Below are 144,179 nucleotides of genomic sequence, written 5' to 3' on the forward strand. Positions count from 1 at the left end.
CAAATTTTATTTACACCCCAAGTTTCTTTATACCCATCATGGCTGAGCAATATTTTGCGGTAGTTATTGAGATTTCTGCAGATTTATCTGCTAATAAGAACACATTTTCTTCTGTAGAACAGTTAAGAGCAATTTGTTAAATGTAGCTACTTCCATTTAAAATAATGTTGAATAAAGATGTATTTCTTTAATTTATGTCTCATTTCCATAAAAATAGTGTTCATAATGGCTAAAATTAAATACAGATAAAATCACTACTATAACTCCAAATCCACATTGACAATAAGTAAAAAAAAACCCACCGGTAAGTATGCTTTTGAGTTTCCATTAAATTTAAAACATCAAAGCCCATCAAATAAAAACACATAATTAGGAAATAAATAACTGCATGCACCAGAATAATACATGCTTCAGCAACAAGTCATTTTTAAAGTCAAAGGCCTGCCTGAGTAGAAATAATTTGCCTGCTAATGAAGGAACTAGAAAGATGGCAGGAAATCCCACAATCTCAGATCGGCCACTGAAAAGACTTGTTTTGTGTTTATGTCTCTCCCGAGGACCCAGAACCCAGGCAACCCCATAAGGCTTCAATAATGCCCTTTGTTGCCGTTTGCTATGGCTAACGGGAGCAGAATAAATAATGCAAAGTAGCACACAATTTAATTTATACATGCATAATGTATGCAGATTGTAGAGCCTGTGCAGAATTTGGATTACTACTGGTGCACAGGGTTTGATTATTTGATATTGCAGGATACAGAGTTTACATATTAAGAACTCCAGAAGGAATAAAAAGAAATGAAGGGTAAGGGAGACATTTGTCCCAAGAGTCAAAATTTTAAGTTGCTATTTTTAAAACCAGCCTTTTTTATTTGCACACCTTCTGAGCTGCACACAGCTTTCCCTGTGAGAAGTTGAGAGGCAGGGCCCCCAGCAATCTGCTGAATTGAAGAAGAGTAAGGAAAGAAGAATTTATTAAATGGTAGATGACAGGGCAGTTTCCCACATAAGAAAAAACGGCATGGCTTCTGCAATGAGAAGCCTGCAAAAGGCGGCCCTTGAAATGCTTAGCAGCAAAAACTAGGCTGATTTCTAGGCATCACAGCCAGACTGAGCCTTTTCTTGTCATTACAGGCTGCCTCTTTGGGGGGTGGGGGGAAAGATGTAGGATGGGAAACTTCCTGCCTCCATTGTTCTCAGAGCATTTTCTTTGCTTTAATTTCAGAGTCAGTGCTTCAACAACTTATCATGAAGAGAAGAGGGGGGAAAATGCTGAAGGGTATGGAGACAGATTGGTAGCAGTCTCTCAGACTCCAGCAATAAGGCAATTGTAATGACAATAAAGAAGCAGACACCAATGCTGGGTAAAATGGTCCTTTAACTTTCATTAAACACATAGGGTCAAAAGGAGTTTCTAAAACATGGGGTGGGGGTGGGGGAGAAGTTGAAGACAAGAAGGCCAATTCCTTGTTCTGTGCACTTGGAGCAGTGGCTTGGACATCCCCACCACCTGGATCCCTTGTGCATCATATACACTCTTGATATTTAAGGATTAAACAACATCTTCAAGAAATGCTGTCTTTGAGTAAGCTCCATAGATGTCCTGCCTTTCTCTTAACTGCTCTATTATCCTAGCTGAGCAGGATGGGATAATTCTAGATTCTAATCAGGACATTCTTGCCAAAGTGAGCCAGCAAACCACCTGTGTGCAAAAATCAGAAACAAGCCCAGGTATCCAACTCCATCTGTCTTGCATACTTGGCTGTGTTGGCCAGAAGAGAGAAAAGTGCTTAACACACAACCTTTCTGCCCAGAAAAGAATCCAGAGAATTAACAGCAGGAATTCTGAAATAGAAAAAGACTTCCAAGATGGTCACCAAGATGAAACCATTGGCAAGGCCACTTGGTGAATATTGTATTTCCTTGCCCTCCTCCTGGAGCCCTTGTCAATATCAATTCACCATCTCCTGAGCAGTAGAACTGGGGTCCCTAATATTCTAGCTGCAGCTAAAAGGGAGACTAAACAAATTCTGCCAGCAACTTCCTAAGGTGGCCACTGTCGCTGCCTTAAGATATCAGTCAGCTGGCAAGGGATTCATAAACGATTATAGATAAGCACTGCAACCAAAGCTGTAGAAATGAAACAAAGGGGCAATTAAAGGGAGGCTAAGTAAAGGACATATGGCAGCAAGATAGCTACAGCAGACTAGTTAGCTGTCATCAAAGACAGGCATATTTCAGCAATGTGGGGGATTGCAAGCTTGGGAAAGCCTCTACCTCTTTTCTTTCCTAGAACACATGGCTATAGAGAGCTGTTTATTCCTTGCCCCATGTTCAGTGCTGGCAATTGAGAAGGCAGTCACTCTCTCAGCTTTAGGAAGAAACCTTGCAGTTGCCAAGAAAATTACAGGGGCTCATTCAGGCCAGGAGTCAAGACTAACTCAAAGGGGGTGGGGGTGGGGGAGAAAGAGAAAAAGAGATTTTCATAATTTTATCATGTACACATGCTGAGATCCCAGAGCAACATGGGAACTGACCTTGGGAGAGTCAAAATCTTAGCAACACGTCCAGATGTCATTGCATTCCTTTCCAATGATTGTTCCTGGACTGTGCTCATAGAGAGATGGGGAAAAGAGATAATAAAATACCCGAGGAATCGAAATATAATGGGGCACAATTTCTGCAAAGATTGGAAGTCATAATAACTGGCCCAAGCCGGAATAATAAAAAGAAAGTAGCTCTTTTGTGAAATGTCAGTTCCAGTCATTCATCTTATCTGAGACTTTTGGAGTATTCTCAAGCAGAACAAAGAAGCGAACTGAAACTTTTTAGTTAGCAGATCCTCCCTTACTTATTAGCCCCTTTCAGAATGATGAACTTCTCACCCGGTAGATTGGTGTAAGGAGAGAAATGTTTATAGCGATGCAAACATGCATGAAAAGAAAAATACCCTAGAGATAAGCTTTCAATTAAAAACCAAGAAGTTAAAAATAGGGTCTGGCAAGGATTTTCTTGCCCTAGAAAATGAGGCCTTTTTCCCTCCCCCATTTTTACAACCCAGGTAATGAGATGGCAGAGCTTATTACTGTTTTTCCCCTCTCTCTGCCTGTTAAGGTTTGTAGTGCATTTGCAGATATTACAAAGAGCTTTAGGAGTGTATTTTAAAGTACCTGACACAAAAGTGTGCTGTATTTCACAAAAATGTCTCAGTGTTAAGAGAAATAAAATACTTCACTTCAATAAGAATGTCATTTAGGGAAGGGAGGGAACTTTGACAAGGAGGTGAGAAGTTGGAGAGGAAACAATCAAAATACGCAAGAAAATTAGACTTTAAGAGCCCAAAAAAAAAGGGGGGGGGTTTCCCAGGAAAGAATATTCTGCCTTTATTGCATTATAGTGTTTACTGAGATTTTAGTTTTCTACTCAAATACAAGGAGCTGAACTTACTCTCTCGTTGAATAAGGAAACAAATTAAAGGCAATAATTTATAAAGCCTGGTTCTCCTATTATTTTGCTGTAACAAAACAGGATAGAAGCTTGCAAAATTCTGCTGAATTTAAGCAGTGTTTGTTTAATTACTTTTGTCATTTGTTTTGTCTTAAGACAAACTGTCAAGTTAATTTAATTTTCTCTTCTTGCAAATTTCATACCAAATCTAGGGATATGAAATATCTGCATCTCCCAACCATCATTATGAAAACACATGCTGTTTTACCCCGAAGCTCTTTAGATATTCTGCCATATGGGTGGAAGCCCTGGCATTAAATGGTCACTCTGTTTGAACTTGAGCTTAGTATACGGCTTGGCTGTTCCAAAACTTCAAGAGAAGTTGTTTTTGAATATCCAAAGCCTCTGAAAATACACGGCCCCAGTCTGAGTTGCTTAAAGAGCTTTCATACACAATTTCAGCACTATATATTATTTTGATTTATAAAAATATCTAAATCATCCTTTGCCAACTTATCCCCTTTTAAATTGTCCAGTGTTAATGGAAATTGAAACCAACCCGTATGGAGAGACTTAGGTTGGCAAAGCTTCACAGAAGGATGTATTTCCTCCACTGCAGGTACTCCTTGACTTACAACAGTTCATTTAGTGACTGTTCAAAGTTACAGTGGGACTGAAAGACTTACGACCTTGTTCACACTTATGACCTTTGCAACAGTCGTAGATTTCACAATATTCTGAAAACTTTTTGGTTAAGTAGTTTTGCTTTCTCCTTGAATTATATTTACTTACTTACTTCATTACTATACTGTATTTTTGCTTTGTTAAATATTACTTCATCCAAAACATGTTTAACAAAAAGTGTGCAGCATTGGAGAATGTTTTCTGTTTGTCCCCTTTATTTAGGATTCAGAAACATATAGTTTACAGTGTATACAAGAGACAGCATATACAAAATACAGTAGCTAAAAAAAATATTCCAGTGGTTAAGATACAGGGCTGAGACTGAAATTCAGTGGGTAAGTGGCTTCCAAGTCTGGGAGTTGGGCAATTTATCAATTACTTCACTTCATCAGCAGGAACGCATTCTTAATCTTGGCAGTTCTTGGTAGTTATTGTTGCTAATACAGGCCCTAGCTGTAAGCAGTAATTAACAGCTTTTGGTACAACTCTGATCTGTCCTGGATAGAGGTCACCAGATCATGACGACCCATGGATTCATAATCAGACTGAACTACAGTAATGCATTGTATGGATGAGAAATCTTTCTCTGTGAGCTGCCACCAAGTATGGTAGGTATGTGCCATGGATACTCCTACTGCACATAACTCACATGCTCAAAGGGATATATTAGCTGCCCTCCCTTTTTGGGAGGTGGTGCCTTCAAGTGTCATGGCAACTACATGGTCAGTTCTCTGCACAGTATTTTCAAATGTGTTTTATCATTGGCTTCTTCCTAGAGCGGGGAGAATGTGAATGTAAGAATATGACTGTCTCAAAAGCCTCATCCTGTTGGCTTTTGTGCCTAAAGCGGGACTAAAATTCAGGTTTCCTGCTTGAGTCCAATGCCTTAAACACCAGACCAGACTGGTCCTCATTAGCTACCTATTAGCTATCAAATTACATTGTTTGTTTACAACACTAAAAAGGGATAGGCAATGTAAGGAACAGTTGCCTTAAGTAAACAGTTGTCTTTAGTAAAGACATTTAGTAAAGACTGCAACAATCCAAACTCAATTTACGGACTACAAATTAAAGAACCTTTTTCAAACAGTGACCACTGCATGATTGATTTTCGTCTCAATATACGTCCATACTTAAATCGTCACAACACCAGAACTCCCAACTACAACTTCAAGAAAGCCAATTACGACCTTATAAACAACGATCTTTCACTTCTGAACTGGCAAAATCTGTTTGCAACCTGCATAACCGCTGATGACCTCTATAGAATCTTCCTACTTGAAATCAATAGAGTCATTAAATTATATGTACCACGAATGACTACCATGTCCAAGAAAAACAAACTACCCATATCAATAAAAAAGCTTCAATCAAAAAAAATCCTCTGGAAAAGAAACAAAAAGGCTATGTTACAAACTTCAGAAACCGTTACAGAAACATATGCAACCAAATAAAACTGAATGCACAAATTACCACACCAAGCAAGAAGAAAACCTTCTACGCACAAATTCCAATCGTGCCTTTTATAATTTTGTCAACAGTAAACTTAAAGATTCAAGATCCATCCCACCACTAAAAGATTCTAACAACAAAGAATGCAATGACGAAACAGTCAAAGCAAACCTCTTCAACATTTTCTTTGGCTCAGTTTTTGTTAACTCCGATAACACATATCCAACATTCCACAAACGAACCAGCAATGACTATGATGATTTAACTCATATAGATTTCACAGAAGACAACGTTGGTAAAGCTCTTCACAACTTAAAACCATCGCTTTCTATTGGACCTGATGGTCTATGTGCATATTTCTTAAAAAAACTTTCCATTAATATAGCTGAACCCCTAAGTATTATCTTTGATAAAGCTTTCACTACCAGTTCTCTTCCCAAACTTTGGTCACTAGCCACAGTCATCCCCATCTTCAAAAAAGGAGACCCCAGCTTAGTCGAAAACTACAGACCGATCTCCCTTTGCTGCGTCACCTGCAAAGTCATGGAATCTATCATCAATCAATCCATTACCTCACACTTAGAAACTAACAACCTACTCTCCAACAAACAATTTGGTTTCAGGAAAAGTTATCATGTAACTTACAACTTCTCCACTGCAAAAACATATGGACTTCAAATCTAGATCAAGGCAAATCAATAGATGCAATCTACATAGACTTCTGCAAAGCTTTTGACTCAGTAGTACACGATAAACTTCTCCTTAAACTAACATCCTATGGCATCTCAGGACCCCTCCACAAATGGATATCTGCTTTTCTGTCTAACAGACAACAAGTGGTCAAAATTGGCAATGCTTTATCAAATCCTGTTCCTGTCAAGAGTGGCGTTCCTCAAGGCAGCGTCCTTGGACCAACACTCTTTATTCTATACATTAATGATCTTTGTGACCATATCTCAAGTAATTGTGTTCTCTTTGCTGACGATGTCAAACTATTTAACACCACAGACAACACTTCTATCATTCAAAACGACCTTGACCATCTAACCGCTTGGTCTAAAAATTGGCAGCTCCAAATTTCAACCAGCAACTGCTCAGTCTTACATATAGGAAAAAAGAACGCTAAAACTAAGTACATACTAGATGGACATTACCTTACAGACGACCCCATCCCGTTAAAGACCTTGGAGTTTTCATGTCAAATGATCTAAGTGCCAAAGCCCACTGCAACTACATAGCAAAAAAGCTCTAAGAGTTGTAAACCTAATTTTGTAGCTTCTTTTCCAAAACACCACACTACTAACCAGAGCATATAAAACATTTGCTAGACCAATTCTAGAATACAGCTCACCTGTTTGGAACCCTCACCACATCTCTGACATCAATACAATTGAACGTGTCCACAAATATTTTACAAGAAGAGTTCTCCATTCCTCTGAAAACAACAAAATACCTTATCCCACCAGACTTGAAATCCTAGGCTTAGAAAACTTGGAACTCCGTCGCCTTGACAAGACCTAAGTTTAACTCACAGAATCATCTATTGTAATGTCCTTCCTGTCAAAGACTACTTCAGCTTTAATTGCAATAATACAAGGGCAACCAATAGATTTAAACTTAATGTAAACCGCTTTAATCTAGATTGCAGAAAATATGACTTCTGCAACAGAATCATCAGTGCTTGGAATACTTTACCTGACTCTGTGGTCTCTTCCCATAATCCTAATAGCTTTAACCAAAAACTTTCTACTATTGACCTCGCCCCATTCCTAAGAGGACCATAAGGGGCGTGCATAAGCGCACAAACGTGCCTACCGTTCCTGTCCTATTGTTTTTCTTTTCTTCTTCCTATATATGTTTATATGTGTATATACTATATAATCTTTTTGTATGATGTTGTGACAAAAATAAATAAATAAAAAATAAATAAATAAAACATTTTCCATCTTTACATTCAGTGGAACGTATTTTGCTTATCACACCAGTTTGCTAACATTCACTTTGCAATAGTGGAAAGAAGGGCTTTCTTTGTAGTTGTATTCACTGTGTCCCTATTGAAAATAGACTCACAGTAGGGAGTTTTCTATGAACATATTGGTTGCCAGTATTGTTAGTTGCCCAGTGAAACTTACCAATATTTTATCATTCTGTTTTTTTAACTGTTTGCTTTTATTCTATTTTGTTATCTTATTGTAAACCATATTGATGCTTGCAGTTAAAAATTAAAAATGATACAGAAATATCAATACAAGTTTTGACAGGAGAGTAATTACTCCAGCTCCTTAACAGCACTAATGCCAGTAGGTACATCATAATTAAACAATTCTGGATGACAACCAAGATATATAAAAAACAGTAACTCTTTGCAAATAAAAATTTTCTGTTGGGCAAAATTATAAACTTGGAAAAGTTTTGGGGATGTACATCACACACCTTAACATATCTCACTCCCACACCAAAACCTTGCTTTACCTGGTTGATAAGTTACTTTCATGAATGAAAGCAAATATACAGGTCCCAGGATAATGTCGCAGAATCCAATCGGTCACTGGGATCACTGGTTTAGTCTTCTGAGCTTTTGGACTCATGCTGGACTCCATCCTCAGGGAACTTCTACCAGAATGTGTGCTTTGGACTATTCTAGGAATCATAATTTATATGGTGCCTGTTTGCATGTGGCTTATTGGTTTGCATGTGGCTTATTGGTTGCTTGGGTTGGCTGATTGGTTGGCTATTAAGTCATTGGCTCTTATTTCCTTGTGCTGCCAAATCCTTGGCTCCTAAGTACCTAACTACGCTGATGATCAATCAGCACTCCTGTTGACAGTCAAGGGGCATGTTTCCCAGGCTTCAATAATTTCCCTGGCTATCTTTGTACTTGCTCAGCCAATGACCTTAGTTACTTTATCTAGTGGGTGGTTACAATTGTTTCTGGAATCAGAGCCTCTTCACATAGTCACTTATGACTTAGTCATCTTTATTGGACTATTGCAATGTCCAGTGAAGTCTATTTGGCAAAAATATTTATTCCAGAATTCATTGGCTTGAGAACAGAGGTGGTATTCAGCAGGTTCTGACCAGTTCTGAAGAACCGGTAGTGGAAATTTTGAGTAGTTCAGAGAACCGTATTGTTGGGGGCAACAAGTTGACTTTGTATATAATATACAAATGGATGAAGACTATTGCTTAACATAGTGTAAGCTGCCCTGAGTCTTCGGAGAAGGGCGGGATATAAATGCAAATAAAACAAACAAACAAACAAACCAGTAAATACCACCTCTAACTGGCCCCATTTCCATCTATTCTCTGCCTCCAGAGTCCCAGCTGATCAGAAAGAAATAGGGATTTTGCAGCATCCTTCCCTTGGAGTGGGGAAGGAATGTAGATTTTTACAGTATCCTTCCCCTGCCATGCCCACCAAGCCATGCCACGCCACGCCCACAGAACCGGTAATAAAAATTTTTGAATCTCACCACTGCTTAAGTTATGGGTGCTTCTCAATTCATCTGGATACCACCACCATATTGAGAGCTGTGCTGGTTGTGAGTTGCCTGCATCTGACCCAGAGCAATTCAAGATGTAGGTGATACATTTTAAAGCCTCCCATGGTTCAGAACCACGATTATCTGCAAGACCACTTCTCTTGATATTATTTTCCAGTTCAATGACATCTGGTTAGGGTGGACTCATTGTATATCCTTTTGCTCAGGGTATCCCATCTTCAGAGATCCTGGAGGCAAGCCTCCTCAGTCATTCTCTCCCTGAATATCCATATTGACCCCTCCCTCCTGGTTTTTAGCATTGGCTATTTTATAAGGACTTTAGAACTGAAATGGTAGGAACTGTTTCCCTAGTAGTGGAAGTTTTCCTTTGCTTGGTGATGAATAATCCCTTGCACCGTATATTGGTATACATTGTTATTTATTTTACTTCCATGTGCATTATGTTTTTAGCTGCATTTGTTACGTTTCGAATGTATGTCAGTCCAGATCAGCTTCAACTGGAGTAGCATATAAATCCAGTGAAATACCTAACAACACATCTACATCAGCTTCTATTGTGTGATCTGCCAGCATCACCTCTATGCTGTAGCCAGGAGGAATGAATCCTTTGCTCCCCTCCAGTGGTTATTAGGTTGATCAGTTGATCACCGTTTTGACAAGTGTACCCCAAATTTTATGGAGAACTGCTTTTTGAAACAGACAGTGGCAGGAATACGATCTTTTTAAAGTGTGTTCACACCTCACTCTAACTTATGATTACTGAACCGTAGCTTACTGAATTAATCAAATTGCCTGAGTTTGCATAACACACTGAACCATAAACTAACCACACCAGCTGAGCTTGCACAATTCACTGAACCACAAAACTAGACAGCTTCTTTCAGTTGAATGTATGTATATAAACCCAGCCGCAGCATTACAAAGATAGTTGACCAGGCACTTGGGTTGGTAAGGAATACTTTTTAAGTAAAAGTTTTTACTGTTACGTTTTTACAATTTTACAATGGGAAACGAAATTTGTGTGCGCAAAACAGACAGTATTATAAAGTATGGAATGGAGAATTACATCTTACTTAAATCTCTCTGTATTTACTGGGCAAAAGCTCACTTCCCTCCCACCCCCTTCCAAAAGAAGTTTGGGAAAGTCAATGTCATTCAGGCTAACCATTTATGGAAAAACTGTTAAGATGTTTATGTAAAATGCAATACACAAAGAGGCCAGTAGTTTTTTTTTTTTTTAAATAATAGCAAATGGATTCAGGCGTTATATTGCAACATTTTCAAACACCTTAATTAGGATTTCATTTAGGTTCCCAAAATTTTGCTCTCCTTTTCGCTCCTCTCCCATCCATCGCTGGGTTGTCCAGTATTCCAAGCACAACATTCTTGCACCTAATTCTTACTTGAAATCTTCGCTACACTTTAGCATTTCCCGTTATTTTCTTTCTGGGAGCCAAGCTGGCTCTGCAACGGAACGGAGCGGAGTCTGCCTACGCTTCTTTGCTACAAGGAAGCGCGTCCGAACTCCGAGCTACTTGGCGCTACAAGGTCAACTACACAGCAGAGGGATGAGGCTCCATCCTGGGCAGACTTTACTTAGAAGGAAGTCCGGAGGAGTTCAGTGAATCTTAATCCCACGTAACGGGGACTATTGCGCACTTCGCGCTAAATTGCTAGTTTGTAGCCAGTAAGAACGCCAAGCCGCGGGGATGCTTAGCTTCTTTCACGGACTCGCTGGTGTTTCTCCCTCCCCACCCTCGCCCATCTCCCCCGATTGGTGCGTGGAGTTCCCGCTGCCTTTTCAGCTATACAGATCTACGGATTCAAAGGCGGACCTGCATTTGACAGTGAAATAACAGAGCCACGACCAACTAAGGAAGAAAGGCGCCCCAGTTGCTCATCATCATCCCTGTCCGTCCCTAAATCCGCAGCCCTCCTTGCGGGCCAGGTATCCTGGTTTATCCCCATTCTCCAGCTTGCGGCCGTTTATTCTCCTTGTCATTCAAAAGGCAGGCAGGCAGGCTGGCTGGCTGGCTGGCTGGCTGCACTGCAAAGACATCCCCTGGAAATTTGCATGTACCAGAGCTCGCCTACCACGCCATCTAGCCCTCTCCCAAGTCTCGGCGCCCAGCACCGAGCCCTGCCCGCTTATATAGTTCTCTAAAAATAGCTCCCCTTACACTGCCTTATAAGGCGGCAGTCGGATGAAACCCTCCTCCAATCCCTCCGGCTCTTCCGTGCTCTGGCCCCTCCCCTCTTCCTCCAGGAAGGCCGCGATTGGACCTCTGTGACTTCATGAGCGGCCCTTTCTTCCCGCCCCCTGTTTACCTTACATGGTCACGCGCTGCCTTAATGGACGGTTTCCTCTGAAGAGCCCACGACTGCGCGGAGAAGGGACGGGGAGGTGGGGGGAGACAGTGGGAGCGCGCCCGGGGAGCGCGCACAAGGGAGAAAATGCAACCCCCCCACAATAAAGAGCAAAGATTGCATTCAGCAGCGAGCAGCAATGCAGAAATAGATGGCAGTCTCGTGTCAGTGAGTTTGCATTCCCCCCCATCTCTGGTCCAAGCGCTGGAGTCAGCAACAGAGCCGTTGAAGGCAATTGCTTTTTACTACAAGTGGAGAAGTTCCCCCCTCTTGGTTGCCTGGCTGACGGCTCGCCTTGTACATGTTTGGGTGCATTTTTCCTTTCTTATTGGGTTGTTGATGGGGCTCTTTTCCTTTTTTTTTCTTCCTTCCTCCACTCTCGTTCCTGCCTTGATTTCCCCCCCCTATCTTTGAAAGTGTGACTACAAATATTCTCTGGTCTCTCTCTCTCTCAAACAAAAGCAAAACGAGAGAAAAAGGACATCTGGATTGATTACGCCTAAGACTCTTCCCCCCCCTCCTTTTTAATGAACAGAACTAAAACCCCGTCACGAAATTTCAAACACAAATCTAAAAGGAAAAGGTTGTGGTTTGTTTTTTTGCTCAGCAGCAACAGCAGCAGCAGCAGCAGCAGCAACAACAACATGGATGTGTTGGCTAGTTATAGTATATTCCAGGAACTGCAGCTTGTCCACGACACCGGGTACTTCTCAGCTTTGCCATCCTTGGAGGAGAACTGGCAGCAGGTGAACCATTTACCTTACTCCTGTAAATCTCTTAAATGCGGGCATTGATGAATCAAAGCCTCTCTTTTCTCTTTTATTTCTCATTTTCTCGCATCTTGGTTTCCCCCTTCTTTTAAAATCAGCTACACTGTTACAGTTTCATTAACAAAGCGATGTAATTGAAAGCTGCTTGCATTAAATCCGAGATCAAAAGAATAATAATAAATCAGGGAACATCCTGAGGTCTGGTGGAAGTTATTTGGAGGTCTTTTAGCATTATGTTTTGAGTTCATTTTAAAAAGGAATAAAGTATTTCCCTCCCCCTTTTTTCTTTGTGAATAAGGAGTGATCACTTTTAACTGGTGTTGACAACTGACAGAAATGGCATAATGTGTTTTCCCTTTTTTACAAAGTAATTGGTGCATAAGTATAAGCCACTTTTTACTGAAAGTAGTTTGTAGGAACATGCTGTATTAACAATAATCCGAGTTTCTACTTATTTTTATTTATTTATTTTTAAAACTTGTGTGAGTGATACTGGTTTAGAACAATGCAATCCAAGCTTATTTCTGCACATCCAACAGAGAGAACTTAGACACTAGAAGAGTTAAGAAATATTACCAAAAACGGAAATTGGGTAATGAGGTTAAAACTCTGCTGGTAGACAATACTGTCAGGAGAAATGGGAATCTAGAGAGAAATCAGAGACTTTTATCAAACCTTTGATTAGCTCAATTATTGAGATGGGGAAAGGGGATGCTTAGCGGTCTAACTATCAGCTGGCAAAATGAAATGTAGCTGGAGAGGACAGCCTTTCCAACAGACTTCTTGGTTAGGGGCAAGATGACACCTAAGGTAGTAGTGTGAGCTTTATGGCTGGGCTTGATTAGTGATTTCTTGGTATTCTGAAAACTCCTGTCTTCAGAGAGAGAGTGTGAGGGGGCAGATGAACTCTGGCCTGTGGAGTTAACAAGACAAGGGACATACACCATGTGGTAGTCGTGTAACTTCCATGCCCATGACTGATACAGCAAGTCATTATCTTGTTCACCCTATATTTTATTCTCTTGCGGTCCAAACATTATTAACTCAGTTCTGGAAGGGGGCAGTAGGGTGCCTTGGATCTTACTGGTCTGGAATGGCTAAACACTAAAATTTAATGTATAATATTTAGCCCCAGGTTTCTTTTTGAATGTATTTTTAAAAAGAAAAATACATTGTGGAAACACTTCAAGTCCTCTTGGTTGTGAAAGACAGAAGCCTGTGTTTGGCTTGCTTGTTACACACATTGGTTAAGGAGTCACATCTGGTTTTCTTTATGGTTCTCCTTTCGGCAGCTGATCCAGTTGGAGTGGCAAATAATTCTTGCCTTAACAATTCTTCCAGTTGCTTCCCAACAGTGGTCTTGCTGTTGCATCAGTTGCATATTAATAACAATCTAGTCCCTTCTAGGCAAGATAATCTGTTGGCACATCCAGCAAGCCTAACACTGATTTTGTCTGCTATATTTTGGCAGATTATTCTACTATAGAAAAAGGAAACTGCTTGTATTTTTTTTCAGTATAAAAGCATTCTGCCTGGAAATCAAAATGGGAAGGATTTTTCAAATGCCAATTTTAGCTTTGGGGGGGGGGCTTTTTTTGGGTTAGATCTTGGTTGCCATGTGAACAAGTCACATTCAAGAAATTTGACATTAATATAGTCAGTGTGTAGAGCACTCTGTTCACATGTCCCTATTTTTTTTAAAAAAAAAATAGTCCCTGTAAGATAACCAGTTTTATCTTCCTATTGTGTGTGTTGGGGGAGGAGCTGAATAGAAACATCGTGCCCTTAAAGCCTCCTGGTGAGGTGGCTGAAACTTAAATTGTTTTAATGGATATTTTTCTTGTATCTTTGTAGGCCAATTTTCTTAAGACTGCTGCTTTAAGGTGGCTTATAAATCTTAAAAGCAAATGAATAAAAATTATCCCCAATATACCGAATGTATACATGTCTCCTCAGAAGAAATTCCAATTGCATCCCATCCCATAGAGCCTTGTTCCAAGTATAAGGGTATAAACCTCAGTCAAACTCTGCTTAAATGGGGCAAGGAAGAGAGTGAATGGAAAGTATCTTGAAACAATGAGTATGAATTCACTTACATTAAAATAATTTTTCAGAGGATATATTTTGCTTTTTCACTCTACTTCAGACATTGTGATTTCTGGAAATACCCTTATGATTATAAAGACAATTAAGTTTCATATATTATAATTTTGTTGAAGAAGCACTATTGTACAGTCAATATTTGCTTCTAAAAATGGATTTGCTAGCTTTAGGTAGCAGCCCCAGGAATCTTAGACCTCATTCGTGTTTTTTAAAAAAAATATGTGTTCAGTTTTATTGAATTGCCATCTAGCAAAATATTAGCAAAACATCTGGGAGACATTGCAAATGAAAGAAGAGCAAGAAGGCTGACTTGCTTTCCCTTCCCCTTTGTCCGATCACAGCAACATTTGAGAAATCTGCTCCAGAGGCTGAGTAAGTAGCATTGGCAATGGATTCCAGATACATTTTGTTCAAAGCACAATTCTTTCCCATTTCCCCATCCCCCATTCTGTCTGCTTCTCCTCTGAATTCCTAAACAAGGTAAAGATACAGCTCTGTTGAACAGACCACTTACATTGATGACTTCAGCAACTTGGAACTTCTCGCTCAGATGAAATCCTTAAGATAGAATAGCATGATATTCTTTTATCACAAGAACGATCTACTAGGAAACCCAGATTTACACAGATGTTATACAAGAACTGATACTACTCATATGCCAAGATGCCTTGCGACTTCCAAGGAACATCATTATGAAAAAACTAATGGCATACTCTTCAACCCAGTTGGGCATTTTAGTTACGGGATACAGTTACTTAAACATCTCCCATTGAATTCAGTGGGATTTCATGGTCCTTCACTTCCATTGGTAATAGTATGTAGAAATAGGTATCATTGCTTTTAGTGGAAGACTTTTTGATGTCCCTGCATGTATTTTGGTGTGAATGACAGCTGTAGAAAACTAATATAGTAACATGATGTTGCTTTAGTAGCCTTCCTTCCTGCCTTTATCTTAGTCTATGGTTTTGTGACTGATGAATTCGGAACAGGAAAAGTTGCATGTAGTTGGCAAGTGTCAAAAACAGAAAACCTACTGTACTGATTACAGCAGTAACTTATGTCAGTTGCTAAATAAACACTTGCTGCCATTCATTCTCCTTGTTGTCCTCCTTCCCTGGTGCTATAGGAAGAGGAAGTTGTTAAGTCTTTCTGAGAATTAGCTGCATGGAAAGTTACAAGGAAGTTCCTACACTGCTCAGAGTTTTTTCTAAAAAAGACCATGTTGCTCTTAGGTCAAAGAAATATGGCAAGCACCATTGTAGCATGTCTGCATCCTTTGTTTTCAGTGCTAATAGGTATATGCTAGAAATACTTGATTAGAACTTTAGAGCCTCCTAGAAATGAAACTACATGGCTAGAAATCCTTTTGGAGTAAAGCGTTCTTAGCATTAAAGGGAGCAAGATAGCTCTCGATATATGTGCCATTTTAAGCTGCTTTGGTGATAGCCAAAGTGTCTGTTGTTCCCACCTTCCCATGCTTGAAAACCCATGTATGTGTACATCAATAAAATACAGGTAGTCCTTGCCTTGCAACCATCCATTTAGTGACTGTTTGAAATTACAGTGGCACTGAAAAAAGTGACTTAGGACATTTTTCATACTTATGACCATTGCTGCATCTCCATTCAGAAGACCGGCATGTATTTATGATGTTTGTAGAGTCCCCGGGTCATGTGATCACTTTTGTGACCCTCTCACAAGCTAAGTCAATGAGAAAGCCCGATTCAATTAACAACTGTGTTACTAACTTAACAACTGCAGTGATTCACTTAACAACTGTGGCAAGAAAGGTCATAAAATGGGGCAAAACTCAACAACTGTGTTGCTTAGCAATGGACATTTTGGAATCAATTGTTGTCGCACATTGAGGACTACCTGTACCATATAGGTAATCTTCCCATAGACATAAATTTGATAGCCAAAGGCAAACAATTCTGCCTCCACATATCACCTCTGGGTAGCTGGAAAAGAGCTCTTCATACAGATTTTCTCAGTGTTATGTTATAGTATTGTGCAGAATTTCAGTGTGGTTTTACAACAGGGCCATAAGTGAGGCAGGGAGGGGAGTTATCACTGGCTGGAATATTCAACCCAGATGTTATTTGGATGGAGAACTACTAGTATTTAAAATGAACCTGTATGGAAAAATATTTAATAGATTGGAGGGGCTTACTTTTTTTGGGGGGGGGCAACTGCTTGTTACATTACTTCAGGCTTACCACACAGCTTGGCTATGTCCTTCATGACTGGAAAAATCAAGATTCAGGCCTAGAATATGCCTAAGCAAGAGCTGGAAATGACTAGAAATGATGACTGGAATCTGAAGTTATTGCTCGCAATGGCTTAAGAGGTGGAAGAAATAATTTATATCTTGTCCATTTACATATCTTTACCATCTGGACTCAGGGCAGATCTTATGAACCCCATGAGGTAGTTTGGCTTACAATGCTATTTATTGAACCTATGTTATGTTTAGAGTTGAGCATACATAGTTATGCTGTCTGTCTGCTATCTCCATAATAAACAAGCATAGCTTTCTCATACATTTTCCAGTCAAAATGCTGTCCCTTTCTAATGGATACTGGGCATTGTTCAAACAGAAATTACTTTCTTTTGCACACATTGCTTACACACACTCTCTCTCTCTCTCTCTGTGGATCTTGGAGAGGCTCTTGGAGATGACTTGACTACCAATGGTGTGTTTTGGTAAAATTTGCTAAGGGCTGTTAGAAGAAAACTTTACAAGACATATAGGAAGGTAACTTGTTGAGAGGCAAACAATAATGCAGCAAGGATTCAGCCTAGTCATTCCAGATAGGGGCAGCTCCTTGTCACCTCTGATCTTCTTAAACTGGTGATCCCAAGCATTGGTTCTGACCTTCAGGCCTTTTGCTTGCAAAGCATGTGTTCTGGTAGCAAACAGCATCCATAGTTGACTTCTCCCTCTCACCTGGCTGTGGAAAAACAGAATAAATTAAATGAAACAAGACAATAGATTCAGATTTGTTGATATACACATTTGCTTACTGCAGACACTTCCTGAATTTAGCCCAGGGTTTAGGTAACCCTTAAAATATAATTTAGGGCTTTAACATTTTTGAATAAGTTGTCCTGGGTTAGTGAGTGAGGTAGATGCAGCTTTTCATGGTTTGAGATCTCATTGGGTATTACAGTTGCCTATAGTGTTTATGTAGCCGTCTAATTGTTTATATTGTATGTTTTATCTAGTTTGCCCTGCATGAATATAATAAAGAAGATGCAAAGCTAGTTATGTGTTTCTGTAATATGTACACATGGCTAAACCCAGAAAAATTGAATATACTTTCTACCTTATGGGGAGAAGCAGATAAAGCTAAAAATTCCTGTTGTATGTATAAAAAACCTGGTGGGTTTGGATCTGGCAAATCATCCAGCACTGATTTTTCTTTTTCTCTTCAGACTATGGAGACCATGTTGAAGTGAAGATTCTGGTTAGCATTGAAGTATGAGTTTAACAGGAGTTGCCTTTTTAAAAGAATCATGGGAGTTACATGTTTTTGTCATTTCTGGAAAGAAGAATGTGTTTTCTCTCATATTTAAATTCTTCCCTCCCCCCATTGGTAGACATTCTTAATGCTCCCATTTACTGAAACCATCTTGACAGCAATAATATGTAAATCATCCTTCTACTGTGATTCCCAAATAACTTTTATTTTTTTTACATTGTGTTTTTATTGTTTGTAAGCCACTTAGAGTTGCTGTGAGCGAGTAGGTGGCAAACAAACAAGCAAATAAATAAATGGGTGGGAAAACTCTTTTAGCCTGACCTGTATTTGTGAATGCAAGTTAAATCCAACAGCTTGGCTGTTGTGTTACCTTGAATTGGGGTTGGATTGACTATCAGTGGTGGTGGTGGTAATGAAAATAAGACCACATGGGTAGCCTGTATATAGAAAAAAGAAAAGAAAGATCTAACTGAAGAAAAGTTCTAGTGCACAAAGTGTTTCTCTTAGAATGATGTAGAGAAAAGAGGGATCTGCTGTATACTTCTGTTGCCAATCTTTTGTGATCATGTTCTTTGTGATAATTGCATGCATGGAATCCCCTTTGCTGGCTGGCCCTGGGAAAAGCAGTCCCTACTTTCAACCATGTTCCGCTCATTTTAGTGATACTACAGTTTGCTCATTTCATCACATATGTAAACTTAGTTTTCACAAAATTTTGTCTTGTTCTCACATGTAGCTCAGAGGAGAGAGGAAAATCTACCTAGAGCCTTGTTCAAGTTGGCTAAAAATCTATATTTAGTTAAGTGCTGTTGAGTTGGGCCCAATCCCAGCCTAAAAATGGATAAATATCTGCTATCTAGTGCTGCCAAACTGACTTTGGAGCAATTAGTAGTGAACATCGGGTCATCCAAGATACTATTTGGTCAGTTTCCTTTCCTGAAATATACTCCACTTACTTGCCTTCAAGAGGTTGGTAGAAAGAAAGTAGAAGCAAGTTTTTTTGTGGAGTCTCATGGAATTGCCCAGTAAGAACAAAGAATAAGATCCTGGTTAATTCTAGTTTACCTAGTCTGGCCTGTTTTCCTTAGTAAAGACCACGATATGTTTTATTGAAACCTGCAACTGACCCTTTCCTGTCTTCTCTCTACTGGGCTTTCAATATGCATTCTGATTAGATATTGAACTTAATTTAATTTTTTGCCAAGTATGTGCAATGATTCTCTTTCCTGAGGCAGATATCTGGCCCTGTGTATTTCTTCAGTAGACAAAATGAAAACTCTGGAAACAAAGGTCTGTCTTCTAGAAGAGCAACTCTTGAGCCTGGATTCTTTATTTAAGTTGGGCTTATAAATCTCATGTGTGGTGATAGTGTATCTAAAGTAGTCACATTTCCTTGAAGGGGAGTTCTACTGATGACTACTTGGACACACTTGGAATTCTCAATCTAGACTAAAGTCTTGAGATTCTGTAGAAATATCCTATCCAAATAATAGCCAAGTCCTCCCGTTTCCTTTTTCTTAAGATCGGCCCAAGTTACCTGCTATAACTTCTTCTGAAAAATATAGTACCGTAAAGGCTTTGCAGGGTTGGAGGTGTAGATGTCTGCTCAGATTATCACATTAGGATAAATTTATTCTGCCAGGCTTTCTGATATGGAGCGTTGACTTTGGAGGCATTCTTAATGCCTCAGAGATGTTACTAAAAGGATGATGGTGCCTCTGAAGTACTCTGAAATCTTGGTGCTGCAGAAGTATTACTGTGATACAACTAATCCAGCAGAACAGTGTTAACCTTTACCCAGACTTACTTTGGCAAATGGGGCTGTTTTGCTGGTCTGTCAGAAATGTTCTACTGCAACTGGAAAGGAATAAATCACACTGTAGGACATTGCTTTCTCTTTGCAATCTCCCATTGTTCTAGAATAATGGGATGCTTGGCTCCTCCATAAATGAAAACTCTGGAAACAAAGGTCTGTCTTCTAGAAGAGCAACTCTTGAGCCTGGATTCTTTATTTAAGTTGGGCTTATAAATCTCATGTGTGGTGATAGTGTATCTAAAGTAGTCACATTTCCTTGAAGGGGAGTTCTACTGATGACTACTTGGACACACTTGGAATTCTCAATCTAGACTAAAGTCTTGAGATTCTGTAGAAATATCCTATCCAAATAATAGCCAAGTCCTCCCGTTTCCTTTTTCTTAAGATCGGCCCAAGTTACCTGCTATAACTTCTTCTGAAAAATATAGTACCGTAAAGGCTTTGCAGGGTTGGAGGTGTAGATGTCTGCTCAGATTGTCACATTAGGATAAATTTATTCTGCCAGGCTTTCTGATATGGAGCGTTGACTTTGGAGGCATTCTTAATGCCTCAGAGATGTTACTAAAAGGATGATGGTGCCTCTGAAGTACTCTGAAATCTTGGTGCTGCAGAAGTATTACTGTGATACAACTAATCCAGCAGAACAGTGTTAACCTTTACCCAGACTTACTTTGGCAAATGGGGCTGTTTTGCTGGTCTGTCAGAAATGTTCTACTGCAACTGGAAAGGAATAAATCACACTGTAGGACATTGCTTTCTCTTTGCAATCTCCCATTGTTCTAGAATAATGGGATGCTTGGCTCCTCCATAAATGAAACTCATCTCTTAGAATGTTGCTATTTCATCTTAGTTCCAGTCACAGCATAACACATCTCTAAGTGCTCATTGTACATCATGCCTTGGTAGTAGATCGCTTCCAGGAAGAATCAACTTCCAGAAACTGCCATTTGTGTAATACAGTGAGAAAGAATGACTAAGGAAGTAAAAAAGCTTTCTTTCACAAATAGCACAAATTATACAAAGTAGAAGTAACCCACTAAATCTTTAAATTACAGATACTTTAATGCAGTATATTTTTCTGCACTGCAAACGTCTTTGTGATGTACACTACAAGTAGAATTGATTTGCTGACATTTTGGCTAGTGCTGGGAAATCCAAAGGGCTGGCTCTCCACGCGAGCTTCCTCAAAGTAAGAGGGAAGGAAGGATCGCTCTGTTTCTGGTCTTTCAGTTTTGTGTATGTTCAGCCAGAAATATCTTTCATATGACTTTTAAATGGGCATTTAAATGATTTATGCACACAAACTCTTTTTTTCTTTTCCCTGTACTATTTATATGCATTTTTGAGCCAGGGTCTGGAGACATTTGAAATTTATAGAAACTGCTTTAATGAGCAGAGTGAGGGTTTGGTGGATTCAGTTAATTTTTTTATCCTTGCCTTGAACCATGAACTTTCCCCAAAAGGCAGCTATTTTTTACTTAAAAAATGAAATCTGCTGATGCTCAGAGCAAACCTCATCAGAAGTGGACCTTCCGACCTTTCGCCGCGAGCTTAAGACCTATTTATTTACCCGTGTGGGACTGGCATAGAACTTTTTAGTTGTTTTTAGGGTTTTAAATTTTTAAATTAGGTTTTTGGATTTTAAAGGTATTTAAATTTGGGCTAAATTTAATAAGTTTTTAAATTGCTATTTTATTGTATGTATTTGACTGTTGTTTTATTCTGCCTGTTCACTGCCCTGAGTCCTTCGGGAGAAGGGCGGTATACAAATTAAAATATTATTATTATTATTATTATTATTATTATTATTATTATTATTATTATTATTATTATTATTATTATTATTATTATTATTATTATACCAGAATTGATTATCAGCAAAATATGTATTATTTTCTCAGATATGTATAGCTGAGAAATTAGTAAGTATATATTATTGCTATATTTCATTTTTAGCTTTGCTGATTAAAAAAATATTTTTATGTAGCCTATTAAATATAACAATATCCTACATGCATTGGTTTTTTTTAGAGCAATGTCTTTACAAAGCTGCATACGAACAAAGACAAGATATAAATATATAACAATCATATTGAGAAACCTTTTAAGAAATATATCAGTATGTTTCCATTTGCCTGGAAACATGTAAACCAGTTATCATTTTAGTTAGAAATGTTGGAAGTATTTGAAGTCAGGTGAATGCCTAAATAGAAGGAAGGCAAAGGGCAAGTTAAGAAGAAAGAAGATCCTCTATTTTGGGGCTGCTACCAATAAGGCTCTGCCTTTCGTTGGCTTTAATCTCAGTCTTAGCAGTATCTCAGTACAGGTAGTCCTCAACTTACAGTCATTCATTTATTGACCATTCAAACTTACAATGGCACTGGAAAAAATGACAACAGGTCTTTGGAGCATCCCCACCATCACATGATCGAAATTCAGGCACTTGGCAAAAGGCACGTATGCAACCGGCTGCAGCGTCCTGAGACCACGTGATCACAATTTGCAACCGGTGCAGCCTGCTTCCAATAAGTAAAGTCAATGGGGGAAGCTGGATTCATTTAATAACTGCATGATTCACTTAACAACTGCAGTGATTTGCTTAATAACCATGTCAAAAAAGATTTCAAAATTGAATGTGATTTACTCAACAACTGCCTCGCTTAACCACAGAAATTTTGGCCTCAGTTGTGGTTGTGACTCAAGGATTATCTGTATGTAGGCAAGTCTCATTGTATATTAAAAGAAATATTACTTAGGCCTGGAATCATACTGATAACCATGCAATGGTTGCATGTATGTTCAAAGCATTGTTAAGGAAAGCAGAAAAATAAAAGAAAATAGAAGAGTTTTTCAAACAGGATAAGGTAAAATTGATGTAACATCACATTAGTGGTAGAAAGTACCCAGTACTAATTTAAACGTTCAGAACATTATTAAAATCAAGCTGGTAGTCAATAATTAACAGCAATAGCAAATACAATGTAAATCATAAGTCAGAATGGTCTTAAAATGATCTAATTTAAGACATCTGATAAATCAAGCAAAAGCTTAGTTATGAAAGAAAAACCCAAGATTTGGATGTGGTACAAGAATGTATGCAGTGTTATAACCCATAAATAGTTTCCATGTTGAATTAAATTCTTTATCAAACTTGTTTTTCAAACATGAGGATATTTTTGAGACTGATGCATACTCCTAAAGCCTAATTTGCTATTCTTCCATAGAAGGAATGATACTTGATTTCCAGTTTTTTTAAAAAACAAACCCCGGTGGCTTTCCCCTAGCATTCAGTCCTCAGTTATTCTGACATTATGAAAATGTAATTCTTTACCTAAGGCTCCGAAAGGACTGTTGCGAATTTGACAAGTGTAAGGATTATGGCATAGTTGTAGCACCTTCACTTTTGCTCTCCAGATCATCACTTAAATATAGAACATCTCTTTGTTCCTATTGCTATAAAACAAGGTTATATTCCCTTCCAACCTTTCTCTACTTGCATTCCTGAAATTGAGGGACAGCTCCTGCCCAGCATTTGTAATCACTGCTAAAAGCTTTTACCTGAAACAGGAGGAAATTTCAGATGTAGATATGCCATCTTCTTGACTCACTCCCTTTGTGTCTCACCCTAATGATTGCATGGTTAATAACAACAACTTTCTTATGATTTAAGACAAAATAACAATGTAATTATATATTTCAACAACAAAAAACCCATTAACAAAAAAAAGTTGTTCATTAGGTAAAATGAAATAAAATAAAGACAAAACAAACAAAATGAAAAACTAGATAAAGTAGGAAAGTAGCTTCTGATTAATGTTATCCGTGGCATGGGGAAAATAAGCATTTCAGATGTTTGTTGTATAATCATTGAAAAATCTAAACTATTAGCCTCCTAACGGCAATTGTGCTTGGCTACCTTGGATAGTTGGATGTTTCAGAAAACCATCAGCCAGAACTGAACCAGCCAGAACAATTTGACACTGGGGGGCTATTAAGTCTTTGTGCCAAGCTGTATAAAAGAATGACAGTGCAATAAAATATGGGCAACAGACCTCATATTCCCTAGTTGGCAAGAACATAGTCAAACTTGGATTGAAGATTCTAGCTCCCTTCTGGTAGCACAAGAGTCAGGGAGTTAAATTTTGCTAAAGCTTTTTGGTGTGATACCCTCAGAACGTTTGTTAGGTAATTAGTTGGAATAAAAGGCTTCTATCCAGGCAGAGGGGGATAATAGTACCATGGTCACTATGAAGATGGATCAAAAGCAAGATGTTTCAATTCCTGATGGGCTCCCCCAGGCTCTAGTGAAATCAGATATTGAAGCGAGAGGCCATGTTGTCTTATGTTCAATGTCTTTTTTTCAAGCTGCATAAAAACCATTTGGGAGATTTACAATAGCCAAAGATTCCTCTGTGAAAATTAGTTTAGTATAGACTTTAGGATGATCAAACCTATAAAATCTCTATAGGAGCTAGGCCTGATTCCAGATGTAGCAAAGAGTTGAATACATTCTGGGGCGTAAAGAGACTTGTTATTATTTTTGATTAAACTGCTTCAGAGATCTTTATAGAGGTGAATCCAGGAGCCATATGGCAGAAGGCTAATGACTGCCCGAAAAATGCAGGAGTGCATTAACAGCCCTATGGTGCAGACTTTGTTCTCTCAAAACCATGGCGGATTGAAAGGATATTCATAGATACAAAACCTTGGTTTATTCAGTGCTGGTGTTTGTTTTCCAACCGTGAATCCAGCTGGCAAATCTTTTGCTGAAGACTGCTACTGCTTCGCTTGCTTTGTGTGAATGCAAGCGCATACAAAAATGAATCCAACTTTGAAGCCAAATGTAGCATAAAGGGAAGGCTATAAAGTTGTTAATGCCACTTGGCCAGAAATAAAATGTAAGATAAACTGTAATGCCATACACAGGCGGCTCCGATCAAAAAGCTGCTAGAGCAGATGATGTTGGACAGGAGCAGTTGTGCCACAGTGGAAAGCAGGACCTTGTGCCTAATCCCTTATCTTCGTCAGTGCTGATTGCAGTGCAGGTTGTTGTGAGGGGCCTGTGTCATAGTAACAGCTCCTTTCCTGAACCTGCTTCCTTTGTATTTATGCTACTGGAAATCATTGCGAGAGATAAAATTTTCTGCTTTCTTGTCTCCTTTTTCTCATCAAATAAAGGAAGTCCTGCAGCTGTGATTTCTTTTTTGTTTGTTTGTTTGTTTTTGAACTGCCTGTCAAATCCCAATAGAATATTCCTTGACTGTATGAGGCTTTGGTACTTATTATCTCACTGAGCATGGACATTAACTCTGTTGACAGAATACGGTAGACGCTATGGTCTTACACATGTGGGGGGGGGGTTCTAGGTTGGGGAGGGCTGATCTTGATCCATTGAGTAGCCCCATATTATTCAGTGAAGTTTTGTGTTAAAAATACGTTACTTCTAAAATGAGAAGAATGAGAGCTCAGATACTTTGCGTTCTCAGAAGTGTTTCCACTTTTCATTTCGGAACCATGGTGATGAAATAAGTTTTTATCAACAACTGGAGAAATGCAGTCTCATCCTAGGGCTGTTTATTTGCATTTAAAACTAGGTTCAAGGTTTAACCCTTGTTTGGATGAAATTCCATGAAAAAGAGTTCAGTTGACAAATCTTTTACTGAAGACCACTACATAAAATAGATAAAGCCTTAAGCTGAGACCATGCTGGAAATAGATAATGAAAGACTATCTCTTCAGATGCTAGAAAATGAGAACTCTGCATTCTGATATCTTCTCTTTCAGTGGTCAGGCGCATAAGCAGCCATTTTTTAATTGTTATTCTTAGGTTTATGAGAAGATGCTAGTGAGAATTGTTGAATTAGGTGTGATACAGAGAAAGTGGCATCACACCTCTTCTTCATAAGCTTGAAGAATCAGAGAAGGGCTGATTTAGCCTGGTCATTAACACAAATGAAATGTACCCCCTACCTCACCCCGACCCCCCACTGAGTGTCTTTTCTGTGGATACTCTTTAGGGAGCAAACCCTCCCCAGCACAGCACTGACCCAATTTGAGTAATTTTGTTTCCCCTCACCCAGAGATTGCATTACTTTCTGATGTTGCTATATTTCCATTGATATGTATTAAAGATGCAATACAATTTTTGGATTAAAATATCTTATTTAAACCCCCTTTATTTGGTTGGAACACATGAGATTCTCCAATTATCCTGAAAACATACTCGACTCAGATTCAGTCTTGCTTACAAAATAGGAATGGAAACAAAAGCTTTCCAAAGTAGGAATATATTTTAAAGCAATTAGGTATTGCCACCTTCTTGATGTATTTAGCTATTTTCTTTGTTTTATATAACACAGATTTTAAGTAGATTTAAAAACATACACACACACACACACACACCTAGAGAACAGTGTCCTACACATAGAACTATGTTCACCATGGTTTGTAGTCTTGATATATAAAGTAAAGATATGTTGAATATTAAATGCCTTTATATAAATATAAATAAAACTTTTATTTTCTATATATTTTTATATTTATTACAAAAAAAGACTGCAAGGCCTAAAAGATTGGATTTTAAGTATCAATCATTCACAGTTGACTAGTAGTTCTAATGCACGTACTTTATGAGTACAGTTTTGTTTATGATTCTAAATCTCACTCGTGTAATCGTCAAGAAAGATTTAATGTTCAGAATAGTGAATACAATGGTAAATATAGTTGTGTAGGGCCACTTTATTGTGAATTGTTGTCTCAGTGGGGTTTCCCTGGCTTTATAATCACAATAAAAGTATGATGCTTGCTATGCAGCAGCACAGCAGTTAGGGACAATTCTCTCTATATATATATGTGGTGCAATCCATAAGCTTTAGAATCAATGGCAAATTAGTCACCAATTTCAGTAATATGGAAATTGGACCCCTGGAACACCTGGCAGCCTTAACAACAAGGCCATTTCTCTTGCCTTGCCTTGGCTCTCTGATTGTATTTGAAATCTATTTTTCCATAGTTGGCTCAGCATTGTGCATGTTTCCCATGTGCACTTGTTCATCAAGAGTTCTTACGTCAACATTGTTTGTGCTTTAGCTATGATTGTATGGTGGGTATTCCTTTGTGGTATTCAAGCAGAGCCTATCTTGAAATATTTTAATCGAAGGATTACTTTGAAATAATTCTTTGAAATCTGTGTGTTTATTGTCATGCAATGTTATAATTACTCCAGAAAAGAAAAAGCTTCCAGGCTAAGGGAGAGAAGGGAAGAAAGAGAGCAAAGAAACATTGGATGCATTAAAAAGCATCTTCCAAATAATGCTTTATCTTTGACGTAGAAAAGTGGTGCTGTCTAATGGAAACCTGGAGGAGTGCCACCTAGGACAAATTTTGCACGTTACTGAGCAGATTGATCTGGTAGTGAACATCTGATGTAAATTCCTTTTGGAAAAAAAAGCTGCATTTAAAAATTAAATAACTGCAAACTCTGGTTTGCAGTTATTTGCTTCAAGACAATTAGCTTCAAGACAATTAGCAAATCTGGTCAGAACTATTCAAAGGAAATGCTTTTTTCAGGGCTGGGCAAAAGTGGCTGAAACTATTTGATAATCTTTCTAAAATGTACCAGTGACGGGTGCTGAAACATGAAAATGTGAATTTTCCTAAGATGGAGGTGCTATGAGACAGTGAAAGGAAAACTGTCTGAAATATGCAGGTAGTGAATACTTGTAAATGTAGTATGGTTGGATTGTTCACATAGCCACAGTTAATGGGCTAGGGCTTAATAGTTCAATCAGCTGTGCTGATACTCCAGGGCTGCTAGTTTCAAAACATTTTTGCTTGCTTTCAGATATAGTTAGTTATCATATGCTAAAAAGAAAGACAGAAACGTGAGACAGAAACAATGTACCTGAGTGAAATATTGCATGCCACCTGGCTGATGGCTTGCAATTTTCACCCCACATAGGTAGTTAGTGGCTATTTAAAGATCTATGGCTCTGTTTCAGATCCTGTTAACTCAAACCTAAGTCCACGTGACTAAAATGGGACTTGTAAAGATATTAGCTATTATCTGAAGCTTTTGTATCTTCAACTGGAAAAGGCTCTCAAAGAAAATCTATATAAAACCTGTGTTCTAATTTTAGAGTTTAAAAAGATGTCAGAAAAGCAGGAAAAAGGATTGGCATGGAAAAGGAAAAGAAGCAAATTTGGTCACCAATTCTTGAACTTCTAAAATATGTCTAGGATTAGGTTATTAGCCTCCAAGATGCCCTGGTAATAGTTTTAATCTGAGATCAAAATGGTTACTAATTCACAATAAGCATATATCTCTGAATATAGGGAGTACAAATGTCCTACTTACCAGAGGCAGCATTGTGACTTCTGAATTTCATTATCTGCAGTGCTGGTTGTTACATCTCAGAGTTCTCTGCCAAAGTTACAGACAATCTTGATATTGGGATGGGTGATGTTTTGTTTCGTTTTTTTTGTTTTGTGGCCATACTATACCAGGCAAAATTATTGTTCTCAAGCAAAATGTGAATTACTATAGGTAATTTGGGAGTGAAAGAAACATTGGAATTCCTAGTGACATAGTATAACTGGATTTCGGGTCAGTAGCCACAATTGAGAATGACATGTGTTCTGAAGGAAGCCTGGATTTACCGTATATACTCGAATATAAGCCGATCCGAGTATAAGCCGAGGTCCCCAATTTTACCCCAAAAACTGGGGTAAACTGGGACTCGAGTATAAGCCGAGGGTGGGAAATGAGGCACCTACCGGTTGGGGAAACCCTCCCTCCCTCAGCTGAGAAGGCTGGCGGCTCCCCCGCCCCGCCCTCTCACTGCACCGGCAGGGCTTCCCCGCGCCGTCCGGTAAAATGTGAAAAAAAGAAAAAAAAAACAACTCGAGTATAAGCCGTATATACTCGAGTATAAGCCGAGGGGCTTAAAAAAAAAAACAACTCGAGTATAAGCCGTATAGACCCGAGTATAAGCCGAGGGGACGTTTTTCAGCACAAAAAACGTGCTGAAAAACTCGGCTTATACTCGAGTATATACGGTATGTGTTCTTTGTCTTCAGCTCAGATCATACTTTAGCATGGTTGGGGCTCTGCATCTCAGGTGGTGACATGTAAGGGCAGGCACATAAGACTCAGACAGCACAGAGCAATTCATAATGGGACTTTGGGTCAGGTTGAGTGGAGTCCCCAATGGGTGAGTTTTCAGTTCTATTTCCCATTTTATTGCTTTGTATGCTTTAAGGCAGGGGTCTCCAACCTTGCCAATTTTAAGCCTGGCGGACTTCAACTCCCAGAATCCCCCAGCCAGCAAAGCTGGCTGAGGGATACTGGGAGTTGAAGTCCGCCAGGCTTAAAATTACCAAGGTTGGAGACCCCTGCTTTAAGGTGCTATGTTATTTTATACTAGTCATTTGGTTTGGTTTTATTTTTCTCATTTGTATGTTGCCCACATAGTTTGAATTAGATGGCTGTATAAATGTGTGCATGCAGGCATAAGTAGTACAAACTGGCATTTTGCGCACCTGTGAGCGGTGATTCTTTGGTTGCTGGTATGACATGTGGCTTTTTAATAGCTATAGTGCTGCTTAGATAAAGAGAAAATACTTTTGTGAGTCCTTTGCAATTGACGCAGTGAACCCTTCTTAAGAAGGTGCATTTACGGACATTTAGTCACATGTGCTTCAAAAGCCATCAGTAAATTATCTAGATTGATTCTGCCTTTAATACATTTGAGGATGCTCTTGATATTTACTTTCTTTGAATTAGGACATTCCTGTGAGAAAGCTGACAGCCCTAAAGATGTGTGTTTAAGGTGCCTTACTGTAAAAAGGTAAAAGTTCCCCTCGCACATACGTGCTAGTCGTTGCCGACTCTAGGGGGCTCATCTCCATTTCAAAGCCGAAGAGCCAGTGCTGTCTGAAGACGTCTCCGTGGTCATGTGGCCGGCATGACTCAACGCCAAAGGCGCACGGAACGCTGTTACCTTCCCACCAAAGGTGGTCTCTATTTTTTCTACTTGCATTTTTACGTGCTTTCGAAACTGCTAGGTTGGCATAAGCTGGGACAAGTAATGGGAGCTCACCCCGTTACACGGCAGCACTAGGGATTCGAACCGCTGAGCTGCCGACCTTTCGATCAACAAGGTCAACGTCCTAGCCCCTGAGCCACTTACTGTAGCTCTGTATTGACTGTATTGATAACTAAAAAATTGAAAATATAAGAATTTTTGGCTCCTAATTGCAAACTTTGTGAACAATGTAATCTTGGAAAGCTTTGAGCTATTTCAGATACAGAAATCATGTTTTAACCTTCAAAATGACATTGTAGAATTTTTTTTATCTCACCAACATCCTTGATCTACAAGATCATTTACTGAGAATGTTGTTGGTTGAACTGCATTATCTTTGAATGCATTTGGATTGTAAATCTGCCTGTAAAAACAAACTGACTATTCCAGAGGTTTTAAAGCATCATCATCTTCAGGTGATTGGAGTATCAGAGGCTAATATAATTACAAAACCATTATTTCCTATCCATTAGGTTTTTAGTCTTTCTAAATATTGGTGTTCTGCTTTTATGAAAGATATGCTGAATGACTCCCGTGCTACGTAGGTCGGTGTTTGCCCTGAAGAGCTTAATGAGGTGAGCTTTAGAGGGCTGATATAAGCACTTTTTATCGTGAAGCACAGTCAAGTTGAAAGCACTTCTGTCCCAGAAGCTAAATCATTTTGAATATGATTATTCACAACAGGATAGCACTAACGTTGGCATAACCTGCCATAATTGAATTTTGCTTTTGTAAAATGTGTAAATTGGGTCAGCTAATCAAAGATTAACTAATGTACAACTGATACATAACAACAATCTTCCTCTTACAAGGAAAGAACATCTGGCAAAAGTATTCTTATTAAAATAATATGTTTTGAAATTTCATGGTTATTACTGTACTATATTGCTATGTATTAAAGACTAGAATTTGTTACACTCCTGAATTGTTGTATTTCTGAATTGTGATTTTAAGAAGAATAGAAAAACGTTCTTAACTAAATACCACACATTAACCCTTTTTACTGATTTTTTCACTCTGTAGGTTTTCATCAAACATTATTTGGCATGAGATTTAAATAAATGTGGCTTCTTGATTTTAAGGAATTTTTTGTTTGTTTGTTTTACATTTATACCCCGCCCTTCTCCGAAGACTCAGGGCGGCTTACAATGTATAAGGCAATAGTCTCATTCTATTTGTATATTTTTTTTTACAAAGTCAACTTATTGCCCCCCCAACAATCTGGGTCCTCATTTTACCTACCTTATAAAGGATGGAAGGCTGAGTCAATCTTGGGCCTGGTGGGACTCGAGCCTGCAGTAATTGCAGGCTGCTGTGTTTTAATAACAGGCTTCTCTACTGCCTGAGCTATCCCGGAATGTTCTCCCCCCCTCTTGTGATGTGCATAACTCTTTAAATTATATGTTGCATTCTGAAGGTGAATGATGAGGAAGAAACTTAAGCTAATAAATCTGTATTGTCTGCATTAGCTAAGATTTGTAAAGCTGTTTGCTTAAAGTTAAGGATATGCAGTTTTCACACTTACTCTTCCTTTGTTGCTTCTTTGTTTACTTTCCTTTGCTCTGAATTTCACTGTATAGGGGTTTCTGCTAATGTTAACAAGCATGCATACTAATGATCAGATGTGCTATAATTAATAATATGATAGGAAATGATATTTGGGAAACAAATTGCTGTGACAAAAATCTGGGAGAACTCTTATAAACATTGGTTCATATCTTTCTTTCCTCTTTCCATATCTACTAAATTAAAAAAAAAGACAGCTAAATGTCTGTTTAATGTCAGCCAGATTCATTTCCAAAGTATTGCTATTTAATCTATAAAGAAACCAGGTTTCAAATAAATGGAAAAGACTGTGTAAGGTAGATTGCTACTATTACAAAAATAACAGGTTGTAGCATTTATACTCAAAAGACATATGGGAACAATGTCAAAGGTTTTGTTTATGTATGTATTCTATTCATGTTTATTCATCATGCAAAGTGTTCTTTACCTGTTTTAATAACAAAGCAAGGGAGTAAGTTGTAGTGAAAAACAGTGATAGGGTTAGAGTCCCCCTTTGAATTTCATGACTGGTATTTGAACAGAAGTCTTTCTGGTCTTCACACAGCAAGATGTAGCTCTTAAAGACTTTGCTTGATCTGATAATGATGGTCATGGAGCTAAGGAAAATAAATCTGAGGATGTGACCTAGACTGCAAAGTAGAAAAATATTCCAGAACAAGGCAGGGGCACTTCCAGATTTCTGTCGAGAAAACAACACAGTCATGCCTATGTGATCTCTAGAACTTAAGTTGGATTCTATGGGGATGTTTCTCTCTGGCTTTAATCCAGTAACCATTTTGAGACATAGACTCTTATTCACTTAGGTGGTCTTGGTTAAATTTATGGATTTCTGTTATAAAACCTAACCTGGGGAATATGACTTACATGAATATATGAGTTTTGTTGGGCTGTCAGAATTTGGACGAATATTTTAATGTGGCCAGGAAATGAACTGCAATGAGATCTCTAGGCATTGTCACAAGGTAACTATAAAATGCTTTACGATTTCTCTAGAAATAGCTGTTTTTCTAACCTCAGCAATTTCTATTGATCTCCCCTGGATGATTGCCAGCCTGTCAAGATCTTTACTCTGCAATGAAGTGCACAATTCTGATTATAGTATTGCAGGCAAGGACAAGTAAAAAGCATTTCACAGTGTTATTTTATGACTGTAACTAGATTATGTTAGCTAAGACTGTATAAAGTATATTATTGTACAGACTGGGCTTGCCAGCTAATAATAATAGAATTCATGCCTTTCTTTCTCTTTTGGAATATTTTTATTATATTTTCATTCATTCATAGAATTTTTTTATTATAATGGTAAAAATTAACACACTATAATAAAAATAAAGAAGAGATTCCCAACCTTCATCACAACTACTATAAACACATTTAGGAGATCTCCACCCCTATAAGGTTACAAACAAAAATCTCTTTGTCCCATATCCCTTCCCTTACCTATAGACAACTACATAAAGCACCAACCTTTCGGTCCAGACATCAGAAAAAAGTCCATAAAGATTTGTCAGATTTGTAACAACACAAGGTATCTTATTCTAACCTTGATCACATAAACCAACTTTATATTCCTTTCTTTTACTTCTAACAGTTTTAATCTTTCATTCATTCAAATATTGTGTATTTGATTTCTTTACAATTCTTGGTCTTTCATGAAGACCAAGGTCTATTGGTCTTCTATTGGTCTATCCAAGGTCTATTGGTCTATTGGTTTCTTTCCAATTCTTGGTCTATTCATGAAGAGCAGCAACTGAAACACTTGTGAGTGATCTTGTGCCCTGTCCTCACCTTATCCAGAGAGGTACTAAGGAACTAGTCTATTCACTGGTTCCTTGGTCTTTGCCATGGCTTTCCATTCTGCTTTCTCAGAGCTGCCTTTAATTCACCATACTTCCCATGGAAGTCCAGAATTCTGTATCTAAAGTTGTATATATAACTCAGAAGGATGGCTAGCTGAGTTTAGTGGGGTATGCTCCTAGATGAATAAATACAGGATTGTGCCTAAATCCTAGAGGAGGAGCAAACCCTACCCATTTTTGTTTACATTTTATTTATCTTTTTTTGTTTCCTTCCCTGAGGAGAGAGGAATAGAAAGTTGTTCCATTTCATAGAGTATGCGTAAGAAAGTAAAAGTTCAAGGATGAGCATGATAGATAGTCTAGAACTGTCTTATCTAATAGTTCAGTGAGTATTTAAATGGTGTAGTACAGCTCTCAAAAGTGCAGGGAGATAATTCTTGACATTGGCATTTATCCTAGATTTCCTTTGTTTTAATTATTAATTGGTTTTAGACATGGTGATCTCCAAATTTCTGTTTTGCATAATCAGTATTCACAAAGAGTGTATTCCACATTAAATGATATTCTCAATTTCTGTGTAAGCAGAGGAGGAATTGCATCAATGAGCCAAAAACAGAGACTTTGCTTGTTAGCTATTAAAGGCAATGAAAGAACATGGTGATCTTAGTTTTCCATGCTGGAGTGTAAAAGTAAGACCTATCAATGATCTGGCATTGTTTAGGCCAAGACATTATTGGGACCTGGTCTCCTTAAATATAGCTCATATAAATTATCTCTAGAAATAGCTGTTTTTCTAACCTCAGCAATTTCTATTGATCTCCCCTGGATGATTGCCAGCCTGTCAAGATCTTTACTCTGCAATGAAGTGCACAATTCTGATTATAGTATTGCAGGCAAGGACAAGTAAAAAGCATTTCACAGTGTTATTTTATGACTGTAACTAGATTATGTTAGCTAAGACTGTATAAAGTATATTATTGTACAGACTGGGCTTGCCAGCTAATAATAATAGAATTCATGCCTTTCTTTCTCTTTTGGAATATTTTTATTATATTTTCATTCATTCATAGAATTTTTTTATTATAATGGTAAAAATTAACACACTATAATAAAAATAAAGAAGAGATTCCCAACCTTCATCACAACTACTATAAACACATTTAGGAGATCTCCACCCCTATAAGGTTACAAACAAAAATCTCTTTGTCCCATATCCCTTCCCTTACCTATAGACAACTACATAAAGCACCAACCTTTCGGTCCAGACATCAGAAAAAAGTCCATAAAGATTTGTCAGATTTGTAACAACACAAGGTATCTTATTCTAACCTTGATCACATAAACCAACTTTATATTCCTTTCTTTTACTTCTAACAGTTTTAATCTTTCATTCATTCAAATATTGTCGCAGTATTTGATTTCTTTCCAATTCTTGGTCTTTCATGAAGACCAAGATCTATTGGTCTTCTATTGGTCTATCCAAGGTCTATTGGTCTATTGGTTTCTTTCCAATTCTTGGTCTATTCATGAAGAGCAGCAACTGAAACACTTGTGAGTGATCTTGTGCCCTGTCCTCACCTTATCCAGAGAGGTACTAAGGAACTAGTCTATTCACTGGTTCCTTGGTCTTTGCCATGGCTTTCCATTCTGCTTTCTCAGAGCTGCCTTTAATTCACCATACTTCCCATGGAAGTCCAGAATTCTGTATCTAAAGTTATATATATAACTCAGAAGGATGGCTAGCTGAGTTTAGTGGGGTATGCTCCTAGATGAATAAATACAGGATTGTGCCTAAATCCTAGAGGAGGAGCAAACCCTACCCATTTTTGTTTACATTTTATTTATCTTTTTTTGTCTCCTTCCCTGAGGAGAGAGGAATAGAAAGTTGTTCCATTTCATAGAGTATGCATAAAAAAGTAAAAGTTCAAGGATGAGCATGATAGATAGTCTAGAACTGTCTTATCTAATAGTTCAGTGAGTATTTAAATGGTGTAGTACAGCTCTCAAAAGTGCAGGGAGATAATTCTTGACATTGGCATTTATCCTAGATTTCCTTTGTTTTAATTATTAATTGGTTTTAGACATGGTGATCTCCAAATTTCTGTTTTGCATAATCAGTATTCACAAAGAGTGTATTCCACATTAAATGATATTCTCAATTTCTGTGTAAGCAGAGGAGGAATTGCATCAATGAGCCAAAAACAGAGACTTTGCTTGTTAGCTATTAAAGGCAATGAAAGAACATGGTGATCTTAGTTTTCCATGCTGGAGTGTAAAAGTAAGACCTATCAATGATCTGGCATTGTTTAGGCCAAGACATTATTGGGACCTGGTCTCCTTAAATATAGCTCATATAAATTATTTGTAGACATTGTTTGGTGTTTTAAATTGCCTAGCCATATGAACTACCAGTTAGTGATGAAGATGCTGTCAGTGTCTAGCCCACTCATGCAAATTTAACTGCCAGACAAACAGTACTCCAGAATAAATAAACTAAGCAAGTGCAGAATGTACAAGAACAGCATAGGACTCTGCTCATGATAATGATAATGATATCTCTGTTACACATTGATTCCCATTTAATATCTAGCTGGAGTAGTTGAGAGCCCAAAGGGATTGTAAATAACTGTAAAATTGGCTAGCGGTTAATGATCAGAAAAGGATATCCAAACATTGTGTGAAATACAATTGTGAATAATTATTTTTATAAGTTTAACTGCATCCTTTTCTGTTAAATTCCCAACTGCTGAGATGCCAAGCTTGCAAGATGAGGAAAGAGAGGTCTTCACCTTTAGCAGTTTTGAAATCTATTTTAAGTAGAGGAAGCTTTATGCTTCAAATTTGAAGGTTGAACTTTGAACTGGGTGGGATGGAGATTGTTTTATGACAAAATACTAATTAATATAGCAATATAATTAGTAGAATTAGCATAATGAACCCTGGAAAATAGTGGATGCTCAAAGACACACTTCATTTTAATTTGGAATCATACAGTTGTCAGCTTAAGATGGGCAATGTCACGCTCCAGAATATCTGGTGATATCAAAGTTTGTCCAAGGTATATCAGAAGAAATACCCAAATGGTCCTCTCTGTCATCATCATGAGGAAATGTATGATTGTTGTTGTTAGTTGCGAAGTCGTGTCCGACCCATCGCGACCCCATGGACAACATTCCTCCAGGCCTTCCTGTCCTTTACCATTCTCTGGAGTCCATTTAAACTCATGCCTACTGCTTCAGTGACTCCATCCAGCCACCTCGTTCTCTGTCGTCCCCTTCTTCTTTTGCCCTCAATCGTTCCCAGCATTAGGCTCTTCTCCAGTGAGTCCTTCCTTCTCATTAGGTGGCCAAAGTATTTCAGTTTCATCTTCAGGATCTGGCCTTCTAAAGAGAAGTCAGGGTTGATCTCCTCTAGAACTGACTTGTTTGTTCGCCTTGCAGTCCAAGGGACTCGCAGGAGTCTTCTCCAGCACCAGAGTTCAAAGGCCTTGATTCTTTGGCGCTCAGCCTTTCTTATGGTCCAACCTTCACAGCCATACATTGCAACTGGGAAAACCATAGCCTTGACTATACACGCTTTTGTTGGCAGGGTGATGTCTGTGCTTTTTAGTACGCTGTCTAGATTTGCCATAGTTTTCCTCCCCAGGAGCAAGCGTCTTTTAATTTCTTGGCTGCAGTCCCCATCTGCGGTGATCTTGGAGCCCAGGAAAATAAAAACTGTCACTACCTCCATTTCTTCCCCATCTATCTGCCAGGAATTGAGAGGGCCAGATGCCATGATTTTAGTTTTCTTAATGTTGAGTTTCAAGCCAACTTTTGCACTCTCCTCCTTCACCCGCATCAAGAGGCTCTTTAGTTCCTCTTCACTTTCTGCCATTAGAGTGGTATCATCTGCATATCTGAGGTTGCTGATATTTCTTCTGGCAATCTTAATTCCAATTTTTGATTCATCTAGCCCCGCCTTTCTCATGATATGCTCTGCATATAAGTTGAATAGACAGGGTGATAGTATACAGCCTTGCCGGACTCCTTTCCCAATTTTGAACCAATCAGTGGTTCCGTGTCTAGTTCTCACTGTTGCTTCTTGACCCACAACAGTGACAGGGTCAAGAAGCAACGGGTTTCTCAAGAGACAAATAAGATGGTCTGGTACTCCCATCTCTTTAAGAACTTGCCACAATTTGTTGTGAAACACACAATCAAAGGCTTTAGCATAGTCAATGAAGCAGAAGTAGATGTTTTTCTGGAACTCCCTAGCTTTCTCCATGATCCAGTGTATGTTGGCAATTTGATCTCTAGTTCCTCTGCCTCTACGAAATCCTGCCTGTACTTCTGGTAGTTCTCGATCCACATACTGCTGGAGCCTACCTTGTAGGATTTTAAGCATCACCTTACTAGCATGTGAAATGAGTGCAATGGTGAGATAGTTTGAACAGTCTTTGGCATTGCCTTTCTTTGGAATTGGAATGTAAACTGACTTTTCCAATCCTGTGACCATTGTTGAGTTTTCCAAATTTGCTGGCAAATTGGGTGTAGCACTTTTACTGCGTCGTCTTTTAAGATTTTGAATAGCTCAGCTGGAATACTGTCTCCTCCACTAGCTTTTTTGTTGCTCAGATTTCCTAAGGCCCATTTGACTTCACATTCTAGGATGTCTGGCTCAAGGTCAGTGACCACCCCATCGTGGTTATTAGGGATGTTAAGCTCATTCTTATATAGTTCTTCTGTGTAATTTTGCCACCTCTTCTTAATCTCTTCTGCCTCTGTTAGGTAGCTGCCATTTTGGTCCTTTATTATGCCCATCTTTGCATGAAACATTCCCGTCATATCTCCAATTTTCTTGAATAGATCTCTGGTCCTCCCTATTCTATTGTTTTTTTCTATTTCTTTGCACTGTTCATTTAAGAATGCATTCTTATCTCTTCTAGCTATTCTCCGGAATTCTGCATTCAACTGGGTGTATCTTTCTCTTTCTCCCTTGCCTTTCGCTTCTGTTCTTTCCTCAGCTATTTGCAGAGCTTCCTCAGACAGCCATTTTGCTTTCTTGCATTTCTTTTTCTTTGGAATGGTTTTAGTTGCTACCTCTTGTACAAGGTTGCGAACCTCTGTCCATAGTTCACCAGGCACTCTGTCTATCAGATCTAATTCCTTAAATCTATTTGTCACCTCTACTGTATATTCATCAGGTATATGATTTAGTTCATACCTGAGTGGCCTGGTGCTTTTCCCTACTTTCTTTAGTTTAAGCCTAAATTTTGCAAGAAGAAGCTCATGATTTGAGCCACAGTCAGCTCCTGGTCTTGTTTTTACTGACTGTATAGAGCTTCTCCATCTTTGGCTGCAGAGCACATAGTCAATCTGATTTCTGTGTTGACCATCTGGTGATGTCCATGTGTAGAGTCGTCTCTTAGGTTGTTGGAAAAGAGTGTTTGCTATGACCATCATATTATCTTGACAGAATTCTATCAGCCTGTGCCCTGCTTCATTTTGTACTCCAAGGCCATACTTGCCTGTTATTCCGGTGATCTTTTGGCTTCCTACTTTAGCATTCCAATCTCCCATGATGATAAGGACATCATTTTTTGATGTTAATTCTATCGGGTGCTGTAGGGCTTCATAGAACCGGTCAATTTCATCTTCTTCAGTACCAATGGTTGGGGCATAGACTTGAACTACTGTGATATTGAATGGTTTGCCTTGGATTCAAATTGAAATCATTCTGTCATTTTGGGGATTGTATCCCAGTATTGCTTTTCCTACTCTTTTATTGATTATGAAGGCTACTCCATTTCTTCTGAGGAATTCTTGCCCACAGTAGTATACTTGATGGTCATCTGAATTAAATTTGCCCATTCCTGTCCACTTTAGTTCGCTGATTCCTAAGATGTCGATGTTCAGTCTTGTCATCTCTTGTTTGACCATGTCCAGCTTGTCTTGATTCATGGATCTTACATTCCAGGTTCCTATGGAGAAAAAATCTTTACAGCATCGGATTTTCCTTTCACCACCAGATACATCCACAGCTGAGTGTCCTTTTGGCTTTGGCCCAGTCGCTTCATTCTTTCTGGCGCTACTAGTACTAGCCCTCCGCTCTTCCCCAGTAGCATATTGGACACCTTCTGACCTGAGGGGCTCATCTTCCGGCATCATATCTTTTTTCCTTTTTGTACTGTCCATGGGGTTTTCATGGCAAAGATACTGGAGTGGGTTGCCATTTCCTTCTCCAGTGGATTACGTTTTGTCAGAACTCTCTGCTATGACCTGTCCGTCTTGGGTGTCCCTGCACGGCATAGCTCATAGCTTCATTGAGGTACGCAAGCCCCTTCGCCATGACAAGGCAGTAATCCATGAAGGGGAAATGTATGATAAATAATTCAAATAACTGAAAAATTATAGAAGTTTACCTATACTATTTCTGCTGGAAGTTAAGATTGTTTCAACCTGCCAAATGGTAAAAACGATCATAGTGAATATTATTTAGCTTATCCTAATAGAAATCTTTTATTTGTTGAAAGATGTAGGAAAATAAATTTACCTAGTTCATCTGATAATTATTATTAGTTTATGGAAAAATGTATACATTTAAAGTTACTAAAATAGATTTAGCTACTGTATGAATATTTTAACATAATTTTAACTGAAGTTTTCTAAGGCTTACCCTGTTTTCCCCAAAGTAAGACAACCCCTGATAATAAGCCCAATTGGGCTTTTGAGTGCATGGCAATAAGGCCAAGCGCTTATTTCAGGGTTCAAAAAATATAAGACAGGGTCTTATTTTTGGGAAAACACGGTACATAGTTATATAAAATTCAGAGACTCAAGTCAAAGATATTCATACTGAAATACAGCATTAAATTGTGGCAGAAATGGTAAAAAGACCTAACATTTCTCCTGTACGCTGCTAAGAGAGTCCAAAGCAATGGGTTGTTAACTTCATCTGATTGGCCTGAGACTGAGTTGAATTTGTTTAAACACATCTCCTCTTCCTGTTTAGCTCCAGTTTATTAACTCAGTCGGCCATAGAGAGACTACCTCCTTTAGCTCCATTGCTTTTGACTCTTTTACAGCTCATAGGACTTCAATAAATATAGCAAAATTCTTAAAAAAAGTTTTTAAAGTGCCCAATTGTTTTTTCTTTGACTGCTGGGAGCCGGAGCGGCAAGGAAAGAGGCTTGCGCTTCGCGCGCAGCCCAGCGCCGCTCAGCTGAGCCGTCCGAAGGCCGGCGGCCATTTTTTTACACTCCAAGCCTCTCAAGCTTCATGGAATCGCCGGATTGAGGAACGGACATCACTGGACCTCTCCAAACTGTAAGTGGAGGCCAGCGGAGCGCAGGAGAAGCCATGGTGTCGGCTTCGCGCTTGCAGGGGTGGAGATAAAGATCCGTAGTGTCGGAGGCTAGCTCCCCCTGCCAACGCTGCAGTAAAAAGGCGCTTTAGGAGCAGTGGTGCCTGCTTCACGCCATTTGGGGACACCCCCCCACGCAACCCCCAGGCAGCTTTTGAATGCTTTGAATCCAGTTGTGGTGTCAGCTTGGTGCTAACTGGCCCCTATTGTTTGATCTTATTCCAGGATTCTCAGATCAGGGCCACTATATTATTTGGGCATATATTCCAAGGCCTCTGATAACCACTAGGCCTCATTTCAAAGATGGCGGATCGCAGCAGATCTCCTTCCCCGGCTTCTGCCTCGCCCTCCCAAGGACACCTTACTAGCGTGGCTCCTCCCCCTCACAAGAGCAGATCCAAATCAAGGGCTTCTGCCACCAAATCCAAGTCTTCTACTTCTCTCCAAACCTCTGCTGCTGCAGAGAGATGCCTCAAGAAGACATCGGGCCTTGGATAGGCAATTTGATATAGCAAAACAAAAATTAGCAGAGGAAGGCAGGGAAACTTCTGTTCCACTAACTGAAGATTCTCCTCTATTAAATCAGCCTGGATGGTCTCCCACTATCCCTAGTGGTTCAGGAGAAGACCAGGAAACAATTTGTACAGTTTTTGGAGATTCTTCTAGATCCATGCCTGAGCCTCCACATCAGGCACCTTCTGCCACCTTCACTCCCACAGCAGCGGGAGTCTCCCACAGAGAGGACAGTATTCCTGCCATTCCTCAGGATATACGTCATCTTATCATGCAAACCATTTCTCAAGGCATTGACAATGCCTTCACTCAGAGAGGTTTCCCAGCTCCATCTCCTTCGGGCAGCTCTGACCAAAGACTCCAGTCTGATAGCCACCCACCCAGACTACGCGCACTGCGCACACGCTCTCCAAATCCTTCACACCATAGTGAGGACTCCTTTTTGGGGGAGGAAGACATAGCAGAGTATAACCTGTCTGAAGACGAAGAGTCTGCCCCAGACAAACCTGCTCCCACCGGCCTTTTTCGCCATGAGTTTTTCTACACATTACTATACAAGGCAAAAGTTACGGCCAACATGGGGGTTGCCTTACGCCAATCTGAGGGAGCTTCAGGTCCGTCAGACCCCAACAAATTCCTCTTTACTGAACCAGTCTCAGAGCAACGGGTAATTCCTTCACCCAAGCTCTTCTTAGACACCATCCAATGCAATGGGGTCACCCTGGTGCCATTCCTACTCCTAATGGCTCAGACAAAAAGATGTACACGACGGATCAAGATCTTGAGGACCTCCTCAAGGTTCCTACCGTAGACACCCCAATTGCCACTTTGGCTTCTTCCTCCAACATTATACCTTCAGATGCAGCAGAGGGTCTCCGAACGGAGGACCGCAGAGCGGAACTCTCCACCCGCAAAACCCATCAAGCGGCTGCCTGGGCTATCAGATCTGCCACAGCAGCCTCATTCTTTGCTAGAACCTCTTTGATATGGCTCAGACAAATGCAGGAGAGAATTCCTCAGGATGACTCCAGATTACATCAGGACATAAATAAATTGGTAGCGGCTGCTGAATACACTGCGGATGCCACCCTTAATTCTGCAAAATTTGCATCCCGAGCCCTTGCCTCCAGCATCACCTCCAGGAGGCTGTTATGGCTCAGACAATGGCAAGCCGACATGAAGACCAAATGGCGGTTAGTGGCTGCCCCATTTAAGGGTGGATCTCTCTTTGGTGAAGCCCTAGACCCCCAACCCCCCTTCTGCCACGGGTCATACGAAGGATCTTGGAACAGAAGGCAGAAGTTCTCCTCATAGCCCCTTACTGGCCTCGACGGAGTTGGTTTGCGGATCTGGTGAGCCTGTCCATCAATCCACCTTGGCGAATTCCACGGGATCAGATTTCTCTACGCCAAGGAGCCATTCTCCACCCAGAACCTCAATGTTACCAACTAGCCGTCTGGCACTTGACAGGGAGATACTAAGGAAAGAAAAGCATTCCATGGGGGTCATCTCCACCCTTTTGGCTTCTAGACGCCCATCTACAACGCGTATTTACGAGGCCACATGGTCATCATTCCATCGCTGGTGTCTTAGACATCGAATAGAACCTACTTCTGCCTCCATTAGACATATCCTGCAATTCCTCCAGGACGGATTGGACAAGGGTTTAGCCACCAACACCATCCGCCGGCAGGTTGCAGCTCTTGCCACTGTTTTATTCTGTGATGGGACCTCCACACTTTCTCAACACCCCCGTATTCGACGTTTTCTGAGGGGAGCTTACAATCTGCGACCGCCTCCGGTACACAGATACCCTACCAGGGACCTAACCCTTGTCCTTCAGAAGCTTACGTCTTCCCCTTTTGAACCCTTGAGCTCCTCCAGTCTTAAGCTCTTAACCTTTAAAGTCGCCTTTCTCATAGCCATAACCTCAGCCCGCAGGATCTCCGAGATCGCTGCCCTTTCGGTCAGGAAGGACTTATGCATTTTTCACTCTAACAGAGTCATTCTCCGTTTAGACCCTACCTTTCTTCCTAAAATAAACACAAGCTTTCATAGGTCTCAAGAAGTCATCTTACCGGATTTTTGTCCTCATCCCAAGCATCCATCGGAGCGTCGATGGCACACGCTGGACGTAAGAAGGGCCCTGTGTATTTACCTCAACAGAACAGCTCCTTTCAGGAAGACAGAATCCCTATTTGTTTCTTTTCAACCAAGGGCTCTGGGCACCAAAGTCTCCCCATCTACCATAGGCAGGTGGATAAAGGCCTGTATTTCCATGGCCTACAACCAGCAGAAACACCATCTTCCAGGCCACATCACTGCACACTCCACCCGCAGCGTGGCCACCACAGCTGCCTGGGCCACCCAGGCCTCTATCTTGGACATTTGCAGAACAGCCACGTGGGCCTCTCCTTCGCCATTTATTAAAAACTACAAGATGGACCAATTTGCCTCAGCCGAGGCCTCATTCGGACGGAGGGTCCTGCAGCGAGTTCTTCCTGTTGCTGAGTCTTCCTAATTTTTCCTTTCCCGCCCTAGGGATATTTAGCTTGGGTATATCCCATTGCTTTGGACTCTCTTAGCAGCGTACAGGAGAAGGAACATTGGCTTACCTGAAGGTTCCTTCTATGTACGCTGCGTGAGAGTCCAACCCCTCCCTATTTTACTTATTGTTTTTGTCTATATACAGGAATCTGGAGGTTATTGTTCCGTTTTTTCCAGTTTCAAATTGAGTACGTCTTCTTCAATACCGCTTCTTCGTTAATAAACTGGAGCTAAACAGGAAGAGGAGGTGTGTTTAAACAAATTCAACTCAGTCTCAGGCCAATCAGATGAAGTTAACAACCCATTGCTTTGGACTCTCACGCAGCGTACATAGAAGGAACCTTCAGGTAAGCCAATGTTCTTTTCCATTTCACCATGGGAAACGACATAATACAGAAATGCAGACTGGATTTTATTCTAATTCATTATTTTTCCTTATTTCTTTAATTTACTATCAAGTCCACAAGCTGCATCTAATTAGCCGGGCTTATATAATTACACCCTTCCTTCCACTTATGTCACAGCATTCATTTCATAATCAATGTGGTTTGAATGATGAAGGCCTCCTTGCAGTTTGTCAAAGAATCCATATTTGAAAATTTTATTAGAATTGTTCTTTAAATATAAAGTCATAGTCTATTAATAAAGACTACTCAAATAAAATCTCCAAGATGCTTCTAAACACCAACCACTCTCTGGCATTGCACCAAAAGATGCATACACTTTCTCTTGAGCTTTCCACAAAATCAGCAGTATCAGCAGTAGGAATAAGCTTTTAAGACTATAAAATTCTCTAATAAACCCTACCATTACCTTTTTTGGGGAGGGGAGGAAAAAGGTTTATCTTTTGCAACATGTGAGATTTTAGGGAAAAATATTAAGCATTGTGTTTCCCTTACTTTAGCATGCTGCTTTAGCACGCTGTATTTTATCTATTATCTCCCATAACAGATCTAATCTTTATTTTCCTTAATTCATTGAATAATGTTTCAGATGGATTTCTGAGAAAGAAACAAGAACTTTCTCCAATCAAAATATGCTTGGTATGATAGATACCACAATGACATGTGGACCAACATTTTTCTCTAGGATTGACTCAGCTTGACTGTATTGCCACAGAAACTCCTTACATTATATATTTACAATTATATTCAACATATATTACTGGCAATTGGATTTATACCCTTCCAATACCCAATGGTCCCCTGCTTTTGGAAAAATATAGGTGTAGTTTTCATTGTACAATCCTGTTTATTTAGATTCATATGTCCTCCTATATCGCCGTAGTGACTGGGCTACTAACAAGTTATAACACCATTGAAAATGACAAACTAAAAGCAATATACACATAAAGTATGCCTCACTAAATTGTAGGTAAGTAAATACAGGATTTCATTTTAAATCTATATACTGAAAGTGGTGCAAGTCACTGAAGTAATCTTTAATATATGCTATTTCTTTCTTTGGTTATCTTATTTGTCAACAAAATGATTTTAGTGCAAGGTTAGACCAAGACTTCCCAGTCTTTTTGACCAATGCACACATTTAAAATATTATGAAGACATTTAGCTGTTGTCAAAGAATGGCTGCCAGAGAGACCAAGGCTAGTCACAAAACATCCATTTTTCATAAGTTGTCCTTGCCATCCTGTTCCTCCCCAAAATATACATTCTTCACTTTCAGTTTTCCTTTTTTTGATTTTTTTGGGCAAGCGGCTAAGCTACCAAATGAAACATTGGGCTATCCTCTTGAGTTCCGTGGATCCAGATAAATTCTTGAAATAAGGGTCATGCTAAAAGATATCCCTTTGTTTTGTTAATTTTCCATTTATTTTACTTTTTGATATAAAGAATGCTTTAAAAAATGGAGTCTGAGACTCACCAAAGGAGGTGTCTGCAGGAGCCACATAGGGAAGTTAGGCTATAAGAAATGGTTACTATGGAAGCTGCTGCCCTTTCTGTGGTTCTATTGATTGCTGCTCACATTCCTAGTATCTAATTACCCATAACTAGCAGTACAGCATTTTCTCTATGGGGCACATGTTCTTCGGGGATTGCTGTCTTAGAGGCACCCATATCTGATGGCGTAAGAGGAATCTTGCTTTCGTCTGGGGTTTATCTTTACCACTACCCTAATATTTAACATGCTTTTCTAATGATAATGAAAACACTGATGATGTGGGAGGTTGGACTAATAGTGTCTGAAAGGATTCTTAACTGGTGGTTCCAGTTAGAAGCTTTGATTTTTAAACAATTATTTGACTGCATGGATTTTGGGGGAGCTGGGGTGCAAAATGACATGAATTAATAATTTTTCTGATATTCTTGATGTTTCTTCATAAAATCCCTTGGTTACTGATTTTTATTTTTATTTTTGCTTTGGATCAGGGGTGAAATGCTCCCGGTTTCGACTGGACTGCCCAATCCGGTAGCGTTGGCGGCAGGTGGTTTGGAGAACCAGTAGCAAAAATCCCTCCCCCCCGCCCCAGCTGAGCCGCATGATCATCAGAGTTTTTTTTTTTTTACTTTTAAAAGCATTTTTTCTTTGGCTGATAAAATGCTTTTAAAAATAACAAAAAAGCCTCTGATGATCGTGTGGCTCAGCTGGGATCGTCAGAACCCTTTAAAACCATTTTTTCTACAACTTCTTCAGCCGAAGAGGTTGTAGAAAAAATGCTTTTAAAAGTAAAAAAGCAACAGTTGGCCACGCTCACCCAGTCACATTACCCCCCCCACCAAGCCACGCCCACAGAACCGATAGTAACAAATTTTACATTTCACCCCTGCTTTGGACTAAATATTTCAGAAGCACCTATAGAAAAGCATTACGCCTTTGTATCAGGGGTGAAATGCTCCCGGTTCGGACCGGATTGCCCATTCCAGTAGCAATGGAGATGGTTTAGAGAACTGGTAACAAAAATCCCTGCCCTCCCCCATGGCCAGCTGAGCTGTGCGATCATCAGAGGGTTTCTTCCGCCAAAAAAATGCTTTTAAAAGTAAAAAAAAAAGAGCCTCTGATGATCACGCGGCTCAGCTGGGATCATCAGAGCCTTTTAAAAGCATTTTTCTACAACCTCTTCGGCTGAAGAGGTTGTAAAAAATGCTTTTAAAAGGCTCTGGCGAGCCCAACTGAGTTGCCTGATTGCCAGAGCCTTTTAAAAGCATTTTTAACAACCTCTTCGGCCAAAGAGGTTGTAGAGAAAATGCTTTTAAAAGGCTCTGGTGATCCCAGCTGAGTTGCCTGATTGTCAGAAGCTTTTCTTTTCTTTTAAAGGCAAAAAAAAAGCTTTTAAAAGAAAAGAAAAGCCTCTGACAATCAGGCAACTCAGCTGGCCAAAGAGGTTGGAGAAAAATGCTTTAAAAAAAAAAAAAGTTGGCCACGCCCATCCAGTCACATTACTCCCCCCAAGCTGTGCCCACAGAACCAGTAGTAACACATTTTACATTTCACCACTGCTTTGTATGTGATACACAATTTATATACACTAAGGGCTACAGTGATACAACATATTTGGTTCAATATTTAATTAATTTAGAACAGGGCTCTCCAAACTGGCAACTTTAAGACTTGTGAACTTCAACTCCAGGATTCCTCATCCAACCATCCTTGAAGTTGCCCAGTTTGGAGATCCCTGATTTAGAAATATAAACCATAGATAGAAGTTAGTTGAAAGTTAAGTTATAAATCCTTCTTTTTTCTACAGAATAAAATAGTACCTAATCGATAGCTTGGAATGCAATTAATTTAAAGTGTAGTTGCTACCGTAGATTGCTAGCTACAACTAAACATTCCCATCCCATTCAGTTGGGTTCCAGTGGACTGGTTCCAAGTTCAATTGAAGTACTGTTTGTGATCTTAAGCACCATTTATAATGTAAGGAATGGGGGATCATCTATTTTTCATGCCCAGAATTTTAAGGCTTAATTTTAGTTAGCTTTTTGTTATATTTTTGCCGTTCCTTGTCATTGCCTTTTATTGTTTCCTGCATTGTAATAACTTTAATGTTCCATTTATACAACTGTTGCTAGAATTGTTTTGCTTAAATGTCATATTATACATTATCTGTATTTTTATAATACTAATAGTCTAATCAGTTTGCTTATGCCAGTGGAGAGGAACTTGAGGATCTGGATGGAAGCACTGTATAACAGAGACTTCTAACTGTCTCTATTTCATTGGTGTTTATCTTCTAAAATTTTATAAGATGATTTGCATTCTTATGAAGCTTCTCATGAAGGTAGTTGGTGGGTACTTTCTGATCTATACGTTGGTTCCGTCCCAGGCGCCTGATGGACCCCGAGAGGTTCCTGACGGAGCTTGGGCCATTCCCTGAGGATCTGGCCCACGGCACGACTGAGGAACTAGTCGTGGCCTGGGAACAGGCCGCGGCTGGGGCCTTGGACCGTGTCGCGCCTTTGCGGCCTCTGACCCGGCACAGATCTCGTCCGGCCCCTTGGTTCTCCGAGGGGCTGAGGGAGATGAAACGCCGGAGAAGACGCTTAGAGAGCACTTGGAGGTCCAGTCGTTCCGAAGCTGATCGGACACTAGTTAGGTCCTATTCTAGGACCTACCTAGTGGCAATGAGGGAGGCGAGGCGTTCTTACGCCTCCACCCTCATTGTGTCGGCAGATAACCGCCCGGCCGCCCTGTTTCGGGTGACCTGCTCCTCCTTCATCAGGAGGTGCGGGATGACCCTTTGCAGGGACGAGCCGAGGAGTTTAGTGGTTATCTATACGATAAAATCGCTCAGCTCCGGGACGGTCTGGACCGAAATTGGGATGATCCAAGCGAGGGAGAGGAGGCACGTCTTGTCGAGTCTGTTTGGGATGAGTTTGACCCTGTGGCTCCCGAGGACGTGGACAGGTTGTTGGGGAGGCTTCATGCCACGACATGTTTACTGGACCTGTGTCCTTCCTGGCTGGTACTGGCCACTCAGGAGGTGACACGAGGCTGGCTCCAGAGGATTATCAACGCTTCTTTGTTGGAAGGGGTTTTCCCTGCCGCCTTGAAAGAGGCGGTGGTGAGACCCCTCCTCAAGACGCCCTCCCTGGACCCAGCTATTTTGGGTAATTATCGTCCAGTCTCCAACCTTCGCTTTGTTGCGAAGGTTGTAGAGAGTGCTGTGGCGCGACAGCTACCCCAATACCTGGATGAAGCTGTCTATCTAGACCCGTTCCAGTCCGGCTTCCGACCCGGATACAGCACGGAGACAGCTTTGGTCGCATTGGTGGATGATCTCTGGAGGGCCAGGGACAGGGGTTATTCCTCTGCCCTGGTCCTATTAGACCTCTCAGCGGCTTTTGATACCATCGACCATGGTATCTTGCTGCGCCGGTTGGGGGGATTGGGAGTGGGAGGCACCGTATATCGGTGGTTCTCCTTCTATCTCTCCGACCGGTCGCAGACGGTGTTGACAGGGGGGCAGAGGTCGACCACGAGGTGCCTCACTTGTGGGGTGCCGCAGGGGTCGATTCTCTCGCCCCTTCTGTTCAACATCTACATGAAGCCGTTGGGTGAGATCATCAGTGGCTTCGGGGTGAGATACCAGCTGTACGCTGATGACACCCAGCTGTACTTTTCCACCCCGGGCCACCCCAATGAAGTTGTTGAAGTGCTGTCCCGGTGTTTGGAAGCCGTACGGGTCTGGATGGGGAGAAACAGGCTCAAGCTTAATCCCTCCAAGACGGAGTGGCTGTGGATGCCGGCATCCCGATCCTGTTGGAGGCGAGTTATTGGCCCCAAAGGATAGGGTGCGCAACTTAGGTGTCCTCCTGGATGAACGGCTGTCGTTTGAAGATCATTTGACGGCCGTCTCCAGGAGGGCCTTCCACCAGGTTCGCCTGGTTCGGCAGTTGCGCCCCTTCCTTGATCGGGATGCCTTGTGCACAGTCACTCGCGCGCTTGTTACCTCGCTTGGATTATTGTAATGCTCTCACATGGGGCTCCCTTGAGGTGCACTCGGAGGCTTCAGTTAGTCCAGAATGCAGCTGCGCTGGTGATAGAGGAGCTACGCGCAGCTCCCATGTAACACCGCCTCCTGCGCAGACTGCACTGGCTACCTGTGGCCTTCGGTGCACTTTAAGGTTTTGGTTACGACCTTTAAAGCGCCCATGGCTTAGGGCCTGGGTACTTACGGGACCGCCTGCTGTTACCACATGCCTCCCACCGACCCGACGCCTCACAGAGAGGGACTTCTCCGGTGCCGTCCGCCAAGCAATGTCGGCTGGCGGCCCCAGGAAGGTCCTTCTCTGTGTGGGCTCCACACTCTGGAACGAAGCTTCCCCGGTCTACGCCAAATACCTGACCTTCGGACCTTCCGTCGCGAACTGAAGACGTATCTTTTCATTCGCGCGGGGCTGGCTTGAATTTTATCAATTTTAAATTTTCTATTAATAATTTTAAATGGGGTTTTAGTTTATTACATATTTTAACTTTTTAGGCTAATTATAAAATAAGTTTTTTAATTCGTATTTTAAATTGTATATTGTATTACCTGTTTTTATTTTTGCCTGTACACCGCCCTGAGTCCTTCGGGAGAAGGGCGGTATAAAAATCAAATAAATAATAATAATAATAAAAATAATAATAATCCCAGAATATGAATCAATATAGCCTTGCAGAGGACATTCTGGGCTTCTTATAAAGACAAGAAAAACAGTAGCAAAACTGGGTGAGAGAATGTACAAGATACTTTTATTTTAAATCTGTTGAGCATAGCCTTGTTTAGCAGATCACTTTATCTGCAAGATTGAAGGAAAAAAGTTTATGGGCAAATCTTTTAATGCTATACTGTTCCTGTTGTAGGTTTGTTATACTTAGACCAATTTTGAAATCCATTTTTTTTACTACCGGTTCTGTGGGTATGGCTTGGGCGAGGCAGGGGAAGGATACTGCAAAATCCCCATTCCCTCCCCACTCTGGGGCCAGCCAGAGGTGGTATTTGCCAGTTCTCCGAACTACTCATAATTTCTGCTACCGGTTCTCTGAACTACTCAAAATTTCTGCTATCGGTTCTCCGAACTACTCAAAATTTCTGCTATTGGTTCTCCAGAACCTGCTGGATTTCACCCCTGCATTAAGGTCTGCTTCCTAAAACAAATTAAGACTGGGGTGCATTGGGACTTCAGATTTGCATGAGACCCCACTACTCCTTTTAATGCCTCAGAACTGTCACTCGTATTTCAACAGTGCAGTAATAAAAATTTACTTTAGTGTAACTCCAAAGTGAGATTGCTTGGAATTTTTTTTTAAACATTTAGCTTCTCCTAAAATCAGAGGAGAAAAAGCTTTGGAAATCTCATTTGAATGCCTTGGCTTCATCCACTAGTTTTAGTCTTCATTCACCAAAAAGGGTAAGTATGGCTACCAGCCCCAAGGTTGCTGTGGTAAACTGTAATAATTGCTACCATGGATTGGATAAACAAGCCTGGGGATGTGGATCACATGCAACAACAGCTGTATACAATTCATTAGAAATTAAAGCAGGTTTTTGTCATATTACTGTGCAGAGGATCTGAGAATTTGCAGATAGAGATTCCATATATTCTACCTGCATAATTAATGTGTTCTGTAGCATTTCGCATAAGAACAACTGTTTGTGCCATTATTAATTGACAAAAGCTATTGCCTTAAATGGACTATTAGGCTCTGAAATGTAAAACAGAGAAATGGGAGTAGTTGGGTTAAATGGGTAAGAGAGCTGTTGAGAATGCTTGTTGATGTATTTTGTCTTTTGCTTGTCTCCATGAAGAAATATTTGGGTTTCTACATTATGGTAATGGTGTTTAAATAAAGAGAAGGAAGGTTGCTGAATATTTTATTGCCTCAAAAGCCATTTGGGGGGTTATGTTAAAGCAAAGCCACATAATTACAGAAAACTGCTTTTATGAGAGAATTGGTTGGCTGGTTGGTTTAATTCCCCTCCCCCCCAACACACACTAAATAACTAGATACCACTTTTTTTGGTGATGTAGACATCATTAACAATATAATCCTCAAATTAGAAATCCATAGATTTATTGAAGGAATTTTGATTTCCATTTTGGTTTTAGAAAGAGAAATATATTTGGATCAACTTTAGAAAGGAGTTCATTCCAACATGTTACATTTGCAATGAACTTTTAAAAATTGAGAAAATCCAAGGATTTTGTTTATTTTCTTGAACAATTTTTGACCCATCTGCATTTTTGCATATTAAAAAAGAAATTAGTTAATCCTCCATTCTCTGCTCTTACAGAGTTTTAGGTATATAACCATACTCCATGAATCCTTTAGAAACAATGTAATTTCCATAACTTTTTAGATGGAATTTTTAGGGGTGCAGAAATGAGGGTGTGGGAACAGACTTGAGATACATAAAATGCTTGACAAGCTGAGAGTTCCAGGTCATTGGCAGTTTTGAAATCTATCTGCAGTAGTTAGATATCTGCAATCTATTTATTCTCCTGTGCGCTGCTTAGAGAGTCCAAGCAGTGGGCGTTAACCTTGTCTGATTGGCTAGAGACTGAGTTAAATTTGTTTGTTTGGCCACACCTCCTCTTCCTGGCTGGGCTCCAGTTTCTTTAACTCAGTTGGCCTAGAGAGGCTTGTTTTTCTTCACTCCATTGCTTGGACTCGCTAAAAAGATCATCGGAAGCCCAATTGCTTAAAGTTTTCTTCCACGGCAATTGCGACTGTTTGGATTTCGCCCAGCCAGGTACCTCTCAGCTGAGCCACGTGGCATAGCTGCAGCGGCTTGCTTTTCCCTGTAAGCCAGAAATCCATGTGGAGGCTTCATTTACCGAGGATTTGGGCCAAGTGAGTGTGGCAGTCGGATTTGCGCATTCGGAACCATGGTGTCTGCTCCTGCATACCCAGGGTCAGATACTGTGGCTGTTTCGTTGGTGCACGTGATTCTCCCTGCAGTAGGCTGTGGCCTTGTCAGCACCGTTGGAGCCTTGGTGTTGGCTCTGTGCTTCTATCACACACACACACCCCGCAGCACTTTGGCACCAACAAGCCATTTTGTTGGAGTGGTGCAGCACAGCCCTTTCCCCCCCACACACACATTTGGTGCTAATAAGTCATTTTGTCAGCTTGACACAGCAGGGGCCCTGAGATATTACTGCTTATCGAAGCGCTACTTATTGCACAATACAAAAGGGGGGGGCAAGGAGGGAGACTTTGATTGGATTGTGTTCCATTCCAGACCTCATCTCACTCCTTTAAGGCCTAGCCAGCCCCTCAACCATGGCGGAGTACAGCCAATTTATCTCTAGCAGCTCTTCTCCTTCCCCTCCCAGACAACAGGCCTCAGAGGCAGGGGCTGCCAAAAGAGGGTGATTCACCTCCAAGGGACCTTCCACCAGATCTAAGACCTTGGGGCCATGATCCATTTCCTTGGCTTCTGAGAAGGACACTAGGAGAAGGCAAAAAGCTTTAGAAAAGCACTTTGCCAAGGCCCAAAAATGGATTGAGAACAGCAGGGAGGCTACTATTCCAGATAGCAGGGAAACTCAGTCTAATCTGGAAGAGGAAGAGATTCCTCAGATGGATCAATCTGATTTATCCCCTGAGGTTGCGACTGGAAGACAGCTGCTTCATGCATCTGTACACACTGGGGACATTGGGTTCCCAACTAGAATTGCCAATTACGAACCAGGGACCTCCTCCCGCCACAGGTCCTCCCGTGCCTTGGCCACTTTCATCTGTACTGCAGTGGGGCTTCACCTGGAGGAAGATCAAAGGCCTGAATTGTCACAGGAAATGTGTGTGACATGATTGCACAATTGATCTCATGGGATATTGATGCAGCCCTTACCCAGAGGGCCATTCGAGCCCCATTATCATTGTCTGAAACCAGCCAATGGCTCCATCATCCTATGAGTCATCTCAACAGGGAATATAGTCAGGATCCTCAATCTCCTTTACCCTCACATCATAAGATCTATCGCTCATGGGTGAGGACAACATGGCGGACTTTAATCTTTCTGAAGACGAAGGTGTCCTGCTTGATGAACCTGCTATCACCGGTCTCTTCTGCCATGATCTATTTCAAACACTATTATTCAAGGCAAAAACAATGGCCAACATGGGGGCGATTATTGGGGAGTCGGAGGGATTTACGGACCCTCAAGATCCCACTTCTCTTCTTTTCACTGAGCCAGTCACGGAGAAGAACGTTATTCCATTGCCTAAATTCTTTGTTGATGTCATCCAGCGGCAGTGGAATCAGCCCGGAACCATTTCTGCCCCTAGTGGGATAGATAGGAAAACGTATACGGTTGAACAGGAACTTGAACTATTAAAGCTCCCAACCGTGTATGTGCCTCTGGCCAATATGGCTACCTCCAACACCCTGCCTTCAGATTTGGCCGAAGGCTTGTAAACCGAGGACAGGAGGGCAGAACTAGTTGCTCGTAAGACTCATCAGGTGGCCGCCTGGGCAATTCAATCTGCCATAGTGGCATCCTTCTTCAATAGGACATCCTTGATCTGGCTTTGCCAAATGCAGGCCCGTGCATCCCCTGACGACACGCGATTGAATCAGGACATAAACCTAGAGGATTCCTCCAGATAGGATTTCCCTTTGCCAGGGGGCCATCAGACATCCAGATTGGCTCCAATTGGTTGTCTGGGAGGGAGTTCCTGAAGCATTTTTCAAAAAAAAAGTCATTTCTACAATTCAGGCTTCTCGTCGTCCATTGACAAACCGCATTTATGAGGCTACATGGTCCTCTTTCTGTTGCTGGTGCACCAAGAAAAGAATAGTTCCTACGTCAATGTCGATACCTCATGTCTTTGACTTCCTTCAGGAGGGCCTGAATAAGGGATTAGCCACAAACACTCTCCACAGACAGGTAGCAGCATTAGCAACTATCCTGTCCTGTGATGGCACATTGACCCTCTCCCAACATCCAAGGGTCCACAGCTTTTTGAAAAGAGCATCCAATTTACAACCACCAATAGTCCACAGATACCCTTCTTGCGATCTTTCTCTCATATTACAGGCACTTACTTCACCTCCGTTCAAGCCATTAGGGTCCACCAGTCTCAAGCTACTCACCTTCAAGGTCGCCTTTCTCATTGCATCTGCTAGACGAATTTCTGAACTGGCGGTCCTTTCTATTTGAAAAGACTTGTGCATCTTTTACCCAGATAGAGTCATTCTTTGATTGGATTCAACATTCATGCCGAAAATCAACACCTGGTTTCACAGGGCACAGGAGGTCATTCTTCCGGATTTTTGTCTGAATCCCAAACATCCCAGGGAATGTCGGTGGCACTCTTTAGATGTACACAGGGCCCTGAGCAAGTATATCAGCAGAACGGCTTCTTTCAGAAAAACTGAATCGCTCTTCATCTCATTCCAGCCCAGGTCCATGGGCTCAAAAATAACTCCATCTACCATCAGTCACTGGTTCAAGTTGTGCATAGTATTGGCCTACAAACATCAGACCAGGCCGCGATCTAGAAATATTATGGTGCACTCGACTAGGAGTGTCACCACTATGGCGGCTTTGGCGGCACAAGCCTCTATCCTAGAAATTTGCAGGGCAGCTACCTGGGCTTAACCATCACCCTTCATCAAGAACTACCAACTTGATAAGTTTGCCTCAGCAAAGGCAGCATTCAGCAGAAGGTTTTACAGCAGGTTCTTCCACTTGAAGGGACCCTGGACCCATCAGCTTCCTGCCCTGGGGGATAATTAGCTTGGGTATATCCCATTGCTTGGACACTCTAAGCGGCGCACAGGAGAATGAACATTGGACTTACCTGAATGTTTGTTCTATGTGTGCTGCGTGAGAGTCCAACCTATCCCTGGTTCCATACGGGTCCAGGGTATCGGAGTGGATGAAATTCAATTTCAGGTTATACCTCTCCAGACCATCTCATTGTTAAAGAAACTGGAGCCCAGCCAGGAAGAGGAGGCTTGACCAAACAAACAAATTTAACTCAGTCTCTGGCCAATCAGACAAGGTTAACACCAATTGCTTGGACTCTCATGCAGCGCACATAGAATGAACGTTCAGGTAAGCCCAATGTTCATTTTCTCCATTTTAACATCTTTAAGCATTTGAAACCATGACACCTGTTGGTTACCCCAAAGGTAATGACGCAATATAAAATTAAGAATATAGATTTGTAACTGTCCAAGGTGCTTAAGGTCTGCACCCACCTTGCTATGAGAGCAACAGAGCCTTAGTTTTTTTCAGTTTTCAGCATCTGTTTCCCAGTCATGCTGGCAAAAGTTGAACATGTGTTGAGGAAGAATATATGGCTACTGAAGAGAAAGATGACCAGTGCCATTTACTTCTTCCCACTTGTGGATTTAGTCACTCCCCCATGATTCATGGAGGAGATGAGAGATGAATTTTTACTCTTTCTTTTTTAGAACTGATTTCTGTTGCTTTGTGTTTTGTTTTGTTTTGCTGTTGTCTTTAATGTTTACTATAAATGCAATGGATAATCTTAATAGATATTATTAGTTTTTGTAAATGATGTAAAATCTGATTATATTCTGTTTAGCATTAGTAATTTTGTCATCTGCTTTTCCTCCATCCTGAAGTTTGAGCTTTATCTTAAGAACCATCTCAGAAAGATTCTTACCTTAATTGGGCATATTCATTCTTTTCCCTTTTCAGGTACAGGTAGACCTCATTTAGTGACCACAATTAGGACTGGCAACTTGATAAGTGAAACCATGACTGTAACCTACAATTTGATTCAGCTGTCCTTCGCTTTACAGACCAGCAAAGGTCATAAATGCAAGGATTGGTCACAAAGTTATTTTTTCCATCACCACTCTAAATGCAAACAGTTGCTGTATGAGGCAGTCACCAGATGAGGACTACCTGTACTTTTAACACATTATATGATATATTAGGCTTGATCCATCAGCTACCATCTTTTAATGACTCCAACCTCTACAGTTCAATGCCAGTCAGGGTTAGAGAATAGTTACAAAGAGCGACCATGGATTGGGTTTCTTAAGAAGGAAGAAAATGTAAGCTATCTCTTTTAATAGCTGCTAGCTTTGTATACTAAATATCACACTTGGCCAATAAAAAATTCTATTCTGTTCTGTTCTGTTCTGTTCTGTTCTGTTCTGTTCTATTCTATTCTATTCTATTCTATTCTATTCTATTCTATTCTATTCTATTCTATTCTATTCTATTCTATTCTATTCTATTCTATTCTATTCTACTCTACTCTACTCTACTCTACTCTACTCTACTCCACCCTACCCCACCCTACCCTACCCTACCCTACCCTACCCTCCTCTCAACATAACTTTCACTAAAATGTTCTCACTGGCATACTGGTAAACTGTGTTAAAGTGGTTAGTAGTTACTGAAAGAATGCTAAAAGGTCAACAGGAGCTCTGCCCTGGGTTTAGTATGGTAGGGATAGAGAGAACTGTCATTAAATACCCTGGTGAACCAAACTGAAAAGAAGGTTACCTTTAGGGGGAAAAAAGTGAGATTCAAGATTATCTTGATACCAAGAATTGGACAAAATTTGCAAAACAATTTTCACAGAGATAATTCAGGTCTAGATTGATCTAGGGAAAATCAATGTGCAAATAAAAAATGACTTGACAGTGGTGTATACAAATATGACCCAGAGGTTTTAAGAGCTAAATATGAATTAATGGTTGATCCAGCAGCTAAAACGACTATAACGTGTCCTAGGCTACATCAAGTAGTATGGTGTTGAGAAGCTGTTACATTACTCAGCTGTAGGTATTGGCTCAACTGGAGTATTGTGTCTAGTTCTAGCATAATACAACATATTCATCTAGGGGAGAGTTACAAAGATGTAAAAGCCTGATGCTCTAATATAATCAAGAAAACTTTAGAAGAGCTTTCTCGAAAGAGCTTGGATGATTAAGAGATGAAATAAGGACTACTTTATTTGAAAGGCTTCTGCATAGAGAATAAATTTGTTGGGGAAGAAAAATCTCAGTTAAAATATTCAAATTACAGTAAAAAGAATTGGAACCAAGAATTTTCTGATGGTACACATTTTTTTAATAGAGAAATACAATGTTTTGGAAGGTGGTGGATTTCCCCTCATTTACTGTTTTTAAGTAGAGGTTGTATAGCTTACCTACTAAATACAGTAAGAATGGGTTTCTTACATCAGCAGAGAGTGGGAATAGATTATCCTTCCAATACTGCATCCCTGATGGAGAAGATGAATTGGAGAGATTTGTAATATACTCCAGAATAGCTAAGAACCATTTTTTTTAAAACTAGGAAATTAAGAAGCCCAATTATCGTTTCTGTTTATTGGACCAGCTTCTCCATCTCTTCAAATAGTGACTGGCAATGAATAACATTTATCAATTTCTCTTTATACTGTAGCAGCTGTGCTGCATTATTTATCTTAAGGGATCTTTTGTTCAGTACTGGCTTTTGTATTAATAACAGCTCTTCTTTTCCTTCTCCTTAGGTTTGTGTGTGTCTGTTTCCTGCTGTGATGTGTGCCTTTGTTGTGAGAATACAATAGCATTTAATATGAACTTCTCTCCCCCCACTCTTTAAGAATCAACTTTGATTTAATAAGGTTGTGTCTAAAGCACTGAACCACTAAACTGAGTATCTGACTGCATAAAAACAGAAGCATATTAATGATGTTTGATGCTGCTATAAACCAAGTAAAGATAAGATTGAAGACAGTAGAGATTACCTGGAAAAAGTAACAGATAACCACCAGTTCACTTTGAATGAACTAGTGTAATAAGTAACATTTTAATCTCTGTATGGATACAGAGGCAATTTTCCATTACACTGCAATCATAATTTAGTACAAGAATAATTTAGGCATTGCACCTCAGATATTGTTCAATTGCTACTCCCAATAGCCTCAGTTGGCCTAGTGAAGTATGTTAGAAAATGTAGGTTATTAACATCTGAAGGAACCTAAATCTATCAGCTGTGGTAAATAGATTGAGCAACATTTCTTATTGACTAGCTGAGATTTTGAATAGGCACACTGGAACTCTGCAGGATAAAAAAAGGTTAGATGATACTTTATAAAAGTTGTATCATGGTTCGTCGCACTGATTTAACACAAAAGGGAAGATCCATTACATATGATTTCTCTGCATGTGGACTATTGTGTGCTCTATTTGGGGCTGCCCTTGAAGACCATTCAGAAATGTCAGCTGATCCAGAATTCAGGAGCACAAGAAATTACGGGCATGCTGTGGTATGTCTGCAAAATATTTCTGCTTTGTAAACTGCCCAATTACCAGTAGTTGTACCATTGTACCATTACCAGGTACAATTCAATGTGCTGGTAGGGCCTTGACATAGGGCCTTGTTATCTGAAGAATGGCCTACCTTCAGTAGGTTCTTCCCTAAGTTTTCAATTTATATTTTGCCCAGAATTATTGAGAAATTGGGTGACTTTAGAAATGTGAAACTCTCTCACACACATATCCTTCCACTCTTCTTCATTTCAGTTTGGTTTCCTTTAGATGTTCTCATTGTAACTACCTAGAGTCAATTTCAGAATGTGCCAGTCAGCTCAATGATATGGGAGACAGCTGGATTCAACTAATTCAGAATTGATTTATCTCCCAATTGACTAGAATGGGTAATCTGCATAATGTTCCACTGTTTGCTATGGACTTCAAAAGTAATACTTCACAGACTTTGGTTATGACCAGTTTGGAAAGAATCCTGCTTCATTATCTTAAAGAGGGTCAGTCAATTTAAGCTATCTCTGATGTCTCTGATAATTTTTCTGCATTACAGATATTTTGTCTGGATTCCTCTCTCTCAGGATGGGAAAATATAAAATTCAAAGTGTTGTGCAGAAATTGACTTTATATTGCATAACATATTTGGGTATTGTGTATTACATTGCATATTTTTATATTACTAACATGACTTTTAAGAACTTGATAGCTTCTTACAATATATTCCTGTATGCTAAGGATGTCCAAGTGTGTTTATTACCCAGTAATAAATTTTTGTTAGTAACCTGAAAAATATTATAATTTGGACTTCGAAATCATAAGATTAAAAAGACATTGATATTTCCTTTTCTCTTAATTAGCATTCTCGTGTCTTATTTTTGAACATATGTAACTTTTAATTTATTATTTCTTTAAAAAAAAAACTAGCATTCTTTGTATCCTGCCAGTAACCTTGCTAGTGGGAGCAATTTGTGGTTTGTTCAAGCTAGACATCATCACCCCTGTTGTTCAGATTGAAATCTTGCTAGCTTGGGATTGGGCCAGCGGGGGATGGGGAGCAGGGAAGTAAGTTTTTCTCTGTTGGAAGCTTGCTTGCTTACTTGCACTTTTTCATGATTGGGGCCGCCTTCCCCCTCCCTTTCCCTTCTAAGAGGAGGTGAGTTTGATGAGGTGCCTTTCTATTTCTGAGGCAGAAGGCAGGCCTTGACCAGCTGGTATCTTGAAATGACACAGGTGCAAAGACTGCAGGGGGTGGGATCCAAGAATAATTGCATGTTTCTCAAAGCATCGGGCCTTGCCCAAAAGGGGGCTTGCGGAAATGGTTCTTTATGGAAAATTAATGACAAGGCTTAAAGCCTGTCAGGATCACTGTGGTCATCAGAGAAGGAGTAATGCCTTACAGGGACAGCTCCCTCCTGTCTTCTCCACAGGATATTAGCTGACCCAACACAGTCTTGTATCATCTGGAGACTTCACAAGGCCTGTGCTGGTTTCAGTGTTCTTTGAAAATCTTTTTTCCATCTAACTCTTGCTAACCAAAGACTTGTGGGCTTTATATTTAGAATGTGAGCCTCACAGAGCGTTAATCAAGATACAGAGTGATTGTTATTTCTCTTGTGACAAAAAGAAATTCCGTGAAAGTATACTTAAGCTTGGAGAAAACAATAACATTATGCTTATTATTTATTCACTGGCTGTTTAGGAGATGACAAATCCTATGATTTGACTGAATTTTCTATTATATATAATTTGGTTTAACTAAGTATGTGTGAAAGACTAATCTATGTAAATGGATAGTTACAAGGTTTAAAATCTCCTACTTGCTTGCGCTAATCTTAACATTTGCAGCCCTTTAGCCAGCAGCTCAGACATCACTGAATTTTATTGTCTCCTGATTCTATCCATTTGAAAGAATTGCAAGCAGCCTGTATTTCACAGTGATATAGTTGCATATATGATCTATGGTATGTGTGAGAAAATCAACAATACTATTCTTTGGTACGTTTGGAAGTCTTTGCATTTTATTTTTGCCTGCAACACACGTGATTAGTTATGTATCATTTTCCTTGTGTATAGAAGATAAACTCAGGAGGACAACTTTGGGAAGAGAAAAGGAAATGAGTGAATTACATCCTATTGTAAAACTTTTACACTGCCTTGGATGTGTAAATGGCTGATACAAGGTCATTGAATTACATGTCATGTTTTGTATGTATAGACTCAATCATAAATTAATTCCTTAGAGGTCTAGGAACTTACAGGTTTTATCAGTTCCATATCATGTTTCAGTTTTGAGTTGTAGTCTGAATTAATCTGTAAAGAAAGTATAGAAATTTTATTATATATTTATTTCTCAGTTTATATTTATTGATTCATTTGAAACATTTATTACATTGCTGTCTAGTATGAATACCCGAAGTAGTTAACAAAATAGAGTTGAGAATTTCTTCAGAACTGGTCAAGTAGTGCTTGTGTAATATTTGTGAATCACTTGATTTACAAGTGATTGTTCTTATAGTTGCTAGGCAACTAGCAACCTGTGCTTTCAATTCTTTACTTTTTTGCAGTTTGAGTATTTTTGCACAATAGATTTGTACCTGGATTTTTAGATTCTACACACCAGAGCTGAATAGCCATTGTATTCTTATTCTATGGAATAATTCATTTCTGTAATGTTTGCTGCAGACACTTCCTTCCTCTTTTGTCTTATGGCTTCTTTGATTTGCTTTTCTATTATCTCTGACTCTGGCAGCTTGCTGTATTCAGATACTCTTTTCTTCTTGGCAGTGGTTGCAATTGAGTTTGACTGTTCAGTGATGGCTTCTTTTTCCTTTTGTTTCTACAGACATGCCTTGAGCTGGAACGCTACCTTCAGACAGAACCCAGGAAGAACTCAGAAAGCTTCGTGGAGGACCTGGACTGTTTTCTTCATGCTTCTGCTCAAGGCACAGAAGACAGCATTCAGCCATTGGACCCACTCTTATTACCTGTAGATATGAGTACCTGTGACAAAAATGGCAACATGGACATTATTCTCTCAAGGGACAAACTATTGTCTGAGACTTGTCTCAGCCTGCAACCTACCAGCTCCTCTACAGAGGGTTATGCTGCTGTTAACCAGGCCCAACTCAATGCAGTGACCTCACTAACACCTCCTTCCTCTCCTGAACTCAGTCGCCATCTTGGAAAAACCTCACAAACGATCTCTGCAGTTGATGGCACAGTTACACTGAAATTAGTGACAAAGAAATCCACCCTCAGCTCAGTAAAAGTTGGTGTAATAGCACCAGCTAACACAACAAAGTGTGCACTCAGTGACAGTGAACAAGGAGGGTTAGGGGCTGACGCATCCCCAGAAAACAAGAAGAGGGTTCATCGTTGTCAGTTTAATGGGTGTCGTAAAGTATATACAAAGAGCTCACACTTAAAAGCGCACCAGAGGACTCACACAGGTACTTGTGTTAAATGCTTGGCTGTCTTTAACCAAATTTATGCCTTTTATTTATTATTTGTCTTGTTCAGAAATGAAGCTTTAGAGGATAAGAGTTATAGGCTTGGTATAAAAAATTGGATTGGAACATTGTGTTCAATATTATGTCAAGGAGTTTGAGAATTCGCTAGCACAGAATGAAAATGCTAATCATATGGCTCTATAATTCCTATATTAGTAACATTTTCTCGGAATTTTGCAGATCACTGAGAATACAATTAATCATACAGCATAGTTTTTTTGTTTTATTGTTCTATTATTTTAATTTTGTTTAAACTTCCTTTTTATTTCTTTGTTTTTTTATGGTTATGAGCTGCTTAAAGTAGCCCCATTGTGAGCTAGGCAGCAAATAAATAAATAAATAAATAAATAAATAAATATTATCATCATCATCATCATCATCATCATCATCATTATCATTATTATTATTATTATTATTATTATTGACATGGAAAGTTTTCATTAGGGGGATTGTGTTTGGCTATTTGAGGAAGTTCTTTGGGCATAGAAGGCACCTCTCCTTCTATACAGATTAACTTCTATAATTCTCTCCTTCTATACAGATTAACGCTCCTAGAGATCCTATCAATGAGGGGTGATGGTCTTTATGTCACAGCTGCTTTATAATTCTATTGGTTATTTTGCGGAATGCAATTATGTTTAGAACTGAAGACCAGATTTTTATTAGTTTTGTTGATTGCTACCCAGCCAAAGAATTATGATTCACTGTAGATCAAGCCACATTCATGAGAGTCTGCTTCTGGTCTTCAAATGGGTCATAATTTTAGCACATAAATATTTCAGTTCTCCTTACTTGTGAAAAAAACCCTTCCCCTATATTTACTTATACTAAAGATAAACTATTACTGTTAATTTTACATTATTATTATTGATTATTACTGATCATGACTTAGGACCTGGTTATGTTAGGGTCAGCCTGTTTTTTTTTTTTTTTTGCCACCCGATCCCCTCAATTGAATATCATCTTGTGGGAACGAGGAAGCACGCCTTCTCCATTGCAGCTCCTGCCCTCTGGAACAGTTCCCAGATGCTTATACTCCCGGGGTTCTGGAAGGCCCTTTTAAATCCTGGCTCTGTTCCCAGCCCTAGAGTTAATATGTTTGTGGGAACCCTGTCCCATTTTATTGTTATTGTTACGGCTGTTTTTATTCTAAGCTGTCAGTTTCATTTTATTCCACTGACAGTCTACTTGAGTGGGTGGCCATAACAAATCTAAATAAATAAATCTAATGAATATGTGTGAAACATATTCAACTTCAATCAGTTTTATTTAGAGACAGCTTTGTAGGATAAATCATTGTTCTTGCTATTTTCATATATCACAGAGAAAGAATGTTTTGATTAAAGTTACCTCAGCTGAACAGATTTTTGAAACTAGTTATTCTAGGCAAAATGAAGATCACATAAATGTAGTAGCAGCCCAGCAGTATCCAGTAGCACTGAAGAAGCCATTACTTCCCAAATTTCATTCCTTCAGGAGTCATGCTCCTGGATTTTGAATATATTTTTTGTATGTTAGCCCATTTGAGATTCCTCTATTCTATCAAAATACACAACTATCACCATGTTAAGCATATAGAAAGATTCTGAATTTCTAGATATGTCTATATAGGAAGATATTTCAAACAGGTAACCTCTTTGTGCTTACTAAGGATTTCTTGAGGTTCTTATATGTTTATGTGGACATCAGAAATTGGTTCAAATGTGATACATATATAATGTAAAGGGAATACAGTAGAAAGAATGGTCAGTTTTCAGCATTCTGTGACAGTTTCTTAGGCAATCTTGCAGTATCTTCTTCCCTTTTCCACCCAATACAGACACTTACCTGCTTACTGGTAGTTAAGGGAAGGAGGAACAAGGGAGGAAGGAACTCCATGTATATTTTCTGGCAGTGGTTATTCTGTTTCCCTCTTTAAGTATGAAATATCCAAGCAATGGCCTAATGGTGCATGCGCTATCTAGTCAGCTTCTTGCTTGGATGATATGGCTTCTTGAATGCTATGCTATTTTTTACTTCCATTAAAACTGCTGAGTCAGTTTCCCAATTTTGCCATCATATTTCTATACTCAAAAATTATGAATTGGCAGGGTATGCTTAGGAAACTGTTGTAGAATAATTCATTATTGAAATAGATGGAACTAAAAATGGTTACAGGGGTCATAGCCTATTTAAGAGAAGACTGTTTGGGGCCGAGGTTGGTAAACTTTAGGGTTATGAACTTTTGATAACTGTTGATTGGCCTTCTCTTTATACCTCTCCAGTTGTCTCTTCTCTACTCAGTTTTGTTTTCTCATCTTTCCTTTTCTGCTATTTTTCCAGTTCAGTGAATATACTTCTTTGTGTCCAACCTTTTTTGCACAAAGACATATACACATGCACATACATCAAATGGACACATTTTTGGGATGGTGGGGCAGTTTTTGTGATTTCTACCCCCCCATCTACTATTCCTCTGAGAAGAAGGGTATCATCTTAAATTCAAAATTATCTTTCTTGCAGGTAAGTGTATGAATGAATGTGTTTTCCAATACTTAAACCCAACCTCCGAAGACTCTTGGCAGTATACAATATCAAATAAAAACAAAACCAAATACTAATAACAAATAACTAAATCAGAACACTATCAAAATCAAAAATATGACTTGTCAGTTTAGACATCAAATTATACTGTACTTTGCAAAAGTTGAAGTCATGGTTTCTGATTTTTGTTTGGCTAAACTGTTGCAAAGTATTTTATTATTTCAAATATTAAAAGATAACTGGAAGGATTACTGAATATATATAGTATAACATAGGAATCACCAATTAGGCTAAATAAACCCTAGAATTGTAAACAAAATGTTTAAATTGCCCAAATTTCACAGGTTTCTTATTTATTTGATAATTATTCTGTTTGTCTTTTTAAAAATAGTTATTTATATCAGGAAAATATTAATAAATTAAATAGGTTTTCTTACATTTATTCATAATGGATTTCAAGAGAGGACATTCATCTATACATACTTTAATGTGATACAGTTGTGAAATTGTGGTATCTTTGGTCTGAATTGTTCTCTGAATGGATTGAACTATGAAGGACTCTTAAAATGTTTGGATTTCGTGTCAGTATTGGCTCTCTAATTCAAACCTAGTTCAGATCAAATCTAGACTACTAGTGATCAATTGCCAATAGAATGCTGGGCATAAATATCTACTTTGTTTTTTGCTAGGCGCTTATGACCAACATCTGAAACCAGAGATACTTCTAAAAGGAAACACACTGAGTCTTTTCACATAAAACTAGGCTATCCATTAGAATATACTTGGTATCGCCAAATGAGCTATTATTTCCTTCTGTAGTTAAAACTGATCACTGTTGGAGACTAGATACTGAGTTGGGTGGATTCAGATTCTTACCCCAAACAGCTGCGCTTATGTTTACATAGCTTGCTTCTTTCAGTTCATGCTGCCTTATCTCTCTAAACAATAATGTTGCTTTATTTATGCAAGCAGACATTTGAACTGGCTCCAAAACCCCAAAAGGAAAAATATTAAAGGGGTGGGATTTGGAAGTTTTGGTGTGTTGTAAGAGTCCTGAGGCCAAGATTATAGGCATGAAGCAGTCATTTTGTTGGATCCTTTGTCTTTGAACACAGGCCTGGTTTCTTGGAACTGTCCCTGTAAGACACCATCAATTGTGAACAAGCTTCACAGTGCCAATGGCTACCAGCCATTTGGCTCTCTTGACTGCTGAGCTGAAGGTCTAAAAAGTTTCTGATACTTAATTTTTCCCATTAGCTGCTTGTAGCTTGTAGAGCTAGATGTAGTAATTCAAACGTGAGGTGACAAGATAGTGAAACTCGATTAGATTTGACAAAAGCATGGGTTGACCACTAGTAATACCAGGACTAGTCCTGTTTTGCCAACACTTGTATTTCCATGCACAATAGTCTGTGGAAAACGTGCTGGAAAAAGTCTGTGGAAAAATCTCAAGGAAAAAGCCACAGAACTTCATTGGCAAAATTGAAAGAAGACACAATGATTTGGGAATCTCTGGAATGGCATAAAGTAAAAGGATGCATAGACTATTTGGGAGACAGAGATATCCATGCTGAAGAGTACATGTTTTGCATGTAGAAAGTGGTAGCCTTAACCCAGAACACATCTCCATTTATGGTTGAGGAAGACTTCTCTTTGAAACTCATTTAGGACACTTCTTTATAGATGTATTCCAATAGCTTCTCATGATTAATAGCAATAACACTTAAGCTTATATACTGCTTACAGTGCTTTACAACCCTCTCTAAGCAGTTTATAGAGTCAGCATATTGCCCCTAACAATTTGGGTCCTCATGTTACCCACCTTGGAAGGCTGAGTCAACCTTGAGCCTGGTGAGGTTTGAACTGCCAAATTGCAGGCAGCCTGAAGGCAGCAGAAGTACCCTACAGTAGTGCACTCTAAACACTGCGCCACCATGGTTAATGTGATTTTTGTCATATAAAAAACTGAAATTTGTCTGGTAGAGTGAACCCCTTGGTACAGAAAGGAATTTAACTCAGAAATAACAGGAAGCTAGTTTTCTTCCTCATAAGCTGAAAGATTTTTTAATGAACTGGTGCTAATTGATGTTGCACCAAAGTCCTACTTCTAAAAACAAATGTGTAAAAAGATAGATTCAGATTTTGGCCTAAAGTAAAACGGAGAAGTCACTTGGTATGTGGAAAGATATGTGTGAAAGAGAGCACTATGAAAAGGTGAGATGTGCAGTTGGGAGAAATATTACTTATTTCCTAAGTTATGTGAAAGATCTGTTATAAAATATATACTTAATGATGTGAGAAAATAAACTCAGCCTTAACACATTTGCATGGCAAATATTTCTGAAGGGATGACAGTCTAACTTCTGGAAAAGGAAATGGGTTTTGTTTTTTTTCAGACCTATCTCAGCAAATGCCAGTGAGTTAAGTGACAGAAGGAGAATTAATTTAGATTGAACAACGGGAGGAGGAAGTGTATAAATTTGTCATTATCCAAGATTGGAAGCAGATGCTTTAAAGGAAAAAAATTATATTAGAAATTAAATCAGACTTTTCTGTGGTAGTATTAGTCTGACTCCAATCTTAATGTAATCATTAAGCAGAAACTTGTAGGGAGCAAATTTTTTTATTGCAGAATTTGATAGAAAAGAAATCCAGATTAGGGTGCAGGCTTCTCTTATTCAGAATCAGCAAGCTGTAGTAGGAAATTGAAGAGATTGATATAATAACTAAGAGAAATTTCCTGATGGAACAATTAATCAGTGGAACGGGTGATGATGTAGGTGCTCCTACACTAGAGGTTTTTAAGAAGAGATTGGATAACCATTTGTCTGAAATGATACAGGGTTTCCTGCCTAAGGGACAGGGGGTTATTCTGTTATTCTATTAATAGGTAGAAATAGTGGGCTCTCCCTTTGACCATCTGGAAGGAGTGCTGGTCATTTCAGAGGAAAGATGGAGGATAGCAAAGAAAGCAGGGAGGAGTCTGATGCAACATGGGAAATCCTACAGAATTTGGGTGATACCAGTAAATATGTGGATATTCACAAAATGATAGGCTTAGGATCTCTAACAGGATAATGTTCTAAAGCTCTTCAACTGAAGATGGGAATGGAAGGAAATTGCATTAAGTGATAACATGTGGAGCTATCCCACAGTTTTAACTTGGCTTTTTACTATCCAAATAAAAAGCATGTTTCTGAAGCACATTTTCTAATGTTAAGATTAGTTCTCTTTCAGTTTTATTCACACAGAATAAAATGCCATGTTGCCTCATGAAAGAAGGTATATTTTATTTCTTCTCAACTCTACTTCCTAAGAGCATTAATGAGGTGAGAAAAATCTAATTGACTACAGTAGTATCAAAGTAAGGGTTCCAGTGTATCCGATCTAGTGCTGAATTATTCCCTGAAGCCCATATTTCCATTAAAGCTGTAAACGTGGTTTTGAATTCTAAACAAATCGAGCATTGATACAAAGTCTTTGCATTTTAAAGTGTAGCTAAGTGATGATGAGGTACAATTGATTCTATGTTAAAAAATAGTTTTGTGCTAGTACATAATGTATGTTTCAATGCCAAGACCATATTATCTGTCCCCTTAACATATGGGAATGTTATGCATTGGTTTCAATCATATGAATGTTACTGTACTACTGCTGAAGTAAACAGTATTAAACAAAGTAGAACATAATTTCATCAAAAATATTAGGCAAATAAACAAATATTTTGGATCTGATTTAAAGCATTCATGTGACTAATCAATCCATGGCAAGTGGCAGTCTGTGTTAAGAATATATAGTATTACCATCAAGAGGCTCAAGGATGAACCATCTAATGCATGTGTGTCCGACATTTTGGTTTGCCTGGGCTGCATTGAGTGAAGAGGATTTCTCTTGGGCCACATATAAAACATATAATACAATGTACATAAATCACGTAATAATGTTAAAAGATAATGATCGTATGGTACCGCATGGACATGCCCAATCTAATGCATGGATACATATGATGCGTACGAATATCACTTTCTATTATAAGAACATTCTGTAGAGCCAGGTTTTTCATGTTGCTGATGCTTTCAATTTAGCAATAGTTAAGGTTGTCGTTGGTTTTTTTTGTTATCCAGAGAAACAGTAATATGGCTTTAGTTTGCAAGAATGGATAATAACATCTTTTTTTTTCAGATGCAAATGCACAAATTGTTGATGTTTTATTTTATGCCTAGCAGTTTGAATTAGAAAAATAACCCTTTCTACATACATAAATGAAATGCAGCAATTTTCCTGTAATCTAAGAAAATCTTATTAATTCAAATTGTGGTATACTCATACTCCTCAGTGGGTTTTGCAGTTATCATGTCATACATATGGAGTTCTTAATGCTAAGTGAACTGGAAGCTAAATACTCTACAGATTTTTAAAAGTTTCCTGATCTCTCCTGGGACAAAAAATAGAGTCATTGAGTCAAAAGGGGGACAAGTAATGGTTTGAATGCTGGTGGGGGAGGGATGTGAAGAGAGAGTGTGTGGCAGGCAGACTTGTGTATCCTGTTGCTAGGAAACATCAGCATTAAATACAGTGTGCTAATTGGCTAGCTTGTCAGTGCCTGGGTACCAGCCCGGGCCTGCTACACAGCTGTTTCTGCCGCCTGGTTGCTAAGCAACTGCATCCTCTACCCCCTCTTTCCCTCCCTCCCTTTGCTTCTGGCACCTAATTGTCTACTTTCGCTGCTGGTGTTGCTGCTGGGTACCAGTCTGGGCCTGCCACTCTGCTGTTCTCCCTAGGGGTCGGAGATGGAAGTGGGGGGTGGTAGAGGATATGTCAGCAATTAATGGAGCAGAAGTGCACATTCTACAGAAGGCTGGCACCTGTGTCCCCTAATCTCTCTCCACCCTCAAAAATCCTTCTGTTCTGAGCATACATCAGGTGCCTCCAGCTTCAGTTTTTGCTAAGCCCATAAGGATATATTTTTAAAAAATATATTGGAATTGAGAAACCTTTTCCTTTAAATGAGGACTTGCAGGGACAATTGAAGGATAATATCCCTTTTCTCAGGACACTTTTTGTCACTTGTCTTCATGTTGTTATTCATTGCTTTCTGCATGCCTGCTTGGCAGGGATGGGGGAGAAAATAATGTTTTAAAATACAGCTCTGTGAAAAACTATTGAAAGTACAACTAATTGGACTATTAAGACAGGCTGAAAAAGAAAAGAAAAACACAAGCGCAGATGAAAAGCAAACCAAGGTCATCTTGACAACGCTTTTCCTCAAGATGTATATTCCTACATTGTTCCTTATATTGTCAATGTTCAAAATAGTAAAGAGTATCATAATAGTTGTGAGATGTGATCATTGGATTAATGGCAGTTCAAGCCATTGCAATCAGACATTCTACCGGTACTGTTGAAATGTTCTGATTAGGTAGCCAAGAAGGATATTGTTATTGTAACATATCAGATTTTTTTAAAGTAATTTGTCAGTCATCCCAAATAGAAAAATGGAAAGAGGTATATCTTTTGATGTGAACAACTAAATGTGCACTCAAACTCTCCAGTGACACTGCATTTGAGGTAGCATAATGTGATAGAAAAAAAATCTGTCTGACTTTTAATTGCTTGTTTACAACATGCAAATTAGAGCTTGAGGCTGGGTGAAGATTGACATATGTATTGAAGTCAGTCATCTCCTTGTGTAGATTCTGCTTGCCTATTCCTCAAAAGCTTTCAAAGGACAAAAGAAACGGCTTTAAATTTATTTTGTCAGTGTCAGATTCTGAATTATTTTCTTACTTGGGTGCCTATGACAATTTTTGTTTCTTTGTTTTTGCTTGGAACAAAAATATAAAAGACAATAGAAAATAAAGAAAATGAATTCTTTTTTGTATCAATAAAGAATAATTCTTTTTTAAAAATAGTAAACTGTTTCAAGCAATAATGCTAAAATTCTTTTGCAGTTAGAATATAAGATTATTGCAATAACTCATTACTTTGCATCTGTTATTTTAATAAGACATTTTAATTAAATTTTTTTAAAATTGAAATGAATTGAAGGCACATCAGAAATGAAAGAATCTTAAAAGGAAACTGAAATAGATTTTTAAAAAATTAATTTCTGTATTGTTGGTTCAATAATCATATTTTCCCATGCTGAGGCTCTGTTTTTGATTTTTAAGTGTGGGATGTATTCATCAGTTGTGCCTTTCCTCTCTCTCGCCCTACATCCATGTGACTTTCTTTGCAGGAATCAATAAGTGTGCAGAGTATGAGTTGGACTTACATAGAGGTAGTCCTTAATTTACAATCATTTGTTTAGTATACATTAGAAGTTAGAAAAAAATGACTTATGACCACTTTTCACACTTATGACTCTTGCAGCATTCCCGTGGTCACATGATCAATTTTTGTGACCTGACAAACAATTTACAATTAGATTGCAATAAATCAATTTACATAAGCAAGAGTCACTGAACAACCTTATTATTAGTTTAACAACTGCAGTGATTCATTTAATATCAAGAAAGAAAGAAACATCAGGCAAGAAAGGTCATAAAATGGGGCAAAACTCACTTAACAACTGTCAATGGGCTCACCTGTGTTGGGTAGGATGGAATTAATGGTGGATGTCCCTTACAAAAATTCTTGAGGTGTCAATGTCACAAGTACTCCTTCAAATGAAAGCATTCATAAATTATAAACAATATTGTTTATGCAAATTGATTTTGAAGGTGGCTTGTCTTTTTCAAGCTTACTAATTTTGTAGTATGAGCTAGTAAATGTTGCAACATGTACAGTCTTAGAAAAATAGATGTGCAAAGCACAAGAGATCCTGCGACATTCAAACTTAGTTTTGCCTGAAAACAACCACCACTTTCAGAATGTACTGCTTTCAATGGTAGCAGGCTTCTCTTCTCTTCTCTTCTCTTCTCTTCTCTTCTCTTCTCTTCTCTTCTCTTCTCTTCTACTCTACTCTACTCTACTCTACTCTACTCTACTCTTCTCTTTCTTTTCCTCTTTTCTTTTCTTTCCTTTTCTTGGTTTCCTCTTTTCTTTTCTTTCTTTTCCTCTTTCCTTTCCTTTCCTTTCCTTTTCTTTTTTTTCTTTTTTTCTTTTCTTTTCTTGGTTTCCTTGTTTGTGTTTTATCACTACTGTCAGCTTCCCAGAGTAAGGTGCTACAAGATGAGTAACCCAATAAATATATATGGCTGGCTAACTTTTAAAATAATAATAATAATAATAAATCCCATGACTATATAAAAGTAATTTACTAAAGCAATTTTACAAACTATTTCTGATTTGCTCCTTGTTGCTTAAGTGCTTAAGGCTTCTGCTTCTTCCCTGTCAAACATGGCCCAACAATCCATAATGTGAAATGTCTATCTGTCTGTATCATCATCTACCTACCTACCTACCTAGTATCATCTATCACCTATCATTTTTGTATAGCCATCCAGCCTTTGTGATTCTGGCCAGTATATATAATAAAACAGAATACAGGCCACAACTTAAAAGAAAACAAAAAACAAACTAAAATAACAAAATGGTGGCAAAGCATATATAGAGTGTATTAGTTAACCATCATACAACTATCCAATGGGCTCTGCTTTAACACAGGATCCCCAAGTTCACTATTAAAACCATGCTTTGAGGGCCTTCTGAAAGGCCAACAGGGTTGGGCCCATCTTACCTCATGAGGAGTGAGTGTTCTGCAGGGTGGGGCTAGAGCAGAAAAGGCTTCCTTTCCACCTGATGAAAGTCTAGTTGATGGGATCTAGAGCATGCCTCTCCTTCTGAATTTGATGGGATCAGGTGTAGCTGGAGAGCTGGTGGTCCCTCAAATAACCTGGTCCTGTACCATGTAGGACTCTAAAAATCATAATCTTGAAGTGGACCTGGAAGCACACTGATAACCAATGCAGTAGAGGTGTGCTTTGTGCAGCTTTTGAAGCATACATAACAGCCCATGCTGCTGCATTTTGGATTAGCTGAAGCTTCTGGATACTCTATAAGGGCAGTCCAATGTATACAGCACATTAAGAAGTCCATCCAGGAAGCGACTAGACATGAGTGACAGAATAGAATGGGCACAACTGGCACACAATATGAAGCTGTGCAAAGGTCCTTATGGCTACAACTGTCACCTGCTCTTCAAGCAGGAATTATGACTCCACAAGAACCCCCACCCACCCCAGATTGTGCGCTGGGTCTGTTTGGGGCAGGGTGACCCTAACAAGCACCAGATGCTAAAGCCCCAGCTTCAGAAGGCTGTAAAGCCCAAAGACACTCAGTCTTTCCATGTTTAGTTGAAGCTTGATTTTTTAAATCTTTTTTACTTTTTTTTTTTTATGCCATCCATCTCATCCAGCCTCCCCACAGCCTCCAATCACTGGAAAAGGATATCAGCAGTATAAGTTAGCTCATCAGGAGGAGAGATACAACTAGATATCATCAGCATACTGATGATACCTCACCCCGTGGCAATGAATGATGTCACCCAGTGACTTTATATGGTAGATATTAAACAGGAGTGGAGGTGTTTGTTCTGATGAAGGGGAAAATGTATTCTTTCTAAATCAGCACTCTATAAGGATAGAGATATACCTAATAGGAATAATGCACTGTGTAGAATATTAATCCTTCTTAGTATTCCCCATATTTAGTCTTATATCTGGATTCGTTTCTCATCTTTCCTTTTCCTTAGAATGACTTGCACCCATTATAGTAGTTCTTCCAAACCGATGCCCTCTAGATACATCAAATTACAATTTCATAATACCCAGTTGGCATGGCCACGAGGCTAGAGAGTTGGTAGGAATGGAATCATTTAAACACATCTTTCTTTGATGTGAAAGATAATGCATTATTTATTAGATTTCTTTTATCCTGCCTTTATTTCATAAGTAACTCAAGGCAATGAACATAATATTCCCTCCTCCTCCTATTTTCAATCCAATGAAATGAGTTGGCCCAAAGTCACCTAGCTGGGTTTCATGCCTAAGGTGGGATTGGAACTCGCCACCGGTAGCACTTTAATCAGTACACCAAATTGGCTCTCTAAATACTCATCTCCCCTTTTCTTTTGAGATATTTTCTCTCTTCATTTTGTTTTGTTGTTATGACAGCTCCGATAGGGGTAAATTAACCTTTGCTGAAATCTGTGGGTCAAGGATTGCTTTAAATGCCTTTTAAAGGACACGTTTTCCTTTGTCTTTACATTTTTGTCTCTCTACAATATCCTGTAAGCAAGCCTGCAGAGCCCGGAACACAGAGACATTTTCTGACATTTGGCAGCTAGCAGCTCATGTTAACAAAGAAAAGGACTGAACAGGAAACTAGTCTCTGCGCTTGGCAAAGTCATTTTGCCCCTGGAGCTCAGATATCATAGATGTTAAACTGAGAAAAGAAAAGAAAAAGTGTTTATGGTTGGTTACCATGCAGCATATCAAATCATGGGTGATAAAAAATTTTGGGTTGGCAAAATTGAAATCTTTCTAATTAATTCATTAAAGTTATTGAGTTTATTGGCTAGATTTTAACTTGAATTGGGCATCAAGGGAATGTATTACTACCGTGACAACCAGAATGCAAAATTTCCCCATCCCTTACCTACAATGTTAAAAACTCAAGTTGCTGTAGGGAACAAAGAATTTTCTCTCACAGAAGATCTATAGCTGCAGGGCTGTGAGGTGGGGAGGGCATTTCTCACCATAATCAATGGTTGCTGGGAACTATAGTTGAGCAACAGCTAGAGGGGGGGATGGTTTCTTCACTTTTGGACTAGAATTAGGAAGAACATTCTCATAAAAAAATCAATTTACAGTTAACTTACTTGTGTCTCAGGAAACAGGTTTGGCCTAGTTACATTCAAATCAAATGTGGGGTATGTGTGAAGATGCAATTCAAAGAGACAAAATAGTGCAGGAGGAATGCTGACTTCTTTCCAACAAACCCTTACCCAATAATGTATCTGCTTATATAATAACTATGTGCTGTGTTTAGAATAGAATAGAATTTATTGGCCAAGTGTGATTGGACACAGAAGGAATTTGTTTTGGTGCATATGCTCTCAGTGTACATAAAAGAAAAGGAAAAAAAAATTCCTTCATCAAAGGTACATTTACAACACAAATGATGGTCATAGGTTGCAATTTAAGCCTTAGTGATAGCAACAAAAAGTTATAGTCATACAGTCATAAATGGAAAGAGATTGGTGATGAAAACGATGAGAAGATTAATAGTAGTGTAGATTTAGTAAATAGTTTGACATTGTTGAGGGAATTATTTGTTTAGCAGAGTGATGGCCTTCGGGAAAAAACTGTTCTTGTGTCTAGTTGTTCTGGTGTGCAGTGCTCTATAGCGTCATTTTGATGGTAGGAGTTGAAACAGTTTATGTCCAGGATGTGAGGGATCTGTAAATATTTTCACGGCCCTCTTCTTGATTCGTGCAGTATACAGGTCTTCAATGGAAGGCAGGTTGGTAGCAATTGTTTTTTCTGCAGTTCTAATTATCCTCTGAAGTCTGTGTCTTTCTTGTTGGGTTGCAGAACCAAACCAGACAGTTATAGAGGTGCAAATGACAGACTCAATAATTCCTCTGTAGAACTGGATCAGTAGCTCCTTGGGCAGTTTGAGCTTTCTGAGTTGGCGCAGAAAGAACAGTCTTTGTTGTCCTTTTTTGATGATGTTTTTGATGTTAACTGTCCATTTTAGATCTCGTGATATGATAGAACCTAGAAATTTAAAGGTTTCTACTGTTGATACTGTGTTGTCAAGTATTGTGAGAGGTGGAAGGTATGGAAGGGTTTCTCCTAAAGTCTACCACCATTTCTACAGTTTTGAGTATGTTCAGTTCCAGATTGTTACGGTCGCACCACAAGGCTAGTCGTTCGACCTCACGTCTATATGCAGATTCGTCATTGTCTCGAATGAGACCAATTACTGTTGTGTCATCTGCGAACTTCAGTAGTTTAACAGATGGATCGTTGGAGATGCAGTCATTGGTATACAGAGAGAAGAGAAGTGGGGAGAGCACACAGCCTTGGGGGGGGGCTGTGCTAATTGTACAGGTATTTGATGTGATCTTGCTTAGCTTCACCTGCTGCTTCCTGTTTGTTAGGAAGCTTGTGATCCCCTTACAAGTCTGTTCAGGTACTTGTAGCTGGTTTAGCTTAATTAGAAGAGTGTCTGGAATGATGGTATTGAATTAGTGTTGCACTGAGAACTAAATCACCTGCTTTTTGAATGTTGCTTTTTATGTCTATCAATATGAGCACACATAAATTGAATCATTTATGTAGATGGCTAGCTCAGTCCTGTCCTAGCACCCATCCTTCTAAGGGCAGTCTCTTCTCCTATGAGTTTACAGCTGAATTTTATATAACATTCTTCAAATGGACATTCTTTATATCATTTTGTCATGGGGAAGTTCATGTAGTGAAATCATATTTTCACTGTCAAGTTTTTCCTTAAAAGACTTTGTATAATATGTCTTTGTGTAACAGTCCTTTACCAGGACTGTTCAGTGGTAACACTGGGTCCTGCTGAACCTTCTCATCACTCTAAAGCTAATGGACTGCATTATTTTTCAACATTCAAGAAACAGCCAAATTTGCCAGTGCTTTCCTCTCAGTCTTCCATTCTCTTGAACCTGGCAGATCACCTGATATTGCATCTTCCATCTTGTGTGTCTGAAAGTCTTCTGCTTCCATCAAGCTCTGTGACACCCAATGGTCAGATTCCAGGGGTGGATGGGAACCAATACAATGTTGATTTCTATACAATCTCCCTTGAGTGTCTCCTTCCTTTATATCAAAGATTCATCAGTTCTACCGATCTTGATACTGTTGCTTCTGCTTCTCTTGCTAACCTCTCAACTCTAACTTTTGAGGTCTGTTCCCCAGAGAGGCACTCAGTGGTCTCTGTCTCAAAAGCAAAGATGGAGAGACCAAGCTCCATCCTAAACTAATCCCACTTGCACCTTCACTTTCCCATTCTTTGATGAGCATGTGGAGATTGTGATCTTAGCACCAGTCTTCCATACTTTAAAACAACTATCTGCTTTTTACAGGATCTTATGTGCCCCACATTTTAGACATCAAATCTGATGTTCTATCCAGGTGTATCCTGATATATTTCCACTGCAGTGGCAACTATTTATAGCCCAGTACAAACTTCAGATCTGGGCATGGTTCCCACGTAGCATTTAGATCACTTTTTAGATGGAGATTCCTATAACTGATTCTTCATCAGAATAATCAACACTCTCATTTGCTGATCTGAGTTGAGAGGTTTTCTTTTTCAGAGAAAAAATAAATCTATACCAAGCCAGTCTTACCTACAGCATGTTCCCTCATATTAGAAGTAAACTAACCTGTCTTTTACTGTGTTATTCTGTCTTTATGCCTGTGCCAGTTCAGAAATCTGTACTTTCAGTTTTATTTCCAGAAAGTTGGGGACTTTTGAATGAAAACACTTTTATACAACATTACAACATTTTGATAATTTATACAGAGTCCAAGACAAAGGTTGTTCCTTCTTGTTTCAAAATCCACAACCTAATTCTGCCAACGTGAAAGCATCTCAGTCTATGTGAAACACCATCAGTATTCTGCCTCCCTATATAGAGCAGTTTGTAAATGCAACACAATGGGACAGAAGCTTAATTCTTCTGGAGACTTGGACTAGGGTAGCCAATTACCAGCCCTGTCTGACTAGTATCAGCAATTTCTTATGGGTGAAAGCTTTGCCCCATTTCAGCAATCTGACAGATGACAAGTAAGAGGTCATCAATGTGTTTTGTAATGAGGCCATTCATATTGCTAAGCAGCAAATTAATACAGTCAGGCATGCGGGTGTCAGTGCTTCTAAATTCATGGCAGAATCTGTTAGTCAATAAACTTTATGCAAAAGTCTGAATAATATCTGCCATTTAAAAAAAAAGATTATTTAATTCCAATTTCAGGTACTATCCTGGAACAGAGATTTGTAAATGTTCTATGCAGGGGTGAAATGCTCCCGGTTCGGACTGGACCGGCTGATCTGGTAATGATGGCGGGTGGTTTGGAGAACCAGTAGCAAAAATCCCCCCCCATGCCCTCCCAATCGTCCAGTCGCTTGCTTGCTCGCTTGCCACTTCTTTCCAGCTCGCTCGCTTTTCCTGCCAAAATGGTAGGAATAGGTTGTAAAAAATGCTTTTATAAGATAAAAAAAAGGCTCTGACGATCATGCGCCACAGCTGTCATCATCAGAGCCATTTTCTTAACTTTTTAAAAGCTTTTCTTTACTACCTATTATCCCTAATGATCCGACGATCACACACCACAGCGCATCACACATACACACACACACACACCCATGCTGTTCTACTTACCTTCCTTCCCATGCCTCTTTTTGGCATGCATTGCATGCGCGCATGCACGCGCCTTGCATTTGGTACATGGTGCGCACTGTGCATGTGCAGCCACCAAACCAGTAGTAAACTGGTTCAGGTTTCACCACTGGTTCTATGCCATATTGACTTTTGGAATTGGTTTATATCTTGCAAGTATTCCTCATATCAACCCACCTGATAGGTTAGAACAATTATTTCGTCAGGTATTTTTTTAAGCCACATTTTTTTGGGCAGAATGAGAGTTGGTGCTTTACTACACTTAATTTTTTGTTTTGCCATTGCTGCATTTATCTTTTTTTCTTTTTCCACTTGTCCACCAGATTGGATCTTTCTCCTGTTTCACCACCACCTACCGTATTAACATTGCTCTTAATAAGTTTCAGCAATATGAGATATTTGTTCATTGTATTTCTCCCACTCTAATTTTAAGTAGGTTTTGAAAGGAAATCTAATTCCTTTCTTCCCAGGTATTTAGCTACTTCAACATGGAGTTTGTCAGTAGTTATTAATATTTAAGCCCTTCAGTCCCATAGTTCTTTCTCCTCTCTACTGACTCGACAAACAACGTTTCCTGTTGCCAATGTCAGCACATCACTCCATGAAATATGCATCTTTCATTTGGATGTTTTCATTCAGATATTTGATGTTTCACAAAGATAGGATGCTTTTATAAATGAGTATTTCCTTCCGCTCCAAGGTTGCACCAGAGTTTCTTCTGCAACAAGAGCTTATGTTACCTGTGGTTTTTCCAGACCTGACTTTGCCAGTGACATGCTCTCTCATTATGATCGATATTCATTGATATTCACTTGCAAAGGAGTCCTTGGTTCTCTCCCAGTACTTCCCACCACTAAGCAACATTGCCTGTTGATATCCCATATGCACGAATAAGAAACACCACAGTGCAGAAAAGCCAACCCTTCCCCACCCCCGACTGTGGCTTTCTGAGTAGTCATTTCTGACTACTCAATTCAGGAATCTTCCCTGTTTGGATTGGACATACTTCAGTACCGGGACAGAAATTGTAGACGTTTCAATTGCTGGGTTGGAATGCTGCATAGCAGGTGAGAGTCCTTTCCAGAATCTTTGCTGTGGAACATTTGGCTGTGTAAGTGCAGACGCCCTATGTGGAATTCACAATGGTGTGTAAAAAAAATCGTTTCTGCAGGAAGAAATTATTACAAATCTCACTTTTGGGGAGCTAAAGCAAGGAGCCTTTTCATTGTGGTGCCAACATTGTGGAAGAATGTCCCTATGGGTCAGGCAGGCTTCCTCTCGGTGCATCTTTTGCAAGCCCTTTGAGACTGGAAAGCCTTCCTTTGATTTGAATTGTGGTTGCCTTCTTTTTATCTATCTTGTTGTAATGCTGCTATGTTTTTTTTTGCAGGGGGTGCTTTTATATTGCATTTTTGTACGTATTTGAGCTGCCAAGAACGTTAATTGGGGTGGCATAGAAACAAGTACCTGTATATTGCATAGTTGCATTAAATTAGACGATTGTTGGCTGATCAAACACACAGTGAATGTGGGAAAAATATGAAGGAGGGGGATTAAATAAAATTCTCTCTACAATTAATTTTGGTTTCCTAAACACAGAATTATAGGGTTCTGTGAATTATGTCATCTAATGAAGGAGGATATAGTGGAATAATGGAGGAATGAAACAGTGTGATAAAGGTGCAGATAAACAATAAGGTAACAGCATTTGGGAATGAGCAGATTGTTTTATGACCGAACCATGCCATTTTTATCCACTGGATAATGCCATTCAAATATAAGCATTAGTCCAAAAAGTATGGATCATAAACATGGCTTAGCAGGCTCATCAATATGGCACACCCAGATACTTTCTAAAAGAAGAAATAAAAATATAAAGAGATATCAAAAGCAAAATAAAGTTTGCAAAGAATGATGTACTTCAAGGATGTCCCTCGATTAAAGCTATCCAGCTCACCAAGTAAATCATGGGGGGGGAAAGCCTTTTAGAAACTCTTAACAACTTTTGCACCAGTGGCAGCGTTTCATACTCATTTGATTATTAGATTACAAATTATTTTTTATTTTAACCCCGTTTTATTGAGCGTGTTCCACTTTGAGATCTGTTGATCTACAGCAGCTTGGAAAAACTTTATCAATAAACATAAATTCCTTTGTGCCCGCCTGTATCTTTTTATCCTCTTGAAGTCATGTAGCTAAAATGCATTGTGTAGCTTTGTTGATTATTCAGTACTCCACTCACTGAATGAAGAAACATGTAAATGAGCAGGAAGATATTTTCAGACCTTCAGTCAGTTTGCTTTAATTGTGAGGAAGAGCCAGGTGGTTCACATAGCATTTGGTTAGCTGCTGGTTCACATAGCATTTGGTTAGCTACTCTCCAGTGGCTGATTCCTATATCTCAGCCAGGGAAGGCACCCTGAGGAGGACTGCTGATATTGATCTTAGGGAATGGTTGGTAATAGCTAGGCAAAAAACCCACAATTGTTCGGGCTTTATAGGTTAATACCAACAACCTGTAGGGACGCGGTGGCTCAGGGGCTAGGACTTTGAGCTTGTCGATCGAAAGGTTGGCAGCTCAGCGGTTCGAATCCCTAGTGCTGCCATGTAGCGGGGTGAGCTCCCGTTACTTGTCCCAGCTTCTGCCAACCTAGCAGTTTCGAAAGCATGTAAAAATGCAAGTAGAAAAAATAGGACCACCTTTGATGGGAAGGTAACAGCATTCCATGTGCCTTTGGCATTGAGTCATGCTGGCAGCATGACCACGGAGACGTCTTCGGACAGCACTGGCTCTTCGGCTTTGAAATGGAGATGAGCACCGCTCCCTAGAGTCGGCAACAACTAGCACGTATGTGCGAGGGGAACCTTTACCTTTACTTACCAACAACCTGAATTGGAACTGGGGAAAAAAGCCTTATAAAACTTGCAAAATATACTCTCATTATCCAACTATATTCAGCACTCTAGCTGCATCGGTTTTGGACCAAATATTTTAGGCTGTTTTCAAGGGCAGTTGTATATGTATAGCATGTAGCATTAATCTAAAGAAAAGTTTATCAGGACACGAATTATTGCAACGAGTCCTATTCACACAGAGCAATACAGCCTAAATAATGTGTATTATTCTACAGACAATGTATCTAATGATAAAAATAGAATTAGAAGCTACAAACTTGATCCTCCCTAAATGAAAGTACAATAATAGCTCTTCTGTCTTGCCTAGATTCAGCTTCAGTTTCTTGGCTTTTATCCAAACCCTCAGTGCAGTCAGGTGCTGGTTCAGTACTTTCACCTCCTTACCTGGAATTCCTGAGAAAAGAGTAAGAACATCTGCGTGCAGATGACACATTACTCTCCAAATGATCTCATTTGTTCCCTTTGTTCCCTGTGGGTGTTCTATAACATGGGAACCTTGGAGAATTCTCCCGCATTGTGAATGTCAATGGGTTGAGAGTAGAAATCCTCCAGGACCACCTTCGGAGTTAGCCATGTCAACCATTGCAAAGCAGTTCATCCTGACCTATATAAAGAATTTTCTCAGAGGGATACCTGAATGCACCAGAGAAGTCTTAAGAGAATGGACAGGGTGCATTTCACTTATCTCTTGCCTAAGAAAGTTAATCAGAACAGAACAATATAACAGATTTGGAAGGAACCTTGGAGGTCTTCTAGTCCAACCACCTGCTCAAGCAGGAGACACTATACCATTTCATACAAATGGCTGTCAAATCTTTTCTTAAAAACCTCCAATGATGGAGCACCCACAACTACTGAAGGCAAGCCATTGTTAATTGTTCTAACTGGCAGGAAATTCATTCTTATTTTTCCACGATTAGTTTACATCTATTTTCTATGGAGATTCTCACCCATCCAGGTCATGGTTGTCCCAAAGGTGCTTTTTCAAGAGGCAACTGGACTTTCTGGGTTTTTTTCTTTGAAGACATTTCGCTTCTCATCCAAAAAGCTTCTTCAGCTCTGACTGGATAGTAGGGAATGAAATGATTCTTCTGGGCTACTAGGATAGTTTCAGTGCCAAAACCAGATCTAAAAATTATAAAAGTGGATTTAAAACTGCTTAAAATGGATCTAAAAAATTTAATTGATTAAAGAATATCTGAAAAATAACGTATAAAAGTGTGGGAATCTATGTACAAAGTCACTGACTGGACCAATTCTATTAAAAGTCACTACATTCTGCAGACTACTTGCTTATGTTTAAAAAGGTCAGTAAAAGGGTCACAGTTTCAAGTGATGCAAAGAGTGTCTTTCAGGCATTGCACAATTTGTATCTTAACCATTATTTGAATATTTACCAATTTCCATGGATTAATATTGTTTCCTCTATAGTAAATCATTTGTTCAGAACTGTGCAGAAACTGCGAAGAAAAAAAAATATGTAGAAAGTTTCTAATGACGCTGATCTATCTAAATCAGAAGTCTAATAAGCTAAATGCCAGGAAAATAATGTGTACATGCATATGTTTACTGCCTTTGCATTATGAGTCCACTGGAGTTGGGTAGTCAATAAATTTAATCAGTGAAAATAATAATAACGATGACAATAACAACAACAACAATAATATATTACTTATAGAGGCTTTAGGAATGGACAGTGAAGAATGCCAAAACACATTTGACTTTCAAACTCCTTTCTTAGGACTTTTTTTCGGGGTAAGGTGCTACCAATTCTCCAGTTCCAAAAATTATAACTTACAAAATGTTGTGCGCAAGGACTTCTACAGTAGATATGTAAACACAAATACAGGATGGCCATGACAATGAGAATTAAGGGCTTTGAATACTTGATTTAGAGTATAGCATTGCAAATTCAATTTATCTTTGCACAGGAAGTGATTATAATCATTTGCAGGTTCAGGACAGAATCATGTCAGATGATGATGCAGGGACGGGCTGAGGAATTTGGAAGTTATCTGCACGATAAAATCGCTCAGTTCCAGGATGGGCTGGACACAGATCGGGTGGATCCGGACGGGATGACGCGGGCACGTCTTGAGAACATTGTTTGGGCTGAGTTTGACCCTGTGACTCCCGATGACATGGACAGGATACTGGGGAGGTTGAATGCCACCACATGTTTATTGGACCCGTGTCCCTCCTGGTTGGTACTGGCCACCCAGGAGGTTATACGAGGCTGGCTCCAGGGAATTACCAGCACTTCTCTGAGGGAGGGAGTCTTCCCAGCTGCCTTGAAAGAGGCGGTGGTGAGGCCCCTCCTTAAGAAGCCTTCCCTGGACCCAGCTATTTTGGCTAATTATCATCCGGTCTCCAATCTTCGCTTTTTGGCAAAGGTTGTGGAGAGTGTGGTGGCTTGGCAACTCCCCCAGTACCTGGAGGAAACTGTTTATCTAGACCCGTGCCAGTCCGGCTTCAGGCCTGGGTACAGCACAGAGACAGCTTTGGTCGCGTTGGTTGATGATCTCTGGAGGGCACGGGACAGAGGTTGTTCCTCTGTTCTTGTCCTGTTAGATCTGTCAGCAGCGTTCGATACCATCGACCATGGTATCTTGCTGCGGCGGTTGGAGGGCTTGGGAGTGGGAGGCACCGTTTTATGGTGGTTCTCCTCCTACCTCTCCGACCGTTCGCAGACAGTGTTGACAGGGGGGGCAGAGATTGACCCCTAGGCAACTCAATTGTGGGGTGACGCAGGGGTCGATTCTCTCACCCCTCCTGTTCAACATTTATATGAAGCCGCTGGGAGAGATCATCCGTGGTTTCGGGATGAGCTGTCAGCTGTATGCTGACGATACTCAGCTGTACATCTCCACCCCGAACCACCCCAACAAAGCCGTCAATGTGATGACTCGGTGTCTTAAGGCCGTTCGGGTCTGGATGGGGACAAACAGGCTCCGACTCAACCCATCCAAGACGGAGTGGCTGTGGATGCCGGCGTCCCGGCACAGTCAGCTTACCCCATTGCTGACTGTGGGGGGCGAATCGTTAGCCCCCAGGGAATCGGTGCGCAATTTAGGCGTTCTCCTGGACGCACAGCTGTCTTAAGATCACCATTTGACAGCCGTTGCCAGGGGAGATTTTTATCAGGTTCGCCTGATTCGCCAATTGCGCCCTTTCCTGGACCGGGACTCGTTATGCACGGTCACTCATGCCCTCGTCACTTCCCTCTGGATTACTGCAATGCTCTTTACATGGGGCTCCCCTTGAGAAGCACCCGGAGGCTCCAACTGGTACAGAATGTGGCCGCGCGGGGGATTGAGGGAGCCCCCCGTAGCTCCCATGTAACACCTCTCCTGCGCAGGCTGCATTGGTTGCCGGTGGTCTTCCGGGTGCGCTTCAAGGTGTTGGTTATCACCTTTAAAGCGCTCCATGGCATTGGACCGGGATATTTACGGGACCTCCTGCTGCCGACAGTTACCTCCCATTGCCCGGTACGTCCAGTGCACGCTGACAGGGAGGGCCTTCTTAGGGTGCCACCAGCTAGTCAATGTCAGATGGCGGCCCCCAGGGGAAGAGCGTTCTCTGTGGGGGCCCCGGCTCTATGGAATGAGCTGCCGGTGGGACTCCGTCTCCTCCCTGATCTCCGGACCTTTAAACGCGAGCTCAAGACTTTCTTTTTTCACCAAGCAGGGCTGGCCTGATTGATTTTAGTATGGGGGGTTTTAGCGGGTTTTTAATAGGGTTTTAGTTTTTGAAAAATTTTAGCTAATATTTTAAGTATACAGCGGTTGAATCAGATTTTTAAACTTGTTATAGTATTTTAATTTGTTTAGGATTTCTGTTGTTTTATTGGCTGTACACCGCCCTGAGTCTTCGGAGAAGGGCAGTATAAAAATATGAATAAATAAATAAATAATAAATAAATAATAAATCATTACATGCGACAACCACTTTCAATGGCTTATGGAATGTTGATATGAATGGGAAGTGCAAATTTTGCTTTCAACATTAACAAGACTTCTGTAATCTCCTCTGCAGGTGAGAAGCCTTACAAGTGTTCATGGGAAGGGTGTGAGTGGCGTTTTGCACGAAGTGATGAACTCACACGACATTACAGGAAGCACACGGGAGCAAAGCCCTTCAAGTGCAGCCATTGTGACAGGTAACAGTTACTATTTTCCCTCACATTTTAATCCACTTCTTAATTCAAGAAGTGCTCTCAAAGCAATTAAGATATTATGATGATGATTGGTCCCACAGTCAGCCAGACTATTAGACTGGATTTGGCATTTTTATCCACCCATCGAGTTCTTTCTAAAGACCTCGGAAAGGCAGATGTGGTTTGATAAGGTTTTAAAGATATTGTTGCAGGTTGTAAGCTGAGCCAAGTAAAGCTGCCTTTTGCAATTGACTGATGGTAAATTTTTCAATCCTGATGGTGTTCAAGTGGTGGTTCTAGTTGTTTTGGGATTGCACCCAAGGTACCTTTTACCGCTAGTGCTATCTTCGCTTTCTTTAGCCACAGTTGTTCTACTTCTAAATCACAGGTCTTTATATTTTGTTACTTTCTCCAGTTATTTTTCTTTTAATATGCTGTCTCTGTCTTTTGACATTATTATTATTATTTAAATATAGCACTTGTCTTATTTTTGTGAAAACATATTGACTTTTTCTTTCAAATATACCGTTAGTTTGTACTTTTATGCACTTCTCTGCACAGATTCTAAAGAAAAGATAATATATACTGCAACTCTTGGATTCACACCTACTGCTCAAAGAGCAGGTGGCAGCTATGCCCAGGAGGCCTTTGCCCAGGTTCATCTGGGGCACTAGTTGCACCCTTTCTTCAGTTGGGTGGTCTCCTTCAGTTTGTAACTCATACTCCGATCACCTCACAACTGGTTGTTACAGTATATCATATGTGGAGCTCCCTTTGAAGACCAGCTGGAAGCTACCATGTTTCTCCAAAAAGACAACCCACCTTGAAAAGAAGCCTTCACATTTTTGAGTGCATGCGATCAAATTAAGCCCAACTCACAAAATTAGCCCTAATTAAGACCCCACCCACCCCAGGATGCAGGTGGGGTGGGGCGAGGCATACTGGTAAAAAATAAGCTAATAATCTTACTTACCAGGCCTCACAGACCCCGACACCTGCCTCACCTTCTTCTGCGGCCGCTTCTTCTGGTGGCCACTTGCCGCCACTCTCACGCATTGCCCTGGCCTCCGTTTTGCCTTCAGATGCCTGCTGAAAGGCATCTGCAGCCAATAACAGAGCTCTGGATCTGTCCATAGAAGATGTGGGCCAGCAGTGGGCTCCTGCTGGGTGGGGCTGTCGGTGCCACCACCACGAGGTGAGTCAGTAATTAGAACCCTTCAAAAAGAAGGCCTACCCATTTTTTCGGGAGTCAAAAGAAAATAAGACCTGACCTTCTTTTTGGGAAAACATAGTATAACTGTTTTTTTTTGTTTTTTGTTTTTTTTTGCATTTATATCCCGCCCTTCTCCGAAGACTCAGGGCGGCTTACACTATGTCAAGCAATAGTTTAAAATGCAGTAGCATAAACAGTAATGGCATCTGTCAACATGCCGATGGATTGCCAATGTGCAAGCTGTATTGGTTGTCATTCAGCTTCCAGATCTAATTCAGAGTGCTGTTTATTACCTACAAAGCGTTGTATGGCATAGGGCCTGGATACCTGAAGGCCAGTTCATCTGCTATCCTTTTTGCCTGTCTAGTACATTCTGGCAGAGTGGGTGAGCCTAGGTCCCCACTATTAAATGTTGTCATCTTGTGGAACTAAGGAAGCATGCCCTCTCCATCATTGCCCTCACCCTCTGGAACAGCATTCCCCCAGAGATAAGGACTACCTACGCCATCTCTCCTGGGGTTGCGGAAAGCACTTAACACCTAGCTTTGGTCCTAGGCTTGGGATGAGTGCATTATTGTTGTTTATTGGGCTGGGCAGGGGAGACTGTTTTGTTTTTGGTTTGTGTTATTTTTGGATCATTTTACTCTAGGTAAAAGAGTAAAATGTGGTTTTATGTTTTATCTGTTTCATAGATTGGGGGAGGGGTTGTATACCACCCAGAATCCCTTAGAGTTGGATGGCTATAATAAATAGGATCTTGGTGCAATCTCTTTTTTTAATAGGAATTATAGCAATAGTTCTCAACCTTTTTTTCACCACAGACCCCTTTTAAATACCTTTTGTGGCCACCAACCTGGCCATGGATCCCCAAGACCTAACTCAGGATTTAAATCATAACATTTCTTTAAGCCTTCAGGGACCCCAGCCCCCCCCAAAAGTCCGCGGACTACAGGTTGAGAACACTATACTATATGATTAGTAGCAGGATTAAAACAAAACATGAATACCTCCTTCATTCCTCCAGGAAGGAATATAGGGAAGGCATTAACATTTACCAGAATGCACATGGTGAGAAAAATTAAACACGTGCCATATAGTTGGCTTCAACTCTGAAAAGCAGTCTGCCAAAATATTGTGCTTCTCTGAAGCAGCAGAGTGTGTAGGGAAGAGCCAAATGTGGAGAATATGCTACTCCATTTATCCATATAATTCCTTTGTTATAAAAATTAGTTCAAGCATAGCCATATATATGGAGAGATCAGATTTTTCAACAACAAATATAGCTGGATTATGTTTATTATAACCTGTAAAATAAGATAGAAAAGAGGATAGGAAAAAATTAGAAATACATAGAATGTACACTTCTGGCATCAGAATGTCGTTTGCAGTTGTCTTTTGGCATTTGTCTCAAAATTATGTAATCTTCTGCACAAGCAACTTTATTTATTATCTATCATTCATCCATCCATCTATCTATCTATCTATCTATCTATCATCATCTATCTATCTATCTATCTATCTATCTATCTATCTATCTATCTATCTATCTATCTATCTATCTATCTATCTATCTATCTATCTATCTATCTATCTATCATCTATCTATCTATCCTATTTCTAAACCTCCCATTTCCCTCAAATATACAAATATACAGCAGATTTAATAAAATAGGGAATGTATGTAAAATGTATATTTATGGAAAAATTCTACTAATGAAGAATAGCTTCTTGTGTGATATGTATTAGGAAAAATACAATTATTGAAAAAAATGAAGATATTGGGGAAAATATTCAGAGAAATCCTTATAGTATTTATCGAAACATTGAAAATGTTGCAAACAGATGGATATGCAATTTAAGCAAGAATAGGCAGTGCAGTATCCAAGGATGTTGCATCAGATTCTACCCCCTCCCCCCGCTGTCTTTTCAAATTTCCTTAATTATCTGAAAAGAAAAACATGAATAGCAAAACGAAATGCTAGCTTCCTGAGAGTGACCTGTGACTAGAGGTTCTATGGTGGTTAAAACAAACTTCCACAAAACCGTTAGTGAGAAATGTATGTTTTTATCCCTGTGTGTCTCTGTGAATGCTGCCTAATGTCAGCCATTTTATATTCATAACATAACATAACATAACATCAGAGTTGGAAGGGACCTTGGAGGCCTTCTAGTCCAACCCCCTGCCCAGGCAGGAAACCCTACACCATCTCAGTCAGATGGTTATCCAACATTTTCTTAAAAATTTCCAGTGTTGGAGCATTCACAACTTCTGAAGGCAAGTCGTTCCACTTATTAATTGTTCTAACTGTCAGGAAATTTCTCCTTAGTTCTAAGTTGCTTCTTTCCTTGATCAGTTTCCACCCATTGCTTCTTGTTCTACCCTCAGGTGCTCTGGAGAACAGCCCAACTCCCACTTCTCTGTGGCAGCCCCTGAGATATTGGAACACTGCTATCATGTCTCCCCTAGTCCTTCTTTTTGTTAAACTAGACATACCCAGTTCCTGCAACCGTTCTTCATATGTTTTATCCTCCAGTCCCCTAATCATCTTTGTTGCTCTTCTCTGCACTCTTTCTAGAGTCTCAACATCTTTTTTACATCGTGGCGACCAAAACTGGATGCAATATTCCAAGTGTGGCCTTACCAAGGCATTATAAAGTGGTACTAGCACTTCACGTGATCTTGATTCTATCCCTCTGTTTATGCAGCCCAGAACTGTGTTGGCTTTTTTAACAGCTGCTGCACACTGCTTATTCGTCTAATAAGGTTCTTATTCGTCTAATAAGGTTTTTAACAGCTGCTGCACACTGCTTATTCGTCTAATAAGGTTCTTATGAAACATCTATAACGTCCTTTCAAAATATGTCCATTAGTCCCAAAGATTGCCTACTTTTTTTGCTAAGGATTGCAAAAGTGAAAAATTGGGAAAACATATTAACAAATTGATCCCTAACCAAAGATGAAGCCAAATTGCAAACCAGTCTTAAAGTAAATAATCAGCCTCCAAATCAGATACATAAAATGGCAAATGTTTTGGTTTTTATTTTTAATAAAAGGCACAGAAAGAAGTAAAAAGCCATATTTAAAATTGCTGCATCTTGAAATGTTAAGAATTCAAATTATAATTCGGCCTTATTATCCACTTCTGCCTTGCAATTGCATATTATCAAACCATACATAGTAAAACTAAAAAAAATTCTACACATGTGCAAAAGTCCATCTGTCATTGTAGTAAAAAACCACAGATCCAATTAGAACCTTTTCTGCATATACTGAATTCTTGTTTCGGTGTACCAAGTGTGGATATGCAGAGCTTCAAAGGACTAAATGACAACTGCTGACTATACAGTACAATCACAAAAATAAAATTATGAATAAGTTAACAAGGATGCAGATTTTGATCAAAGCAGTAATAGGAAATGCTATAATAAATAAAAGGAAAAGTCTAAAATGTTCCTGATTTAACAATTAACTCCAGTATGAAGTATGAAGCAAAACTAGAAAGAAATAAAATAATAAAATACAAAAGCAAAACCCAAAACTGTTTTCATTACCTGTGGAATGAAGATAATTATGATTTTTTCTCCATGTTACACACACAAACACACACACACACACACACACACACATTTTCTCATAGTCTATTTATGAGAGCAGTGAAGCACAGATGCTCACAGAGTGACTATGGGTCAGTTATTCCTTTACAGCCCAACCTGTTTCATAGGGTTATTTATTCTAGACAAAAAGAGGTGAGAAAGCTATATAATAGCTGAATGAAAGGCAGGATGTAAATCTCACACATTAATATTATATAAATATTCAACTGTATGCTTATTATTTAGCTTTATGAACTCACATATGTAGGTAAAAGATTATGTTAGAACTTATTAAAGTCCTTGATCTTTTAGAAATCTGATTTAGAAATCTAAAATTGAAAACTTACTTCATTGTTTACTTATCCTGGCATATTGCTGATAAAATAAAACCTTTAATAGATTTTTGGGTAATAAAACATAATAGGTCTGTCTTTGCTAAACAAGCTGTAGACTACCTAATTGGAAATACTGATTGTGCCCAGTCTAAAACCAAGGTCCTATTGAGGGACTAATCAAATAATATAGCTACATCTGGCTTTGACGTACTTTAAAATCCTATCTATAAAAGTAGCTTTCTGGGCAGATTTTAGAAAATTACCCATCCTTTGTCATACAGCCTCAAGTCCATTGCTATAATAAGAAAATGTTTATAATACAATCAAACCTCTATTTCCCTCTTAAGCACATGCGATTGCCAAAACCCATGCACAAAGAAGATGCCTTCGAAAGAACCAGTCTCCTGTTTCTTAACAGGAAAGAAATCTGATCTTTTTTCACATCTCTCTTCTGAGGTCTTCTGCATTACCAATTAACTATCCTCCTCCTGCTATCTGCTTGCACTGCCTTCATTTGCTTTTTATCTCTGGATCCTTGATTACACTTAGTTTTCCCATAACAAACTTAACAAAAATTAAGCTTTGCTTAACTTGGTTAACTAAAGAAATATTTTCTTTATCTGGTTTAGGAGCAATGGAAGAATACTTAGGCAATTGCCATTTCATTGATGTTGATGGAAATAATATTAACTTGAAATAGCCAGGAAATTGTATTCTCAGAGTGGAGCTTTCTTGTTAATCTTTATTCTTAAGAGGAATCCAGACACATTACAAGAATTCAATTCATTCCAACCAACCGTTTCATTGCTACAATCAATCCATGCCGTATTACTTTATCACAATGTTAATTGATTTGTTGATAATACTGATATCTCTATTCCACAGTAACTAGTATGGGAGAACCACACTAATTCTGCACCCCCAAGAAGATTCCAAAATATTAAAGAATAATATTTTGTGCTATGTGAATATTTATATAAACATTTATATTTCAAACCATGGCATCTTGATATGGATGTATGTCACATTTGCCATTCAAAATATCTTACATTTCCTCTTAGGATAGTGGCTCTTTTAGATTGTAGTGTCACAGATACACAGATTGATATGAGGATAAGAGAAAGTTGATTCTGATTGGTCCTTTCCTTCCCCACTGACATACATTGTATTTTTAATGGACTAGGCTAGTTTCCAAAATATATGGTAAGAGAGTGACTTTGTGTTCTTATCTTTTCAGTTGCTTTAGAATGAGCTAAGCTCATTCTCAGGATTTCTTCATCCCATCTTTTTCTCCCTTTTTAATTTCACTTTCTAGATCAGAATCTTCTTGATTATTTTTTTAGTAGAGTATAGTGATGTTAATTAAATTCCACATGTTTTCTGGGGAATCCTTATTTTCTTCTTCTTGAATGCTGCCTCCTAATGGGTATGTGTGACCACGATGCTACTTTGTCCTTTCATGTTCATGTACTTGTTTTCAACCATGGTGATTTTTCATAGCACAGTGGTTTCCCATTGCCTTCTAAACCAGAGGTCTCCAACCTTGGTCCCTTTAAGACTTGTGGACTTCAACTCCCAGAGTTCTCCCAGAGAACTCTGGGAGTTGAAGTCCACAAGTCTTAAAGGGACCAAGGTTGGAGACCCCTGTTCTAAACCACTGTTGCTTTACTGTGGTGCAGGGGTGGTATTCACTTACCTTTGCTACTGGTTCGCAAATGTGAGTGTGCGCTACACCTACACACATGCACAGAGGGTTTCAGGCATGTGCAAATGACATCAGGGCAGGTGGGCTACTGGTTTGCGCGATCCAGATAGAACAAGCTGAATTGCGCCACTGCTGCGATGGTATATTTCATCCCTGCCATTGTATAAACTACAACAGCTGTTGCAGACTCCATGTATTAACTTGTAGTTGCCACTGATAGAATAGTTGCTCTTTATCAGGGATATGCTTATTTATTTGCAGTATTACTTGCTAGATCACAACACTGTTGTTAGATACATGCAACATATTTGTCAAGCCAATAGCATATCTAAAATGTTACCACTACATCTGCTAGTGCTGCTGTTAACTATCACAACTGTTTTTGCAGCTCACCATATCTGCTATCTATTATGCCATCCAAACCCCAGTGGAGGCACCTGGTAAACTCAAGTTTAGGACATTTTCATGAATCCAATCCATCTTTCAGAACTGTGTGGATATAACAGGAGAGGAAAGTCATATTACTAGTGTAAAAAGAGAATATAATAAGATTAAAATAGAATTACAATAGTACAAGTTTATCAGTGAAGGACACTCCGAAGGCTCTATAAGTATTGTTGCAACATCTGAGCCATTATTTTTATTTATTTATTTTGTCAAACACAACAATATATATTAGTATAAGCATGAAATAACCACACAAATTGAATACAACCAAAGGGAACATTAGGACAGGAACAGTAGGCACGCTGGTGCTCTTATGCATGCCCCTTACAGACCTCTTAGGAATGGGGTAAAGTCAACAGTAGACAGTCTTTGGTTAAAGTTTTGGGGATTTTGGGATGAGACCACAGATTCAGGTATTATCTGAGCTAGCACTCAGTATAAATGTAAACTAGCTTTTAAATTTGATGGTTTTCCTCTTACCAAGAATGCTACACATTCAGATATAGGGAGTTGATAGATCTAGATCTACTAGTTGATTGCTGGATAATTTTCTACTGTTTTGCAGGAATTTATTTATTTATACATTTAATTTCTAGTTAGTTTATAAAAAGTCTTCATTAACCTCTTGTTTTCTTCTAGTACACTTTATTCTGGGGATTCTGAAACAGCTTGGTGATAATTTGTGATCATGGCTGCATATATACAGTGCAGCATAGCCAAGCAGACTGCTTCTTTTTCTTTCATGGTTGAGATCTTGGATACAAAACTTAAATCTTGGGAGAGGGAAGTTTGTGCATGAAAAATGTCATATATTTCTTGGTAAACTAGAAAAATGTGGGATAGACAGCATCACCACCAGATATATTTGTAGCTGGCTGACAAACTGTACTCAAGTAGTTCTCGATGGCACTACATCTACATGCAGGGAAGTAAGCAGTGGGGTACCACAAGGTTCCATCTTAGGCCCAATACTCTTCAATACCTTCACAAATGACTTACACAAGGGAATAGAAGGGGAACTCATCAAATTTGCATATGACACTAAGCTGGCAGGAATAGCCAACACCCCAGAAGACAAGTTCAGGACCCAAAAAGATCTTGACAGACTTGGAACAATGGGCCCTACCCAAAAATATGAAATTTAATGTGGAGAAAAGCAAGGTTCTACATCTAGGCAGGCAAAACCAAAGGTACAAGTACAGATTAAGCAAAATCTAGCTCAGAAACAGTAACTGTGAGAGAGACCTTGGAGTCTTAGTGGACGATCGTTTAAATATGAGCCAGCAGAGTGTGGCAGCAGCCATAAAAGCTAATACAATCTTTGGTTGTATAAACAGAGGCATGGAATCAAAATCACCTGAAGTATTAGTACCGCTTTATAAATCCTTAGTAAGACCACACCTGGAATACTGCACACAGTTTTGGTTACCTCATTACAAAAAAGATGCTGAGACTTTAGAAAAAAGTGCAAAGAAGAGCAGTTAAGATGATTAATGATCTGGAGACAAAAATATGTGAAGAATGGTTGCAGGAATTGGGTATGGCCGGTCTAGAGAAAAGAAGGATTGGGGTGATATGGTACCAATATCCCAGTATTTGAGGGACTGCCACAAAGAAGAGAAGATCAATTTATTTTCCAAAGCACCAGAAGGCAAGATGAGAAACAAGGAATTGGAACAAATCAAGGAGAGAAGCAACCTGGAATTAAGGAGAAACTTCCTAACAGTGAGGACAATTAACCAGTTTTTATGCTCTGATAAAGCTCCTAGCCTTTAAGTAGGGATAAGTTGCACTAATCAATCCCGATAGTTAAAACTGGAATAACAGTAGACAGTGTGTATCAGGATGACTCTCAGTGTAATGGTATTTTTCTGTGTCTCTGACATTTAACTTTTCTGTATAACAGCAGTGATGCTACAGTATCTCAGCCTGGACATTCAGAACTTCTAAAAGGAGTTACAACCCACTTGTTCAGAACTGTGAGATGTGCTTCTTCCATGAGGCTAGGATTTAGCACCTTGCCCTGTTTCTTTCCTTCTTCTTCCAGTAAAACCAAATGGAATAAAGAAAATCACATTCCCACTAAATCAAAGGTGATATCAAAAAGTGGTAGGAAGTAAGGCTTCATTAGACTGGTCCTGGGAGATTTGCCTGATTAGTATAATAGTTGTAGAGCTCTTAGATAAGTTATCAGACAATAAAAAATGGTAAAAAATATGATCACACAAAATTCTCTTGAGAGCAGAAGCAATGAAAACCACTAATGCACCCAATGGAGACAGAAGTAATACGTATCTGACAGTACCTACCATAGTATTCTCTCCTATCTTCTGTGAAATAGAGGACAGGCGCTCTTTCAAAAGAGTATGAAATATGTGTTTAAAAATAAGTTTGGTGCTCTTTTCAGAAGAAGCATGAAATAAGTTTGTATAAGAAGTCCAAGATCTGATGAGCACTATTGGAAAGCACAAGACAGGTATAATAATAATAATAATATATCAGAGTTGGAAGAGACCTTGGAGGTCTTCTAGTCCAACCCCCTGCCCAGGCAGGAAACCCTACACCATTTCAGATAAATGGTTATCCAACATTTTCTTAAAAATTTCCAGTGTTGGAGCATTCACAGCTTCTGCAGGCAAGTTGTTCCACTGATTAATTGTTCTAACTGTCAGGAAATTTCTCCTTAGTGCTAGGTTGCTTCTCTCCTTGATTAGTTTCCACCCATTGCTTCTTGTTCTACCCTCAGGTGCTTTGGAGAATAGTTTGACTCCCTCTTCTTTGTGGCAGCCCCTGAGATATTGGAACACTGCTATCATGTCTCCCCTAGTCCTTCTTTTCATTAAACTAGACATATCCAGTTCCTGCAACCGTTCTTCATATGTTTTAGCCTCCAGTCCCCTAATCATCTTTGTTGCTCTTCTCTGCACTCTTTCTAGAGTCTCAACATCCTTTTTATTTATTTATTTATTATTTATTTATTAATCATACTTTTATACCACACCATCTCCCGTAGGACTCAGGGCGGTTCATAAGCATATTAAAAAACAATATAATAAATAAGCATTAAAAACCCAATTAAAACTAAATATTATCATGGCCAAATCACTAAAAACGATAAAAACCCATTAAAAAACCCTTAAAATTTAGTTAAAACATTTTATTCTTAGGCTAGTCCAGCGCGCTGAAATAATAAAGTCTTCAGTTCACGTCTGAAGGTCCGGAGGTCGGGGAGTTGTCGTAATCCCGGAGGAAGCTCGTTCCACAGGGCTGGTGCCGCCACAGAGAAGGCCCTCCCCCTGGGGGTCGCCAACCTACATTGTTTGGTCGACGGCACCCTGAGGAGGCCCACTCTGTGGGAGCGCACGGGTCGTTGGGAGGCAATCGGTGGCAGAAGGCGGTCTCGAAGGTATCCCGGTCCTAAGCCATGGAGCGCTTTAAAGATGGTAACCAAAACCTTGAATTGCACCCGGAAGGCTATCGGTAGCCAGTGTAGACCGCGCAGGATGGGTGTTATATGGGAGCAACGCGGTGCTTCCTCTATTACCCGCGCGGCTGCATACTGGACTAACTGGAGCCTCCGGGTGCTCTTCAAGGGGAGCCCCATGTAGAGAGCATTGCAATAGTCCAGGCGGGAAGTGACGAGGGCGTGAGTGACCGTGCGTAAGGCGTCCCGGTCAAGGAAGGGGCGCAACTGGCGAATCAGGTGGACCTGATAAAATGCTCCCCTGGCGACGGCCGTCAAATGATCCTCTAAGGACAGCCGATCGTCCAGGAGAACGCCTAAGTTGCGCACTCCCTCCCTGGGGGTCAGGACTTCCTCCCCCACAGTCAGCGATGGTGTAAGCTGACTGTACCGGGACGCCGGAACCCACAGCCACTCTGTCTTGGAAGGGTTGAGTCGGAGCCTGTTCCTCCCCATCCAGACCCGCACGGCCTCAAGACACCAGCCCATCACCTCAACGGCTTCGTTGGGGTGGTTCGGGGTGGAAATGTACAGCTGAGTATCATCAGCGTACAGATGATAATCCACCCCGAAACCACGGATAACCTCACCCAGCGGCTTCATATAGATGTTGAACAGGAGAGGCAAGAGAACAGACCCCTGAGGCACCCCACAAGTGAGGCGCCTTGGGGTCGACCTCTGCCCCCCTGCCAACACCGTCTGCGAACGGTCAGAGAGATAGGAGGAGAACCACCGATAAACGGTGCCTCCCACCCCCAATCCCTCCAACCGTCGCAGCAGGATACCATGGTCGATGGTATCAAAAGCCGCCGAGAGATCTAATAGAACCAGGACAGAGGAGCAACCCCTGTCCCGGGCTCTCCAGAGGTCATCCACCAACGCGACCAAAGCCGTCTCGGTGCTGTATCCGGGTCTGAAACCGGAACGGAACGGGTCCAGATAGGCAGTTTCCTCCAGGTACTGAGGAAGCTGATATGCCACCACACTCTCAACAACCTTCGCCAAAAAGCGAAGGTTGGAGACTGGACGGTAGTTCGCTAAAACAGCCAGGGAGGGCTTCTTGGGGAGGGGCCTCACCACCGCCTCTTTCAAAGCGGCGGGGAAAACACCCTCCAACAAAGAAGCGTTAGTAACTCCCTGGAGCCAGCCTCGTGTAACCTCCCGTGTGGCCAGTACCATCCAGGAGGGACACGGGTCCAATAAACATGTGGTGGAATTCAACCTACCCAACAACCTGTCCATGTCATCAGGAGTCACAGGATCGAACTCAGCCCAGATAACACTCTCAAGACTCGTCTCCGCCATCCCACCTGGATCTATCCAATCAGTGTCCAGGCCGTCCCAAATCTGAGCGATTTTATCAGACAGATACTGAACAAAATCCTCAGCGCGTCCCTGTAAGGGGTCCTCCCGAGCCTCCTGCCTAAGCAGGGAGCGGGTCACCCTAAACAGGGTGGCTGGGCGATTATCTGCCGATGCGATGAGTGCGGAGAAATAGTTATGTTTCGCCGCCCTGATCGCCACTAGATAGGTCTGAATATATGACCTCACTAGTGTTCGGTCAGATTCGGAACGGCTGGACCTCCAGGCGCTCTCTAGACTTCTTTTCCGGCGCTTCATCTCTCTCAGCTCCTCGTTGTACCAAGGAGCTGGTCGAGTTCGTCGCCGGGTCAGAAGCCGCAAAGGCACGACGCGGTCTAAGGCACCAGCGGCCTCCTCCTCCCAGGCGGCCGCCAGCTCCTCAGCCGAGCCGTGGGCTAACTCCCTCGGAAATGGCCCAAGCTCCATCAGAAACCTCTCAGGGTCCATCAGGCGCCTGGGATGGAACCATTGGACCGGTTCCGTCTCCCTGCGGTGAGGTGTAGCGGTCCGAAAATCTAGCTGAAGGAGTAAATGATCTGATCATGACAAGGGTTGAGATATTAATTCCCCTAACTCCAGATCATTTAGCCACTGTCCCGAGACGAAAATCAAGTCCAGTGTGTTACCCCCGATGTGGGTGGGGACCACAACTACCTGGGTCAGGTCCAAGGCCGTCATGGAAGCCATGAACTCCCGAGCTGCCGTTGATGAATCGCTCTCCAATGGCAAGTTGAAATCCCCCATGACCATAAGTCTGAGGGTCTCAACCGCCGTCCCGGCTATCATCTCCAGCAGCTCGGGCAGGGCTGCCGCCACGTAGCAAGGAGCCAGGTACGTAATCAGCAAGCCCACCTGCACCCCCCGGCCCCACCTCACGAAGAGGGTTTCACAACCGGCTATCTGCGGGACAGCGACCTCCCTCGGATCCAGACTCTCGTTGATAACAACCGCTACCCCCCACACCCCTACCCTGGGCCCTCGGCTGATGAAACGCACGGAAACCTGGCGGGCACATCTCAGGGAGGGGAACCCCCCCTTCCGTGCCCAGCCAGGTCTCCGTAATGCCCATTAGGTCCGCTCCCCCCTCTTGAATAAGATCGGATATGAGGGGGGCCTTATTCATGATGGACCTGGCATTACATAACATCAGTCGAAGGTCCAGGTTCCGAGGGATATAACCACTCGGGACCCGAGTGAAGCCTAGGGGCCCGGAGTGCGGTATTGCTTTCAAACAGCGAGAACGCACTCCCCGAACATGATACGAGCCCCTGCTTCCGCCATACCTGCCCCTCCCACGTACCGTGCAGATGGAAGTGCCCATACATGGTCGAGCCTTAACCTCCTTCAAGACCTCCAATTTACAAACCCCCAGATCGTGAACCTTAGAAGGGACTAGCCTAATCCCCTGTGGGCGTGCCCACCCACCCACCCCACCCCCTAATTTGAATTAGATAAAAGTTTACAAAAAGATAAATTTAAAAACCTCCTTAACCCTCTCTTAGAAGCATGCCACCTCTCGGGATTCCAAAATCCGTCATCGAGGTAGGCCCTCGATAAAGAAGAGGGCCACACCCGCAAGAGGGGGGCATCTCGCAGTGCAAGAAGCTGGTTAAATGAAAAAGTCATCAGAGATTGAAGAAAATGGTGGTATCCTGGTTTGTCGAGATCTCAAACGACAGTCGTTGGGCAGAACCACCAGCTGGAAAACGAAGAGATCTTTAAAAAGTGCATGGTTTAGACAGCATAGTCCTGGGTGGAACTAAGATGGTCCACCACCCAGGTTCTCACGGAGGTTCCATAAAAGGAGAGAAAAAAGCGACCGTCGCCGCCGCGGGACGTCTTCCACGATAGCCTAGCCATCGCCATCGTCACCGCCCTGGCATCCAGCAGCCACTCAGGGAGCCCCCAAGGACCCCAGCGTGGCGACCAAAACTGAATGCAATATTCCAAGGCATTATAAAGTGGTATTAACACTTCACATGATCTTGATTCTATCCCTCTGTTTATGCAGCCCAGAACTGTGTTGGCTTTTTTGGCAGCTGCTGCACACTGCTGGCTCACATCTAAATGGTTGTCCATTAGGACTCCAAGATCCCTCTCACAGTTACTACTATTGAGCAAAGTACCACATATCCGGTACCTGTGCATTTTGGTTTTTTTGCCTAAATGTAGAACCTTACTTTTTTCACTGTTGAATTTCATTTTGTTAAATAGTGCCTAATGTTCAAGTCTGTCAAGATCTTTCTTGATAACAAGGTGGAAGTCCCATCTGTCCTGAGGTTAAACCACAGTGCCAAGAAGCCAGAATGGAGGGCTGCGACCACCAACATTTAAAGTGGCTAAAAGGGGCAGGATTGATCCATGTTGGCGGTCAGTGAAGTGTGCCAGATTGTACTTGCTTCTCTATTGAGAGAAGAGAAAAAACATTCCTTTAAAGCTGGAACAACTGAGGATGACTTTAAGTCTCTTCAGATATGGGGTTAAGACTTAATGTCAAGAGGACATGGAAGGGAAAAAGCAGTTATTGGGACAAGTTTGTGCTGTGGTTAGAGGCAAGTAAGGAAGAACACATAAATCACTACAGTGCTTTTGTATAGAACTGCCTTAGCTGAGCTGCCAAAATCCAGATGACTGCTAAATGACAACGAAGAGTTATAGTTTGTCATATCTGTCCTTTCTATTTAGTGACCATATGGATTTCTGCAGCCCAAATATGGCCATCATGGTGACATGAAGCTGTGATATCACCTTGAACTATGAATACATATGAATTTTTCTGAATGCTTTGCTTTTGGTAGAAGACTGTTTAAAATATTTCAGTGGGCTCAAAATTTTTTTGAGTAGGAGCTGTCTGTAAATCACACAATGGTTCTTTAAAATATTACATATTGTTTGAGAATGGCTTCTCCATATATGGGATCAAGTTTGTGTCTTTATTTCTCAATGATTATCTTGCTTCCTTCTGGCTAGACCATGATTAGATGGGCATTTCTTTCCAGCCACTCTTTTCAGTTGTAAGGCACTGACTAATGTTATCATGGAGCAATTACACTGGAGACAGTGATCTATATACATTTCAAAATTATGGGATTGTCTCCCCATTTTTCTTCTTCAGGATTCTTCCACGACCATGGAAGGACCTGAAAAGGTAGATTCTGAAATGGATGTAATAGAATTGAAATTGCCAGCTAAATTTGTATTCATTTATTACTCATACCATGTTTAGTACATATCAAGTGCTTTACAGTTTCTGCAATTTTATTATGTAGGAGTAAGCAGAGACTTTTCCAGTTGATTAAAAACTGTACATACAGTGAGAAGTGAAATCCGAAAGATATAATTGTCTTTGATACTGATGTTATTTTTGTATTTATTTTGCAGGTGTTTTTCAAGGTCTGATCACCTTGCCCTCCATATGAAGAGGCACATCTAAATAATAGGGAACATACAGTGTGACCCGGATGCAGTTAGACCATAGCGTCATGGGGAGAAGGGTGGAACCCAATTGCCTGTATCTTGCTACCTTCCAGAAGAAAAGAATTTGATCACATGTAAACTTCTATACCTACAATATGCACTAAATGCTGTCATGCTCTCAGCAGTACATTAATCTGTTTCCAATGCCTTGCCCATCTGAAAGGCAGAAGTCATGTGATTAGGAAAAGGGTTGCAGGGGAAGTCTTTAAGACACAGTTGCTTACAGCACTTGAGAACTTGAAAATCTTTGCTCCTGTTTATTGCCAATGAAAATCAAAGCAGATGGAAGAGGATTCCTTGCAGGTGAACAGCATAGAAGCCGCATATATGTAACTCGCTTCTTGGTGCAACTTGACTGGGGAGGGGGGAACCTATTTTGGACTTGCATATTTGTAGCATTAACTTTTCTTTTGAGATAATTTTGGAAGGAAAACTAATGACCTAGAAAAACCAAATTCCAGTTTGGTAGCCAAAATGTTACTGTCTTGGTTCCTTTCTGCCGATTTTGTTTTAAGGCACCCTTGCATACAACGATTCATCAAGATTCCTCAAGAACTTCTTGATCTGCTCCGTTTTCTTTTTTCATAGAACTGAGCTGTCAAGATCTGTTTAAGTCAATACCAATGGCCTTAATTGGCAGTACACTCTGCAGCGATCCTAGGATACACCTACCACTTTTCTTGCTTCACCTGTTGTGGATTTGTCAAGGAGATATAGATATATATATAGAGAGAGACATACTGTTTTGTTCCTTTAATTTTGGTATTTGGTTATTGCACATCACGTGCACAGAGGAACTGTGAAAACTGATGATATGATTGCATAATGGTTGACAAGCGAAATCCCTGAGCAAGATCTCAGTATATCTTTGGAGGCATCACCATATTGCCATAGTTCAGACTTCCTATTTAGTTACCTAATGAAAACTTGAAAGAAAGCTTATTTGAAGCTTTGATCCTTTTCTCCAAGTTTCTGAGAACTCATTTACACACCTGGATATCTGTCTTGGATTCTCTCACTCAGGCATGACTTCAGGTTTTCCTTCTGCACCATGGGGAGCATGCTTGTGGCAACCCACAAAAAAATGGTTAGCAATTCTGGTTATTTGTTGTTGCTAGCCCTTTTACCTGGTGAAATTCGTGGTAACATATATGTGTGTCTGGCACCCGCAAAAGAAATATTTTGGGTTAAGCAGATCCATAGAATACTTGCAATCATGTAAGTTATGAGTGGAAAAGTGAGAACCTCTTGCTTTTAATATTAGTCTCCTACATGTTTTCTTCTAAAAAAGAAAATGCCTACCTAGATTCTCCTTTCCCATTTTATTAAAGTAGTGTAATTTCCACTTGTCCAACACAATGCAGTTGAATGAAAAGATTGGCTTTTTGGTAAGCACGGACTTCTTTCCAAACAACTAATTTAAACAAAAAAAAAGTAGATGCATGGGTCCACTTCAAGCAATGGTTGTACTATTTAATGAACAATGGAGGCATCAGGCTCATGCTTGGATCTTGTAGATAGTTTGATGGTTGTGGTCAAATTAGATTTTTTTCCTGTACTTTACTTACACACACACACAGACACACACACACACCCCTTCCTCTATATATGCATAATGTTTATTTTTAGCTAGTTGGAGCTGGCACTATTCCAAAGACTGCCTTTTCAAACTATCTCTCATGCAGGTAAAGAGATAGTAATTCAGAATGGCTGTGTATAGTTAATTTGGGACCATCCCTGCAAGATATGCTGAGAAACGGAATGGCCTGTAACTCTCTTGGTTGCTACTCTTCCACTCACTAAACTAGCTCACTGCCCTACTTTGGACTGTTTTTGACTTGTTGACTGTTCACTAATTTCCTAATTCATGTTTAGGATGTAGAAACATTAAAATAACTTTTTATATCTTCAAATATATAATGGAAGTACAGACACTGATTCATAATACTTAGCCCTTGGGGTTTTCTTTCCATCTGTAATTTCATTCAGCTATTGAGGTTCCAAACAATGCCCTCCTTGGGCTCAGAATCCCTGCATATACTGTGACTATCAGCAACTATTTATATTGCAAATAACAAAGTCTAGCCCTTAATGATGGAATGAGATATGGACCAAAACCTGAATACTCTATACAGAGGCAATTAACAATAGGATTTAAGAATAAGGGTAAGATCTAAGTTTTATTCCAAAGATTTGTGGTGGAGAAATCTTGGAGCATTGTTTGCTGACAATCTTGTAGTTCTCTTTAACTGTGTTTGCATCTTTTCTGTTCTGCGGAGGTGTTCACTGGAAATTTGAGAACTCTGTAACTTGGTATTGGAATATTATGTGACAGTTTTAGAATATCAGAGAAGAGAGAAGACTGAACATCTAGACAACGTATTAGCTGGAAAATCTCTACTGTCAAGATTTTTTTTGTTTTCTTGTAGAGTTTTACATAATGTACATGCATGTATCTGTGTGTGTGTGTGTGTGTATGTGTGTATGTATGTATGTATATATATATATATATATATCTGTGTGTGTATGTATGTGTATATATGCTCACACACACACACACACAAACATACACACACACAAATATATATATTTATCTGTCATGACATAGTCCTTAAGTAATATCCATAGCCTAAAATATTCAGTTCTGTTGTATCTAGAATGGAATTTGAGACTCTAAGAATTAGGGACAAATTTAAACTGAGTTTGCTTTCTTAAATAATCTGAAGAGATGTGAATGAGAAATCAAAAGGAACTGTGTTCATCTATCCCTTATTGATATTAGAAATCTCAGAAAATTTTCTGTTAACAGGACTTGAAATAATCTGGGGAGCAAAAAGCTTGTTCCTTTTCTCCTGCTTCAAAGTAGAGTTGAACTATAGGGACTTGGGAGTAAGCCAGCTAAATCAGACAGGGCCTCTTCCTGAGTAAACGTGAAAGGGATCTGTTCTCAGCCTGTGAGATGATGAACCAGCAAGAGATGTTGATCCATAGTGGGCACATAAGGTTGCTATGTTTCCACTGTAGATTATATGGCTATTAGCTGGCCAGCAGCACCAAATAAATAAACAAATAAATAAATAATCAGAAGCCTATAACTTGGTACAGCAAATCAATCATAGCTTAGCCATCTGCCTCTGCTCCTAGTTTGCAATGTTTGTCTATAAAGCTGCTAGCACTTGTCAGTGGGAGCCTCTTACTTCCCAGTGAACCACCTTATCCACTGGCAGTGATAGGATCTGTCTGAAATCCTAATTATACAAGTCTCACAGGCATGGGAGGTAGGAAGGAGGAGGCACAATTCTGGACAATGAGCCTTGGGAAATGCAAACACAAATGGTAATTTGTTCTTGAGATTTTCTTTTGACCACTTATCAAAAGAAAATTGTGTGTTGGATGGTTGTACCATACCAAAATGATTTTTAGTGGGCTCTGTATTTCTATTACAAATTCAACAGAAATTGAGGGAGAGGGTGTGTACATATTTCAAAGATCTAATTACATCATTTATTAACCTAATCTTGGCTTTTACCATCCTATAAAAGGATTTTATAACATTGCAATGATGGCAGGGTTCTACCACCCAGTCTTTATTAATACTCTCAAGGATAGAAAATGGCAAGGCAAGAGAGAATAACTAATTTCCTAGTCTAATATAAGATTGGATAGAAAATATAGGCAAAGGCAACATGTAATATGAGGCATTTTATTCAGGCAGCCCTGCCTTGGAGCAGTGTTCTTGTTGCTTCAGCAGCAGCAGTGTGCTGCATCCTGTTTTCAGTATGCCGGTTTACAATGTGCTCTGGAAAAATTAGAATCGGTTAATTATGTGGCATACTCTATGTGCTAATTTGTACTACACATTTCTGGTAGACCCCATGATAATTGGGTTCTTGTTTTCTTTTAAACATTTAACAGAGGGCCATCTGTGTGTGTGTGTTTGTGTGTATGTGTATATGTGTGTGAGTGTATGTATGTATATGTGTTAAGGATTTTGCCTTTCCTTGCTAAAATAAGATAGGGGCTATCTTCAGAGAAATAGCCAGAGTTGACTCCCCCCCCCAACCCTTTTCAGCAAGAAGGATCTCTCTTTCTCAGTGGGGATACAGCAAATGCTTCATTTTTCTTAAAAGCCCTCGAACAATAGGGGGAAAGTATCAAGAATGTATTAACCTGCTGTAATTTCAAAAGCACACTAAAATATTCTTGGATTTGAAAGTTAAAAGTTGGTGTACTCATATTTTTAAATTGAACTATGTTTATATTTTTTTTAATTTGTTGATTGGGCATAAGGCCGAAATGCAGGCATACACTCCTGGATTCTGTGTATCTATACATGTGCTAAAATATCTGCATATATCTAAAATATAAGCCCATGTAGATGAAGTGAAATCCAACTCTGCCTAATGTAGTAATCAACAGTCTCTACTTTTGTTTCATTTGGTGAGAGCCCTTACTACTGACAGTGAATTTTAAAAGAATGTTGGCTTATTTGGAATAATTTTGCTTGTGTGTATCTTTACCATGAGAAAACAGAATGAAAACTGGGGAAAAAAGTTCTTTAAAAAGCACCCTGAGTTTTAAGCCACATGGAGGGAAGTGACATTAAATCTATCTATCTCTGTCTGTCTGTCTGTCTGTCTGTCTATCTATCTATCTATCTATCTATCTATCTATCTATCTATCTATCTATCTATCTGCATCTATCATCTACCACCTACCTACTTCTATCTATCTGTCTGTCTGTCTGTCTATCTATCTATCTGCATCTATCATCTACCTACCTACCTACTTCTATCTGTCTGTCTGTCTGTCTGTCTGTCTGTCTGTCTATCTATCTATCTATCTATCTATCTATCTATCTATCTATCTATCTATCTATCTATCTATCTATCATCAGGGCTGCAGTGTGCAAAAATCACCTATCAATATAACATACAATTTATAACATACATGGACATCTTTTTTTAAAAAAAAAAATCCTGAGTGACAGATTATTACCTGGATAAATAAATCAGCATGGTTGATAGGTCCATTTGGGAAGCCATTCCTGAAAGTAATATTTTTACATGCCTGTCACTTAATATTTTCATTTATTGTATTACTATTCCTGTGGCTAATAAATGGTTCCCTGGAAGGCCATATGGTCAGACCAGAATATATATCTGGTCCAGTATATCCAGTATATTGTTATTTGTTGTTATTTGTATTTTATGCATTTTTGAACATTGTATCTGCTAATCCCTGATCACCAAAATTGTAACACTGCTTTTAAGCACTCATTTGTTATTGATCCTTCACTACCTGATAGACATTGTATTATTTATTTTTATTTTTTTAGTTTCACAGATATAGTGAAATTTGTGTGAAGTTGCTCTGCTTTAAGAAAAAATTAAACAGCACTTCAGTTATGCTAGCATGTATCATCAGCAAATGAATACTGTAAGTAAATACACGGTAAAGATCTTTTCAACAAATTGAGAATACTATAAAGGTATCATATTGAGAACAGTATTTTGTCCCAAAATTAGCACTGTGTAAAGAGAATATTTGAGGGATTTTTTTGAAACACGATAGAATACCACAAATATTGGCTGAGCAGAGAGACTTGGGAAAAAAATCACACAAGGTAACAGTAGAGTTGTTTCCAGCCCACCATCTTCCTTGCCTTGTGTTACTTTCTCTGCACCGTCTCTCTTAGAGTAGTGCTTCCAGTGGGGATATAATAGGCTCTGCTCATGTTTGGTTCCTTCAGGAGTCATCTGCACTTGGAGGAATTCTGCATCGGAGCTGGGAATATGCCTTTTACATGGCTACCAATTCCACAGATGCCACACACTTGGAGGGTAATAGGACAAGGCTAGAAGCCTGAATGCAAAAATGCTTGTATGAAATGTTATAACAAGTAAATAACTTTTCTGGGGATAGAATGGACAAGTCAATATTTTATTCCTGGTGAGGAGAAATACTGCCCCAAATCCAGAATCATGGACATGCCCGTCTGTCTCTTCCTCACACAACCCTCATCGGATGCCTAAGCTGTTCTGCTGATTATTGTGCACAAATCTGATAAGGTGAACAATACATAATTAGATGTCTTGAGCAGCTGGTCAAGCAGTTGCCCTTTTTTCCACCCTGCCATGGGATATGTGAGAAAAATTGCAAATCAGAAGTCAATCAGAATTTAAATTGGGAAGGAAAAATTGGAATCTCACCCATTGATGCATTGAATTGGGAGGCACTGAACTTGGGATCACAGCAAAATATTAAGATTTGAGAACATTTTTAAGAGGTCTTGCCTTCTAGGTGAGATGGGCTGCATACAAGTCAAATAAATAAAGAGGTTAGGTGTCTTTTGTGTATCCTTTCCAGAAGTAGTTCTCAGGCTCAACTCCTTCCTAAATTTTATTGGGGAAGGGATGGAAATTAGCAAGCAGCATTGCATTAAACCCGTGTCCCTCCTATTCCACAGTTCTGCCAAACAAACAAACAAAATTAATTTGGATTCTAAGAAAGTTCAGAAAAAAATCCAAAGGAATAATAAAGGAGGTAAGCTTGCCTTTGCCTCTTATTAGCTACAATGCTGGTAAGATTGCCTCATGATCAAGATTAGGTTCTGTTACATCAGGCCAAAGATCCAGAGCCCCCATTTCCAGTCAGTTTTCCTGCTGTAGTTTATACTATAAGGAGGTACTGGATTCTATGGATTAGTGGGTTTTTTTCCTTCACATGTAATATGCTCAGTCTGCTGAGGCACACATTCATCATACAGTTAGATCCCCCAAGCAGCTGATTCTACAGTGATTCTGGTCTTGACTTAAAGACTGATGATATATATGAGCAGCATTAGCTCCAGAACTGGAATCCTTGCCAATAGGTTCCAGGAGCCTGGTGGGAGAAATTACTCCCTTGAAACAACCCCCTTTTAATCTTTCTAAAATTATATCAAGGGAAAAGCATGTCAGAATTTAGACAATGGGTACAATGAATATTGCTTAGGGAAGTAAAGGATTGGTGTGTTTGTAACAGATTCACCAAATCCTTTTTTTCATTCTAATTATATATATATATATATATAAAATCAAGTCATTCTTTTAAAACAATACCTGTGTAACTACCAACAACTCTTGAAGGACTTTCTTTTTGCACTACAACTTTTCTTTTACCAGATGTTTCTGCCAAGTGCATTTGGAGGAACCTTCAGCCTCGTTCTCTCAGGTATTTCTAGTACGGTGTTTCTCAACCTTGCTAACTTTAAGATGGGTGGACTTCAACTCCCAGAATTCCCCCTTTTCTTTTGGGGAATTCCGGGTATTAAAGTCCACACATCTTAAAGTTGCCAAAGTTGAAAAACACGGCTCTAGTATATCGCAGAAGTACCCAAAATGGTAGCCCTCCATTCTCCCTTTTTTGGTTGGCATTTTATTTTTTTTAAGCTTTTTATATATATAAATATATATATATAAATATAAATATATGAATATATTACTTTGTCCATTTTTTTGGCTGTACAAAAGTCTTAAGATTTAAAAATATTATTTGTATTATATGATGGTGGTATGTTAATGTTACAAGATTATTAATGAAAAAGAAGATTTATTTTTGTTACTGGTCTGTTTCATAATTCTTTTTTAAATTGGTATATTGTAAGATATCTATGCAAAAAAAGTTATGTGACGCATTTTTATTTAAGAATGTAATATGTGTAATAAAAGTAGAATGTGGTTTGGCCTGAAAATGGTTCAAGGCATCCTGGCTATTTTTGTTGAAGCATAGGGAAAACTGTCTAATATAAAGACAAACAGGGCTGTATGTCAGTGCCAACCCCTAACAATGGGGAAGCAAAGTTTTCTGGGTTGCACCCAATAGTTACTTCCACAAGTAAAAAGTCCCTTTGTTTACACCAGAGGAACATCAGATTAATACATGCTTCTCCATTCAAGCACATACTGTGATGAAACCCCCTTCGGCTCAGGCACTCCCCTATTACAGGAAACCCTCAATTTCCATAATCTGTATTGGAGAATATAGAACGCTATAGCGTTTGGTTTTCTGCTAGAGCAAAGTTCCTATTCCTTGCACTGATGGATTTATAATATAGAAGGAAAGGGAATAGACGTATAAATAAATAAAGTTCCAAGCACAAAATAGATTGATTTACCAAAACCTCCTAAAAAGTTTTAATGGTTTATAGTAAACCATGCTTAGCTACTCTCAGAATACTTGGATTCCTTCTTTGAGGAACATAACAGATTTACTTCCGATACTGATTTAGTTGAAAGCATCCATGAATGTACAACACCTTTGCTAAATAAAATTTAGCAATTTTATTGATAAACAAGTGGTGTAAAAGAAAATCTCATTCTTTAATAGAAGATTCATGGAGTTTAATTTGGACAGCACCTATAGCTATACAAAGGCACATATTATACACATACAACATATGAAAGGAATTGTTTCAGGATTTTGCTTAACCCTGCTTAATCAGGCAGGTTTCTTGGCAGAATAAGGCAGCTTGACAAAGCTTTGGCAAAGAGAGTTCCCCAAAGTAAGAAATATAGCCACCTCGGACAATACAGCATCCTCTAAGGTGAAGTGAAATAGTTGATCAACATGTCTGATCTGTCTTTGCTGTCGAACCAGCCCTTCCCTTCTGACAGACCTGTCCTGTGCTCCTTGTGGATTTCTTCTGTTCAGTTTTAAGAGAAAAGTTTCTGTGACATGTATTCAGTGACATAGATATCTGCTATTTTCAAGGGTTCATCCCACTCTTGGTTTCAGTAATAGGTCTGTTCTGGAGAGTGGGTTCCTATATCTGCCACTTAACTGTTTTTAGAGCCAATTTTAGGAAAATGTTTTTCCAGCAATGTACTTAATGCATCTTTCTTTCAAATTGTGGTGTTGGAGAAGATACTTGAGAGCAGTGATGAAATCCAAAATTTTTTAGTACCGGTTCTGTGGGCGTGGTGTGGCTTGGTGGGCGTGGCTTGGTGGGCATGGCAGGGGAAGGATACTGCAAAATCTCTATTTCCACCCCGCTCCTGGGAGAAGGATATTGCAAAATCTCCATTCCCACCCAACTCTGAGACCAGCCAGAGGTAGTATTTGCTGGTTCTCCAAACTACTCAAAATTTCTGCTACCGGTTCTCCAGAACCTGTCAGAACCTGCTGGATTTCACCCCTGCTTGAGAGGCCCTTGGACTGCAAGGAGATCAAATCAGTCAATCAAACCTAAAGGGAATCAACCCTGACAGTTCTTTGGAAGGACAGATACTGAAGCTGAAGCTCAAATAGTTTGGACACCAAATGAGGACTAATTAGAAAAGACTGTGATGTTGGGAAAGATTGAAGGCAAAAGGAAAAAGGGATGGCAGAGATGAGATGGTTGGATAGTGTCATTGACACATTGGATATGAGTTTGAGCAGGCTCCAGGAGGCAGTAGAGGACAGGAAGGCTTGGTGTGTTGTCATTCAAGGAGTTGCAAAGAATCAAACACAACTTAGCAACTGAATGCATCTTAATGCATCTAATTTGAGTTACAGTTTGTAGGAGAAGCTCTAGGCTCATTGACCATTGAAAAGTTACACGTATGATAGAACTATAGATCTTTATTAAATCCAGGATACACCCTCCTATAGCTGCTAAACTACTTCTCTTAGTGGAATCTTATTCTTGGGGGAGGGGAGGAGGCATGATTCAGGGAGCAGTATAGCTGTGCATAGAAAGAAATAGCTTACTCTGGTGGAAGAATAGTAGTTAATGCGGACAAAACAAGTCCGACAGTTTATCCTGTAGTGTAGCTTAACAGCAATACTTGCTCTGTTCCATGTTATTTTTGCTTGAGAAGCTTTTTTGCTTGACATGTTAATTTAAGCGTCTTCATTGGCTAAAATATTCACTTTATATAATTTAGATGTTGGCATTTACATTATTCGTGCCTCTTCTTCTGTGGTCCTTGCTAATTTTCAAATCATAAAGACAAGTGCCAGCTTTCTGTGCAGAATATTTTCAAGAAACAGCAGAGAGAGCAGGAAAACTAAAGCGAAACCTGGAATGGGGGTCAAAATGGCAGCCATAATGGTGGAATCAGTGTCCTAACCCCCTTTTTTACTTGATATTTGCATAGTTGCAGCTGCCATCTTGAACTTGTCTGATCCCCTTCTCCTCACAGATGCCCAGGGCAAACAGATAGTGGCTAAAGGGCTACAGAACCACAAACCTTGGCCAATCTTTCAACACAGACTAGGTTAAGAAACAGCTACAAGAAGAAATAATAGCTCCATTTTATTAATATGAAGCTATAAAAAGAATCTTGATGGTCTGGCAGTGTTTCTCTTTCCCCTTTTCTTACACTAAAAAGGGTCAGGCTCACCTGTCTTGGGTTTCTTCCTCACTGCATCCTGTGTTCTGAACTAAGTTCATATTTTCCTAATGGCTATCACATACCTTCCTCGATGATTTCTCCACAACTCTACAACTTTAGATGTTTAGACAATTTCCATAAATACTCAAATGTGATTATGGCATTTTTGGACTTTTAAAAATTGAAAAGTGATTGAGATAGCCTGAACTAGAAAAAAAATAGAAGTGGTTGAACATAGGCATAGAGTAAGGCTCACTTCTCATGTAATAGATGGTTGAAGTGAATGACTGAGCTAAAAAAAAAAGTAATTTAATGCAAAACCCCTCACATAGGATTTTTAAAAAGAGAACCTTGTGTTTCTACTCCCTTACTATACACCATCACAATGATGTTCACCTTGTCTCATTTTGAAACATCTATTTTACTTCACTTCTCTTGACTAAAGCAACTGGAATTTTCAGTGTGGGAATCAGATGTTTCTGCTGTGAGAACTGTTACTAAAATAATCTCATTTGTCATTTTCTCAGCAACACCAAGTGTTCCCTCTCCAGGGTGGAGATGTTTACAACTTATTCAGTAAGTGTAGTGGGGTTTCTTTTTCTTCTTTCCACAGTAGATGCTTAATTTCCTGCAATTCTTGGAGAGCACCAGCAGGAAGAGATGTCAGGAAGCTCACCCCCAAGTCAGGCAGTGATTAAAAGTACACTCATTTCCTTCCTTTCCATCCAGTACCATTGGAAAGATTGTTATGTTCTCAGTTTGGAATTCCTAAACAGCTCCCCCTCACATACCACACAATTAATGATGTTTTTTGGTGTTTTTTTTAACCAAAGGCCCAGTTCTACTCTGTTTTGCTTTGTTTTTGCAGATGGGACCTAGCTTTAACTTAGAGAAGCTCTTTCAAGCACTTCATGAGGGAGGCAAGTCTATAATCTAATGATGAAATTTATGTTGGTCTACAGAAGGTCCCTTAATGCAGTTTGTCTTTTTCTAAAACACTCTGGTGGCAGTCACTTTCTCCCACTTACAAGGTGGCCCTTTTGAAAGAAGCTTTTCCCAACTGTGCCTTCATACCCAGAACACAAAGCGTCCTTATTCCAAAGAATATTTCTTTGAAGACAGTAGCAGCTATGGACCATATCGTTATTTAATTACCCAACATTGACTTCCTTATGTTGTTTTTCATTTACAATTAAGCTGAGACGGTAGCTTTTTGGACAGTTTCTTTAAGCAGTAGGCAATCCCTGAAGGGATCAAGTGAGCTTTAGCAGCCGAAGTGATACTCTAGCGGAAATTTACTCCATGTGTCAGGTCAGTCCTTTCACAGCCTATGAAAATGAGGTGATTCCCTCTCTCATGTGCTTCAGTGACCTCTTTGAGCTTTAGTGCCTTTTTTCTTTTCCTTTGCCATGTCCCCATTTCCTTTTTCTCAGAGATTGGTTACCAAATAATTATTTACAGTGCTGCATTCTGAAAAGTTACTTTCAGCTGGAATGGCTATTAACCTTTTCACTATTGCTCTCTTTGAGACAAGGAAACGGTGATGGGATCTCTAATTAAATCTTGCTACATTCCCTCCCAATACCATTTCTTCAAAGGTCTACTTATTTGATTTGTAGAAGTCGTGTTCGCAATCTAAACTGTTCCCCAGCTGCTATTGGCTTTGGAGCAAGGGGGATACAAAATTACACAGCTTTATCCAAAGCAATGCTTCATTAATCAAATAAGAGTCCTGTTTCCCTCATTGGCTCTTTGAAGTTAGAAAACAAAAGATGCTGATGATGGCTTTTTTTTTTGCCCATGCACTGTTTGCCAGTGAGAATTCCTTTGCATGTTTTTCTTCTCTGTACTGCACAGGTGATCATAGGTTTTAAAGTATGCATTGTTTTCTACGATCATTTGTACCTGGCTCATCCTCAGGAGAGATAAGTCTTATAAATCATAGAATTAAAGCAGGAGAGAGGCAAAATAAGTCTCTATATTGCAGCATAGCTCTAGACTAAAGGCAACCCAGGCAGAGTCTGGAGTTCTGAGATTGAAGCAGAAGTCACCAGTATTAGGTCAAATGTCTACTAAATGGCTGGTGCCAGGGTTGCTGTTTAGAACTCTGGCAACTTTGGCTTGTGTGACCCACAGTGTGTTAATATGAGCGTCATGAAGATTTCATGATGAGCAGGATGTTTTTCGTTAAAACTATCCTAAAAGTACAAAACTACACTAAATAGAAAAAGACAATGTAGTCATTATTAAGACATGCCAGGAGTTGTGATTTAACAATATTTGCAGAACCATTATTTCCACAACCCAACCTATAATCGTAATTGTCAAAGTAACTGTTGGTTTACCTCTTGGTTTGGGCAATTACTACAATTTTATCTCAGTGCTATAGGCTGAACATCTGCTTACTTCTTGTTTTTGGTGTTATTTGGGGTCATTTCATGCAGAAGCCAAAATAAATTGCTGCAATTGCTGTTTGGCTTAACTTCAAGGCCAACACCAGTAGGTTTTGCCTCTACAGAGTCTTCCAAGGCAATCTACTGATAATAAAAACTGAAATGTCAGCCTGTAACAAAATGTTGCATGTTATTTTCACCTCTTGTTCAGATTATAACAAACCACTTGTGGCTATGCAAAGACACAAACGGGCATTAGACTTTGATAACAGCTTTAACCAAAATATATCTTTCAGATTGCTTTGCAAAACAATGGGCAGTTTCTTCCCAGCCCACCCACTCACTTGGGGGCATGGAGGTCAGTACTTCCTGCTTGGGGATTCAGACATTTTCTCAAAACACATTGCTCCAATGGTCAGAGCTGAGCAATTCCGTGAAATGCCATCACTTCATAAAATCACATCCAAAATATTCTACTCCATCCCATTCTCTCTCCCTCTGGAGTTCACTGTTGGATCTGTGAGCTGAATGACTACTGTAAAGAAGAAAAGGAGTATTTAATCAGGAGCTGAGTTGTCTGGTGGAGGAAGAGAGGAACTAACAGGCATATTCTCTGAATAAATTCAAGTAAGAAATCGAAGAATCTGCAGAAATGGTCATTAAGCGTCTAGATAGCTGTCATTAACCTCTCCTTCCCCTTCCTTTTTGCTTGTTCTTTAGACATTACAATGGATATAGAGACCCCAACAGAGAAGGTGACAAGAGCTACAGCCTCTGGAAGTCCTTAATATAGGGCAATTTTCCCACAGCTGATCTCTCCCACAGCTAGCTTGCTGGAAATTATGTGAACTTGCACACTACCACATCTGAGCACATATGTTTGGAAAGACTGGTCCAGAGGAAGTGCTCTTCAAGGGAAATGGCCAGCTGCTGCTTATGGGATCCTTGACAAAGAGAGATTGTCTGTTTCTAGTCCTCTGACTCTTGTGACATAATTGTTTTCCATTATAGAAACTGAGAGGCAGCTGTTTGAAGTAAAAACAAAATAGAGGACATACTAGCATAGGAAAGAGCTGGTTCATCCCTTTTCTGTGGACTTCCTTGAAGGGCATGATAGGACAAACAGTAATCAGCTAATTAGAATGAGGGATATTTAAGTTTCCTTACATCAGATACAACAAAAATGTCATGCTCTAAATTTATCTGGCTTTATTTGTTACAAATATATTTTTTCTTCCCAACAGAATAAGCAACCCAGAGTAAACTACTGTGTAAAAAATGGCATTTTTAAAAGTCTTCTGCCTTTTTAACTGGTCATGTTTTAGTTTCAGATAATTAAGCCAAATAAATCTGTACTGACTGATTAAATTAGCATGATCTATGAAGCTAGATAATTACACCATGCAAGTTATAACACCATATTCCTATAATCTGTGGAAGATCTGGTCCTCAGCCTTTCTGGCTGCTAAGCATTTGCCAGGCATTTTCAAGATTGTTTTTTTTTTCTTTCCCAGCAAGAGAATCATCTCACTGTAGAGTCGGAAGGGCTCTTGGAGGACAACAAAGGGCTTTATTGCCATTACTTTAGCCCTGGATGATCTGCAGGTCATATTCAGCCTTCAGCATCCCCCCAAAATGAGTACTGTACCAATTTTCAGCAATCTTGTATTTTCTTTTCCTAATTGTGTGAAGAAGAGCAGAAGACCACTGAGAAGGAAACTGCTTCCATGTCCACCTTCCATTTCCAGAAAAATACCTAGAATCTTTGCTTCTATAATTCAGCCATTTTATCCCCAAATTTCAGCACAATAATTTTAGGACATTTTTTGGGTTCATGCTGCATTAAGAATAGAATTGTCAGTTTTAGAAGGCAATTTTCTTTTTGCTTCTTAACTACCACATATTTTAGCTCGGGAAGTTGGGAGGGGGTTGTTGTTGCAGCGAAAGAAAGTTAGTCATAACAACATTCCGTATTCAAGGACTTTTGCCTGCGTCTGATGTAGACTGCCTGAAGATTGTATCCAACTGAGCGTGAAGAGTTGATTAGACAATGTGATGAACTTGTGGATGTGGGGCAGGGCTGTGAACTATCAACTGGGTGTGGAAAACCTGGAAGCTTTCAGTTTCTGGTCTTCCCAGCTGTGCCAACATGACATCTCTAATAAATTGGAACTTTGAGGAACCTCAAGCCTCAGAGCTTTATTTCATTGGGGGTGTTCCTTGGAACCCTGACAAGAATTGGAAGCAATTTGTGTTGCAAAAGCTTCCTGCTTACTGTCCTACCCTTAAAAATACAAACAAAACAAAACAAAACAAAAAGAATTGCATACATTCTTAGTTAAATAACCCAGAACTGGAGACTCTCTAAAACACGGGTATCAAACTGGCGGCCTATGAGCCAGATACGTCACGTGCAGGCCACACCTACCCCAGCTCTGCGAAAGGGAAAAACATTGCCAAACGTCACATGACAGCAGTGTGACACAGCGAATTTGACACCCATGCAGTAAATCCTTATACAATCTGTTCTACTATAGAATAGTTACTATTGCTACAAAATGCCTTCTAATATTTGATCAAAAAAATTGATCATTAGCATTTCTATTTATTCCAGTTTTGTATCTTGGAGCAGCATAGAACATCTGCTCCATCTTATGTGTAACATCCCTTCAAATACTTGAAAGCAACAATCATATCTCACCTTTAATTTTACTTTATACATATCTCATCTTTAATTTTATTTTTTACTTTAATTTTACTTTATACTGTATACAAAGTACATCCAACCAAATTATATTGTTCAAAATTATGGGATTTGCATAAAATATCTGAAGAACAAGTTGAGAAAGGGTAATTCATAGCATTTAGACCATAATTTGGTTAGGATTAGGCAGTAGTGGGTTTCTACCGGTTCACACCGGTTCGGGCAAACCGGTAGTGGTGGTGGCGGGAGACTCCGCCCACCTGGACATCATCACAGACGCTCTGCACATGCACAGAAGGTTCTGCACATGTACAGAAGCGCCGCATGCTAACAGTTCCAAACCAGTAGCAAAGGTAAGGGGAACCCACTACTGGTGTTAGGCTGATACCTAGTGGTATCCTTAATAAAAAGGATTCCACACTGTTTTCTTTCATGTTTTGGTGATGTGCATGTAATATGTGTATAATAATATATTTTTAAAACCTGGTTTTTTTTCCTGCTCTGGAAAATATATGTTCATTTCCATCATTGTTATTTTTTCATCTTCCCCTTCTCTTCTTACACAATTCCTGAAGATGTACAAAGATTAACCTACTTAAAGTTTCTGGCTATCCAATCCAGCCTTGGACTAAAAAGTAAACATGTTCTAATTAGCCATAATACATAATACTGTTAGCCAAAACATAATACTGTTTTGGAATATAAAAAACAAGTTAACCACTGCTGCAAGAAGCAGAGGGATTTGAACTGTAAAAAATTGTTCTGAATACCTGTTGTTTTAGGGATATATTTCTGGCTTTACGTAAATGCTATAGAAAATTGAAGTGCTTCTACACTCACTGGAAAAATGCATCACAGAACAACATATACAGTTAGTTTTCTGATAAGAAAGAGATAGGCTGAATGTAATGAGAAATGTGAGAATATCAAAACCTATGAGTTGCTTGTCTACAAGGAATGCTTGTCTTTGAGAAATGATAAATTATTGCAAAATGTGATTTTGTGTTATAAATAGGGCAGCTTAAAAATTAAAGTCTTTAAAAATTAAAAATTAGTCTTTTTCTTCAAAAAACAGCACACTCTATTCTCAATTTTAACTTTATGGCGTGCTCAACTGATAGCATAATGAGTCATAGCAGGGTGACATACTTACAGTGGCACTGTTTAGCTAACCACAAAGTTGATATTCAGAAGGTGTAAAACACTGTTCTTTGTGTGAGATGTCACTTGCCTAAGGTAAGCAAAGTATCTTACTTTACCCTGAATGGAAGAAAAGGAACTATAGTTGAAATTGTATTTTTAAGTGGAAGGGCTGTGTGTGATAGCAAGTATTACCTATTCAAAAAAAATGCATATGCCAAACTCCCAAATGAACAATTAGACTGAAAAAGCATGTTGTGTTCTAACAGAGCACAACTTGCTAGACAGCACACAGTGAATATAATGGGGACAGTTTCATATGTATATACCTTTTCAAGAATCGCCTTTCATGTAGATTTAAATTATACAATAAAATAGGTTGGCATCTCCAGTGTACACAGGAGAACAAAATCTAAAGTCATATAGCTCCTTACTATCATCTTCCCATGGGTAACAAAATTTTATAGCTCTTTTGAGTGTCTTGTGCTATGTATGCCAAGGAAGTTGTTTTAAAGTCAGCACAAAATACCTCTGACTACATCTTGGCCATTTCAACCATCATAATTTTGAAAGTCCCAAGCATACAAAATGGCCAAAAACAACTTGTTCTAACCTCAATACAGATTGTTCCACTTATTCCTGATATCAGAATAAAACATTTAAGCCTTTTGGAATTTTCTTCCTATACAACAAATTTGGAATGCTTAGATGGAGGGTTTCTAAGTAGGGCTGTTATGCAATCAGGCGATGCTCTCAATTCCCTTCAGAACAAGAAGTCAGAATATCTGCTACAGAGAGCAGGAGCTTTCTGCTGGTAGCTCCTTGTTGCATAATAACTTCATATAGGAAATTCAGCAAGGCACTCTTGGCTCTTAGAAGAATTTAGAAAGTAGATATGCTATTTCTGATCTCTGCTGAGCCTGTCTGAAACTGGGGTGTAGACCATAAACTGGATTTAGGTGAAGCTACATTGCATATCGGACATTAATACAATTGAATGAGTCCAGAGATATTTCACAAGAAGACTCCTCCACTCCTCTGCTCTCAACAAAATACCTTATGCCATCAGACTCAAAATTTTGGGCTTAGACAACTTAGAACTTTGCCGTCTTCGGTCTGACCTAAGCATAGTACATAAAATCATCTGCTACAATGTCCTACCAGCCAATGAATGCTTTAGTTTCAACCAAAACAATACAAGAGCACACAATAAATACAAACTCATGGTAAACCGATCCAAATTAGACTGCAGAAAATACGACTTCAGTAACAGAGTTGTCTACACCTGGAATGCACTACCTGACTCTGTGGTTTCTTCCCCAAACCCCCAAAACTTTAACCTTAGACTGTCTACTGTAGACCTCACCCCATTCCTAAGAGGTCTGTAAGGGACATGCCTAAGCGCACCAGCGTGCCTATCATCCCTGTCCTAATGTTTTCTTTTATTCATATCCTTTACATGTATTTATAATTATGTTTACACTTGTATCTGTCATAAAATACATGCTTGACAAGATAAATAAAATAAATATTCATTTCCCTCCCAAGCAATTCTGCTCCAGGTTTTGGTGAAGCTCCTCTTTGATTTGTTTCTCTAGAAGAACAGCACAGAGCAGAACAACACTTAACAAAAAAACATCAGAGATCGAGATGACCCTCACTCTGATGATGTTCAGGAAATTACTGATGATCTGGCTATTCTCCCAGACCTTGAATTAAGTGGATGACAGAGCCCACAATATAATATTTGTCTTTGGATCATTTTGTGAACCTTTTTCTTTTCTGATATTGTTTTTGCTTTTCTAACTGTAGGCGTAGAGCTGTTAGGTCTAAACTGTGTAAATACGCACAAATATACATTTATGGGGAAATACATATATGCATGTAATGGGGAAAGAGGGAGTATTCAAACTTATCCTGCAATCAAGCTTCTAGAGAAGGCCTAGTAAAAGGTTTCCTGCATTCATTGGCAAATAAAATAAAATTGGCAAAAGAACAGTTCATCCTGTGCAATGAGTAAGCTGTGGGGCTGGCACTGGAGAGACTGAAAGTCTTGGCTTCCCTCAATCACAGAAGCTCAGAGAAGATTTTGAGGCATGCTCACTCTCTCTCTCTCTCTCCCTCCCTCCCTCAGGTTGTGTGTGTGTGTGTGTGAGAGAGAGAGACAGAGAGACAGAGACACACACACACACACACAGAGAGAGAGAGAGAGAGAGAGAGAGAGAGAGAGAGAGAGAGAGACCTACCTCATAGGCTGTTCTCTGCAGAATAATTGAGAGTGAGAGAGCTATGAGTAACCCTTTGACTCCTGAAGAAAGATGGCATATAAACCTAATGGGGAAGGATGGACTGTTCTTTTGCTTTTCTAAATCTATTATTTGCCAATGAATGCAGGAGGCATTTTCTTCATCACATATATCCAAAGCGACACCTTTTACCAGTCTTCTGAATTCAACTCTGCCAGGCTCTTTTTTTCTTGACCGAATCAGATTTTCTAGAAAATGAAAGAGTGATCCACCCAGATTAGGAGCTCACTTTTTCTATTTTAAACCAAACAAAAGAGGAAGTATTATTCCAAGCAAGGGACATTTCAGTGCTTGTTTCTCCTTCCCTTTTAATAACGACTCTTCCCTGATCTCAATATAATAGCCATGTTTGTCTATTTTCATGTTTTATCTGCTGCAGAACAAAATAGTTATAACCGTTTGTATTTTCCTTCTGTTAATCAGTGGCAATTTATTATTTGTCTTCTGCATCTGGGCAATGAGATTCTGATTAGATTACTCTCAAGACATGTGAAGATCCTCAGGCTTTTTCCAGGGCTCCAACTTGGTAGTGTTTGCATACTACCATTGGGAGCCCGTTTACTGGAGCTCCTGTATTGTTTGCTGGGATGTGGAAAATGGGATTGTCCCTGATAGGTAGCCACCCAGGGGTGAAATGTTCCCAGTTCGGACCGGATCAGCTGTTCTGGTAGCGATGGTGGTGGGTGGTTTGAAGAACCGGTAGCAAAAATCCCTCCCCCTTCCCCACCCATGCCCACCCGATCGCCCGGTTGCCCACTTGCCGCTTCTTATAAAAAATGTTTTTAAAAGGTAAAAAAGAGACTCTGACAATCACAGCTGAGCTGTGCGATCGGCAGAGCCTTTTTTTTTTCACTTTTAAAAGCATTTTTTACAACCTATTTGGCTGAATAGGTTGTAAACAAATGCTTTTAAAAGTAAAAAAAAGATCGCGTGCCACAGCTGATCACCCCCCCATGCGCTGTTCTACTTACCCCATGCCTCCTTTTGGCATGCACTGTGCATGCGCGTGCACCTCGCATTTGGTGCGTGGTGCGTACTGTGCATGCGTACGCAAAGCAAGCATGCGCAGCCAGCGAATTGGTAATAAACTGGTTCAGATTTCACCACTGTAGCCACCCAGTTCCATGTGAAAGACTCCAGCAATGGAGTACTTGTACTCTAGGCAAGCCATTTCATGCCTTAAAAACTCAGAAGAAGAAGAACAGAGTTGGAAGGGACCTTGGAAGTCTTCTAGTCCAACCCCCTGCTGAAGCAGAAGACTATACCATTTTCAAACAAATGACTGTCTAACCTCTTATTGAAAACCTACAGTGATGAAGAACCCACAATCTTGGAGGAAAACCGTTCCACTGGTTCATTGTTCTCATTGTCAGGAAATTTCTCTTTAGTTCTAGACCGATTCTCTCCTTGATTAGTTTTCAACCATTGCTTCTTGTCCTGTCTTCAGGTGCTTTGGAGAAGAGTTCACCCCCTCTTCTTTGTAGCAGCACCCTCCTTCTTCACTTTTGGTGCCATCTTGGCTTGGCGGAAAAGAGCTCTTTTCCATGGCTCTCTTATCATATAATAATATACAGTATCATTTATTATATATTACATTAAAAATATTATAAAAAACTCTTAGCATGAGGAAATCCTTCCTAATATCTGCATAACTTTGCCTCATGCTATATATGCATACTGTTAAATCATGATTTAAGGTTTCACCTTGTTACTATTCTATATTTATTATGAACTGCTTGGAGTTTACAGAAAATTGAGAGATGGGTAGCTTCATAAATACAAGTATATCTAGAAAAAAAAATCAACATAAGTCTGTATTTTAAGAATTAGCCTATCTTGCAAAGAAGCTATTACTGGTTACATTCCAACAGCACATTAACTTTTTATTACTTCTATTTTTTTTATTTATTTTTTAAGATTTTTAGTATATATGCTAAATTTCCATATCTTAAATCAGGAGTGGCTAACTTCTGTATTTTTAGAACCCACTTGTTTAGACTGACCAGAGAATCCAAAATGATTTTTTTGTATACAGCTAAAACAAATAGTAGTAGCAAAAACAATAACATATACACTGGCTGGCTCCTTCAGAAATAGTCTGAGCATTGAATACATCCAGTACCTCTACAAAGTGAGCTAGTATTGAGAGGAGAGGGGCAAATCAGATGAGACAAGAATGGAATGGAGTGAAAAAGAAAGCACAGCCAGATCAGTGTCTACATTTCCATCACTTACTGAAGGCAGTCTCTAGTCTGGGGAACCAATTTGAACACACCATCCTAAACCACACCTACATCCTATAACATAAACTTGGCATTCCATATGTCAGTTTTTAGGTAATCAAAGCACCATAAAAACATCAGAATGGCCTGGCTGGATCAACCCAATGGCCTTTCTCCACCTGCACCTAATTTCAGTCAAAACATCTACTGCACTGGCAATATCATTTATCTGCCTTCTGCTTGATTTTGCCTTCATCTCAATTGCCTGAGACCAAGTCAGCCTTAAGTTTTCCTTAATGTTACTTAAGCAACAGCATGATCCAAAGCAGAGGTCTCCAACCTTGACAACTTTAACTTAAGTTTTGCTGGCTGAGGTATTCTGGGAGTTGAAGTCCACAAGTCTTAAAGTTGCCAAGGTTGGAGACCCCTGATCTAAAGTGAATCTGAGCCGCACTATTTGGTCATTTCAGCTGATGTATGCTAGCCCCTTTGCTTCAGATCCAAGTCAACTGTATTAGTCGCCATTCCACTACTCCAGTGTTGCTGGAAATATTGCCAGGGATCAATCGGAATTGCGTCATAACATGAGATTGCAAAATGGGCAATACTGTGAATTTTTAATTCTGTAAACATTATTATTTTAGCACAACCCTGTAATAGTGAAAAACTACTGTAGAAAGATGAGACGAACATCTTCCCATCATTCTCTCCTAAAGTTTTAAGGACTTGAGAAATTTTGTATTTGATGTCTATGAAAAGAAGAAGAAAAAAGAAGGGGAGACAAATCTTCAAGTAGAGTACCGCATATCGGTCTGTTCCTTCTTGACTTTATTTTTTTTCCTCCTTTTTTCTTTTACTTTATTCAGCTTAGGTTATACAGAATGAGTTACAAGGAAATGAGCTAGATGGATAGAGTTCCATAGCCAAATATTGTTAATTCTTACATATTAGTTTTACATATTAGTATCTACAGTATATATTGTCGATCGAAGATCTTTCACAGGGAAGATCTATTGTCTGTGTAATTTCTCTTACTGAAATGGAAGACACAAATATCTATATGCATTTGTACTGTATATGTATATATGTGAGAGAGAAAAAGAAAATGGGATGGGGAGGGAGGGAGGGAGGGAGGGAGGGAGGGAGAGAAAGAGAGTGCCTGCTATTGTTATGTCCAATAAAGACAGAACAGCTACAGCATTGCCCCATGTGAATTACAGCCTTTCAAGCAATGATAGCTGTAGGAAAAAAAGTAAATATTGACACTTCAATAATGTTTGCCTAGCAATCAGCAAACAGCATTCAGATTGTCCATTGAATCAATTAGGAAAATGGAGAATTGGTGTTCTGTAATAAGAAAAATATAGTGAGTTCTGGCATCACTGACCATATTCACCTTCTGAGTACTTCTGGGAACATATTTGTGTGATGCTTGAACATTAGTATTTGGATTTTGAAAAAAAATATATACTGGATCCTTGCAATTGCAGCTCTCAGGAACTCTATTATTGCGTTGAGTGTTTTGCCTTAATCAGCTTTAATGCAAAATTAATTCAGCGATGAGAGGAGGTGGGACAGCCAATTTCCTTGAAATTGTAATGGCACAATGCAGTGAAAGTTAGTTGTGACTAAGAGACTTTCCAGATGTCCTATTACAAGCAGAATATTCTGCTTTAAAGGCAATTTTGATGAGGCAGAAGCTATGCCATATGAATCTGCTTCTTCCTTAAACCAAAGAAAATAATTCTTCATTTCAGATCCAGAACATTACTGGACTTGTTAATATTCCAGGAATTTTGGCCTCATTTTGGCAGCTGATAGGGAGGATTTCTCACCACCACCAGTCCTTCAAGTATGCCTGCTCTGCTTCAGCATTTCATTTCTGTCTGAAACAAGGGCAACACAGCTATCTACAATCAGTTTTTTCTCTCTCGTCTAGTCCCAACAGGGGTTTGGAATTTTGTTCATAAAACTTCTAATATCTTGTGTTTGGACATAGATTGTTTACAATCCTTGTCTGCACTCCACCATCTATATACTCAGCAGGACTTTGGTAATATAAGCCTCGCATGATCAGAACTGAAGCTATTTGGAAGGGATCCAGAATACAGATGAGGAAACATGGTATGTTCCACCATTGCACTGGGACTCAACACTCAACAGAACTATATGTTGTCTCAGATTTCCCTTCTCAGATTTGGAAATAGAACTTCAGCCACAGAGGGATAAATCTAACACCAAAAATCGTCCTCTAACCTTCTGCCATTATTGAAGGTTAGTTCTTTCTTGTGTTGGAAAAGCCTATCATTGAAAAACTTGCAAATGTTTTCAAATGTTGAAAAAAAGTAAGAAGCTGTGCAGGGAGAAATTTTGGAGCACAATGCACTCCCTACCGACAGATGCATACCTGGCCCAAAGGAGTTTAAGCCAACTGGAAGACACCTTTTTTTAAAAAAACCTTCTTTGAAAACTTTTCTTGAAGAGTGACAAGCATTGCTTCTCTCATGCTTTGGCCCTGCTCCTTCGTGGCTGGCAAAATGCTTTAAAATCTCAGGATTACCCAGTGTTGACAGGCAACACTGACTACGACATCACTCATGCAAACATGTTAACCACACTGCTAACATGGGCTACCTCTTGCCCATATCCTCTCATCTTCCTGAGTGACCTTAATCTACCTTTTATTAACTGAATAACAAATGAATGTACAGCTGAACCCATCCATACTACACTATACAACACTGTTACAAACCTAGGTCTTGAACAGCTAGTAACTAACAATACAAGACTCAACAACTGCCTTGACCTCATCTTCTGTAACAACACAAACTCAATTTATGGACTACAAATAAGAGAACCATTTTCCAACAGTGACCACAGCATGATAGATTTTTGTCTCAATATACGCCCTTACATAAATCGTCATAATAATAGTATTCCAAACTACAATTTCAAAAAAGCCAACTATGACCTTATAAACAATGACCTCTCATCTCTTGACTAGCAAAATCTGTTCTCAACCTGTATCACTGCTGAAGACACTATAGAATTTTCTTACTTGAAGTCAATAGAGTCATTAAACTTTACATACCACAAACCACTACCAAAATAAAAACAAAAAAACAAAAAAAAAATTACCCATATCAATAAAAAAACTGCAATCCAAAAAAAAATCCCTCTGGAGAAAAAACAAAAAAGGACTATGTAGCAAATTTCAAAAACCTCTACAGAAATATATGCAACCAAATAAAAACTGAATGCACCAGTTACCACACCAAACAAGAAGAAGACCTTCTGCGCACAAATTCCAATCGTGCTTTTTATAATTTTGTGAATAACAAACTTAAAGACTCGAGATCCATCCCACCACTAAAAGAATCTAATGGCAAAGAATATAATGATGAAACAGTTAAAGCAAACCACTTTAACACATTCTTTGGCTCAGTCTTTGTTAACAGTAATGCCTCTTACCCGACATTCCCCAATCATACCAATAATGAGTATAACGATCTAACACATATAGACTTCACAGAAGATAATGTTGAAAAAGCTCTTTGCAAATTGAAACCATCCCTATCTATTGGACCTGATAGACTATGTGCATACTTCTTAAAAAAGCTTTCTCTCGCCACTCCTGTTCAACATCTATATGAAGCCGCTGGGTGAGATCATCAGTGGTTTCAGTGTGAGGTATCAACTGTATGCTGATGATACTCAGCTGTACTTTTCCACACTGGGCCACCCCAACGAAGCTGTTGAAATGCTGTCCCGGTGTCTGGAGGCCGTACGGGTCTGGATGGGGAGAAACAGGCTCAAGCTCAATCCCTCCAAGACAGAGTGGCTGTGGATGCCGGCATCCCGGTACAGTCAGCTGCAGCCACGGCTGACTGTTGGGGGCGAGTCATTGGCCCCAATGGAAAGGGTGCGCAACTTGGGTGTTCTCCTGGATGGACAGCTGTCTTTTGAAGACCATTTGACAGCCGTCTCCAGGAGAGCTTTTTACCAGGTTCGCCTGGTTCGCAAGTTGCACCCCTTCCTAGACCGGGATGCCCTATGCACAGTCACTCATGCTCTCGTGACATCTCGCCTGGATTACTGCAATGCTCTCTACATGGGGCTTCCCTTGAGGAGCACCCGGAGGCTCCAGTTAGTCCAGAATGTGGCTGCGCGGGTGATAGAGGAAGCCCCTCGTGGCTCCCATGTGACACTGCTCCTGCGCAGACTGCACTGGCTACCTGTGGCCTTCCGGGTGTGCTTCAAGGTTTTGGTAACCATCTTCAAAGTGCTCCATGGCTTAGGGCCGGGTTACTTACGAGACCATCTGCTGCCACCGACTGCCTCCCACCAACCCGTGCACTCTCACAGGGAGGGACTCCTTGGGGTGCCCTAGGCCAGGCAGTGCCAACTGGCGACACCCAGGGGAAGGGCCTTCTCTGTGGGGGCTCCCACCCTCTGGAATGAACTTCCCCCGGGACTCCGTCAACTTCCCGACCTTCGAACCTTTCGCTGTGAGCTTAAGACACACCTATTTATTTGCGCAGGACTGGGCTAGGATTTTAATTTTAATTTAGTTTTTAATGGGGTTTTATTATTTTGTTTTATAAATTTTAAATTCGGCCTTATTTAATAAGTTTTTTAATTGATGTTTTATCTTGTATTTATATTTATGTATTTGTGTTTTAATAGGCTGTAAACCGCCCTGAGTCCCTTGGGAGATAGGGCGGTATAAAAATGCGATTAAATAAATAAATAAATAAATAAATAAATAAATAAATAAATAAATAAAATATAGCAGAACCCCTAAGCATAATCTTTGAAAAAGCTTTCATGACCAGTGTCCTTCCCAAACTTTGGTCACTAGCCACGGTCATCCCTGTCTTCAAAAAAGGAGACCCCAGCCTAGTTGAAAATTACAGACCAATCTCTCTATGCTGCGTCACCTGCAAAGTAATGGAATCTATCATCAACCAATCCATTACCCTGCACCTAGAAACAAACCATCTACTCTCTAATAAACAATTTGGTTTCAGAAAAAAATTATCATGTAACTTACAACTTCTTCACTGCAAAAACATATGGACTACAAATCTTGATCAGGGCAAAGCAATAGATGCAATCTACATAGACTTCTGTAAAGCTTTTGACTCAGTAGTACATGATAAACTTCTCCTAAAACTAAAATCCTATGGCATTTTAGGACCCCACCACAATTGGATAACAGCTTTCCTGTCAAACAGACAACAAGTGGTTAAAATTGCCAATGCTCTATCAAATCCTGTTCCTGTCAAAAGTGGCGTTCCCCAAGGCAGTGTTCTTGGACCAACACTCTTCATATTATATATTAATGATCTCTGTGACCATATTACAAGTGATTGTGTTCTTTTTGCTGACGACGTCAAACTATTAAATACCACCAACAATACAACTACCCTTCAAAAAGATCCTGACTTTGTATCTGAACGATCTAAAACTTGGCAACTCCAAATCTCAACCAGCAAATGCTCAGTCTTACATATTGGAAAAAAGAACCTAAACACGAAGTATAAGCTTGATGGACATTACATTACAGATGACCCATACCCTGTTAAAGACCTTGGAGTTTTCATATCAAATGATCTAAGTGCCAAAGCCCACTGCAACTACATCGCACAAAAGGCTTTAAGAGTTGTAAACCTAATCTTGCGTAGCTTCTTCTTCTCCAAAAACACTACACTACGCTAACCAGAGCATATAAAACATTTGCTAGACCAATTCTTGAATACAGCTCGACTGTCTGGAACCCATACCACATTTCTGACATCAATACAATTGAATGTGTCCAGAAATATTTTACAAGAAGAGTTCTCCACTCCTCTGAATACAACAAAATACCTTATGCCACCAGATTTGAAATCCTGGGCTTAGAAAATTTAAAACTATGCCGCCTTCGACATGATCTGAGTTTAACTCATAAAATCATATATTACAATGTCCTTCCTGTCGAAGACTACTTCAGCTTCAATTGCAACAATACATAAGCACACAATAGATTTAAGTTTAATGTTAACCGCTCCAATCTTGATTGCAGAAAATATGACTTCAGTAACAGAGTTGTTAATGCTTGGAATACACTACCTGACTCTGTGGTCTCTTCCCAAAATCCCCAAAGCTTCAACTAAAAACTGTCTAATATTGACCTCACCCCATTTCTAAGAGGTCTGTAAGGGGTGTACATAAGAGCACAAGCGTGCCTACCGTTCCTGTCCTATTGTTTCCTTTTGTTATATCCAATTAATATAGTTATTACATACTCATACTTATATATATATATATGCTTATATATTGTATAGTTATTACATGCTTATGCTTATATATACTGTGTGACAAAAACAAACAAACACACAAACAAACAAACAAACAAACAATTGGAGTGACCTGTGTTTCATATTTTTCTTTCTTTCTTTGTGGCCAGGGAAGAGGGTAAAATGTTCATAAGATTCTCTTTCCTACGTATGAAAAAGGCTGCTTGGTAATAGTTATTAAAACCTTAACTTGAGCCAGGGAAAGGGAATACCGTTTGCCACTCAGCTCATGTCACAATATGTTTTGGATCAGCACTGATGTTAAATTTCTCCTCTCAAACCTCTCATTTCCTCAGTGGAAGTAATTATTTTTATATGAAGATTACTTAGTCATTAGGAGTCTGAAGTGCTTTATCCCAGGCAAGCCTTCTAAAACCATTTTAAATGCAGTTTGGAATTGATTGATTTGTATCTTTAGGAGAATCAGATGGCAACCTTTCTGAGAATTTCTCTTTTCAGAATGACTCCCTGACCCACAGAAAGCAGGCTTCTAGTTATTCAGTTTTAGTGCTTGTTTTCTATAGCCTTGCAGATGGGCTTTCTTTTCCGGAGGACAACTTTCAAATATATGATTCCTTCCTTTGGATCCTTAAATGGCACAATTTCCAGATAATTACCACACATCATTGTGTGGGATATGTTCATCAACTAAAACAAACTATCCAAAACATGATGACAGAGTGTCAAAACAGAAACTATCATGGAGATTTCGCTGATTTCCTGTCTGAGACAAATGAAATGAAAAAATAAGTTGCAATGTAGATATAAATTTGTAAACTTCCTATTAAGATTTCAGATTTTATATGCTAAGTTTTGTATTTTACTCATCTTCCTTTTTACTGAAATATGATGTGAATGTGGCATATGATAAATAATTAATAATAGACATAATTAGTTTTCAGTCCTATTAAAGTGTGCCTTAAATTGTTGGCAACTAAATCCAATCAATCAATCAATCAATCAATCCAGTGTGTTAGATTTGATTTAAACTCTTTTCAGGACTAAAAAATTCCATGGCTTTCATCTGTGCCAGTTAACTCTACTCTTGTAATTGTGAAATAGAATGGTAGTAAAGATGAAGGGAGAATGGAATGATGCTGGGCGGGACAGGAGAATTGTAGTGGGACAGAATTAAATTGCTGAGTGGGGAAAAAAAATCTCAAAGTCCTTCAAAGATTTTCTAGCACTACCAAACTTTACAGGCTTATCTCAGGAACTGAGAGTGCCTTTTATCTAGCTATCTAGATTGGATTAAAGACAATAAATGGTAGGACATTTAATGTATTTACTTTCCTTAACTTTGTCTAACAAATTTAGAGAAATGATCTAACCTTAGCTAAATAATTTTCAACTGCTTTCTCATGTCTGCTTTTTTTTCTTTTTTCTAATCCTTGTTTGGATTTTCCAACTACCACTGTTCTTGGGCAGTGAGGCCCTTTGGGCTGGATGACGAGACAATTATATTCAGCTTCCTTCTTTTGCTTGAGCAAAACAGCTCAGCTGCTGTCGTGACATTTTCTGTAGAAGCCTACTTATTAAAGCTATATATTATTGGTAGATTAGGGGTTTTTTGGTCCAAAGGCAACTGGTTTTTAGCAAGCATTCTGGGCTGCTGTCATGTGTGAAGAATCACTGAAAAATCACTATATCCAGTGCAAGATCTGTGAAGAACCACTGTATCCAGATGCAAGGTCTGTGAGAAGTGATAGCTCAGCAGTGAGTTGGCTTCATTCTCTTTCCAGCTTTCCCATTGGGACAGGCCTGGGAGAAGCAGAGCTCCTGGGAAATGCTACCCCCAAAGTTCCAGGAGTCCATTGAAGAAGTAGGTACATGCCCTTCGCTTTTCCCTGTAATTTGGATTGTGAGGCCCCATGATGCAGCTTTTAATCAGCTCTTGGGAAATGCAAGAGGAGAACAAAGTCATAGGAAAATGAAGCCCAAGGAATTCCACTTCCCAGTAACAGAGTGGAGAATGTGGGATCCTCTGGAAAAGAATGAAGGCTTGTCAAAAGCTTCAGTGAAAGTGTTTTAGTGGCTACTGAGAGCAAAGCACATAGATGTCTCCTCTCAATCTTACACGTTTTCAACATTTATTCCAGGTTTGTAACTTATTGGTTTTAATGATCTCTTCCATTCTAAAGACAAAGCCCCATAAAATTAAGAAATTTCAGGGGCAATATTGATGAAGAATGAGAAATGTCAGACTGGTAGGAGATGGAGGAAATTGGAGGCTGGGAATGTCTGTATCCAAGTGAAACGGTGGGGGGGAAGGGGGGGGGAAAGGTTCCTCTCAAACAAAAGCATCGAATCCAGTAATCACTTGAATAGTCTTCTCTTACCCTTTCCCATCTTTAGATTATCAAATTAATTGTGCTTCCCTCTTGCTAATCCATAGAATATAAGAAACACAAGTGTGCCATTCTTGTATTTTTATATTAAATGAGATATCACATTTATATATCACAGGATCATGACTTAGACATGGTTGTCCAACTCTTTGGCTTGCCTCAGCCACATTGAGTGAAGAGGAATTTTCTTGGGGCATATATAAAATATATGATATAGTTAATAACTATAAATAACAAACTTCTTTTTATTTTTTTTAATATTTTTTAATTATCTTATGGGGCCCATGCAGCCTATGGGCCGCAGATTAGACATGCCTGACTTGGAGAATCCTGCCCATGGGACTGAAGCACTAAAAACATCTGTTTTTTAAAAAAAATAAGAGAAATCAACCCATATAATTTGATGAAGAAAAAAAATATTTCTAAGATATTTCGGTCAAGTTGGGGAAAAAAACCATGCTGCCATAACTCATAGATCTTATCTTTCTTGGCAAAGATGACATCTCACAATGCTGAATTTTGTCTTCCCAGTTCTGAGTTTATTCAAGTGGGAAATATTAAGCTGAAGATAAACCTCAAATTGTGGGGCAAGCATAGGAGCTGCTGGGCTAAATTGCTCTTCATTCTTTGTGAGGTGGGGGTGGATTTGGTCTAGTGAAGGTTTAGTATATTGATTCTTTCACTAGTCTACACTACAGTGACCCAGATTGTGCTGTTAAGTTTTCCATCATTTATGCCTATGTGTCACCAGGGAATATGCTTCTTAGGAAGAGAGAAAGCTGCTGGAGAGCCACGAAAAGGAGATGTCTGAACTGTACTTCTTCTCGGGAATGATGGCATCTTTACTGTTTCTGTTAGCGGCGTGATACAGATTTTGCATGTGGAATATTTACCATATAATGAGATTCAGCAGAGTTGAAAGCTAATGTTCATTAGCCTCACATTTAAAACAATTAGAGCAAAGCAGGCCATAAGGAAGCACTTTGCTTATCATTCAAAGTTCTTGCAACATAAACCATTTCTGTGGTCTCTTTGAGTTGGATGGCCTCCTTTTCAGCCCTCCTGCTTTGGCCTTTTGGCCCCAGATCCTCTGTATCACAGAATGGATGGAAGAGGGGAGAGACGGTGGGGGAGCAGCCAAAGGTGGACCATCAGCAAGCCAGAATGACTTCCAGACAGACCTTTGTCATGGCAATGAGTAAAAGAGGTTTTGAGCTGCCAGAGTGAGGTCCCAGGTACCATAGAGACCAGCCGTTGCTAAGGATGTGATCAGCACTCTGATTGCAGCTGAGCTAATTGCTGTGTCCTCATTCCAGTTCTGATGTGTGTGTGTGGGGGGGAATACCTATCTCTGACTCATCCAGGGGAGAGTGTGTTAAAAAGGCATCCAAAGCTGCCTATGATAATAGCTAAAACATGTGCCACTTCTCAGTCTGCCCTGGCTATGCCATGGCCAGGCAACCCTTTTTGCTATTCCTCCTTCCTTCTGTCCCCAAACCAATCCTTTTTTTGGTTCTGTTTCTTTCATCTGGGTGTTTGAGAAACCCCCTCCCCAATTGCAATAGTCTTTCCGTTCGGTTGTTAAGCTGAATATGGCTCAGGGAAATGAACTGAAATGTCTACAAATAAGAAAAATAGACCCATGAAGAGGGAAGAGGAAAGGGAGGGGTAGCCCAAGGTAATAGAGATTGATCACTCAATCTGTCCACAGCCTCAGATAAAACTGATTGAATTTAGCAGGTTAGGTTACAGTTAAAAGAGCCAAGTTATTTCACTACCTATAACATAGTTCCAATGATCTGGGAGAGTCATTATTTATTTCTGCATTTCTAAGCCATTTTAACGATTCCTCCACGGCTACCCCAGTCCCTGCAGTGATATGAGCTATTCACGTGTAGTAAATGAGAGTACTGAGGTGATATGGTGACACAAATTCTCTCTCTCTCTCTCTCTCTCTCTGTCTGTGTGTGTGTGTGTGTGTGTGTGTGTGTGTTTTAACCTGGCTATTTTTAAAATGTGGCTCTGCAGACCTTGAGCAGTTTCAATAACCCTTTTGTTCTCTGGTCTCCATGCTGTTAAGATGCAAAATAAAATCTTCAAAAGATGCGATAAAAGATGTTCAGCATGGGGAGGCCCTTCATTAAATTCCATCTGTCCTCTAAAAACATTTTTAACAAGGGGCCAGAGGAGAAAAATGACTCTGCACGCCGTAAGACAGAAAGGATGAGACAGAGTGTGCACATTTCCTGAAAAAGATGAGGCTCGGGAAAGGGCAGGGTAGACACACTTAGATAGCAAACCACAATTTTATCAAAATGTATCCAGTTTTATTTCCATTTAAAATAAACATCTCATATAATGCAATAAACTATAAATCGAAGGGCAGCACTGGACAATAAAATGTGCCAGTCAATCATATCTGCAAAATGAAATATTGATACATTTCCATAAACTGGAAGCCTTCATAGTTAACAGAATAGTAGAATAACAGAATTGGAAGGGACCTCAGAGATCTTCTAGTCTAACACCTGCTTAAGCAGAAAATCTTTCAGACAAATGGCTTTCCAATCTATTCTTAAAAACCTCCAGTGATGGAGCACCCAAAACTTCTGAAGGCAAGCCGTTGCACTGATTAATTGTTTTCACTGTCAGGAAATTTGTCCTTAGTTCTAGATTGCGTCTCTCCTTGGCTAGTTTCCAACAATTGCTTTTTGTCTTGCCTTGTGGTGCTTTGGAAAACAGATTGACCCCCCCCTTCAAATGCTCTTTTAATCACACTTCTAAGAGTTGAGAATGAGAATGAAAACTCCAATCCTTGTTTATTTCTCAACATTTATTGAGAAGTTGTGTCATGAATTTAAAAAAATACCATATTTTTCAGAGTATAAGATGCACCTTCCCCCCCCTAAAAGAGGGTGAAAATTTGAGTGCGTCTTATACACCGAATGTAGCCCCACCCACCTGCCATCCCCCGGAAAATGGGGCACGTGGAGGTGGCAATAGGCTATGGCAATAGGCTAATCTTCAGGAGGCCGATCCAACTGACAATCAGCTGCTTGTGCTAATCAGGCTGTGCTGAAGCTGAAGCTCAAATGGGCTGTTTGCTGCAAGGAGGCAAATTGCTGGGAGGCAGATTTTTTTTTTCTTGTGCTAATCAGGCTGTGCTGAAAATGAAAATGAAATAGGTTGTTTGCTGTTTGCTGCAAGGAGGTAAATTGCTGGGAGTCAGAGGCAGATTTTTTCCCCCTTGTTTTCCTCCCCAAAAAAGGTAGGTGCGTCTTATAGTCTGGAGCATCTTATACTCCAAAAAATACGGTATTTCAAATGAAAGGTGGCTTGTGCTTCAGAGCAGTGGTCACCAACCGGTGGTCCATGGACAAAATTTTGGTGGTTCACGGCATACCCGAGTGGAGGAGCTGCTCCAAAATGAGCAATGGCCAGTCCTGTGATTAGAGCTCTGGAATATGGGACTGGCCAGGCAGCTCATGGTAGGGCTGTAAATCTCAGCCATAGAGGGAGATTTGTGCAACTTGCAACTTTGCAGCGCAGCCCTCGCCGGCGGGAATGAGGTAATGGTGCAAGGGGGAGTGGTGGTGCAGGTGGGCTGAAGCAACAGGTGGCGGGAATCCCAGGCTGTTTCTTCCCCCTGCTATAGCTTCATGTCGGCTGAACCCACCAGTGGCTGTCCCGACCTCTCGCCCTCCCTTCCAGTCAATCCTCACCTGGCAAGGGAAGGGGAGGGGGGATGGAGATTCACTCCATATTCCAGAGCGGGAACAAAGCTTCATCTCTTGATGGATCTCAGGGCCATTTCTTCCGGCCCTTATTGGTGCTCTGCGCAACTTGGTCTCTTTTTTTTTTTTTTTGTTTACATTTATACCCCGCCCTTCTCCGAAGACTCAGGGCAGCTTACAGTGTATAAGGCAATAGTCTCATTCTATTTGTATATTTTACAAAGTCAACTTATTGCCCCCCCAACAATCTGGGTACTCATTTTACCTACCTTATAAAGGATGGAAGGCTGAGTCAACCTTGGGCCGGGCTTGAACCTGCAGTAATTGCAGGCTTTGTGTTCTTAATAACAGGCTTTACCAGCCTGAGCTATCCGGCCCAATGAAGAGGGAAGAGGCTAATGTGAGGCTAATGTTTGACTTCCCCTCAGCCCCAAGAGACTGGCTGGCCCATGAGATGACAGAGAGAAAGAGAACGAGAGAGAGAGACAATCAGAGAGAGAATGAAAGAGAGAGAATGAGAGAGAATGAGAAAGAGGGGCAAGGGAGATGAGACAGAAAGAAAAAGAGAGGGGGAGGGGGAGAAAGAGAGAGAGAGAATGAAAGAGAGAGAAAGAGACAGAATGAAAGAAAGAGACAGAGAAAGAGAGAGAGAGAATCAGAGAGAATCAGAATGAGAGATGAGAGAAGGACAGGATGAAAGAGAGAATGAGAGAGAGAGAGAATGAAAGAGAAAGAGACAGAATGAAAGCGAATGTGAGAGAGAGAGAGAGAGAGGGAATCAGAGAGAGAATGAGTGGGAGAGAGAGAGCGAAAGTGAGGGGAAAGAGAGGGAGAGAGAGAGAGAGAGGAGGGAGAGTGCCTGAAGGACCCCATCCCATCACTGGGAGTCCAGGCGCTTCAGCAAGCAGCGCTCGGGGTTCTGTCTGCGGGATTTAAAATTATGAACTTGGTGGTCCCTGAGATCCAAAAGGTTGGGGACCCCTGCTTCAGAGGGTGGCACTTACATTAACCTAATGCTACTTCTGTTCTTGTCCATCGCAACTTCACTCTTAAAACTTGAGCTGAGGAAGTGGGCATTACCCAATAAATGACTGACATGAGATTTGGGACAAGTAAACTACAGAAATGTTTACTGAAATGGATTGCAGTACAGTCTCAGTTGTGTCTGTTCAGAAATTATTCCACTGAACTCAGGGGAATGAAAAGGATTTCATTCTTTTGAAATCTGGGAGAGTAGACTTGCAGTGCAGTCCTATACAATATGGTTTATTTGGGGGAAAAAAGGAATAATTTTATTTAAGGCAGTACAGTATAGTTCCTAGGATTGATTTGGTAGGCGTCTCTCTGAATGGAAATGTGTTGGATATTGCTTTCATTGGCAATTTAAAAGATTTTAAAATATCAGCAATTTAAAAGCAAATTAGAAGACTTTTATCCTACAATTTAAAAGTGAGCCAATTTCTTTCAGAGTCTTATACTGTTTATTCATATTGGATTGAATTGCAGCACTATTGTCAAGCCACCTGTGTACAGTACTCTGATAAATTTTCATTTGATATTTTTTTCCATGCTAGTGTGTCATACTTTGCTTTGCTTTTGTTACTGGAGGACATTTTAAGCAGAGTTTAGAGATTGTTAGTTTAAATTTCTCCTCCCACAGTCTTTGGATTTCTGCCTGAGAACATTTTTGGTTGTTGTATGCTGGAAACGAGGAACTCCGTCCTTGTAAAGAGCCAGTCCTAATAGTTTACTCTGAATTGATATTTGACAGCACACAGATTCACATACTATTTTCATATGCATTTTTAAAAAATCCATGTACTCTGCTTCAAATTGTTTGGAAAAGTTATGCTATTGGTGATTTTTCAACCTAGTTCAAATGAAAGGCATCCCACGTATATGTCCTTTCTATATTTTATGCTTTTGTTTTCTCTTTAAAATGTTTTACTTGAATACATTTCTCATACAGTAAAACAACTGCTAACTCAAGCAGTTCCTGAGGCTGGAATCTCTAACCTTCCTCCAATCTGCAAAGCCTTTGTGAAATAGCCATCATGTTAACTTTAAGAATAGATTATCATTATTGAGGTTGTATTACTTTGGCTGTCAGCCCAGCATGTCCTTGGAACCTCAGGGTCACAAAAATGAATAATACTCTCTTACTACTCAATAAGGCATGGGATTCATATGATTAAAGTGGCTTTTGCATTCAGACAATCCTTAAAATACGGTTCTCAAATTAGATTTAAAGAGATTTGATACAGGCTTCCTTGAATTGCCATTAACCCCTCACCACTCTTCTTCCCATTAGGAAACATTTCTCTTTTGCTCAGGTACTAAGATAGGCTTGAAATGGGGGGAAATAAATGAAGGAAGGAATGATTAGTGATGGTCTTCCTTCTTCTTACCAAGAGGGACGGATGACTTAGAGCACATTAAATAAGATTTCTTGCTCTTTGCTGATTCCAGGAATGGCTCAGAATGACAGTTTGATCTATAAGGAAAATCAAGTCCCTGAAAGAGTCGATTCTCTGTTCAGGAAGCCCTCCCAATTCTGATTTTCTGCATTGTAAATCTAGATATGGAGGTATCTATCTTGCTGAGAAGGTTAACCTTTCTGTGGCAAAGCCATTCATGGGGGCAAAATGACAAAATCACATTGTGCTTTTGCCACACAAATTTGAAGCCTTTTGCGTGTGGATTATGATATTGTGCACACATCTCAAATAGGCAGAGCTCGTGTCGCAGTACCACACTTTTATCATTTTGACAAAAACCTCTGATCCTGCAGACACCTCTATAACATTCATCTACAATACTAATTGTGGTAAGCGATATCATATTTGGGCTGCAAACAGCTAAGCCATCATTAGGAACCTCTGACTTTTTTTGCTGTCCTCTAATATTTTCCAGATTTCTGGCAGACCGATATGGTAGCTCGAGTAGTAGAAGCATGCGGCAGAATGTTACATAACTTCAAGGCCCTGAGTTATGAACGATAAGCTGGACTGACAAATCTGAGTTCCAAGTGTGCAAGTTGCCTTCATTGTTCGGGACATTCTGCATATATCTTCACTTCCAATATTCTCCTATCTCAAGGCAGCAAATGATTGTTCTTTCTTTCTTTCTTTCTTTCTTTCTTTCTTTCTTTCTTTCTTTTTCTTTCTTTTACAGCATTCTTTGTTTTAAGGTCTAGTGAGAATTGAGGCTGAAAATCAAAGCCAGTAGGAAAGAAAAGGGTTGAACCTAGGTTAACTCTTACCAAAATTTCATGGGAGAAAATAAAATTTCATTTTCTTTAATAGCAATAGGAATAGCACTTAGACTTATATACCATTTCACAGTGTTTTACAGCCCTCTCTAAGCGGTTTACAGAGTCAGCGTATTGCCCCCCATCAATCTGGGTCCTCATTTTACCCACCTCAGAAGGATGGAAGGCTGAGTCAATCTTGAGCCTGCTGAGATTCGATCTGCCAATCTGCTGGCAGCTGATGATCAGCAGAAATAGCCTGCAGTACTGCATTCTAACCACTGCACCACCACGGCTCATTAACCTAATTTACCAAAGATAAATCCAAATACTAAGAATGGTTTCCGCTACAACCTTCTTACACAATACTCACCTAAAATGTCTACCCCTTCATTCTACATAGAGCTACCTTGGAGACTACCTGGAAATTGTGACTGGTCTAGAATGTAGTGGCATAAACTATTTTGGACACCCTTCATTTATTTAAATGTTGATAGATTAAAGAACATTGATTAGGGTGTCAGGATTTGTTTTTTGATGCTTTTATTGTTTCCTTTAGTTTATTGTGGTTTTGTGAACCACCTAGTGTTGTGACACATAAGATGGGTAACCATAGAAGTCCTTTAATTAATTAATTCAACAACAAAAAATCCATCTATTTCTAATTTGTAGCTTTATGTAGTACTGATCACCAGCTGCCAGCAGTTTGGCAGATTGAATCTTCAGCAGTACTGAATTCCTTGGGGGGATTTTTCTGATGAAAGTTGAAGGTAGCTAGATTTTTTTTTAAAATATTTTTTTGCAAAACATAGTTAATGATTAAAATATCAGAACACTATGAACCAGCGTTTGGATTCAGCATTCTTCCTCAGCCTGAAACATAAGACAATGTAAGAAAATGGCCTCAGGAACGATAAAAATGCCTGGCTCTGTTGGTTGAAAATTGAACAGATTATTTGCCCAGCAGAATATGTGGAAATGCATGTAAAAATTTTTTGATACAAAACATGCTTGAAACCAAGGGAAAAGAAACCACAAAAGTGTATGAAGTTAAGCTAATGGGAGGCATAGAAAAATGAGCTTGGTGGAATAATGAACAGAAAAATGTAGCAGAGGAGGGGAAAAAAAACATATAACATCACAATTGTTGCAAAAAGGAACATTAATTTTATTCAGAGAAAAAGATAGACAGTAGCTAAAGAAAGCAGGAACTGTTATGATTAAAAAAGAGTAAATGGATAGCAATTTTAATGGAAATAAAACTTTGTATTTTAATGGAAATAAAATTTTGTTCTGGAAGCAGGTGGAGAAAGCTGAAAAGATCTCCGGGTAGAGTAAATGGGTTATAAAAGTGTTGAAACTCTGGTGAAGAGAGTATTTTAGAAATTTGTACAGAAACTTTGATGATATAATTGTGGAATTGAAATGTGATAAATGTTAATATCTCATTCCCCCTCCTCCCACCACTACAACAACAACAAATAATCCTGATATGTAGGAGATAATTAAGATGAGCCGGAAGGAGGAGTCAAGCATAGTTTGGAGTCACTCTACCCCCACAAAAACACCTAAGTCCAGCCTCCCTTGAATTCCATTGACTGTTATCTAGCACCATTTTGCCTTGATTGTTACTAGATCAGATTCTTGTGTATAGATAGCCTGTAATGAACTGCTTTGAACTAAGCTCCTGTTCCTGGTTACTTGCTCCTGACATGATGAAAAGATGTTAGAATGTTGGTAAGTGGTAAGGCTGCAGTAAATGAAAAAGATATTAAAATATAGATCATGGAAGCTCTGCCGACTTGGTATAACAAAACCAAGTCCATTTTTTTTGCCTCAGTTTTAGGCAAACTGTTATTGACCTGGTACAAATTCTTTGTTTCCTTCAATTAATACAGTCTTTGGTATGTAGCTGTGCTAATGTAAATTTGGAAGCAAACACATTTCATTGTTCTAACACTTGCCCAGGCAGCAACTTGTGTTGTATCCCAGTGGGAGGTAGAGAACTGTGTTGAGAGGAAGCATCTTAGGCCATTTCCCCTCACTTGTGACTCACCACATCTTCATAACATCACCCAGCATTGTTGAAGTGATATTAAACCTGCCCTCATTGCTGTAACTTTGTCATAATACATGGGACATTCTAGAAGAAGCTAATTGTTAGTAAGGAAATGACCTTCCAGCTGTTCTGATAAAAAAATCCATTGTTAATATGTGTCAGAGGTGGGCCTGGGACAGCTGGAATTCAGTCGAAATCTCCTCATAATTGCCACTTTGCAAACAAAGTTCTCCATTCCTTCCAACACAACCATTGTCCCAAAAGTCTCTCTTCAACCTACTTCTAAGACTGAGCTGCATGAAGAAGCTTTGTGCTTAATGTTAAGTTAAAATGTTCAAAAATATCAAAAGTTATATTGTGCTTTGAAATGAAGGAAGACCTAAGTTGGACCTGGGACTCCTATGGATGGCATATGAAGAGATTCATATGGCCAAGCACTGAGAACTGAAGGAACATTTGTCTTTCAATGTTGAGTCTGCCACGGAATAAACTCATACAAGACTCGGGAGTGGGTGGCATTAGTAACATTCTTGGGAAAGGGAAGTTCATTTTAAATAGGTCTCTGCATTAAATAGGCTCCCTGAGGTCTATCCAGGTAGTCCTTGACATAGGAACACAATTGAGCCCAAAATTTATGTTGCTAAGGAAGGCTGTTGTTAAGTGAGTTTTGCCCCATTTTACGCCTTTTTACAACAGTTGTTATGTGAATCACTGCAGTTGTTAAGCTAGTAACATGGCTGTCAAGTGAATCTAGTTTCCCCTTTGACATTGCTTGTCAGAAGGTCACAAAAGATGACCTTGGGACACCGCAACCATCATAAAAACATGCCAGTTGCCAAGCAGCCGACTTTTGATCACATGACCACAATAGTCACGTAACCGTCTGCAACACTTGTAAGTGTGAAAAATTGTCACAAGTCACTTTTTCCAGTGTAGTTGTGACTTTGAATGGTCACTAAACCAAAGGTTGTAAGTCGAGGACTACCTGTACTGAGCATGTATGAGGATGTACTACAGCTGGTTCACTTTATGTATTAATTAGACAAATTTATATGGCTCTTCAACTCAGATAGTGACTTGAGTGGCTAGCAACATGGAAGAACATTCTCTTCCAGAAGTGGGGAATTTCACAAAGCAACGTTGAAAGGGGACAAATGTGTGCTTTATTCAAAGTATTCTTTCCAAGCTCTGCACAGCCCAGGTATCAAACAAGAGACATTGTTTTATGTGCTACACGCAAAGCTCTGTTTTGGTGAGTTCATTTCTGTATGGCCTTCTGTATGCGCCCTCCACAGTGTGGCACTTCTAGAAATCCCAGTCAGAATGGCTAGGAGTCACACTACGTATGGTAAATCTTTGAGGATTCTATGCTTCTGGCAGCTCAAATTTGAGAAGTTGGTCAATCATGACTCATTGAACTGAAATCCCAGTCAATGTGAAGGCAGCCTAGATGCTGCCAGGAAGGTCACAAAGAGGGAAAAAAGCCTCTGGCTACGAGATACTCTGATCTGCTGTTTCCCTTTACTGCATTCCTCTTCTCAACTATGCTTGACCCAGTGGCTGATCCTTAAGATAGACTTTATTGGAAGCTGGTGTCAGTACATATTAGAGTCTAAAGATGGCACAAAGTTTATCTGCCCTCTCACTGACTGAAAGCAAAGCTCTGCAGCTTTAACCCTTTGCCAAGCAGTCTCTCTTTATACGGCTTGCAAAGCCACCGAGGAAGTACCCACGTTGCCTGAATACTTGGCAATCAGGAGATTGCTTCCTCCCCGGGGTGTCTTTACTGCACAGGATATGTGCAAGACATTACTGTCAAATCCTGGGAACTCTCCTGGCAGAGAGACAATGTCTACACTGACAGAATGCAGCGACAGCAAAAAAAAAATTCTGAGCGCATTCTGGGCAATCTTCTATCGTGTTTCTTTCAAAAGGCTGCTCTGTTGCCAAGTGTCTTGATGAAGCTCGTGCCCCACAATGCACTATAGATTTGCTTCCTTTGTCTTGCTTCAGGTAACTTCTAGTGAATCTAAATTAAGGAATCAGATGGTGAACTCTACCCTCCCCCTCCCCAGGGCATGTTTTACTGGTGAGCAACACACAATCTCTTATTGTGAGAGAGGATAGTTGCTGCTTTCCAATATAGTTTCCATGAGCTAGCAACGTTTGCTTAAAATCTGGTAAGAAACATGCAGAGACAGCATCTTATCTAGGATTTTATTTTCCACACAATTTATGGATCCATTTAACTTGGGAAACTACCATTTCATAGGTACCATCCCTCTCATTGTGATACAGCCCCATCTACTGTCCTTAAGAATTATAATGAAATAAAACACTACACAGGAGGCAACTGTTAAAGGATTTCAAGGGAATGGACTTTGCTATTTTCAAATAGGAGTCCCTTCAATATAGGAAGAATGATAAAATTAATTGTGGTAATTGATGTAGGAATCAATTCATCTTGGGAGGATTTCCAAAATGCAAAATTTTAAAAATTGCAATAAAATCTTTTATTTTAAGCCTCTTTTTGTACATTTCATCTTTGATTTATTTCCATCACTCCCATTCCTCAAAACCCCTTCAGGGAGCTTTAATATGCATTCTTATTCTTCAAGAATTCTAAACTTACATAATATTAAGCTACTTTTGACCAGCAGTTGCCTCCCACAGAGGTCGACCAATAAATGTTCCTTCTACCATAACCTTTGGACACACGTAAGTCAAATTTCAAAATACAAGTTTTCTTTCAAACATGACAATAAAGGGAGGGGGGAAACACCCCCTGAATTGCAAGTATTACATTATGTTACCTTATGGCAAAAATGGTATTAGCATTCATATCTCTGGCATCCTCTAGTCTACCTTGAAGGGATGACAGGGAAAGGCACCCATCTTTGCTTCCCATTATTCATGGGATGGCATCTATCATTCTCAGGCAATCTGGGAGCATCATCCAGAATTCATTATGGCTTTCAGTGATGTTATGAAAAAGGAACAAGCTGCAGTTGGAATTAAATTTTGATCATCAGTAATGATGTGCAAATTTTGTATTCTTTATATGGTTATTTTGTTCTATGTTTTTGATAATGTTTGTGTTTTCTTAATTGTAAATGGCCCTTTCTTTCCATATGAGTAATCATTTGCAGCCTTCCTCCTCCATGAAAGGAGTGGTAATTAGGGGAGAGTGTTTGAAGAAAAAAGATAATGGCGGCCCCTTGAAAGGGTATTCCATGATTACGGTAGTGTGCCAGGAAGTGTGTGTAAATTTTTCTGAGTGACTTACAAACAGGGTGATATGCTGACCAAGCCAGCATACTGAAGCTGTTCCAAATGGCTCCACTTTTGCTATCACAAAGAAGTCCATCTGAAAAGAGAAGGAGACAAAGGTCAGTTGTAACTGAAACTGAGCAGAGATGCCAAGAAGCAGAGGATGGGGGAAGAGTCCCTCCCATAAAATAATAACAGCAATAGCACTTAGACTTATATACAGCATCACAGTGATTTCCAGCCCTCTCCAAGAGGTTTACAGAGTCAGCATATTGCTCCCAACAATTTGGGTCCTCATTTTATCCACCTCAGAAGGATGGAAGGCTGAGTCAACCTTGAGCCTGGTGAGATTGAACTGCCGGAAGCCAGCAGCCAGCAGAAGTAGCCTACAGTACTGCACTCTAACCACTGCGCCACCATGAAGCAACCATCCCATGAAGTTCTCAGTAATGTATCAACTATACAAAATTTTAAAAAAGACTTATCTTCAACAAGGACAAATGAGTTAAATGGGGGAGGGTGTCTTTATGTCCTGAAACAGGTCAGTAGATTGAGTGTTCTGCTGGCAGATCAAAGCTGCTGTCTGCAGATGTTCGTTCCCAAATGAGAATTAAAATATGGAATGCTGAGTACAGTTCTGATCATGAAATAATTCAAAGACAGAAAAGAGACTTAAAATGACCAGGCACCTAGAGTAACTCTCCTATGGAGAAGGCTAACCTGAAGAAAAAAAGAGGCCCAAATGAAGAGGAAGAAAATAAGAAACTGCCAAGTGGCTTTCAAATATTCCCAATAGAATCCCTTTCTTAATAATGCCTTGAGCCCCATATTTTGCTACCCTAAGCAGTTTTAAGACATGGGGCCATTTTTGTCTACCTGCCACTTTGTTCAAGTGAGATCTGATACTTTCACTTTGGGGCAAGGAGGGAACATTGGAGGCACTTCCCACTTTCCCAAATTCCCATCACTATTCCTTCATTATGCGAAGCCAGTGATGGCGAACCCTTATGGCACTGAGTGCCCAAACTGGAATGTGTACATGCCGGAAGACCAGCTGGCCGGTGCACACGTGTGCCAGAGTGCCAGAAACCCGAAGACCAGTTGGCTGGCACACGTATGCGCACTGGAAACCAAAAGAGCAGCTGGCGACACTGCAGGTGCCCACAAAGAGGGCTCTGCGTGCCATCTCTGGCGCACGTGCCATAGGTTCAGCATCACAGTGCTAAGCTACAGCTTGGCTAACAAGCCACAGTTGGTTAGGCTCAAACAATAACCTGAGAAATAAATCATGGTGTA

At 39.8% G+C, this 144,179-nt stretch overlaps 1 protein-coding gene across 1 annotated transcript; it reads left to right on the top strand.

The window, feature by feature from the left end:
• The first annotated feature begins 11,436 nt into the window (after nucleotides 1-11,436).
• Nucleotides 11,437-105,173, top strand: KLF7 (KLF transcription factor 7). Its single transcript, XM_058186420.1, has 4 exons — nucleotides 11,437-12,199; nucleotides 61,517-62,123; nucleotides 85,039-85,162; nucleotides 100,660-105,173. Exons 1-4 carry the CDS (start codon nucleotides 11,981-11,983, stop codon nucleotides 100,709-100,711), a joined length of 1,002 nt encoding a protein of 333 aa, XP_058042403.1. The 5' UTR covers nucleotides 11,437-11,980; the 3' UTR covers nucleotides 100,712-105,173.
• Nucleotides 105,174-144,179: the final 39,006 nt, after the last annotated feature.

Source organism: Ahaetulla prasina, chromosome 1 (assembly GCF_028640845.1).
Source record: "Ahaetulla prasina isolate Xishuangbanna chromosome 1, ASM2864084v1, whole genome shotgun sequence".
NCBI lineage: Eukaryota > Metazoa > Chordata > Lepidosauria > Squamata > Colubridae > Ahaetulla > Ahaetulla prasina.

Bases quoted from the DNA above. Each gene is read 5' to 3' on its own strand.
- KLF7 (XM_058186420.1), top strand. From the start codon at position 11,981: ATGAACAGAACTAAAACCCCGTCACGAAATTTCAAACACAAATCTAAA. The intron at 12,200-61,516 runs GTGAACCATTTA...TTGTTTCTACAG, and splicing joins TGGAGGAGAACTGGCAGCAG to ACATGCCTTGAGCTGGAACG. The intron at 62,124-85,038 runs GTACTTGTGTTA...TCTCCTCTGCAG, and splicing joins GCACCAGAGGACTCACACAG to GTGAGAAGCCTTACAAGTGT.